Source organism: Pinus tabuliformis, chromosome 4_2 (assembly GCF_031772625.1).
Source record: "Pinus tabuliformis cultivar Carrire ecotype Pingquan chromosome 4_2, CPIR1, whole genome shotgun sequence".
In the NCBI taxonomy this organism is placed as follows: Eukaryota; Viridiplantae; Streptophyta; class Pinopsida; order Pinales; family Pinaceae; genus Pinus; species Pinus tabuliformis.
In genome coordinates, this window is record NC_142304.1 from 218,580,706 (window position 1) to 218,724,884 (window position 144,179).

At 38.7% G+C, this 144,179-nt stretch overlaps 1 protein-coding gene across 1 annotated transcript; it reads left to right on the forward strand.

The window, feature by feature from the left end:
• The first annotated feature begins 23,631 nt into the window (after positions 1-23,631).
• Positions 23,632-102,344, forward strand: LOC149168879 (uncharacterized). The gene is made up of 5 exons (XM_089428463.1): positions 23,632-23,987; positions 24,082-24,323; positions 100,866-101,183; positions 101,367-101,482; positions 101,586-102,344. The coding sequence occupies exons 1-5, from the start codon at positions 23,844-23,846 to the stop codon at positions 101,807-101,809; spliced, it is 1,044 nt and encodes a 347-aa protein (XP_089284589.1). The 5' UTR covers positions 23,632-23,843; the 3' UTR covers positions 101,810-102,344.
• Positions 102,345-144,179: the final 41,835 nt, after the last annotated feature.

Sequence of the window (144,179 nt, forward strand, 5' to 3'; positions counted from 1 at the left end):
ACGAAACGAGGTAAATGATTTTGGAGATGAAAAATCGAGCAGTCGATAAGGTTCAGGAATGGCGGTCATGAAAATGAAGGTTTATGGTATTGCAAAGGATGAAGTTGGAACTGAATGACTTCTCTTGAACATGTCGGTGACACTAAGATGAATTGGTAGCATTGACCCACAACAAAGTAATAGATGGTATGATAGACCAACGGTGTAACCATCAAGCTGAATGACCCAACCCACATAGTCACAGTGATGAGTTGAAAGTGTTATGTTCGAGAGCGACTTGCTACCATAAAGTGTTTTCCCCTTTTTCCAATTTTCCCTAGTCATTGCTGACCAATACCTCTTTATTTTTAATCAAGCTTGAGGAGGATAACATATGCTCGTTTGTATAATTTCACCCTTCGAGTGAATCCATCGCTATTTGATGTTTTAATAAGTCTAGCGAAGGTGAAACTCGGTCTTGTCTAGATGGACAAGTTTGTCGCTATTTGATGTTTTTAATGAGTTAAACGACAAAGATAACTCGGTCCTTTTCATGTTTAGAGAGTTTGAAAAGGGACGAAAAGGAAACTCCACAAGTTCTTTTTGTAAAATAATCTCTCAAGTCCGAAAAAGCATAAAATAATACAAGAGAGATATCATTTCCAATCCTTTAACGAGCTGGAAAAGACAAACACTCGGTAATATTTTCATGTTTAGAGAGTCTGAAAATAGCTTAAAGAGGACTCCAATGGGGGTTCCTTTTTCATTTTTAACAGAGCTTGAAAAAGAGATAAAAGTTTGCTTTGTGGTCAAAGATGTTCAATTTACATTTGAGCACGTCAAATTCTGCATTTCAGTTGTTAAGCTGCTCAAAACACCATCAAAATAGATCAAAAATACCTGTTTCATGGATAAAATGAATAAAAACTAATGTTTACTCGATTAATGTACAAGAAATAAACATAAAAAACAAGTTTTATCATTTCACATTTACCCTTTGATTTTGGTGCTCTGGAGCAGTTTTTACCTTGAAGTTCACTAGATGATTGTGGAGGATTCAGTGGACCATTCCTCGTGTCGTCTGGACTAGGTAGGAGCTATCTCTATTCTCTTTCATTTCATTCCATTTATTTTCAGTTTTAAGCAAAAAAATTGAGTTTTTGAGGCCCCTAGGGTTTCAATTTTGAACTCTGGAATCAGCGCATACTTTCAATATTTAAAGGTGCACTGCATTGCACACACATAGAAGGTTGCATGCATTGTAGCGCACTATCTCTAAAACAGGGGTGCGCTGGGCGCAAAACCCAAGTTTACACAATTATTTTCTCCCAAATTTTCTATTGTTTTTTGCAAAAAATGGATCCTAATTTGTCTAATGGTTGCATTGCAAACATTCATCAGATCAAAATGGTGATTATATGGAGAGAACGAGAGCACAAAGAACAAGATATGATTGCCCTAAATAATCAGGGTACAATTGAGGCCCTAATGAATTACGAGTTACTCAAGTATTTCCGACTATCTAGCATGTGGCAGCAGATTGAGCTTTTATAATTCCTTGTTCGTTCATGGGATCCTATTGATTAGGCTTTTCACATTAGGGACAAAGTGATCCCATTTACCATCGATGACATCTACTTTCTGACTGGACTGTCGAGGCGAGGTGCCCCCATCTCACTATTAGGATTTGCTAGAGGAGGTGAATCAACGAGAGACTATATACGACAGTTCTGCCGGGAAGGTGCTCAACCTAGCAGAGATGGAAAGATTAACATCAGAGATGTTAGTGATTTACCATTGAGGACGATCGTCTTCACCCTCACCAAACTGGCTGGCAGCGCGACACTACACTTGACAAACAGATCATACATGCAATATGATTTAGAGTGTTTAGAGCCAAAAGTGTTCAATTGGTGTGAGGTGGTTCTTTCCTCCACGAAAGAACAACTGACCAAGGTGAAAAGTGGAAAGACAAAGAACTTTGGCTATGGGTCGATCCTGATTTCTTTCGCCTTGGAGAGAATTCCATTTATGCAGCCACAACTTATTTCACTGGGTGTATCTGGACCTAGAGATCCACGGATGCAGAGATGGGTAGATCTTATGGCTAGACATGTTGGTCAATCATTGATCTCATTTACCCCTGCATTCTTTGAGTGGTTTGATCGACAGGATATGGCCATCACAGAGTATCCATATTCAGGAATGGATTTCCATGGAGATCCAGACTTGATGTTACCAGTTGGAGCACGGTGGAGCGCTATAGGTAAATTGTTTGACCAAAGTGTTTTTTGATTTTAAAGTTTTTACATTTTTGTGTTTTTTTATTATTTCCAAGACTAAACAAAATATTTTTTATGTATGCAGATGTTGGACTTGTTCGACCTATGGAGCACCAATGAGAGGCAAGTGGGCCAGCATAGAGACCTATTGGGAGAGAAGTTCTCAGAGACTTAGATTTAGCTGAGACATTGGCTGAGCTACAGGACCACATAAAGGGTTTAACCCTAGGCATTCCAGATGTCCGGATTGATGAGTTGCCTATGCGACTGCAGCGCCACACCATTGGTGTGCCGAGTCGTTAGATGAAACCTTTACGCATGATAGCACAGGCTGTGACCTGTTATCATGAGCACCACTAGTTTACTTAGATTTTTTCTACATACATTTTGAGTCTTTGGTTCAGATGACCAATTTTTGTCTTGGACACAAACTGTTTGTAAAAACTTTTAAAACAACTATCTATTTTACTTTCAGAGTTTTATTATGGTTAAGTGATGCAATCCTATTCAACTAATGATGTGAATTGAAAATACTTTATTTTACATATATTGCAAATGTCTATTTAACACATAATTCGCTAGAGAATCAGTTAATGTGTTTAGATTTCTGGAATTATGTTGATATTGAATAAACTCAAAATACCTTTCCAAAATACAAACTCTAAGGAACATGTGATGAATTTTTGGGTTTCGGACGGTATAAACGCCAGTAAGTTGTAGTACAACGAGTTGTGAGTCTAGCCTAATGATGATTCGGCATATGCCAAGTGAAATGGCATCAGAGAGAAGTTCAATCAACGCGCTATACTCAACGATGTTGTTCGTCAATCGACCAATACAAATCCCTCTAAAACTCACTAACTCACCGCTTGGAGCGAAAATGGCCCATGCTGCAGAGGATAGATTCTGCATACTACGACTAGCCCCATCGGCGTAACCAACAAATGGTTTCGAAAAGTTCGACATTTACAACAAATGCAAAGTGGATTACTTAACTAAATAATAACTCTAAAAGAAACACACACACACATGCAATCAAAGCATATATACAGTGAGTTTTACTATACATAACTAAGCATAGTAATGTTTAAGGTACAACCCGTTTCGGGGCTGCGATAGTGGAATCCCATCATAGTCTACTAACTCGTAGGCACCTTTCGTCAAAACATGCTTAACAATATAAGGGCCCATCCATAGCGGTTCAAATTTTCCCGCTCCAAGTTTATCAGACTCCTAATCGTAAAGAAAAACTAGGTCACCTTCTGAGAAGACACGAGGCTTGACATTTTTACCATATTGCGCCTTAATACATTTCTTATGCGCTTCGTTAGCCAATGTAGCATCACGATGGGTTTCATCTAGATGGATTAACTCTAAGAAACGTGCTTCTTCTTCAGAAGTGTTGGGTAGCAGGTCAATCGTGAGTTTGAGAGACGAGATTTCACATTGGATTGGTAAGAATGCTTCCAAACCATACACCAACTGAAAGGGTGTAAATCCGGTTGCATTTCTCACCTAGGTTCGATATGCCCACAGATTCGAGTACATAATTAAATGCCAATTTCTTTTATGAACTCCAATCATTCTTTGCAACATGCAGTTAAGTACTTTGTTGATAGCCTCACCTTGTCCATTAGCTTGCAGGTAGTATGGAGTAGAATTATCATGTGACAGTCCTAAATTAGCGGTCAACTCAACCATCATGTGATTACGAAAATGTGATCCATGATCTGTAACTATGGCCCATGGTACACCAAATCTGGCAACCACATGGTTGAAGAAAAATAAAGCAACCGTTTCGCCACTGTTGTTCAATGTTGGCATCGCCTCGGCCCATTTGGTAAAATAGTCAACGACGACTATAATATACCCATGCCCCCCGGCCGAGGTGGGGTTACATGTCATAATTCAATTCCCCATTTGGCGAATGGGCCAACAACAACGACTGGATGTAGTGGTGCAGGTGGTAATCTGGTTTTTCAATCAAATATCTGGCAAGCATGGCAACTTCTGACAGTAATAATGCAATCTTTGAATATGGTTGGCCAGAAGTAACCAACACGGAGAATTCTCTGCATGGTAGCGTAACCAGACAAATGTCCACCATAAGCACCTGAATGACATTCATTCAAAACTTTTTTCAGCTTCCTCATGAGTGAAGCACCTACCTAAAATCGTATCGACACCACGACGATAAAGCGTATCACCAATGATCAGATAATCTTTGGCTTGGTATCAAATACGTCGTTGTTCAAAACGAGAGGTATTAGGCCGAAAAGCTTGGGTCTCGAGATAGATCAGTATATCTCCATACCATGGATCACTTGACAAGATAAGAAACAAAGATTCATCCAAGATTGATGCTTCCGATGTTAAATCATTGGAGGATGAGGCAAGATTGCAAAGTAACTCGGCGAAGACAAGAGATTTCTTTGATTTAGATTTGATGAATTCCAAATCAAACTCCTGCAAAATAACTATCCATTTTGAATATTTCCCCCCCAGCAATTGACGTGACAAAATGTATGTCATAGGGTTGCAATCTGATATAATGGTAGTTTTACGGAGGAGGATGTAATGACGAAATCTCTGTACAGCTTGAACAGCTGCCAAAGCTAACTTTTCGACATAGGAATACTTACTTTCTGTATCGTTGAGATTACGACTCAAGTAATAAATAGGATGTTCAATTCCACTTTCTTCTTGGACTAAAACCATGCCAATGGTTGTATCTGCAGCGACGAGATACAGGTAATAGTCTTTTTGATAGTTTGGGGCATACATTAATGATGCTTTAATCAGGGAATATTTAAGAGTATTAAAGGAAGCTTGTGTAACTTGATCCCAATGGAAGGGTACCCCTTTCTTCAATAGACGAGTAAAACCTTTAGCCGACTCAACATAGTTTGGAATGAAACTCCTCAGAAAGTTTGCCTTCCCTTGAAGTCTTTGTAACTGTAGCAAGTTTGAAGGTGGAGGCAAGTCAAGGATTGCCTGAACCTTGATTGGATCAAGTCGAATTCCATTTTTTGAGACTACAAATCCAAGCAATCGACTAGAGCCGACACAAAACACACACTTGTGAGGATTGAATCTTATCATGTAGTGTTGGCACCGTAAAAATATTGCTCTCAAATGTTGCGGGTGATCAGAGCACTTTCGTGAATGAGCAGGTAAATCATCAAGATAGGGTTGAACAATGTGCTTGATGTCATGGAACGCATAATTCATTGCCCTTTGAAATGTAGCTCCTGCATTCTTCAAACCAAAAGGTAACTTACGATGGGCGAATGTGGCCCAAGGACAAATAAAAGTTGTTTTGGATTAGTCCTGTGGGCGAATATTGATTTGATTGTAGCCAGAAAATCCATCCATGAATGAGAAGATTTCACATCCGGCACATTCGTCAATAATTTGGTCGATAAAGGGAGTAGGATAATTTTCTTTTGGACATGCTTGATTTACATCCTTGTAATCGACACACACTTGAATTGTCCCTTGTTTTTTCATAACTGGAACAATGTTAGATACCCAGTCGGTAAGAGGTACAGGGAAAATGAAGCCAACACACAAAAGTTTTTCAACCTATGCTTTAATGGCAACAACTTTCTTAGGATGAACAGGTCGAAGCCGCTGTCGCACTGGTTTGACATAAAGGTACATTTTAATCTCATGTTCAATAATGCTCGAGTCAATTCCTGGCATCTCGTCATAAGACCATGCAAAAATATCTCTAAATTCATGAAACAAAGCACGATAATTATCAAGTTCCAATGGAGAACAAGATTTGCCGACATGAATATTCTCTACAATGTTAGGCTTGGTCGAAATGTTTATAGAAATTGTTTCTTCTATGTTTGAAACATTACGCTCAAAATCTACAATATCTCTCCTCGTAGAATTCGACAAGAAATCAACAATTGATGGGTGGTTTAGTTCGTTTGAATAATCTTCATTGTCATCTGGAAGATGGGAACAATGATGATAATCTCCCCACGGTTCCTCTCCTATCATCATTGATTGGATGATTCCTTCATCTGTAGAATGCATACGTGAAAAAGGATCCGAAGAGGTACCATATTCTAACAATCTATCTACCCATACAAAAGTTGAGTGCACATTTGGGTTTGCCACACAAGCCCGAAAGATTGATTGTTATGATAATTCAATGGGGCTTAACGACAACACCTCCGTATTACCATAAAATTCAAATTGGTTAGAATTCCTCCTTAAATCAGATGAGGTGGAGGAAATCATGTTGCAGGTTTCAACTTTTGCCACTTCCGCCAAATCAGATGGTGACGGGAGGGTAAAAGTGCCCATTAGGGAAGGATCTTTAAAGAGACCTACTCCAACACTTTAAAGTGATAGCGGGGGTCTGTGTACCAACGGAATTCTTCCCGTAGCTTGTGAACTATTGGCAAAGAAGGCTAGCTGATCAATGACTGTGATTCCACCCTTAAAAGGGAATGCAATAGTGGAGAAATACGTGGAAACCACAGTAGCCATAGCATATACCCAAGGCATTCCCAGTAAAATGTTGTAATCGAGGGGTCCGTCAACTACCTCAACTTCAATAGTAACCGTTTTGCTCCCAAGTTCGATTTGCAAGTTACTCAAAATCCCACATGGAGTATATGTTCTTCCATCAAAAGCTTTCAACGTGGTTGGTGAGTGACAAAAATGGTGAACCAAGTGTTTTCCAGCAGCTCATGGACATAATGCAAGTAGATGCCCCCTCGTTAATAATAGTTCGGTGAACATTCTTATTGAGAGCTTTTACTTGGATTAGGAAAGCTAATTGCGCCGGTAACTGTGGTGAATATCCCACATGGTTAAAAACCACAAGATTTGAATCCGTAGGACCTATTCCGCCTATTGCTGACAGTAAAGCCTATTTCTGGGAGGGACAATTTTGCAATAGCTTGAGTGTCGACATAGCGGAAGGTGATTGAGCAAGATCTTCTACTATGTTATAGTTTTGAGCTGCTTGAGCCCAAGGGTTGAATGTCAATTTGTGCACAACTCCCTTTAGTGGTTTTATTGTCAATTCAGGTATAATAGGTGGAACAAATTCAGATGAAGTCGAGGTCGAAGGATTAGGTTGATCAGTGGCCTGATTATTCGACGATAACAGATTTCCATAATCTTTGTTTCTTGTTGACACCAAAACTTTGTTTTGTGGCTTTGTGATGGATAACATGAGTTCTTGGGATGTGGAAGCACGGTTTGTTGCAACCAAATGTGTTTCCGAGGTTGGAAACAAATCTGTCAACACTGCCGATGTGTTTGAAGTCTTTAAAAGTTTAGAGACTTCAGAGCGATGTGGACAATCTCTTGTATAATGCTCGTCATTACATATCAGACATGGATAACAAGGTTTCCTTGCCGAATTAGAGGAATCAGATGATTTCTCTGGAGGGGAATTTTCTTGTTTCTTTTTGTTTTTCCCCTTTTTCTTGTCTGCTGGTTGCTTTGGATTTTTTCCTTTGTCAGATGACACGGCATTAATCTTGGAGGCAAGAGTATTTTCTGATGCATTGGTAGTTTGATTAGAAATAGCAAGAGTTTGACCAAATGGTCTTCCTGCTAACTATGTGCTTGAAGAACCGATCACATTGTCGCCGGCATGAGAGTCCTTACTCGATTGTGGAGGAGGTGGAACAGTGAAAGCTGGTCGAGGTGCATTGGGAATTTTATCATAAAGTGTGTCGAATTGTGTGTAAATCAAATCCAAGTATTGGGCACAAGCAATGACTTGCTCTTCTGTGACAACTCCACCTTTTGCCACATCCTCGGTGATTGATGGCAACAAGGATTTTATGAACTACTCAGCTAAAAGTTGATCGGGAACATATGCCTTAACCATTCGATGACGACGTTGCCACTCATGAATATGATCTGATATATGGGTAGCAGTAGTCTGTTTAAAGTTGGTTAGGAGTTCTGTTCCAGTCTCGTATCTGATAGGTAACTGGAAGTGGGTCAAAAAAGTAGTGGCTAAAGTGGTGAAGCTGTCGAAAGAAGCTCTTGGTAATTCAATGTAGCATTTAGCAGCTAGACCAGTAAGTGTTCTTTGGAAAAGACGAAGTCTGACCGAATCGTCATTTAAGGAGTTAGACGAACACCACAAATGAAAGGTCATAACATGATTTGATGGGTCTTCTCTAGGATTTCCATTAAATTTCAGAATGTTAGATGGTAACTTATGCAGAATTACCGGCCACCAAGGTGCATATAAGATTGGATCATTAGTGAGCCGATTTAAATCTGGTAATTCTAAAGTTGCTACAAATGGCAACTGTCGATTCAAGTCAAGTTGAGCATACCCAGGATATGATGGAATTGCCTGAGCAATAGGTCTTTGCATACCGACATAGGGCATCTGCATTTGGTAACCTTAGTATGGTTGTTGAACAAAACCAATATAAGGTGGTTGTTGATAACCAGGTTGAATATGTGGTTGTCCATAACCTGCAAAACCTTGTTGACCAAGACCTTGGTAAGCTTGAGATTGACCAAAACCAGGTTGAGCCTGTGAAACAGGTCCAAACTGGGGTTGGAACTGTTGGAATTGGGGTTGTTGAAATTGAGGCTACCACAGTTGCTGAATCAACTGTTGTTGTTGTTGGTACAACTATTGTGGATTCAACTGTTGTTGTTGTCCAACAATGAAAGGTTGGCCAGGTTGTGAATAAACTATACCAGTGTAAGCATGGGTCAGTCCAGATAAAGGTACACTAACCTAAGGTTGTTGTTGAACTCCATAAACAAGTGATTGTTTACAACAACTTGAGGAATTTGTACTTCTTGACTTGAAACTTGTGATTGCAAGGTAGAAGGATCAGTTTGAACATGTTGAGATACAACAATTTGAACTTGTGACTGTGGTACAGTAGTAACAACAGGTGTAGTAGGAATAGCTGACACAGTTTTCATTGGTTGTGTTGGATACACAAGCCTTGGTTGAACTGGCATTGTTGGTTGCCAATGACAAACCCTAATTCCAGGTTGACCTGAATACTATGGGATATTACCATATGGTAGTCCCTCGGAATAAGGAGGATACGGTGAATAAGCATATTGCTCTCCATATGGTGACAATCTAGTATTTAATGGATACATAGGTCTTTGTTGACCAGATTGCCCAGCTTGATACTGATATGCAGGATCAAACTGTTGAGTTCCCATTAGAGAAGAACCAGGTAAAATTCTGGTTGAGGACATGGGTGATGACCATGGTGTAGAAGAAACCCCTGAGTGGGTTCCAGACAATGATTGGTAACCAACCAAGACGGACGATTCACCATACAGGTGTGACTTAGGTGTGGTAGAAAACATCGAAGAGGTTACAACAGAAGAATCTGTTGTAGCTGCATCAGATGATACAGTCTGAGATGTTGATGGTTGTTCAGCCATAGTTAACTGACCCAAAAGTTGTCCTAAATATTTGACGGGTACTTGAAAAGAAGCAAGATCAAATGAAGCAAAGAAATCAGGAGTATTAGGGTAAATATAAAGCCCAGTTCCAAAGTGAAACGGGGTTCCATGTGTGGAATCTTCTTCCAATTCCTCCTCTATGCCAATGAAACTTGGTGGAAGAACTTCACCGTTAGGTACGTAAAAGATTTCTGGTGTTGATGAAGTTGAAGTTTCAATAGTTACTGATGTCTGAGGGGTAACCGGTTGATCGTCTTCCAGTAAAGTAACAACTTTTGAATGTTCAATTTCGAAGTCCAGATGTTCGGGTAAATGAACAACAGTTTCAGTAAAAGTTTCCTGAACAATTTCAGGTTCAGATGTAACTTTTGTTTGAACTAGGATAGATTCTGGATTAACTTCTGGTTGAACTAATTGAAGTTCAGAAGTACTTTCTAGTTGAGCAATTTCAAGTTGAGAATCAACTTGAGGTTGAACAACTTCTGTTACTATTTCACTAGGATCAGTGCTAATGTCCTTAGGTAATTGTGAAACTTCCTCTTCAGGAACAGGTGTACCAGAAATGGTTGGAGTAACTGGAGTCTTTGTACTTACTGAAATAGATGATTCAGGTAACTTAGATGAAGAACTAGGAGTTCTCGATGTACTAGACTCAGTTAAGCGAGACCGCTTTGCCCGAATTGGTGTCTCTTCGGGAGGCAAAGGCGGTTTGCTCGTTGTTCTCCGCGAATGACGGGGTATGGGTTGATGTTCCTCCATGATTGCTGATTAATTTTATTATCAAAAAAGAAATAAAAAAAAAGGGGTATACTAGGCAAAAGGTTAACCAAGCAACTATGAACTACAAAATACCTCCCGGCGAACCAAGAAGTATGAGCAGGCAATCTCCCCGAATGCTGTGTTCGGTGTATCACAATTTAGAAGGCGGCCAAATCGGTTACTTAAGGATGCGTAGCAACCTAGAGTTGTCCTCCCATATATACCCGAAGGTACGTGGAGGCCCAGTCTGTATAAGCGTTGTCTAATGCAAAACCGCACAATGAGAGCATTCCCATATACTTTACGTACGTATGTGGACGAGCTACGATATACTCACGTACGTGGAATGAGGTATCACACTCGGGATGTATTACAGACAAGTTAGCAACAGCTGCTTTGTTTTATGACACCAGAACACGTCTCTAGCCTAGAACCACTAAATGTTTGCGTTAATGACAATGCTCCATTATGTAAATTGATGTTTATTTTAAGTTGATCTTGCTTAGGAATTTGCCTTTCAAGTTCACCATGTGATGTATTCTGAAATTCCTAGGAATGCAACTATCATGATAAGCATTCTTTCCATTCAATTTAACGATGAAAATCCTAGCTACTTAGGGATAGAGCAATTAGATTTCTTTTGATCAAAGAGCAAAGTGCACAATGTAAATGCAAATTCCCTACACTATTCCTTATCATCACACACAAAAATTTTCAATGCAACATGCATGTATTTCTTTTCAATTTCCCTTAATGTGAATGAACAAAAAGGAAAACTAATGCACAATCGATCAATAAACTCTTTTCATAAAAATGACGATTTTGCAACAATTTCTTTTCAAGGAAAGGAAGACTTTACGACACTTTCGTTTTCAAAGAAATGAGGAATTACGACACTTTCAACGAAAAGACTAATCATTTGCACACATCAATCAATCGATCTTTCATGAATGAAGATTTGATGACAATTCAGTTTTCGAAGGAAAAGACGATTTAACGACACTTTCTTTTACTAAAGATCAATCAATCAAAAACTAACTTTCGACTATAGATTGAAAATGACAAAGTAAATACATAGGAAACATTTATCAATCCTAGTCTAAGTAGGGCCAGGTAAGGATATGAAACACTATTTTTAGAGACAAGACATCGTTGACATTCAACAAATATTTCAAACAGGAGAAAATTGGCTCAAACACTTCAGCTCATAGATGGGAAACTGACCCTGAAGGGATCAGCGCAGGCAAAAGTGAGAGATAGTGCGCTGAAGCGCACTGGATCTATGCGGGAAGTGCATTGCAGAGCACTGTGTCCTTCATTGGGCTGCATTGGTGACAGTAAGCAATTTTGAAGGCAATTTGGCACAGTTTTAACTCAATTTTCAATGAAATAAGACTGAAATTCAATCAACAACCACAAGTATAGTATGTAGAAATGTCTTAAGAGGATGATAAGCTACTACGATGGATGATCGCTCCCCAATAGAGTCGCCAATTTGTTTTGGGAAGTTTTAGTGTCTACGGATAAACACTTAAACCCCTAGACTAGTAGCCAAGTCTAGAACAACAGTGTAAAGAATTCTCTACTTTTTCTATGATCAACATATTAAATAAGAGGTAAAGAATCCTACCTGTAGATTTCTCTTACTTCTTATCTCCCTTGATCAATTTTGTCGCTCCTCTCCGTACTTAATCCACTTGAAGAGTACCTGCACACAGACAGAAGACAAAAACCGATCAAAGCATATGATAGTGATCTATTGATTAAACATAGCATGGAATCAAGTACATGATACACATATGAAAGCATAAATGAATAACACAAACATATGGAAAAAGTTTTGAACACTTTATTGGTAAAAGGAAGAGTTACAACCCAATTTGCTCGATTCAGCGTCACTCCTCTAGTTCAATCCCATTCTCTCCTCATAACAAGAAAGACATTTTGACATCATTACAATACTTGAAATCAACTCAAGTCTCATACTAATAGCATCTCCCTATAATTCAATAATTTCCAGCCAAGCCAGCCCCTGATCACTTAGATGAGTGGTCTTTTTATAGGTGAATGAAGGAAGTTATGCCATAAATGGTGATAATGAATGCCCTCCCAAACTTAGAATTTAGTTCCATAGAGGAAGGGATAACGGGATTGATGTTCCTTATCTCCCTTTCTCATCCAAATACGAACCCAAAGGAGTGGATAGCCTTGAGAAACTTCTAGAGGCACCCAATGGATAAGGAATCTTTCAAACCCTCATGGAAATTCGCTCAAATTTGCCCAACACAGGCCAAAGAGGGACCAAGTGCGCTGCAATGCACACTAACAGTGTATTGGTTGCACTGCAACGCACCCTAATGAAGGCCTACTTGCGCTAATCTTCTTAGAGGGAGTTTCTGGATTATTTCAGTTATGAAACTTCTTGGGAAGCTAGGCATTCTGATGGTTGACTTATTTAGGGCATGTAAAAACTGAATTAGGGTTTGATGGACCCTAATAATACTGATTTGTAAGTTGGGGTTGATGTGCCCAAATGGATTTGTAACAACCCTCTCCCTCAACTGCAAGTTGAGCACTAAGTAAATGCATCCCTTGTAATAGATGACCGCATCCATCACACAGTAACGCTCATTTGCGTGTGTACCCTCCAATACCTCGCTTGCCCTCTGTTGAACCTCATAATTACCCTCTCCTTGATAGCTTTGCTCACTTCTTTCCCTTGCTTTTCCATAAGATTACAGATCTCCATCAATGATAATTGGTAGGTTTTGTCTTAAGGAGGGCATTAAATGATTGACATGTTATATTTTTATGTTTTTGCTATTTGAATAAATTTTTGCAAATTAGCTACAGAACACAACCTATTCTACAGCTAACTGTGTATTCCGTAGCTACTTCCATGGTCTGGCAGGTTCCAGGTGTCAAATGAAGAAACCGGCCACATGGGCATCTCTAGAATCATCTCCACATGGATTTTATCCTAGTCACTCAGCCCAGATCGACAAGAAAGCAAGCTCAAGATCGTAGTCAAAGGTGGAGTCAAACATATGATACCTGGAAGCAATAGGACTCTTCGTCTACTCTTTCATGGTTAATCAATAAATCCAACAATTCTGTTGCAGCATTAACTTGGATCAGCCACCTGTGTTAACGGTTCTGTTGCAAACATCTCGCTCGAATTCAAGTCACCTGTAGCTGATCAGAAATTTATACAATCCTATTGTAATACGTATAGGCCACCTGTAGCTAGTTTTCCTCAAAGAAAGTTATGATTATTTCCTTTTAAACACTGGTTGTACAGAACCGAGGGGGGTTTGAAGAATTTGATGTATTAAGTTCAGACTTTTAGCTCTGTATTTTTGGACTTCGTTCCCGTCTATAATATAAAATCATGTGTTGACCAATGATCGTTTAAAAGAGCATTTTCAATTAGTTAGCAGCTCAACCCAGTCAATTGCAGAGGGTCCTTGCACTAAAGGAGGTTTTCTTTCCATTAGTTTTCTATTTAGTTTTAATTTCACCATTTTCTTTTAGCAGTATTTCTAACTTAGATTGATTTCTTTTGTTTGATTTATTTTAGTTTTGATCAATAGTATAATGTTAAAACTCAATTGTGCAGTCTTGTTTCTCCAACACATTTCGTGAAAGGAAACGATTTTGTTTCTAAACAGAGTAAAGTTGAAGTAATGAGAATGCACTGTTGACTAGCTTACTCACTATTTTGTTATTTATTTTCTAGTTCAGATTATCAATACACTGCATTAACGAATGTTTTTTATTACCATTTCAAGTTGATACTCATCCTAGACTAAATGGTTAAACATTCACTTCACACAATGGTTGAAATCAATCAGTTATCTTCTGCATGTTTCATTTAGTTCTCTAGATCATAAAGTACAGAAAGTTGCTTGTATTCCATCTCAAGAAGGTTATCTTTCAAAATTGAAGGTTAAAGTAACCAGAAGTACTTCAGTTGATATCATTCTCTGTATTTATCTCAACATGCATTACAACTTCACCTTTAATTTTAAGAATTAGACTCGTGACTTAGGATTAATGACAAGATAGGACAGATGCTCTGTTTTTCCTTCCTTTAAATTAGATTTTGACTAGTTTTAGCTCTTGGTTCACCATTAGGAGGTTTAGATTAAGTTTCTCCTAGTTTAGATTGTACACCATTAGGAATCAAAGAACAGAAACCCCCAAAACAATATAAAAATATAAAACAACGAAGTAAGAAGGGTTAACTAAGCACATAGAGTGCACTACACTTCATCAACTTACAAACCTCGGTTGATAATTTATGCAAGCAATTTAAGACACTAAATTGACTAAACACCCTCTTGTCTTTGGAGTACTCCACCAACAACTGAGCCCTCCAATCATGGCAGATGCTCATGAGAGATAACCTAGCTGGCCTTCAAGATAGAGCATTGGCCACCACATCGTGCTTTCCCCGCACATACTCTATATCGAAGTCGTAGGCCTGCACCTTGCTGACCCATCATTGCTACTTGTCATTGAGGCCCTGCTGCCCCATGAAATGTTGAAGACTGTTGTGATCAGTGTTCACTCGGAACCAGTTGCCCACCAAGTACTGGCGGAACTTGGCCAATGCATGCATAATGGCTAGCATCTCCTTGTCATATATGGAATATGACAGCTCATGTGGTAGGAGATTTCAACTCTCGAAAGCTATGGGATGCCACTCTTGTGACAATACTGCTCCAACTCCTACCCCTGATGCATCACACTCCACCGTGAATGGCTGGGAAAAGTCTTGAAGTGCCAAAATAGGTCAACTACTCATCACCTCCTTGAGGCGATCAAAGGCGACCTGTGCTCCATTAGTCCATGCGAAGGCCCCTTTCTTGGTCAAGTCGGTCAAAGGCACTGCCAATTGTGAGAACCCCTTGACAAACTTCCTGTAGTAGGTGAAAATACCCAAGAAGCTCCTCAACATAGTCATGTCTTGGGGTACTAGCCAATCCCGGATGGCCCGAATCTTCTCCTCGTGGACCTTCACCCCATCCGCTCCAATGATATGCCCTAGGTAGAGCATCTCTTTCAACCCAAACTCGCACTTGGAGAGCTTGGCATAAAATTGTTGCTCCTCCAGAATGCGCAATACCTCCTCTAAGTGTTGGAGGTGCTCCTCCCATGTCCGACTGTAGATCAGAATGTCATCGAAGAACACCAACACAAACCTCCTCAACTGTCCCCGGAAGACATGGTTCATGCATGACTGAGATGTGGTCGGAGCATTAGCCAGCCCAAATGGCATGACTAGAAACTCAAAGTGCCCATAGTGGCACTGAAAAGTTGTCTTAGGGATATCCTGATCCCTCACCCTAATCTGGTGGTACCCTAAATGCAAATCAATCGTAGAGAAGTAATTGGCTCCTCTAAGCTCATCCATCAGCTCGTCAATGTGAGGAATAGGGTACCGGTTCTTTAGAGTCTTCCGGTTGAGGGCCCAGAAGTTAATGCACATCTGAAGGGTTGCATCCTTTTTCTTCACCAACACCACTAAAGAAGCGAAAGGACTAGAACTTGGCCGGATATGGCCCAATGCAAGTAGCTCTTGGATGGTCGTCTTTATCTCGTCCTTATAGGCTTTGGGATGCCTGTAAGGAGTAGTGATCACTACCTGTAAACCTAACTCCAACTCAATGGTGTGCTCAAATCCTCTGTCTGGTGGCTGCCCTGGTGGAATGTCCCCTAACACTACTACATACCTGTCTAGCAAAGCCTGTATGTCTGCTGGTGGTGGTTACGCTTATCCCCCAACCTCTGAGATCCTTAGATCAACTGCCCATGTAATGTCCCCATGTCATAAGTCTGCCTCCATCCTGTGGGCCGAAACTGTCTAAGGTGGATAAGACTGCATGCCTCTCAAGACTACCAGTTTGCCATCTGGCCCAATGAACTTCATCTCTAGTTTCCTCTAGTATGTCGTGACTCGCCCAAGGGAATACAACCACTGGACACCCATCATCACGTTGGTGTCTGACACATCCACCACAAAGAAGTGGTCCATCATCGAGTAGTTCCCCACAACTACAGTCAAGGAGGGCACATATCTAGTGAACTGGATGGTACGGTCACCTGGTACTAGGACTAAGAATCCCTCGAACTCTACTGTGGTGAGGCCCCTCCTCTAGACCAACCGGGGATATATGAAATTGTGGGTAGTCCCACTGTCCATTAGCACTGACACCCTCTGTCCCTGTATAGTGCCTCTGATCCTTAGTGTCAAAAATTTGGGAACCCCGCATAAGGAAGCGAGAACTCCCCTAATGGGGCAAGGGATGCCCCACCCTGTGGAGTTGGTGGTGGTGGCCCTCTGTTTGTCGGACTCCTGCCATCTGCCCCACCGTCATCCTGCTCCACCTTGTCCTCCTGGTCACTATTGGAAAAACCTCAATGTAGTGTGCTCTCCTAGCAGTGCACCAATGACCTGGTTCCAGGGTTCTCTACATGTGAAGCACAGCGTCCTCCTCCGGAGGTCCTTCCGTGTCTCCTCATCTAGCTGCCCCCTCCCCTGTGTGGTCCTCTGAGGTGGAGGTCTAATCTCATGCCCCTTTTGTGGGAAAGGGGTCCATGCAAGAAATGGTGCTCTAGTCTTAGGGATGGCTCCCTACAAATCCATGGCACACAAGACTACTTCCTGCAGTGTGGAAGGTTTGTGTGACTTCACCAGTCCACGTAGGGGCTTCAGTAAGCCCTCAATGAAGGTGTACACCCTCCTTGCCTCACATAGATCTGGGACCATCACTAACACCCGTAGAAAATATGAAAAGTACTGCTCTAGTTTGCCTATTTGGCGCAGTTGAGTCATCTCTCTTGAAATGAGCCTCTGAATCCCTCTGATCAAACCGCTCCACCACCCTCCTGGTGAAGTCCTCATACGAAACTATGTGGGCATGCCCTAGGGTGGTCAAGCCATGAAACCACCAATCATGGGCTTCCCCTTCCATGTGCAATGTGGCCATCTTAATGGCTTCCTGCTCTATCATTAGGTTGAGTTGGAAGTATGTGTCCGTCTTCTCAACCCAAGCCCTAGCCGCGCACTTGGCAGTGCCATCAAAAGTAGGGAAATACATCCTCCCTATGGTTCTCTGCAACTCGTAGTTCTAGGTCCCTTGTCATCCGTATCCCTTGTTCTTCTCGCTTTGCTTGAGCTTGCAATGATCTCTGAAGGAGAGGGTTTCTTTGAAGTCTTCATCCATAGACTGCCACTCTTTGAAGTAATCTCCCATCTAAGGAGGGTCTTCCTCCCTTGTAGGCTCGATTTGTGCCACTGACACGAAGGAAGGTAGTGTAGCTCAAGTCGGTACACTGATTGAAGGGTGTTGCGTTGCTGGTGAGGGATGATCGAATCGCTGAGAGGCCCCATAAGTTTCCCCACATAGAAACCCTCTAGGCGTGGTCCTCTCTCTGTTCTGTGACTTGATCTCCTCCAGCATGTCTTTCTGCCCCTTGGCCAAGTCACTCAAGGCCCTTAAGAGGCTGTCGAAAGCCATCTCCTCCCTGCTCTTGGGCTCTGTCATTTCCTCCTCTTCTGCCACTGCTTTCCCCCTGTTCTCCGTGTCTGGAGTAATCTCTAACTCCCTTTCTTTTCTCATGTACCTCTTTCTACAGTAGGTGATGTTTTGCTGGTCCCCTTCTCTCATAGGAGACAATCCCCACAGTTGAGCCAAGAACTAGGCTCTAATACCACTGTAATTACCCTAAATAGGAAATACAAGTGATAACAACAAATATTATATGCAGCAAAATACAAAAACGAAATATTCATCAAGCACCCATAGAAAAACTGCAAATGAAGAACTTCTGAGCCATTTTATTATATTTCTTCAAGCCAAATACAATAGACAATGGAATGGTGCACCTGGGCTTGTCTCAATGGACAAGTAGAACCAAACCCAGGTAGGAAAATGGCTGAGTTGAAGGCTGCGCAACTGCTGCACCAATCTGCACTGCGTTGCCCATAAAACTGCTGCACTGCTGAATTTCGAATGGCTGGAAAGTGCACTAAAACCACCCAGAAATTTATATGCTATTAACCCCGGACTCCTTGGCCAAAACCCAGAAGGGAATTTCGCTGGTTTTGACTTCTATTTTTTCGACCCCCTTGGAGCCTCACCTCAACTATGGGTACCAAATTCGACCTGCTGGAAACTGCCTGCAAATCACTCTACAAACTCCTCCAAAATGCTGGGTTCACCCCTGCTATCTAACTCATAACTTCTTGGATGAACTCTTGGCCCAGATCAACTGCTCCCAAACACCAAGAAATTCTGTGATGTCCCTCTGCGCAGAAATGTGAATTGTTGGTATGTTGGCTCAGCTAGTTGAAAGCTCTAGTGAAAATGCCTGCCCAATGCTACTACCTCACCCCCCAGACCTTCCGACAAGCAATGAGGTCCCTACTGGTCTCAAATTCCCTCTGCGTGATTCTTGGCTACCCAGAAATATGCACTCCTCTCTCTGTGCTAGTTACTGATGTGTGTTGCTACCCTAGAAATCCTAAAAACTCATGTAGAACAACCTCCCTAGGGTGGGCACGGATGGTCCCCCGAAGTAGAGGTTGAATCTCCCGCGTGAGACACTCATGGCTAAACAACCGGTAGACTTGCTAAACAACAGATTGAACAATTGTGTGCTTGTTTGCAAATGTCAAAGATCATCCAAAATGAGAGCTGATCTCTCCTTATATCTCCTTGGGAGGTAGGATAGAAAGGGAGAGAGAGGAAGGACGAGAGAGAGGACTAGAGAGAGGGAGGGAGAGAGGAGGAGAGAAGGAGGGATAGAGAGGTGGAGTTGGAGGGGGAGAGAGGGAGGGAAGAAGAAAGACATAGAGAGTGAGAAGTGGAGAGAGAGAGGGAGTGACAAGGGAGAGATGGATAGAGAGTGTGTATGTTTGGGGTGATATAAAGAAACAAAGAAAGAGAGACGGAGAGAGTGGGTGAGAGAAGGAGAGAGGGAGGGATATAGTAACAAAGTTGGAGAGAGAGAGAGAGAGAGAGGTAAGAAGAAAGAAATAGAGAGAGAAAGGTGGAGAGAGAGAGAGGGAATGATAAGGAAGATGGAGAGAGAGGGAGATAGGACAATAGGAGGGAAGAGAGATAGAAGTGGGGGAGACGGAGATAAGGGGAAGAGAGAGAGAGGGAGAGGAGGGAGGGATAGATAGATAGATTGGAGAAAGAGAGTGTACGTTTTGGGGGTGATATATAGAGACAAAGGGAGATAGAGATATAGATGGAAGTTGAAGAGAGGGGAGAAGAGAGAGATAGAGAGAGGGAGGGGGGACATAGCGATTGATAGATATGGAGTGAGAGAGCATGTATGTTTGTGGGGTGATATAGACAGACAATGAATGAGAGATGGAGGGAGATATAGATATAGATGGAGGGGGGAGAGAGGGAAGAAGATTACTTGCACTAGATGCATTGATTTTAACGTAGATGGTGATTTCTAATCCTATTTGATTGCTTGCACTAGATGCATTTATTTTAGTGTAAATGTTGATTTCCAATGATATTTGTTTGCTTGCATTAGATGCATTGATTTCAATGTAGATGTTTTATAATCCTATTTGATTGCTCGCACTAAATGCATTGATTTTAGTGTAGATGGTGATTTCTAATCCTATTTGATTGCTTGCACTAGATGCATTGATTTCAATGTAGATGTTGATTTCTAATAATAGTTGATTACTCGCACTAGATGCATTGATTTCAATGTAGATGATTTCTAATTCTATTTGATTGCTTGCACTAAATGCATTGATTTCCGTGTAGATGGTGATTTCTAATCCTATTTGATTATTTGCACTAGATGCATTGATTTAAGTGTAGATGTTGGTTTCTAATCCTATTTGCTTACTTGCACTAGATGCATTGATTTGAGTGCAGATGTTGATTTCTAATCCTATTTGATTGCTTGCATTAGATGCATTGATTTAAGTGTAAATGTTGTTTTTTAATTTTATTTGATTGCTTACATTAGATGCATTGGTTTCAGTGTAGTTGTTGATTTTTGATTTGATGTAATTGGATGTATGATGGTACATTAATTTTAAAGTGATTGCATTAACAATGTGCATTGATTTTAGTGTAAGCACAAAAAATTATTGACAATGTGCATTGATTTTTGTGTTATAGTAATTCAACCTATTAATATTGGGGAGCAAGAGAGACAAGGTATGATGTTTACTACAACAACTCGAGCTAAAGATTTAAATGGTTTACAATTTCAATTGTCCTTTTTATATAATCGATATGAAAAGATGATAAAAGTAACAAGGGTGACAATAAGAATAGTAGAAGAAAATAGTTTGAGATTAATCACAATGAAGACTATTTGTAATTAACTACATTCTTATTATTCACATTTTCTATTATTCAACACTATTACATTGTCACTTTGCATTCAAAAAATTTATTTAATCATTTTTCATCATTAAAGTTATTAACAATATTTATCATCCCAACAAGCAAATTTAAAATTAAAATTACCAAATTAGACATATTTAGCATATGTAAAATGATTATATTAATATTAGATGTATGCATTTTTAAAATGATTATATTAATATTAGATGTATTTACATATTATTAATAAAATTAATCATATCTTCAATAGATTTTCCTTGGTCGCACACGACCGAAACCAACCTAGATCCATCTTAACTCCGGATCTTTCAAGTGCCGAGATGGATCAAATCTCTCGAGGTGCAAACCTTTCCTTAAGTTTTGCACTCAAAAAAGAGGTTTGCACCTCGAGAGATTTGATCCCTTTCGGTGCATAGATCGAGAGTTAAGATGGATCTAGGATGGTGTATTCATCCATTCAAGAATAGAAACAAAAAATACATAAAGACAAAAGGACCGCACATCCATATAAATGCCAAGTGTGGACATATGCATAAAAACGTTTTACCTTTACAGGCTACATGGATTCAATGCCATCATTTTCCATGGCTAATTATGTATCTAAATACAACATCAAATGGAGATGGATATATGTTAGTTTAATTTCCCCCTTAAATAGGTTATATTCCACATGAATACCATGGGTCATTTATTATTATTATTATTAATTTTTATAAGGTTATTTTTATTTTATTTTCACCAAGTTAAAATGTTTACATTATGTTACTATACATTAAGTTACCCATGTCTACCATATTTTGTTTTTATTTTTACCGAGTAAAAATGTTTACATCAATTTTACATATCTCTAGCATTCTTGGCTAGAGAACACCAACTTTAAGTTAAGTATTTTACTTTTATTATTTCACCCTTTCTTGCAAATAGAATTCCACCTTGCGAGCGTAAAACTAATGTTGAATTTATATTTTGTTTATACATAATAATTATATTGATTTCTAATAGGGTCGACATTGACATTAAATTAAATTTATTAAATGTTAAATGTTAAACATTTACAATAGTCATCTACCCCATAGTGCGGTGTAAAACGCCTCTTGACACAATAAAATCAAATTTAAGACGATCATCTTCAAAGAAAAAACTCTAAATTAATATTTCTTCAAAATTGAATTCCTAAACATATAATAATAATAACAATATCATGATCTCTTAGAACCCTCGATGGGGGTGTGCATGCTATGGTACATTTGGCATGTGACCGCCCATCTGGGCCCGCCTCCCTTCCACCCGCCCATTAACTCCGTGGTGATGACAAGACCTCCTCATTACTCCATAGGTGTGTCACTCCTCCTCAAGCGCTCTGAGGATATAAGCGAACCCAGGTGCATGTCTTGGCTCAATTTAACGTTTTGGGCAATGAGTTTGGGTGGTAAGGAGATGGATAGAGGTCAGGTATGTGTCTATGGCGCCTCACCGGGGCTCTGGCTTTGGGTGAGGAAGACAAATGACACTTGCAACAACTTGAAGTGGTTTGACATCTGTCTCCTGGTTTGCCCTTGGGACCCTGGTACAAGATAGTTGCAGTTCGGTCATGTTCCCTTGCTTCCAGTGGAAATAAGGACTTTTCATCTCTCCACTAGCTCTTGGATCTTATCCCGCTCAAGCGGACCATCACGGGGCTTTACGGGTGTGTGGGTTTTTATGTGGCTTTTGGTAATTTATGTTCGGAGGCCGGGTCTTGCCTTTGGCCCGAAGGACTTCACAATTTCTTGGCTAGCTTTTGGGGGTGGGGGCCCTGTTCATGCACAACAATCAGGTGGTGTCTCAGAGGTACTCTGCCTTGACACCTGGGTTGGGTAAACTGGAGCCTCTCTTGCCGTCTTGGTAGCAGTGTTGGGATAGCGGCTCATCCTTATTCGGCTCTGTGGGTCTGCAGGTCGGGTGTTTACTGTTTTCTTTGTAATTATTCGACAATTTGCTCTGCGGGCTCCCCTTATTGCGAGTTGCCACAATTCGGGCACAACAAAATTCCACGCTAACGGCGCTGCCCTCACCACGGACGGGGGCAGCAAGCCCAGGCAAGTTGCTCTGTACCAGGACATCACTTGTCCTCCGCTACCTTTTCCAGTCAGGAAACAAAGGAAGTCGAGGCACTTTCCCCTGTTAACTTGCCAGGCCACCTAGTAGCTCATGCCTCTATGGAATTGATCGTTGAGCAACTGCAACACATTCAAATTGACATTGACATTCTCCGAGACCACAGGTACAAAGACTGCAATGAAATTGTTGCCTATCTCACTGACATTCAATACAACTAAAATACCATCTTGGAGTAGTTGGACAACCTACGACGCAACCAACGTCGCACAAATGACCATCTCCGCAACTTAGAGGCACGTGTGGAGCATATTGACTTCCACATTCATGACCATGTGAGTTACTTTGCAGCGTCCCCTCTAATGTCCCCCATCCCTCTCCTTGATTTGCTACCATTAGTTCTAATTTCATTTTATATCTCGCATAGTATGCTAAGGCCCAAATCCATCCATTTATTTTCCATAAATAATAAATGTAAGTTATCTATTTTGGTATTCTCCGACCCTCATCTAAAAGAATTAGTCGAAATAAAAAACGGAAGCTATTGAAAACATTTTTGTTTGCTATCCTATTTTGAACATCTAATAATAAAAGCCATTTTGAATTACATGAAAAAAAAAAAAAAAAACTAGAACTCGCCTCCGCTTTCTTAGAAATCGTCATCCGCTTTCTTAGAAATCGTCATAAGAGCCGCGTCGACATAGATTGCTCGTACCTTTTAAAAATATCATCCTTCAAAGCATTGGATGCGTGCTGGTTGGCACACTAAATACTGTGTGTGAAAATTGTGTCAAATAGTTTTTGCAGATCGTTTTTTTCATCCTAACCTTCTCCGATATCGCTGTAATTCCTTCCCATCTTAAGAATTGATCTGATCAGAATCGAGATGGGGGAGGGAAGTGAAACATCCGAGAATAACAATGCATCGTCATCCTCTTCCTCCACAGGAAACGAGCAGACCGACAGTAATCAGACGTCCCCTTCGTTGAAAGAAGAGACAGTAGAAGAACCATCAAGGGCATTTCCTGAGGTAGGTTTCGTCCTTCTCATCTCTATCGCGGCTTAATTGGCAATGCTCATTAAATTTTTGAAGGGAAGATTGAATGAAAATTGTATCTATCCAGGCTTTTCTGAATTCTGGGTTTCCATTCTACCCTAATTTGGTGGGAGCGGAAGCAGCCAACTTTGGGGCTCCATTATTGCCAATGATGTATCCAGCGCCATTTCCTGGGTTTTTTCCTTTTCCAGCACAAGATCATGGTCAAGGTCAACAACACCAGCAAGGTGGGATCTATGCTGTTCCTGTTCTCCCATTCACGGCTTTTCCTTACGGGGGACTTATTCCAGTGGCCTACAATTTGCCAACGTGAGCTTATTCCTTCGTTTCTCTTTATTTCTATATACATTTTGTCTGTTGACGTTTGTCAGCTACATGGGATCCTGGCCAGTATATTTAATTTGAGTCAAATTTAGCTTAGTTAAGGCAAAATAGTTGGTTATTAATTTGTGTCTTGATCGGTCCAGATCGAAGCATAGGGTAGGGTCATTTTCTGTCATAGAGCAAGCCTAGCAACTGCAGAGGCACAATTCTAGCAATTCGTAGCCATGTATCTTAACGCAGTATCGACCTCAAGGCATATAATTTGCAGTGATTGCCACACATATACTGATAGGATCTATTTTGAGGACGAAATCTAGACGATTCATGCTCGATAGTCAATCCCTATAAACTTGTACCGTCTCCAATTACGTCTTCAATTATTTACAGGGCAGCTGTCTTTTAATTTATAAGAGAGGTCATTATATAAGTGTACATACCGTAGATTTTAATCTTCTCTCGTCTAAGTTAAATTTTTCTGCTCAGATTCTGTTTTTATTTGGTAAGGGAAAGATATAGGAATGACCCAAAGAAGTTATCCTGGGATGGGAGTTCTGCCTGCAAAGATTAATTTTACAGCCCATTGATGGTTATATTTCTCATGCTGTTGTGTGTGCACAGTAGGGATTGATGATTCCTGTGGCATTGTTGACTTGGCATTGTTGACTTTCCCTGACCCCTGAAAGAAATGTGGACTGTTACTGGGCCTCAAGATTTTCTACCCTAAGATACAAGGTGTGACCAACTTTTGTTTTTAATGCACCTTTTAGCAGAGTTATCCTTAGGTGGGATCCAATTGACAATCGAAAAACCATTCCCCTAATGGCCTGTCAGGTTGCACAGGCAGTTGAGCTTCATGGCCACTTATTTAGCTTGGTTATGGACTCAAAACGGACAGTCGGACACAATTGAGGAACAATCAGGAAAACAAAAAAGATTTCCATACAAAATATTAATTTTGCACAACATGGTTACACCCTCTCCACAAGAAAAGAAGAGTTTCATTTCTGATTATTTGCCATGCACAATTAAAAATATGGACTTAACTGAAATTGCCCCCTAACAGTGAGATCTTTCAATGGGTAGGTGCTAATTATTTTGTACAAAGAATTGTAAACTCAGCTCCAGAGGTCTCTAGCTTTTGTATAAGACTAGAACATACACATAGAGGATTTTTCTTTATCAAAGAATGGGTGGGGACAATGATGCTTATTTTGTGAGTTGGGGGCCTAGAGCCAAATGTTGATGAGATAGAGACCAGGAATTTCTTATTCCAAATTTTCTTTTTCAGTCTGAACAGTGAGATTGAGAACTTGGAGTTCAAGTTCCATCTCTTGTTAATGGGAACCATTCAACTAGCCAACTATACACATTGGACATTGGATCGGGGATTACCTGATTTCAGAATGGGCTTGATGTAGCTGTTCCGGATGATTTTTTTTCAATTATATTTTCCAATTGCTTCTTCATAGGCCTCGTGAGGTGTAGGCCTTGTAAGATCCCAGGTGACTATATAGAATTGACATGGAAATCCATACACTCTAGTGATAGGCCTTGTAAGATCCCAGGTGACTATATAGAATTGACATGGAAATCCATACACTCTAGTGCATTATCATTTGCCATTACTTTTTAAGGTTTTTTAAGTTCAGGAGGAGGTTATAGCAATGTAAGGGTCATATCTATTATCTCTATATATTTGGATGACTCTTCCACTTTTAGATATTTTCCCTTAGGAAAGGAAACTTTTGTCAAAGTAGGATGCAGAAATCTTGGCAATCTTGGCAATATGTGACGTTGTCTATTTTTCATCTCTATTTTGCTTGCATAGGGCCTTGAATTTTGTTCCCTTGTTTGATCTATTGTAGGTTAATTCTAGTTTGAGCCGCTTTTGCTTTTCTGGTCTCATAGCCTATAATGACATAAATTAACTCAATCAGCTTGGGCTTGCATTAAGATTTTCCGTCACTTAGTAAAATCTAGCTTTGTTGTTGTCTGTGATCTCCCAAAGACTTGCAGCTTTTTGTTGTAGCCTCATAAGGATTTTCATTGCCCTGAAATCTGCATTATGTTACATTATTCATCGTGGGTTTTAACTTTTCTTGAGTTTTAGGCACCAGGTATCCATGCAAACATTTGTTTAAGTATTTAATGCCCATTTTAGTAGGGTAACCTATTTTGCTAAATCAGCAGTAGGGTTAAATTTACGAGTTTAGTGAAAAGTTACCATCTTGTCTTGTTGCACATGTGTGCTCTGAGAAACGATCATGGTATTGAGATGTTTTGTTGGTTCTCTGAAATTCTGGAATTCCATTCAGATCACCATTCCCAACCAAAATAGAGCATCATGCTGAACCAAATTGCTGGTTTCAGATGAAAGAGAGACATTGGTTTAAGGGGAAACAATTCATTATCTTCATAAGCTGTTATGTTTCGAAGGGACGGATGCCCTTATTTTAGTCTGCAATAGTGCTTCTGTAGTCCTTGTTTAGCAGAGAAAATATGACTGTTTAATTGAAGAGAGATGCCAAAAAGTGTGGAGCAGGTTGAAGCTATTCAAACTAGTTGGACATGTGTTTTTTTAACAAATCATATGACTTTGTTTGATTGGGAAGGTGGACTGACCCATGTTTGAAAAAACTACTGGCACCCTTTATTTTGTTTGAAGAAAGTCATGTGTATTGAATTCTTTTTCTCCCTTACTACTATGCAAAGACTCAATTTGGAGTACTGAAGCATATTTTGTTTTGAATTGAAGCCGCTTTCCCTAACCTTGATTTAAGGTTGCTTTAAAATAAGCATTTGGAAGGTGTTTTGTTCAAAGTGTCATTTTATTTATTTATTTTTATTGGTAAACCCACGGGGGTATTTGAATCGGTGGCCTTTTTGCAAGGAGAGCCTTAACAGTACACCCATTCACCATCAATTTCAAAGTCCCGTGGGCTAAAGGGTCACTTTAGTAAGTAAGCCATAAGGTACCTACTTTTTTAGATTCTACATTTCTAGGATGACTGGAAATGGTTAAGTGTTGATTATTTTTCTAGATATACATAAACTTGATGGCAAAAATTATATCATCTGGAAATTTAAAATCAAGAACAATCTAGTGGTTGGGGAACTACCTGAAAATAGTGAAGGAAACAGAGTAGTTGTAGTTTTGATGACTACTGATATGAATTCACATATGGACTTGTTTCGTTTGAGGATGTTTATGGAAAGGAGGAATGTTGGAAAGCGATGTAGGAAGATATTATTTCATATACAAAAATGGAACATGGGATCATATGAATTTGGAAAATGGAAATAGTACAGTGTGTCTATAAATGGTTCTAAAGGACAAAGTGTGAAGTGGATGGCTCAGTTTACAAGCATGGAGCAAGGTTTTACCCAGGAGGAGGAAGAAGGTTTTATTCTTTGCATGCGTGGTGAAAAAGAACAAAAATAGTACGGTGTTAGCTATTGTAGCTGAGTTCAATTGGATCATTCATCAAATGGATGTCAAAAGTGGCTTTCTAAATTAAGATTTAGAAGAGGAATTATACATACAACACTGCAAGGCTTCATGCGAAAGGGTAAAGAACACCTAGCATGTAATCTGAAGAAAGCACTGTACAAACTCAAATCGTCTTCCACAGCTTGAGAGCAAAAAATGATGAGCACTTCAAGGCAAATGGATCTGAGAGAAATCCAGAGATCCAAATCTTTACATAAGAATCAAAGGGGTGATAACACTTATAAAGTTAAGGTTCCTTTTGTTATCAGTTACCCACATTAGCGATAGGTTAATTGAGGAAGTAGTTAAATAACTTATTTGGGGGTTCCCAATGTTAGCCATAATTAATGTTAACCCACATTTACTGTAGTTTAGTTGAGGAAATAGTTAAATAACTTATGTCAGAGTTCCTAGTGTTAGTCATAATTGAATGTTAATGACGTATATTAATATAGGTTAGTTGAGGAAACAATTAGATAAGTTATTACATGATGTATAAAAGAAGTCTATGGTTATGTATTGAGTGACTCCTCTATTAATAAACAGTACTTCATACAACTATTTTCATCTCACGTTCACACATCTCTAATAACTAACAATGGGATTAGAGCAATGTTTTATATCGGCCCTTTAAAGCTTGTGTGGGTCTGAGATTGGGAAAAAAGGGTCCAGGAAGAAAGTCTCAAGGAAAACTTAAAAAGGCAAATTAGTGTTTTTAAGTTTTTAGGTCCAAACATTGGAAAACACTTGGTATTTATATTTTATAAAGTTGAAAGTTGTATAATTGAAGAAAAAAATAAAAAGGGATGTGATCAGAAGACAAATCAACCAACAACATACACAGGCAGGACTCGTAGGTGAAACTCGTTGATGTATGTGAATGGCAAACCATTGAGAGGCTCAGAAACAGGGGAGCAAAAACAACTTGGCAAAGGACCATATGTTGGAAACCATGGTTTTAATAGGAAACTCAATCGAACAGTAAAAAAAGCAGTAGCACAAAGGTTGCCAAAATTGATCAAGCAGGGATGGAATGGTAGACTATAGACTTAACCTGACAAAAATTAGAAAGGGTATTTTCTCCCTACAAGAAATCCATTTTTCACCAAAATGATAGGAGATGCATCTGATTCACTGGTACAAGAAACATTGGCGATAGATGTTGATCACTAAAGCCTCCAAATGGTGAATGAAGATGTCAGTCAGTGTATAACGTAAATGTGAATGGTAAACATCTGAAATTTGAGCAGATTAAGAAATGAATAAGACCTGGAGCAGATCGTTGAGAGGAATATGTAATACAACAATAATGTAGGTTGCAATTACTGTGAATAACAAATGTGTCAAACTAGGGCACACAATCAACATTCAAAATATGTTATTTTTTCAAGTTGCTTATTATTTTTTAAAGATTTGGCAGATTGCTTCAAAATGTTTTGTTAAAATGGAAGTCTTAATGGAGGAATTCAATGGACATAACTTTCATATGAATAAATAGTCAATGGAACTGAGCCCAAATGCACGTGATGGGGAAAAATAGTAGAATGGTATAATAAGTATGGCAAAGGCAAATATATCATCAGGTTTATCATGGCTGACTCTAAGTTGGGCCATCCTTTAAAAAAAAGAAATAAAAAAGATTGAAGCGGATAGTAATACTAATTGCCTTAAAAGAAAGCTGCAGCTGCACTGTACAATGAGATAATACAATCTAAAACAACAGGGTTTGGCCTCATAGGTTTGAGACTGTAAAAAATTGATAAGGTTCTTACATTTTTCACTGTAAAACAAAGAAACCTACAGCTGTATATTCTAACGTACTGGCCTAGCAAGCTGCAAAAGTACTGATTGATGAAACATAAAAACCTGGACTGTTTAGTGGAAACTTGCTCACTGTGGGTTTCCTGCTTGACAACTATTTGAGATTCTAAATCTGCTTCATATTCCATCGCTCCCCGAGTCTCTTGAATTGTGTCTTCTTCCTTGATCTCAGCCCTATAAGATCCAATTGAACCCTTTGGAGGTGAAATTATGGAATGGGTGCTCTTGACCAGTCCTGAGGTCAAATGAGTTTGCATGTTATGGGTTGCTGCAAGCCTCCCAATTTGTTTGTACCATATGGATACCTTAGCTTCCAATTCTGCATTTTTTACCAGTTGAGATTGTAATTGGGAGAACACCCTATCGCTGAGATGTGAACAGCTGATTGGTGACCCTTGGACTGTTGCACTTGTTGAAATTTTGATGTTCTATGTTGTAACAATCACTTATTACAAAACTTTTTTATGCTGTAATATTAGATAAGCAATCGTAGATAGAACATAAACCAATTGCGCAATAAAAGACAGCCAAGAACAAAATGAGACACAAAGAATTTAGGTCCAATGACCAGGGCAAAACCCACAAGGGGAAAACCCAACGCAAAACCCACAGGGGAAAACCCAACCAGATTATTCTTCTATCAGAAATCAATTGTTCAGCAGAGATGTAGAGTACAATGAGAGATCAAGAGAATGAGTAAGTTCACCCAAATCTGAACAAGTTGTAGCATGAAGATCACTGGTAGCAGCAGCAGATGCACACACTGAATCAACCTTCCCTTCAACTGAATCAACACTGAAACACTGAAGCACTGAATCAACCTTGGCTCACCAAGTTCTGCTCTTACTCTCCAAGTCTCTCTCTCACAATCTTCAACTCTCTCCAACTCTCTCTCAAGTTTGAATTCTTCTTTCACAATGCACAAGTAGTGAGGGGAGAAAGAATGAGGCACATATATATAGGAGGAGCAACAAATCCATGCCATAAAGGAGGAGTAACTCGCATGCCAAGAGGGAGAGTAACATATGCCCATTTAGGAAATGTAACTCATGCCATTAAGAAGGTACGCATGCCTTTGTAACTTATGCCATTAAGAAGGAGAGTGTAACATATGCATTAAAGAGTGCGTAAGAGGAATCTTTCATGACATGCTTTAATGAGAGCGTAAGAGAGTGTAAGAGGAATATTTTATGACGAGCTTTTATTGAGTGTAAGAGTGTAAGAGCATTAATGAGAGTGTAAGAGGAATATGCCATGCCAATAATGAGAGTGTAAGAGAACATTATTGAGAGCCATGATTGAGTGACTTGAATTTCGTGTTAATAATAATACAATAGTATCATAATAATAATAATAATAATAATATTAATGGTAATATTGATGATTAAGTCGAAATTGAACTATTAGGATTGATTGATGATCATAAAGGATTTTCCATTAACAATACTTGATTACCAATTGATGCAAGGTGATTTACTATTTTTGAAAAGTGTAATGTTCCAAACTAGGAAAAATAGTGCTATGCAAAGCAAACAATTAAAACAACATCATAAAATTGAAACATTCAGTGTACACCCATAAATGGTCCAGGAATAACCAACAACTGAGCCATTTTGTTATAATCTAGGAGGAAAGTACAATAATGTGGAAGTGGTGCACCTGGGCTTGCTCTAGGCAAGCTAGCAAAATCTCAAAATGAACAATGGAACACCCTCCTCAAGTCTGCTGCTGGTAATCTGGCCCAAGAGCTGCGCTGCGATTGCCTAGAAAGGTGCTGCTGCATGGAATGATTTGCTGTTAGAGCCTTCCTTGCTGCTCAGAAAATTCTGGGAAATTAATCCCAGCCTCTACGTAAGAAACCCAGCATAACCCACGAAGGAATTGGCCAAATGTTGACCTCGGAATTTTGGCCCAAATTCCTCTTAGCTCCTCTAACTGTTAGCTGAGTTGGGACCCCTGTTTGACCCCTTAGATCTGCCCAGAAAATTATATAAAATTAGGAGCGTAGTCCTTGCCAAAAACATAGAAAACCCAAGAAAGGGTTTCGCTTGGTTCCAACCTTCAAAAATTGACTCTTCACAACTTGGCCCTCCTCCAAATACGAATTCTGTTGCTATCACTGATTCTGTCAATCTCTGCACTCCCAACTCTAGCAATCCTCCTCAAATGGCCCTCCAAATGATCTCCCATCTCCCTAGCTCCAAAATCCCTGGGATAATGTTGCCCCAACCAATCTCACTCCAATGGCTGCGTATTCCCTGTGCTGCTGTTACTCTCCCTGTTTTACATTGCTGTTTCTCTCCCTACTTTGCGTTGCTGCTAGAACTCAGGCTCCTTGCTATTACTTCCCTTGCTGCTGGAACTCGACTACAGCTGTTATAACTCGTCTCCCTACTGCTGGACCTCAACTATAGCTGTTATAACTCGTCTCCCTGTCGCTGCTGCTACAAACTGAGATGAAGAAGAACTCCCTCCTAGGGCTGGCACTCGAAGTCCACCAAAGCAAAGGTTGAGATCTCCGCTCGGAGACACTCGTGTGCTAAACAACATAGTGACCTAGCTAAGCAGCTCGAGCAACTAAGATTGAGTTCAATATGTCAAAAGATACCAAATGAGGTTGAGCCTCCTCTATTTATAATTTGCGGGCCTCTTTTCCCATGTGGGCCCCGTCCAACTAGCAATTCGACTTTCCCTCCTTAGTCATTCGAAATTCCCTCTAAGGTGGTGCGTATTTCCTCATGTGGGTGGCCCCCATGCTATGTCAACAAAACATTTCGGCCTGTTTTTCCTTTCCAAGTCTTTTCCAAAAATCATATGGGTCCAATGTCCTAAAAAATTGTCAAAATTGTAGAATAGCTAAACCTGTTGTGGAGCGATAAAAAGGTGTCTTTTAAACTCCTAATTACCTTCACATTAATTATCAACCCAGGGACGACTTTTTATTTCAAGAGTGTACTCAGTCTGAGGCGGCTATTTACTCAAGAGTAATGTTTTGTAGTATAGTGCTTAAAAGCTACAAAAGTAAATGAATGCTTGAAAAAGAAATCTAACAATAACATAAACTCAAATGCTCTGAAATCCAACTATTCACTCAGCAAACATCAATTGAGGATACAGTAGCAATAACTCATTCCTTTAGAGATTGATGCAATTGAAATCAAACCGGAACAAGACAATCAATCTGGGAACGAGGAAGCAATAACCAATGTTCTCTACAGTTGACAGTCCTGCTTTAAAGCAATCAAAAGGAAATCGAACTTGAACTAAAGCTGCCATTGAAAGTAAACTAGGAAAACTCTTTAAAAGCAAACTAGTGCAATTAATCAATAGAAATGAACAACAAAGTAAATGGGTGCATGTCTACAACTTAACTACTTCAAAAGGCTAAATCACACCAAGCATTGCATCAGTCGAAGGTTCGGTAGCAATAACCCATCCTTTTCATAACTGATGAGAACAAATCTGAGGTCTGGGAGCTAGGTAGCAGATGCTGGGGCTCACTACAGCCTGAGATCGTCCTTGATGAATGTAAATGAAATGGCAAGTAAAGGAAATAACAATGAAATAGAACAGCACATCAGCCAAGGGTTTGGTGGCAATAACCTATCCCTTTCATAACTGATGGGAGCAGATCAGAGGTCTGGGAGCCAAATAGCAGAAGCTGACACTCACTACAGCCTGAGTCTGTCCTTAAGAAATGGCAAGTAAATGAAACAACAAATCAGCAATCTTGAAATAGACCAACAATTGAAATGGAACAACAACTAAATATGAATGTACAACAATCCAAATCAAGCACGCAACACACTTATCATTAAAAGGGACAGTAATCCGAGCTTCGATACAATATGCATGAATCACAGTTATAAAGTAACAACAATTGTAACGGAACAACAATCCCGAATAAACAACAGTCACAATTTAAGAATACATCATACAGTTGTACCGATTTAGGAACATACAGCGCGGTTAATCTGTAATCGAATGACAATCTGTAAGGAACAACAATGTTATATCAATTATCAAAAGGAACAACAATGCGATACAAAGTTAAAATGATAACATAGCATTCCTGTTGCAGATAACGATAGTATCCAATCAAGTATATCTAATAGCGCTGATATGTAAAACAGTAAAGTGCATCAGATTACTGAACAGAGTAAAAGAAAGAAATCAAACCACACATGAAGCATAAAGATATAATACAGCAGCAGCGTACTCCACCGGAGGCTGGGCCCTTAGCCGCCAGCGGATGCTGCTGGGTTACTTCAGGATCAAAGATGAAATGGCAACTAGATTTATATTAAAATATCAAAGCAGAGTTACAGTGGATTACAACAAGAAGTCTCTCAATCTCTCATCCATTATCCATTCTCTCTGCCATCCTCAATTCTGAATCTCTAATTCATCCTCAATTCCATCATTCGAATCCCTCTGAAATCACACCCCTCTCTGATCTCTGTTGTGATTTAAATAAAGAGAGATCAGATAGCAGTTACAATCAAGATAAGTACAACATGATTTCGATTACAAAATTAGATTGTTTCCAACCAATTGATAAACAAGAAGATATATTTCCATCCAGCTTTCAACAAGAGCAAGACGAATTTGGCTTTGCAACTGAGATTTGGAGGACGGCCGCAACAACAAATCTGAAAAAATCGTGCTTTAAAGAACCCTGCGTTTCTCTCAGTACAAGCTGAATTTGGGCAAACCGTTCTTTGTTAAAGTTAATTGGGTCCGTTCTGGACAAAACCCATGTTCCGGATTTTCCAGATTCATCTTCATTTGCTCAGAATCTCAACCGCAAAACTGTCACTTCTTATTCCAGCGAATTTCTGAGTTGGCACTTTTAATGATCAAATCTTCAATGTGGAAATTATCTTGGAGGCTAAAAATGGTGAATAATGTTACAATTGATTTATTAAAACTATCATTGATAAAATCATGCATAATCATCAATTTATTAGAAATAAAGGAGAATAAATAATATTCATCCATAGAAGCATAAATCATCATAAAATGGATTTATATAATAAATTATAATAAATGACATGATGAAGAATAGTAGAAATGGGTGGAATAAGTGTTCAAAAGTGATAATAATAATGGCATATTAACGGCCCAACACCTGTAACAATTTAATTTTGAAAGGGACATTACAGTCCTCCCCTCCCAAAAGTTGCTTGTCCCCAAGCAACTTTAGCACTGGATGCTCATGTATGTATTCACCTTCCCAAGTAGCATCCTCATCCGACAAGTTTCTCCAATGCACCAAAAATCGCTTGTCATCAAGGAATGCCTGAGCAAGCATCCTCTCTAGTTGTTGGTCCCCACGGTGACTGCAAAATGTGCCAGGGTCCCAGATGTGCCATTGAATCATCCCTAACCTCTGTACTGTCCTGATATGAAAGAATACTTCAATACTAGGATCTCAGGCCATCCTGTCCAACATGAAGCCCCCCTCGCTCCACTCACTATCCTGCCTAGTGCAAGTACCAGAAGTCCCCTGCTCCATCAGTGATTCGCTAAAGCCTAATGGAAGATCTATATGATGAGCTGTGAAGAGTTGTGATGCCCTAGTTCCTTGCTAGTCCCAGAGTGGTGCCACATGTTGATGCTGCGCTATTCTGACTATGTCATACTCCCCATCGTGTGCAGACAGTATCCTCCTCTTCTGGAACTCGATGGGGGAATACTGATAGAGACGAGACACATCTTGCTCCGACATCTCCATGACGCCACAGTCTACCCATCTAAATCTAACTCCGAACCGGTGTAGCCATTGTGTACCCCCATGTACTAACCCCAGAGTGAACTAGATCACTCTTTGCCATGACTCCGACCATCACGAGATAGAGTGATCTATCAATCAACTGAATCCCTACACCCCCAAGTTGGACCTGCTGCGACATAGCTTTGACAACTACAGGAATCCATCCATGCCTCATCTCTAGTCCTTGCATGTGATCAATATATAGGCTCGATATATCGTGGGCTAATCTGGTGCATGCGAATTTTCCCTGTACCTGCCACTGTGCGACGTGTGCCAAATATATACCCCCTGAATGCAACCAAAAGATGGGTATCTGATACTCGTAATCGACTTAGGGTACGTGGATCTCTCTTGTCCCTGCCAACTATCTCCCCTAGGTTTGCCATCCACCCTCTCGATAATGTGCCAATATAATGTTTGGAGCCCAGACACATACTGGGAAACTCCCTCAGCCGTACTTGGTATCCTCTGCTCATGCATGGTCTCAACATGCCTTAGGAAAAGAGTGACACATGTCTCCCTCGTGACTAGCTCCCCAAATGTTGGCTCGGTGATGAACGATATGCCACCCTTGCAGATGATCACCTCATCCCCCCATCTGTGGTTGTCAACTGACGCACCAACCCAATGCCACTACTCAGAAGTCTCTCCCTTAGTGCATTGAGTGTCACCCAAATATCTTGGGTGAGCTCCTCGTCCCCCGTTGCTCATGCTTAGAGTGCAGAAAGTTGACAACAAAATCCACTGCGCCCGTGAGGGATGTATAAGAGGGTTAGGCATGTGAGTCCTCGCGGATACCATCAAGTATCGCTCATCTGTGTCCCCATTGATCCTAGGTGAACTACACACAAAGGTATGCCTGATGTCTCCCTCCACGGGTGTCCTTGGAAGCAGCATTCCAAGACCTCGCTGTGCAGCACCATATGCCCTTGCGTACCACCGATCATCCCAGTACTCCTGGACATGCCACTGTACATTGCGGCCTACCCCTGTACATCACTGGATACCCTTGGCTACAGCTATGTCATCCTGTACGTCCTACTTCCCGCTTGTGTCACAACACCTGTCACTCCCCGCATGTACTTAATCCGATGTGAGGCACTCCCACTCCACAACGCAGTCCAACACACTACAACACATCACCATGCATCTCCATGCCCACCTATAGACCACTGCTCAACGCTAGATGCTCCCACACATCCCTGGATGTGATGGCCTAGAGCTATGTCTCTACGTGTCAGGCCACACCTAATCAATATCATCACCTCCAACATTGTATCACTATACCCGCTGATGAATGGATCTTCTCGCCAAATCCCTCCCGAGTGGTTCAAGAAGTGACTCTCCCTATGTGTCAACAGTGATGCCAACACTGCCTTGCTCCTCTACGTCCTTTGTGCCCCACACAAAAGTGAAGAGTCCCCAACTCCATACAAGGCACCGTCTGGTGGCTTGCTAATGCCATCTCCTCTGACAAACTCTTGCCAGAGTATGCTGATCACCTAATGATCACGTGTAGAAATGCCATACCAAGAAAATTAAAAGAGTTTGTCCATAAATTGGTCGGCCACTGGTGCTGACCAAGACTCCCTTAGTGAATGTGCACGCTCAACTGCTAGGTCAACTGTACCATCCCGGTTGTAGTCAACCGACATACCTGCGTAATGATAGATAGTCCCACTCGGAACCCAATGCCAGTCTGTGCTGCTGGTATCCCTAGTGTCTGCAAGTTCCTGTTGTGCTACACCTAGGTCCACCACCATCTCCATAACCCACTCCACAGGGTACCAACTCAGAATCTCTTGCCATCTAATCCTAAGAGAGTGATTGAATGCACGAACTCCCGCACATAGAACGACCCCAGAATGCGGGTGCTGCACCCTGCGCAACTCAAGTTGTCTCATCTCGCTATCCTGGTCAACACATGAAATCTGACTAGGTAGCTCTGTCTCTCTCTATCCACTGGGCAAGGGTAACCTAATAGTGTTGCCAACCCCGTCTATGTATGCTCGAAGAGGGCTGCTCTCACGCCCCAACGTGCACTCTAGCTGCACCAGTAGGGAGTCCAACCGCTCCCCAACGTGAGTCAAGTTCGCTGTTGACTCGGCACAAACCACTCTCATGCCCTCCAACTCCTCGTTTTGTTGTAGAATGGCCTCTCGTACTGTGGTGACCTTCTCTCTCAATGCTAGAAGGTCGGCCTGGAACTGATGAAACTGCCATGGGTATCTATCACTTGCAGACCTTGTCATAGCTCTGGATACCTCAACAACTATCGACATCTCATCCATTGGTGGCTCCTCCTCAACAGATGGCTCTATGTGTGTAAGCTCTATCCTCTCCACCAAGGTGTCAATTGGGGCTATCGAAGAGGTCTTGAATAATGGTGACTCCTGCGCCACACCAGGCAAATCGATGTGCTCCTCACCATCACGTGGGCTCTCAACATCATGCTCAACGTCCTCCTTAGGCTCTTGATATCTAAAACCAGGTCTCCACCAGCAAAAGTGCTCCTTGGTCTCACCCTCTAAATGTCTCTGTCTTGCCTGCTCCTTTTCAGGAGATCTGGTGCCCTGATATGGTCGACTATCCCCACATGATGTAGATGGCTGCACCCCCACGACCTGCTCACCTCTAATGTCTCCGTTGTAAGGGTGAGGATGGGTTTGGTCTATAACCCTCCTCAACTGGGCCAACCTCTCATCATCCCAATGAATTCTACCCTAGAATTTCTGCATACTGGACTTCCCTTGAGCCACGGGTTTGTCTCCAGTTTCACCCGTCAATGTGTACTCATTCCCCAAAGCTTCCATTATCTTCTGGCTAGTTTCCCACAACTGGGCCAAGATCATGCTTTGATACCACTGTAATGTTCCAAACTAGGAAAAATAGTGCTATGCAAAGCAAATAATTAAAACAACACCATAAAATTGAAACATTCAGTGTACACCCATAAAAAGTCCAGGAATAACTAACAGTTGAGCCATTCTATTATAATCTGGGAGGAAAGTACAATAATGTGGAAGTGGTGCACCTAGGCTTCCTCTAGGCAAGCTAGCAAAAGCCCAAAATGAACAATGGAATACCCTCCCCAAGTCTGCTGGTAATCCGACCCAAGAGTTGCGTTGCGACTGCCTAGAAAGGTGCTGTTGTTTGGAATGATCTGCTATTAGAGCCTTCCCTGCTGCTCAGAAAATTTTGGGAAATTAATCCCAACTTCTACGCAAGAAACCCAGCATAACCCACGAAGGAATTGGCCTAATGTTGACCTCGGAATTTCGGCCCAAATTCCTCTTAGCTCCTTTAACTGCTGGTTGAGTTGGGACCCCTGTTCGACCCCTTAAATCTACCCAGAAAATTCTATAAAATTAGGAGCGTAGTCCTTGCCAAAAACCCAAAAAAACCTAGAAAGGGTTTCGCTTGGTTCCAACCTTCAAAAATTGACCCTTCACAGCTTGGCCCTCCTCCAAATATGAATTCTGTTGCTGTGACTGATCCTGTCAATCTCTGCACTCCCAATTCCAACAATCCTCCATAAGTGGCCCTCCAAATGATCTCCCAGCTCCCTAGCTCCAAAATCCCTGGGATAATATCGCCCAACCAATCTCACTCCAATGGCTGCGCAGTCCCTGCGCTGCTGTTACTTTCCCTGTTCTGCGTTGATGTTACTCTCCCTGCTCTGCGCTGCTGCTGGAACTCGACTACAACTGCTATAACTCGTCTCCTTACTGTTGGAACTCGACTATAGCTGTTGTAACTCGTCTCCCTGCTGCTGCTACGAACTGAGATGAAGAAGAACTCCCTCCTAGGGCTAGCACTCGAAGTCCACCGAAGCAAGGGTTGAGATCTCCGCTCAAAGACACTCGTGTGCTAAACAACACAGTAACCCGGCTAAGCAGCTCAAGCAACTAAGATTGAGTTCAATATGTCAAAAGATACCAAATGAGGTTGAGCCTCCTCTATTTATAATTCGTGGGCCTCTTTTCCCATGTGGGCTCCCTCCAACTAGCAATTCGACTTTCCCTCCTTAGTCATTCGAAATTCCCTCTAAGGTGGTGCGTATTTCCTCATGTGGGTGGCCCCCACACTATGTCAACAATACATTTCAGCTCCTTTTTCCTTCCTAAGTCTTTTCCAAAAGTGCGTATTTCCTCATGTGGGTGGCCCCCACGCTATGTCAACAAAACATTTCGGCCTCTTTTTCCTTCCTAAGTCTTTTCCAAAAATCACATGGGTCCCATGGCCTCCAAAATTGTCAAAATTGTAGAATAGATAAATCTGTAACAATTTAATTCCGAAAAGGACATTACAGAAAGTCATACTTGAGACTTTCTATTTTTATACTTTTTATTTTTAGAAATTCTATTTTTAGAAATTCATCCTTGAGCTGGTAAATTTTCAACAACACTACCCTCCTCATTACCCTATGAAAATTGGCAATTTCACACGGGGTGCATCTGCAAGGTTGTAGGTGACCATCCATTCTGTATAAAGAAGAATTTCGTGCTACAAAGGTGCTGCAAGTTAGAAGACCTTGTATGCCTGGAATTGATAGAGCCAAAAGCCTTAGTGCCACAACAAATCCTAGAAACCCAATTCTCCACAGAACTAGAGCGAAATTTGTTGGAGAAGAGCTAAATCGACAAGCAAAATGGATAAGGCACCACCCAGATTCAGAAGAAACACCTTCAAAGGGAATAGGATCATCACCAAGGCTCATCCATTCCATTGTCTTGTTGAGCCTTAGAAACATTGCAGACAAGTCACAAAACCTTGCTCTTTGGCCAGGCATGATTTATCCCACCTTTGTTCCAAGAGACCATCCGACCTCTAATAGTAAGTCCCTCCTCACCAAACATGATGAAGTGTACGAGGAGGATGAGGGAAATAATAGTCCATATCATAAGAATTAAGGAGATTTGCCACTTCTTTATTATTGAATTGCATGTCATTCATAAGGTTTACATGCTTATCCATAGGAGATATTCTATGATTGTTTCCTTCTCATTTTCACTTAACCACCCTTGATTCAATTGAGCTTCATTGTTTTCTAGTGAATTAACTTGCTTGTTGAGATGTTGAAGAATGAGATAAAACTCAATGGAGTTGAAATTTTTAACAATTCCTTGAAGTCTTGTTGTCATCCTTGTAAGGTTTGACAACAAATACAATTAGAGTCCCGCTCTACATTGATCTAAGCACCTTTAATCCTTGAAAGAGAGCTAATGCTTTTGCTTGGTTGTTAGTGGATATCCCCAAGTCCCAAGTGTAGGTTAGTTTGATTTGTCTTTCGAGGTTGTAGATAGACCCCTCTCTCACTTGCTACCCCAGGTATACCTTGGGAGCCTCGTTAAAATAAAGGATAAATTGGTTCTGTTGAGATTGGCATTTTATGAATTCTTCCTTATACATTCTTAGTTTCCAAAATTGAGCCATTAGACACCTTAATGATGCCTTCTAAAATCAAGATTGCACTGAGAGGTTCCCATAACTATTATGCCTTTCAACCATATTCCCTCTTCTACTTCCAACAATGTAGTGATATGTCCTTTAGGCTTTAACTCCTTTAGTAAAAATAACTTTGAAAGGAGGCCTCAGGCTTGAGTTGTGACCTTTTGGGGAGGAATTTGCTCATGATTTAAGAGACTTATTTTTCTAGCCAACCATACTTTCGAACATAAAAACTTAGGCATGGCTATCCATGTATGCTTGAGAACATACTTATTTTGGAGGGTTCTGAGATAGTTGTGATGCCATGTCAATAACATTTCTTTCCAACTTGGGTGAGAAATAACATGTCCCAAATTGTTGAAGGTTAATTACGAAGCCTTCATAGCGAAGTTGCATTGTAAGAATAAATGTGTGGAAGTCTCCTCAATTGCAAGACGTAAAGAACATCGAGATGGTCCTTCAACACCTATTTTCTGGAGATTTTTTGATGTTAACAATTTCCCATGAGCCATAGTCCAGTGGAAGATTTTAACCTTTAGCAACCTGTTACCTTTCTAGATAATTTTCCATCGGCTTGTCTTGGGAGGTAGAGAAAGGTTACTAAGCTAAGATTCATACCCCTATTCGACGAAATAAGCTCCCACACCTCCCTGGGACGCCAACCTCTATAGTCTTGTAGAGAGAGGCATTGTGGGGTTGCGCTTTGCACTAGAGAATACAGAGTATGAAACTATTCCATCAAATGATCCAATGGATTGAGGGATTTATACCCTTTCAACATCCCTGTTCATTGACCCATTTGGATAATGCATGGAGAGAGTGAATGCCATGCTCATTCGACCATTCTTTGATGTTCGATAACTCAGAATGGGAAGGTAATGGAGGTTTTCCAATGATTTTGTCATCCTAGATTTTAATTAACTTTCTATTGCCTAGAACCCAAGAGAGATGTTTCATAATGATATGGATTGCTGTTTTACACAATCTCCTAATGAAGGATCTTCTATTTACCAAGTCTTGCTATTCCAGGTGTTTCACTGGGTTTGGATGGAAATATTTTTTTACTTGGATCAAATTTCCATTACTTTGAATCAAGGTTGCTTGGGAGCGGGAGCAGGGAGCGACATTTTCAAAAGTTCTCGGGTCGAGAGTGAATTAGGAGCGAATTTTATACAATATGTATTTTTATATGTTTTGATGCATATATGTCAACAGAAGCATGTAGAATGATTTGATTTGTGTTCTAGTATTGATTTGTGTCTAAGAGGCTAAGGAACACGAGATCTCCAAAACCCAGAAAAGGTTTCGTGAGATAAGCATGCGAAACACCTTAATTAAATTAATTGATCAATAATTAAAAAATACCTAATACTAATTTGGGAAAATTGATTAATTAATGAGAATTAATTAAGGATGATCGAGAATGCTCTAGAGACTCGCACGGATTGAGTCTAAGATGATCTTAGCCATTGATGAGGATCTAATCATGGTTGTTGAAGCTCCAACAAGAGATTATAAGAGCAAATCGATGGTATGGGGATAAACACAGTTACACGAGTGGAGCGAGTTGCCGTGGCAGATTGTGCTATCTAGTTGGCGTGATTTGGCAAGGAGAAGAGTACAAGCGAGAAGGAGAGCATCAGTGATTGAGGGAGCAACAGAGGGTATTTTCTGAGAATTTTCCAGTGCCGAAGAGGCAGGAACAACAAGGCCGAATTTTTTTGTAGAGAAAGCTGTCCAGGTAGTGCAAGTTACAGTCCAACTGAGCAAGTTGCCAGGAAGGGTTTGTTTCAGACTTTAGTTGCCAGAGGCCAGAAAGATCATCCAAAAAGTAGAATGAATTTCCCAAAGGCAGGAGGAGGCTAGACAACCCAGTTTGAAGCTGATTTAGGGGTCGTACGACTTGCATCATGCCAACAGTGCAAGCAGCCAGAGAGGCAGTGTGAGCAGGCTAGAGGGAGGCCGAGTTATTTTGTAGAGGGAGAATTTTTCTGCTAATTGTTTTGGCCAAATATTTACTAGAGGATTGCCAGTCAGGGTTGCGGGGTAGCGTCCCCCCCCACGCCCTCGCTCCTTATTTGAGCTCCGAGCAGGAGCGACTCAGGAGTGGTTCGGGAGCGCACTCCCGAAAACGCTCCCTGGTTTTTTGAGAGCGTTTAGTCTTTTTGCAATTTTTTTTTTGCGGTAATATTCCAAATGCAATTTTTCTTCAAAGAAACAAATAAGTTTTGAGTGGGGCAACCTAATGATCAAGCCTATGGCCCTAGTATTGATATGCGATTCATGGTAATGTTAAATTCTTAAAGTAATAGTAACATTCTCCTTAATCTTCATTTTCATCCTTTTACTTAAATTTTTAACATTACCACGAAATGACTTAGGATGTTTGAGAGTGGTTCCAACCTCATTGGATTTCATATGGAGAAAGCAGAAGTTTAGATTTCATTCAAACTCCAGTAGACTTATAATTTTTTCAAGATTTCAAGATTGGGGGGATTGCAATGTTTCCATTGGATTTTGTCATTTATTAGGGTATGGAACTCATTTAATCAAGAGCACCAATCCCTCTATCTACCTTGATGTTACTGACATTGGTTGTTGAACTCCTCTATCATGACCATCCTAAAAATGTACTCATCACTCAAACAAAATCTTGACTTGACATTCTATGCTTTTTCTATCTTATGTTAATGCTTAGAGGGTGATATTAATGACAAAGATCCTGATTTTCCAACAAGACTAAAAAATTAGACATTTCTCGTGGCGGCAAGAGGCCCAAGCATTTAGCAATAGATAATATATTACTTGTCTTTTCTAGTTTCTAGTAGTTTTTATAAATATTGACTCTTTCATATTTATTATGATATGTTTTGTAAACAATATATGACAATTTAAGTTTGAAGTTTGTAGTTGGCAATTATAACTCATTAGTAATGAATTATGAATATGATGCTTCGTGAAAGTTGAAAGTTGTTTCATTCCATTTCATATTAGATATTATTTGTTGTAATGGTTACACTTGGCTTACAAGTACAACTTTGGTGATCAATGATGATAAATGTTATATATTGAATTTTGAAAGCTTAAAACTTTAAGATTGACGAATCATGAGACACAATATGTTGTATGTTACTAACTTGTGGACGTGGTTGATGAAGATTATAACTTCTAGATGATTGTTGTTATATGGTTCAATCTATGTTTTTTTATATCTAATTCATCATTCTACATGCTTTTGTTGACATATATGCATCAAAATATAAAAAATATATATTATATAAAAAACGCTCCCGGAATCGCTCCCAAACCGGGAGCTTCTGAAAATGTCGCTCCTGCTCCCGCTCCCCATTTTCGCTCCCGTTCCCAAATAACCTTGTTTCCAGTAGAGCATCCAGATATTGTACTTTCCATTTTTGCTGCATAATAAAATAAACCCTCATTTGCTACACCGATTTTCCCTTCGAGGTTTTCCTGTGGACTTTTCTATGCAAAAATTATTGGTTCGATTTTATGTGTGTGCGTCTATTTCTTAGTTCTTGATTTTATTTTTTGCAATGTATTTTATGGTGAAGAATGCAATAGTGAATTATTCGTTAATTTCCGTAAACAATTAAATTGCTAACAATTAGGAGAATAAGATCCAGTGATTGCAATCAAGGAATTTTCACATTGTATCAGAGCATTGAAGATCAAATCATAGGCTTAAAAATGAGAGCAGCAGGATTATGTAGTTTCAGATGGAGATCTGAGCAGAATTTCTGTTAAATTGGAAACTAGGGACAAACTCCATGTGGGTCATCTTATTTATGGCAGCTGATATTTTTCTTGGATCCCTCTCATCGAGAGGTGTATGATTGATCTAAAGACCATCCGATTCCAATAAGTATTCATGGAAATATGAATTTATTTGTGTTATAAGACAATTCGTCAAGGTCGGCCAACGACCAATTAATCCCCACAAGTGCTCAACATTTTAGTATAAAAGGAGATGACTTGAGAGTCATTTTCACACACACACTTCTATCTTGATTTCTCTCCACTTGTCTTGGGTTTTAGTGGAAGGGAAATCTAGGAGTGGAAGCCCTAGACGTTGGAGGAAAAAAGACTAAGGGAGCTGCCCTAGAGGAGATGCCTTAGCCCTAGACGCTGTCAAAGAAGAAGTCAAAAACTTTGTCAAAGAAGCATGCCCTAGCCGCAGTCTTGGAGGAATCTTATCACAGCTAAGAGAGGCCATAACGTTGTCCAAAAGGCAGCCCTAGACATAGTCTAAGAGAGGCCTTAACGTTGTGCAAAAGGCAGCCCTAGACGCAGTCCAAGAGCAGCCCTAAACGCTGTCCAAAATGTAGCCCTAGAAGCAGTCTAATAGAAGCCCTAAACACAGTCTAAAGGGCAGTCCTAAACGCTGTCTATAGGCAGCCCTAATGTAGTCTAAAGGGAGCTCTAACGCTAACCTACGGTGCCCTAGATGCAGGCCTAATACGGCTGAAAAGGTGGGTTGTAGGTGATCCTCAAAATAGCGACAACATGAGACGTTGAGGACTCAAACATGCCTAGGACAACAATGCTAATAACTGGGACAACAGCAAGACATGGCGCTGCAATAGCAATTGGGACAGCAACAAGACATGGTGCTGCAATAGGGACAACAATGACAGTGATGGGACAACAACATACTATGATGGGACAACAATGACATTGATGGGACATCAACATACTATGCCGAGACAACAACATACTATGATGGGACAACAACAAAAATAATGGGACAACAAGCTAACATGGAATGGCTATGTCACTAATAGTGGGACAACAATATGCTACATAGGACAGGACAACAATGGCTAGCATGGTGCAACAATGACACATGGGACAACAATGCAACATAAGGTGCAGCAGTATGATGTGTACAACATGGTCATGAGGTCTAACATTGTGATGATGGGTGCAGCATGGTGTAGCATGGTGAGGTGCAACATGATGACGAGATGCAACACAATTATAGGTGAAGGAGTCACCTTGGAGAATCAGTTGAAGCAGCATGTCTTCAACTGATCTCATGTATCATCTTCTTAGAGGTGATCTATGCTCTTATCTAGATAAGTCAAAATGTTGACTTCTGTTGTAAATGTACTATCTCTCTCTCTCTCTCTGTGCTGAACTATTGAAGAACATATAAGAAGAATTGATCAAGGGTTTCCCCACATTGGGGTTTGTCCTTGGCTAGCACCACATATGGTGTCCTCTTGTCTTGGCTTGTCTTCTGCGATTTATATTTATGTTCTACCTGCAATTTACTTTAATGCTGATGTGATTGCTAATCTAGAAAAGATATTGAGCTAACTGTGAAAATTGAAATAAATTGCTCTAAGCATAGAACATACCTAAAATTAACATGGTATCGAAGTTGAGGTGAAGACAATGCCCAAGCTAGAGTGAAAGAGCAATCACCAAAGACAACTAGGAAAGGACAAAAGGATCAATCAGTTCCTCATCCCTCTTCAAATTCACCGAGGGTGAAATCGAAGCAGAGAATATTATCAGAATGGTGCAGCGGAATATGGCCTACCTAAAGATCACTTCATTGGGAAGACCGGATCTCAGGGTGGAAGGAAAGGTATATAACTAGTTCGGCCATTATGCGAAGGAGTGTTTGAATGGTAGGGACACGTCACTTGATGATGATAACAATCATTCCAGGGACATCTTCAATGGTCAGAGGAATGATAGGTAATGCAGGTCATCAAGGAAACCACTGACTCTTCAGAGAAAGCAAGGAACCCCAGGTATGAAGAATCAAATGTTGTTTTTGATAAGATAAAGAAGCGCTATCTTGTATTGGCCCTCTCCTTCAGATTCTTTGGGAATTTGGCTTATCGATTATAGTGCTTCAAGGCACTTCATCAGATAGAAGGGTGCTCTCTCTAATTTGGTAGAGATGGAAATAATTGTGGGATTATACTTGGAGCCGATGCCACCTATCTCTGAAAGGGTGTAGGAAATGTTACCCCTCAATTGAATGAGGGTAACCCGATTCTTTTACAGAGTCTCTTTTATGTACCGGATCGCAAGAAGAACCTAGTGTCCATTTCGGCAATGGAAGTCAAAGGCTATAGGGTGGCATTCATCGATGGAAGGGTACGTGTTTGAAAATGAAATTTTCAAAGATACTTTTTCTCATGGGTTCAGGGTTGGCAAGTTGTATCAAGTTGCAGGATGGTCCATTGGGAATCATGTCAATTGACATATCTCATCTATAGCACCGGAGGTCTACTTATTATGGGACCCTACCCGATGTGAGTCAAATGGTGACAGGGATGCTTGAACTCAAGAAGAGCATGAAGGTACATGTTTGAGATGTATCGAATGAAAATCTTACAAGGGGATCATTCCCCTCATGTAGCAGGTCCACAGATTTGGAACGACTCGAGGGGTTTGAGATTCATGATCAAGAATCTCATGTATGCAGGTGGAAGAAAGCCCTCTATGGTTTGAAGAAAAACACCCTGGGCCTAATATGAGAGGATTGATAGTTGTCTGATGAAGCTGAGATTCACTAAAAGTGAAGCCGATCCAAACCATTGTTTGAAGGTTGTGGATGATAGACCTCTCATACCGGCACCTTCTGAGAAACGACCTATTTCTGACAGGTGCAGACCCTCTCACTTGAAGAAGTAAGAGGGAGTTGGATTCCAGATATGAAATGGTAAACTGCAAGCCCGTGACTACCTCGAGGATCTGAACTTTCAGAAGTTATATGGTGGTGATGCCGGACCAGATTTGGGAAATGCCTTTGAGTTTCATAAACTCATCTGCATTGATGTTCTTGGTGAACTTTCGTCCGTATATATGCTTTGCAGTTAGCATGGTGAGCTCATATTTGGTTGAGCCTCACTAGATTGGTGCCAAGAATCTTCTGAGATATCTTCAGGGCACAATCTCTCATGGATTGAGATACACTGCTGGAAATATGAAGCTGCATGATTATTCGAACGCTGACTGGGCAGGCAGTGTGGAGGATCGCTAGAGCACTTCTCAGTGTTGGTTCTCTCTGGATTCTGCTTCGATATCATGGATGAGCAGGAAGCAGAAGTCGGTTGCTATAAGCACCGCCGAGACCGAATACATAGCTACGAGTATGATCTCGTGTGAAGCTGCCTGGTTGTGGAAGCTCATCAGTGAGCTGTTTGTACACATGATGAATACCACTGTGATTCTTTGTGACAACCATGGGGGATTCGATTATTGAGGAATCTCGTATTCAATGATTGCTCCAGCAGATAGACATTAGATACTACCTTATCTGGGATATGGTAAGTCGATGAGCGAGGAGGCTCCATCGCATTGAGACTAATGTACAGGTCGCAGACACTTTGTCAAAGCCCCGGGGAAAGGTCAAATATGTGATTTTCCCGAACGACTTGGAGTCATTGAGAGACCTTCGTATAAAGGTCCTACATGTTGCATGCACTGAGCTCTGGGAGCTTTGGGGGGCTTGGGGTACTTATTGGAGCGACATACGACCACAGGGTGACTCACCCTCCCCTGGTAGTGCGCTATGTACAGGGTGACAGGTTCAACCTTTCCCTATGATACCTCGTGGCGACTATGGAACAGGATGATTAGTTCTCCTGTGGGCCGGGATGATTAGTTCTCCTGTGGCCACTGTGAGCCAGGATGATTAGTTCTCCTGTGGGCCAGGATTATTAGTTCTCCTGTAGCGACCAATGGACAAGATGATTTGTTCTCCTGTGGACAGGATGATTAGTTCTCCTATCGAGGCATCCTACCCAGGCAGTCTGGGACTCATGGGAAGTACCTCTCATCTGATCAATGAGCAGGGAAATGGGGTTAGGGACCATAGTAGTACTGTCGATGGACGCATCGTTGTATCCACTGTACTCCCTATGCTAGGATGACCTCCATTAATCTGGGATTAGTCTGAGTGGTTTGAGACACTCTCTTGTGATATTGATTTGGGATCAATGAAACTGACTTCGGGTCAGTAAGAGTGGTATGACACATTCTCCTCATATGAAACTGACTTCGGGTCAGTAGAGAATGGTATGAGACATTCTCGATCAATTCTTCTTCTTCATGGTTCATCATAGCAGAGCAAAGCATAGTAGAGTAGAGCAGAGCTGAGCAGTACAAGGCACTGATGGCAGAGATAGTACAGTCGGACAGATGGATCAGCGGATGGAGTTCTCCCTAGTTGAGAGGGAGTGTTAAATTGGAAACAAGGGACAAACTCCATGTGGGTCATCTTATTTATGGTCGCGGATATTTTTCTTGGATCTCTCTCATCGAGAGGTGTAGGATTGATCTAAAGATCATCCGATTCTGATAACTATTCATGGAGATATGAATTTATTTGTGTTATAAGACAATTTGTCAAGGTCGGCCAGCAACCAAATAAACCCCACAAGTGCTCAACGTTTTAGTGTAAAAGGAGATGACTTGAGAGTCATTTTCACACACACACTTCTATCTTGATTTCTCCTCACTTGTCTTGGGTTTTAGTGGAAGGGAAATCTAGGAGTGGAAGCCCTAGACGTTGGAGGAAAGAAGACTAAGGGAGCTGCCCTAGAGGAGATGCCTTAGCCCTAGACGCTGTCAAAGAAGAAGTCAAAAACACTGTACGCAGTCTTGGAGGAATCGTATCACAGCTAAGATAGGCCCTAACGCTGTCCAAAAGGCAGCCCTAGACGCAATGTAAGAGGGGCCCTAACGTTGTCCAAAAGGCAGCCCTAGACACAGTCTAAGAGAAGCCCTAAACGCTGTGCAAAATGCAGTGCTAGAAGTAGTTTAAGAGAAGCCCTAAACGCAGCCTAAAGGGCAGTCCTAAATGTTGTCTAAAGGGAGCCCTAACGCAGTCTAAAGGGAGCCCTAACGCTAACCTACGGTGCCCTAGATGCAAGCCTAATACAGTTGAAAAGGTGGGCTATAGGTGACCCTCAAAACAGGGACAACATGAGAGTTTGAGGACTCAAACATGCCCAGGACAACAATGCTAATAATTGGGACAACAACAAGACATGGTGTTGCAATAGCAATTGGGACATCAACAAGACATGGTGCTGTAATAGCAATTGGGACAACAATGACAATGATGGGACAACAACATACTATGGTGGGACATCAATGACATTGATGGGACAACAACATACTATGATGGGACAGAAATGACATTGATGGGACATTAGCATACTATGATGGGACAACAATGACATTGATGGGACAACAACATACTATGATGGGACAACAACAAAAACAATGGGACAACATCATACTATGATGGGACAACAACAAAAACAATGGGACAACAAGCTAACATGGAATGGCTATGTCACTAATAGTGGGACAACAATATGCAACATAGGACAACAGTGGCTAGCATGGTGCAACAATGGCACATGGGACAACAATGCAACATAAGGTGCAACAGTATGATGTGTACAACATGGTCATGAGGTTCAACATTGTGATAATGGGTGCAGCATGGTGCAGCACGGTGAGGTGCATGGTGCAGCATGATGACGAGATGCAACAAAATGATAGGTGAAGGAGTCACCTTGGAGAATCATTTGAAGCAACATGTCTTCAATTGATCTCATGTATCATCTTCTTAGAGATGATCTATGCTCTTATCTAGATAAGTCAAAATGTCGACTTTTGTTGTAAATGTACTATCTCTCTCTCTCTCTCTGTGCTGAACTATTGAAGAACATATAAGAAGAATTGATCAAGGGTTTCCCCACATTGGGGTTTGTCCCTGGCTAGTGCCACATCTTGTGTCCTCTTGTCTTGGCTTGTCTTCTGCGATTTATGTTTATGTTCTATCTGCAGTTTACTTGAACGCTGATGTGATTGCTAATTTGGAAAAGATATTGAGCTAACTGTGAAAATTGAAATAAATTGCTCTAAGCATAGAACATACCTAAAATTAACAATTTCTCCAGACCTGCGTACGCCAGCTAGGCAATGTGAATTGCTGGGTAGAAATCAATTTCTAGAGGCAGAGTGCGGGAAAAGTTCGAGTTGCCCAGAGCAGAATTCTAGTAGGCAGTGGATTTGTCAGATAGAGGATTTCGGTGGGCAGATTAGTTAATTTGTTGAGCTGATCTGGGTGCAAAAGTTTTGTAGCGAGGTTTCAACTGCAAATTTGTGCAGGAAAAGGAAGAGAAAAGAACATGACGGAGATTTCCAGTTTTCTTAGAGGGTTTCCGGGTTCTAGTTTTTAGGAGGAAATCCGTAATTTCTAGTTGCAGTACGTCGTAGCAGTTTTGCTAGTCAGTTAGTGCGAGCTTTAGGAGCAACAATGCGTGTGCCAATTTTCAGACAAGGACTTCCGGAAGGTAGAGCGAGTTGCCTAGTTGAGGTAGCAAGCAGTGCTAGTGCCTGAGGACATTCAAAGGTAAGTAGTGGCGGATCTGCACATTTCATGAGGATGTGCGAGTAGCAGAAGTAGGGCCACAGGAAAGAGAGGAGATTTTAGTTTATTTCCTAGTTTTTGAGTTTTCACAGAGATGGCCACAACAGGTCTCAGAGATCAGGATAGACTTGACGAAGCCTCAAATTTTGGCGTCTGGAAAGCCAGAATGCAGTTTCTATTAGATGAGCATGGCTTGAAGGATTTCATGACGAATGTCATTACAAAACCAACAGATCCACAACAGTTGGCTACCTTCAAGAAAGAGATGGCCAAGACGAAGAGGATGGTCTTGGATGGAGTTTGAGATCATATTGTCCCACATATTGCAGAGAAGGCAACAACAAAGGACATGTGGGATGTCGTTGTGAAGCTATACCAGGATCCATCAGAGAATCGTAAAATGATTCTCAAGGAGAAGCTAAGGACCACAAAGATGCAAAAGGGTGAAGGCATGACTTCCTATCTCACCAGAATTCAGAATGTTTGTGATGAGCTTGTAGTTGTAGGTGAGAAGCCTGATGACAAGGAACTTGTGTGGGTCGCTATCAATGGATTTTCCAAAGAATGGAGGACCTTTGTTCAGGGGATCACTGGACGAGATCAACTACTAGATTGGGAATGCCTATGGAGTGACGTCACGCAAGAACTAAGGCTTAGCCTAGTCGAAGGTAATATTAGTAGTAGCAACAAAGGATCGAAAGTTGAGAAAGAGGAAGAGGAGAACGTAGCCCTTGCAGGTAATGGGAAGGCGAAGAGGGTCCCAGTTAAGGATAGAGCTCAAAGGGAGACAAGAAGAAGAAAAAGGACCCGTTGGAGGTCAAATCCTTTGGATGTGGTGAATTTGGTCACTACATCACCCAGTGTCCCAAAAGGAAGAAGGATAAGAAGGGGTAGTAGCAGACAACAACTTCGACACAGATAGATGAGTTGACCTCCAGGTTGGAGGAGTTTGCATTGATAGCGGCTATACCTCCAAATGGAGGAGGAGCGTGAGGCTTCAGAGTTGTAGGATCAGGCAGGGTCCGAGAAGGCATAACATTGAACAGGTGTTTCCTCACAAATATTTACCTTAGCTACGGGGGCCCACAATATTCAGTAGCAGGAGGATCGAAATGTCTGCAAGGCGCAGTCAGATCCAGAGAGACAATGTAGAGCTAGTTGCAGTTAGATACTAGAGGGGAGTAGAGCTAGTTGTAGTCAGAGACTCAAGGGACAGTTGCAGAAGCCAGTGGTAGGGACAATAGATCAATTCTCAATTGTAGTAGTTGCAGCATGAGATCAAATGCAACGCAGGTAGTGTAGGGAAGCACAATGCAGTGTCAGCAACAAAGCAGATGCAGAGTGGTTCAAGTATAGGGTTTGCAGTTGAATTAGAGTATGCGCAGTAGCGCGATGGACAATGACAGTGTGTTGCAGCTATCATACACTAGTAGCGTGGTTCAATTACAAAGGAGAGATGTTTATGAGAGAACACCTTCCTCGCTAAGAGGGGGTGTTAGATTTTGGTAGCATCAGACATGTGTTCTAGTCTCAATTTGTGTCTAAGAGGCTAAAGAACATGAGATCTCTAAAATTTAGAAAAGGTTTCGCGAAATTAGCTTGCGAAACGCCTTAATTAAATTAATTGATCAATAATTAAAAAATTCCTAAGTCTAACTTAAGAAAATTGATTAATTAATGGGAATTAATTAAGGATGATGGAGAATGCACTAGAGACTCACATAGATCAAGTCTAAAATGATCTTAGCCGTTGATGAGGATCTAATCATGGTCGTTGAAGCTCCAACAAGAGATTATAAGAGCAAGTCGATGGGATGGAGATAGACACAGTTACACAAGAGGGGAGCCAATTACCTTGGCAGATTGAGCTATCCAGTTGCCATGATTCAACAAGGAAGAAGAGTTCGAGCCAAAAGGAGAGCATCTGTGATTGAGGGAGCAGTAGAGGGGATTTTTAGAGAATTTTCTAGTCTCAGGGAGGCAGGAAATGGAAGGCCAAAATCTTCTACAAAGAAAGCCGTCCAGGTAGTGTGAGTTAGCCAGTCCAGCTGAGCAAGTTGTCGGGAAGGGTTTGCTTCAGTTGCCGGAGGTCGGAAAGATCATCAAGAAGGTAGAACAAATTTTCCTAGAGGCAGGAGGAGGCTAGATGACCCGATTTGAGGCTGATTCAACGGTTGCACAACTTGCATCAGGCTAGTAGTGTGAGCAACCAGAGAGGCAGTGCGAATAGGCTAGAGGGAGGCTGAGTTATTTTGCAGAGGGAGAATTTTTGTGCTAATTGTTTTGGCCAGATATTTATCGGAGGATTGCTGGTAGAGCATCTAGATATTGTCTCTCCATTTTTGTTGCATAATAAAATAACTCCTCATTTGTTGCACCAATTTTCCCTTGCAGGGGTTTTTCAGGGACTTATCAATCCAAAAATTGTTGTGTCGATTTTATGTGTGTGCATTTATTTCTCAGTTCTTGATTTTATTTTCCGCAACATATTTTATGGTGAAAATTACAATCGTGAATTATTCGTTGATTGTTGTACACAATTAAACTGTGAACATCTAGGAGAATAATATCCAATAATTGAAATCAAGGAATTTCACAGTATTATCATACTTGTGCTCAAGAAACATGGATATTTATTATTGTGGTGTACATATTGGATAATGCTAGAGAGATCCTCCATTCAATCTTGTTCATGTCACATATGAGGAAACATCGTCAAAGATAATTGAATGCATAACCTATGAATCAAATTATTGGCTACTCAAATGACTGTCGTGGAGAATGGAACAATGCATTACCACTTTGGTATACTACCCTCCCCATTACATTTTGGGAGACGTAGATAGAAAGGAGATTGTTGTGTGCATTTGTGGGCTTAATTTGGAAAATTATATGAATTGATTGGCATTAGAAAATACATGTAAAGGTAGCCAATCCTTCTATGGGGGTTATGTGCACAGGGGCCTCCTAAAAGTACAAACTGGCTTATGGAGTTTGGACATCAGGACCAATGTGTTGAAGGACGAGCTTGAGAACCAACCATGTTACAATTTAACCGTAGTTGGGTACCTTTCATTAATGTCCAAATCCACACAAGAATCAAGATCCTAGACATAAAATTACACTCTTGTCTAACCACATCAAAAATCCATCTATAATATATCAGAAACACAATTTACATGCAACATTCTAATGCCAAACATTCTATTGGCATACCTTTGCACTGTTGATTTTTGTAGTTCAGGCATGTACTTCTTCTCAGGCCTTATGTCTAGACATGCATAAGTGACCCACATTCTCCTTAGAACACTTGCTCAAGTGTGAGCAAGTTGTTGATGCAACTTAGCCTAAGTCTAACTTAGGAAAAAGTACATATTAGTATGTTGGCTTATTGAGCTAAAAGAAACCTAGGAAAAGTAAAATAATTTACTTTAGTGAGTAAGTTTTAATCTTAGCTGTTGATCTCAAGTGAGGCGAGATCTAATCTCGATCGTTAATCACTTTGATATTAGGGTTAGGGTTAGGGATTTAGCTCAATGTAAAGTTATAAAAGCAAGGTTAAGGAGAGGAGAAGACACACTACAACAACACAAGATTGAGAGAGGCATCTCAGTGAACGATGTGTTGGGTCTGAGGGAGTGCAGAGAGGTTGGATATCCAGGTCTGCAGGAAAGATCATGCACCAATCTAGGACAAATTTGTTGGATCAGATCTAGGTTATTGTATTCTATATTTTTTCAGTGGGGCCATTATCCCACAACGGTAGCCCATGTAAGTTTGGATTTTGTTTTAATGAAAAACTTGTTGGGAAGAAATTTGTTTGTGTCATTGTGATTGAAATTGGTTATTAAATTTTGTTTCCGTTTTGTGTTGGGAACCTAGCTGTGTATTTATTTAGTAGATCAATTTTTTGTCATGAGTTAAATACTTTGTGCTAAGTTTGTAGGAAATCTAAGATGGTATTAAAGTAGAAACTTTGAAGAAAATCGATCTCAAAATTACAGGTGCCATGTTTGTACAAGATAGCTAAGGTGAGGTTTGGCTGTGATCGTACAAGGCATAATTTTTTTAAGAGAGACCGAAATCGGCCAAACAACTGAAGACAAATTTTTTAAGGGGCCAAAAGTTTCTTAGAAGAAAACCGTGTGAGGAAGAGATCATTTTTCTTCTTCATCAAAGAAAAGTTGTTTTTTGACAAGGTTGGATCAATTAGACAAAGATTACTACTGATCTTAGGTTTGAAGATTGTTTGGATGGGCCATCTAACTACAATATCTGGAAGGAGAGGATTGTGTTGGTGTTGTAGGAGACCGACATTTGGGAGTTTGTAAAACAAAATCAAATTAATCCTACCAATGCAGCACTTCTGGTCACCCATAAGAAGAACGCTGCGAAAGCCAAGAGGATTATCTTGGAACAAGTGAAGGATCATATTGTTCCTCAAGAGTATCCGAGAAGAAAACTGTTAGAGAGATGTGGGATGCATTGACCAAGCTGTACCAAAGTGACAATCGAAACCGAAAAATGGTGCTTAGGGAGAAACTCTGGAGCACCAAGATGTCCACGTCTGAGGCAATTTCTTCTTATCTCACCTGAATATTTGAAGTACGAGATGAACTTGTTGCAGTAGGGGAGAAAGTGTCAGACTCATAATTGGTAAGGACAACTTTGAACAAGTTCATAGAGTGGTGGGGTATTTTTGTTAAGGGAGTCGTGGTATAGGAGAATCTCCAACCTGGGACAGGTTGGGGGATGACTTCACTAGGAGGAGACTCGTGAGAAGGCTCTACATGGAAACTAAGGAAAAGGTGAAGGGGATGAGGAGAACGTTGCTCTTTCAGGGCATGCAAGAAAGGGCAAGGGGGCTGCTAAACTAAAAAAAGGAGAGGAAGGATCCTCTCACGATAGGAAGAAGAAGGATATGAAAAAAGTTAAGTGCTTTGCATGTCACATGCCAAGACATTATGCGAGCCAGTGTCCAAACAAAAAGAAAAACAAAGGGAAAACACAAGTTGCAACATCAACGAATATTGAAGTGTTTGCAACAAAATTCACGGAAGAGTTCTCATTGGTGGTTGTTTGTCTTTCTGGCACTTGTGCTAGAAGTGCCTGGTTTATGGACAATGACACATGTCTTGAGGATAGTGGAGTATCTTGCCATATGAAGGGAATGAGGGAAGTGTTTTGGAGATAGATTTAGACATGCACGTGAAAGTTGGTGCGAGTACCATACATGCAGTGAAAGGGGTTAGAATAATGTTATTATAGCTAGAATGAGGAGGATCTCTGGAGGTGGTAGAGGTGTCTCAGAGCTGAAGATGAACTTGCTTTCAGTCGTAGCTCTGGAGGACAAAGGGTATGATGTTGTGTTTTATAAAGGACAAGTATTCATACATTCAGAGGGAGCTATCCAAGACACAACAATAAGGCTTAGTGTTAGAAAGGGTAAGTTGTTTAGCCTGCAGGGCCAACCCGGAGGTAGATCCAAGGGGATATTGGATCGAGGATCAATGTTAGTGACAAAGAATGAGCAAGATGCTTTGAAGATTGAGTTGATACAGGGGGCTCAGTTTTCAAATCTAAAAGATGGGCAAGGGGCCTCTTTGTAGATCTGTCAGAACCAGTTGGTATAAGCTAACATTGATGGATGCTTAGGAGCAGGTTAAGATTCCTAGGAGCGTGGTTGGGAGAAACAGGTCTTCAGTGCATATTCCAAAGCAGGTAGCATGGAAGACTTTCTAGTTTAGAGGGAGTAGCTACAACAACGGATGATGTGGTGGGATTGGAAACAAATCCAGGTGGAGGGGTTTCTTTCAGAAGTACCTCCCTCGCTAAGAGGGAGTGTTGATTTTCGTAGCTTGGGTAGGTACTTCTGCACAAGTCTTGTGTCTAGTTGTGCAAAAGTTGCCCACATTCTCCTTAGAATACTTGCTCAAGTGTGAACAAGTTGATGTAACTTAGCCTAAGTCTAACTTAGGAAAAAACACATATTAGTATGTTGGCTTATTGAGCTAAAAGAAACTTAGAAAAAGTAAAGTAATTTACTTTAGTAAGTTTTAATCTTAGCCATTGATCTCAAGTGAGGTGAGGTCTAATTTCGGCCATTAATAACTTTGATATTAGGGTTAGGGTTATGAATTTATCTCAATGTAAAGTTATAAAAGCAAGGTTAAGGAGAGGAGAAAGACACAATACAACAACACAAGATTGAGAGAGGCATCTCAGTGAGTGGTGTGTTGGGTTTGAGGGAGTGCGGAGAGGCTGGAGATCTAGATCATGCACCAATCTATGGCAAATCTGCTGGATCAGATCTAGGTTATTGTATTATGTATTTTCTTAGTTGGACTATTATCCCAGGATGGGAGCCCACGTAAGTTTGGATTTTGTTATAATGAAAAACTTGATGGGCAGAAATCTGTTTATGTCATTGTGATTGAGATCGGTATTCTAAATTTTTTTCTGCTGAATTTTTGTTGGGAACCTAGTGCATTTATTTAGTAGATCAATTTTCTGCTAGGAATTAAATATTGGGAGCTAGGTTCGTAGGAAATCTAACATGCACCAGCAGGGGAAATAGTTAGTTATTGTGGCCTTTGACATTGCATTCTATCCTTGATTTCGTATATACTTTGGTGGATCCATTGTAAGTGTATTTGAAGGTATATTAGGATCTGTTGAATCATTTGGGAAATAGCATTTGATGAGTTGGCTTCCAATGTTAGGGATAAGAGGCTTTGTTGAAAAAAGATGCTAAAGATTACTATGTCAAGGCTTATTCTGACCTTGCTTACATTGTATGTGCATTTGTATGCTTCTATATAGTATATGAAGTATTCAACAAAAAGGAAAACCTGCTAACAATTATTGGTAAAAATAAGGCAAGTATGACAATAGAATTAGAAGTGCTCTTTCAAGTTTTCATTGTGTCCAAAGAATCATAGCGGTTGGCACTCACTATAGGGATCTTTGTAGTAACATAACCAGAACTACTTCCGTTCAAAGAGGAAGACTTCATCTACAAATTGCAAGAATCTACCAATAACACTAACATTGCGTAATCACCATGCAACTTTTGGTAGTAAGTTATACTAGCCTTTTTGTAGCGGCCAGGTAGATTTTGAAAATGAACTTCAGCAGCATTTGCAAAATAATCAATTAGATTTTGGGGACAGATCAAAACAGAATTTGCACAGTAGATAGGCAGATTTCAATAAGGAAATATAGCAACAATATGTAGATAGCACATTTGGCAACCTTGTTTGTGTATGTGAGCAGTGGCCAGCAAAGTTCCAACAATCATTCGACAGGTTGTAGTAGTAGTGTGTTAAATAAGAAAAACTACGTTTGCAAGTTAGAAAATTATAGTGACTTGCTGTTGGGGACATTTGGATGTCCCTTGATGAGATGGAGGGACATCTCAACATCCCTCTTCAGTGTGATGACTTTCCCAAGATGTCCTTTGGACATCCTGTCAGCTGGGGGCATCTCAAGGATGTCAAAAGAGTAGGCCCTGTATCACAGGGATGCCAAACAATGAGAGCTTGTGTCACAGGGACATGAAATAGACTAATATAATATAATGGCCAGTATCAGGATAGGATTTTTGTAAATAACTAAATGTATTGTAGTAGTGGCTTGACACAGGTATATCAGGTATCAAGTTTGAAGTTGTGTTAAATTACGAAGTTGAAATGACAGTCATTTTGATCTTTAAAAGCATATGTGTACCTATAAGGATGAAAGGGTCTTCCAAATAATAAAGTATCTATTATTATCATCTCTCTCTGATATATGTTCATGTGTCCTCTAAAATTTGATATGTTATCAGAACTTGGAAACCAAAATGTGCAGTTCATCGCATCGAGCGAATTAGTGTGTGGTCTGGAGCACAAACAGCTTATATGTTTACTTCAAATTTATAATGGAGCAGATATTTTACTTCTTAGACCTTAGAAAAGAAGGGAACATAATATAGAAGGGTTAAAGCTCAAAGCTTGTGAAAGCATTTAAATAAAAGAAAAAATTACACACTTCACAGAGAATGTGAGAGAACATCATTGTTGTAGCATAATTCAAAACAGCTGAACAGACATCAAGTAATGTTTGCAAATGCTGAGAATAGGAAAGTTTAAGCCCTGCCATACAACCTGCTTGATCAAGTGAGAAACATCCGTTTGCAAGTCAGAAACAATGCAGAATATGGACAACATGAAGGGTGAACATAGGTCATAGTGCAGACAGATCACACATGTCTGGCACTTGCAGATTTATTTTGCAGACCTTGAAAAAACTTGTTATGATGTTGCTATTTGCAGGGATATGTGCTATTGTTGAGGCGGGATACACATCTTTAGGAAAATTGCAAACAGAACTTGCAAATGTTTAATTGTTCACATATCATTTAAACAACTTGTGTGACTGTGAAATTGCCTGTGGTTTGGAACAAACACATGTGACTGAGGAATTTATGATTTATCCAGAAGAAATGCCATGCAAGTAGAGTTTATGTAGTCAGAGCAATGTTGCATGAAATGGGGATGAAGTGGGTGCCTTTTTTGGAAGTGAAGCGTCATTGTCCAAAGATCCTCGGAACCGAAGTGTTCCAGAAAAGATCCTGAATGCCAAATTAGTTGCAGAAATAGAAATAGTACATTAATGATTAATTATTCGAGCATGAACCATTTAGAATCTAGATTTTCTCCTCGTCTAGCCTTTGCCTCTACCTTGATTCTCTAGGGATATTAGTCAACAATGCCCAATTTTGATCAAACTGCCTAATCCAAGCGTTAAAGTATGATAGAAAAAGCTGAACATGCCTGATCAATGATTTTGACTTGAGCAAAGGGTACATTTTTATTAAGGCCATGACAAAGGAAATCAACAAACACCACCAACATTGGGGTACATATAGGGCATGGTGCTTTTGATTGAATGCTGATCACATACCCTCATACATGATATAATCTAATGAATTGCCACAATCCCATTGATCTTGAAAACTATTAAGTCCATTGAATTTTGAATGGGATAGGAAATTCTATTTTCACTTTGATGATTGTTGTCATGGATTAGTGCATGAATAGGTCTTCCATTGATTTTGTATAGACCTTCACATCTAGATCCCAGAGTGAGGACATCTCTCATGTTGGATCTCGATGGCCAAGTGAGAACTTTAAAGCTGATATGGACACGAGATTCTTCTTTAAACCAGGTACATATAATACTTCTTGAAGGGTCAAAGTTTTACCTTAATCCAGATGGAAAGAAATGGAACCATATCCCTTTATGGGATATGTAGAGTGATCTCCAAGAATGATCTTTAAATCCGTCTCCCTCTCAACCATATTAGAGAATACTTCTTTGTAACCAGTAAAGTACCTTGAAACACCATTATCAACCAACCAGTTATCACGAGAATCTGCAGGAGATGAACTAGAAAGAGAAGAAACAAAAAGTACTATGATTGAGTCTCAGTTGCATTAGTATCATACCTTTGGTTCCTTGAGGAATGATAGTTTCCTTTGAGAGTAGAAGGGGCCTCTCTTCTTCTTTTGTAATCAGATTTGTTGGAACGATTGTTGAAGTTGGATTTTGATGCTCTTTTATTTTCTGAACAGTCACAAGCATAGTGGGCATGCTTGCGACAGTTGTAGCATTGGACTTTTGATAAGTCTCTGGTCCATTAAGAGGAGCTATTGGGAGCATGCTTTCTCGAGTAGTGAATTCCTCTTTTTCCTTTCTTCTTCTTGCCTTGTACAACAAAGGCAGTGGTTTCTACATCCTCATGCTTGGGAATTCTTCTCTTGAAATCATTCTGGCTTTTTCTTGACAACATTTTCCCAGAATCTCATCAAATGTGGGAAACTTATCATTATTGTTGATGGTAGTAATAAAGGTCTCCCAGGAAGAAGGAAGACCTCCAAGCGTAATCATCACCAATTCCTTATTAGGAATAACTTTGCCAGAAGTTGACAACTGATCTTTGATTTTTGATATCCCCATGAAGTATGCTTGAATGGTCTCTCCTTTGTTGATTTTAATATCCTTGAACTGATTCTTCAAGGCAAGAATTTGACTCAAGTTGTTCACTTGATACATTCCAATCAACTTGTCATACATTTCTTTGGCTTTCTTCAGGTTGGCAACAAAAGTTATGAGGTGGTCTCCAAAAGTGTCAAGGATAATCTTTTTAGCCTTGACTACTCCTTTCTTGAATCTGGCTTTGATAGCAACATTGGAGTTTTCAGATGGTTTTGCTATCTTTCATTTAACATACTCAAGAACATCATTTTCCTCGAGAGTAATATCCAATCTGTCCTTCCAAGGGAAGAAGTTTGAAGCATCAAACAACTTCTCTTCATTATTAAAGTAAGAGGAAGACATCTTGATCTGCTCAAAATTTCGGTAATGCAAATAGAGAGAGACAACAAGAGATATATTAGCAGAAAATGGATTGGAAAAAGAGTTGCAAGTAGAGTGGACAACAAGAAGAAAATGAGTTGTAAATGGAGTGGATAACAAGCATAAAATGAGTTGTAAATGGAGTGGACAACAAGCAAAAAATGAACTATAAATGGAGTGGACAACAAACCAAAAATGAGCTGTAAATGAAATGGACAACAAGAGATTTTTTTGCAGAGAATGAGCTGGAGCAACACTAGTCTTGTTGGGTTTGTCTTCACCAAAGCTCTGATACCGTGTTGAAATTTTGAAGTTCTATGTTATTACAATCACTTAAATTCAGAACTTTTTATGCTGCAATACAAGTTAAGTAATTGTAGATAGAACATAAACCATAGAAACCATATGCACAATAGAAGATGACCAAGAACTCAATGAGACACAGAGAAGTTAGGTCAATGACTAGGGAAAAACCCACAAGGGGAAAACACAACTAGATTCTTTTTCAATTAGAAATCAATTGAAAGATACAAAATACAATGAGAGAATGAAGAAGTTCATCCAAATCTGAAGATCTCTGATAGCAATAGCTGATGCAGACACTGAATCACTTTGTCTCTCCAAGACCTGCTCTTGTTCTTCAAGGCTCTCTCTCTCTCTCTTCCTCTAGCCTCTCCAACTCTCTCTCTCTCTCTCTAGTTTGAATTCTCCTTTCACAAGCACAAGTAAGTGTGTCAAGTGAGGATGAGAGGCACAAATATATAGGAAGAACAAGGAGGTCGAATTCATGAGGGAGTAACTCCTATGCCTTGAGGAGGAGTTACTCATGCCAAAATTGGAGAGTAACTTATGTCATAAAGGAGGTACGCTCTCCTTTGTAACTTATGCCATCAAGAGGGAGTACGCATGCCTTGAGTAACTTGTACCATAGACAGAGAGAGGTACGTATGCCTTGGAGAGTGTAACTTATGCATTGAAGAGGTGTAAGAGGAATCTTATGACAAGTCATAAATGCTTGTAAGATATGTGTAAGAGGTGTGTAAGAGCATTCGAGAGAGAAGACTGAATTCATTTAGGGAGAGAGAGTGAGAGAGGTATGAGTGCCATCAGAGAGAGAGAGAGAGAGAGATTAGGTGGATTGATTGCCAAGTCGGAGAGGTGACTTGTATTTCTCTTCTAATAATATTATTATAGCATCATAAGGATGATGATAATAATAATAATAATAATAATATTGATGATTAAATAAAAAATTAATTAATTGAGATTGATTAAGGACAAGTTAAGTGATTTTCCATCGTCTATATATGATTACAAATTGATGGAAGGTGATTTTCTATTTTTTGGAAAGTCATTGGTGCAAAGATAGACATGACTTTGTATTTTTAGAAAGTCACTCCAGAAAGGTCAAAAATGAAATATTATTCATGGAAATTCATCCTATAGCTGCCAATTTTCAACAAGAATTTCCTGCAATAACCCATTCAATCCAATGTTTTCCACGACTACCTTTGTCCGAGCCCAATCAATGGCCAACCTGGAGTTATCCATAATCTTAAGTTTTTGAATGTCCATTTTTCGCAAGTGCAACAATGACCAAAGACCAACAAATTCAACTTTTGAATTCGATTCTCTGTGAGCAAATATCTGTTGTGAAAGAAATGGCCATGGTTAATGAAGAAGACCACCCCGACCCCATAGATTGGCGGATCACCCTGGTTGGTTCCTTCAAAATACTCCCAAGGAATTTCATAATCGTTATTTGGCATTATTGGCATCCTTTTTATAGGAATTTTGGGTTCCATTATATATTCATGAGTCAACTTTTCGATCAAACCAATAATAATCTTAAGTTTTTGAATGTCCATTTTTCGCAAAGTGCAATAATGACCAAAGACCAACAAATTCAACTTTTGAATTCGATTCTCTGTGAGCAAATATCTGTTGTGAAAGAAATGGCCATGGTTAATGAAGAAGACCACCTCGACCCCACATATTGGCGGATCACCCTGGTTGGTTCCTTCAAAATACTCCCAAGGAATTTCATAATCAATATTTGGCATTATTGGCATCCTTTTTATAGGAATTTTGGGTTCCATTATATATTCACGAGTCAACTTTTTGATCAAACCAATAATAATCTCAACAAGAATGCCCCCATCTTGAAAAATGCTCATATTATGAGCCCATCAAAGACTATGAATCATAGTCCTAGGGAAGGAGCCATAATATTTTATTGGTCTCTCCTGCGTCCAATCCTTAACACATCCCTCCAAACATGGCTTGTTCCACGTTGATTTTAGAGAGAATGCCACGACCACACCAGACCACTCCTGAATTGCATAAGAACAAGAGAGAAAAAGGTGAGAAATCATTTTTTCCTCATATACAAAGAGGACATCGACTAGGATCACACCATCCCCACTTGAGACCATTGTCCCAAGTAAGAAGTTTATTCATTGGAGCCATCCATAAAATAATTTTACACTTCATTTGGCCATGGACTTTCTAGATCTTGTCCCAACACCAGAAAATTTCTCCTTTCTGGGACTCCACCTGTGAATTATATCCCAATTTTGCTCTGAAGTCCCCTGCCCATGGGTTTTTAGATCAACAGAGCAAGTCCTCATTGTCCTCTCTTAACCATATAAAGCCACAACATAACAAACTTATGAAATTTTGTCACTCTTCCACCAACTCTCCTTCCAAACCTAGACCCTCCTCACTCTTACATCAACTCTCCTTCCAAACCTAGACCCTCCTCACTCTCCACCCTTCCCGACCCAAAACTTATTGAGACTGGGCTTGTGTCTACTAAAGAAAATATGCCATGATTATAGAGTGATCACACCAGCTTCTCTGAAAGCAGATAATAATTTCTAGCCCTGATCGATGGATCCAATCCGATTCAAATTTTGAGCCATCCCCTACTCTCTAGGCTATCCATGGTCCTATCAGAGGAAAATACGGGTTTTATTCTATTTTAACATTTATTTGTATAACATGGAACTCCCAGGCCCTCTTGAAAATTCAGTTGTGATAATCTTTACGATTGGAAGGTTTAAAAACAATTCCGCTTAGTAGAAGAACAATTAGGGATATTTGAAGGAAACACACAAAAACTCACACAAGAAGAAAATTTTGTTGAATGATAAATTAAAGATGATAAGGTATTTTAAACCCACACAACATGTCCATAATTGGATTAGGTATTTTAGAAAGTCCAAATGATTTAAATTGCTCATGTTACAATTTATGATTCATTGCAAATAAACAATTTTTTTGCATAGGCAGAGCTTGGCACCCATCCCCTGCACTTGGAGTGCATTTTTGGTCTTGCTTTCTTTATTCATAGATATGTACCATCATAGATTCAATTACTAGGTGTGAGAGATAACCCTACTTGGCTTTTTGGTTGTTCATGAAGATGGCCTTTGATCCTTGAGGATGGAGAGGGGGTTGGTTATCTAATATCTCATTTTCCTTTTTCAATCCATTGGCATCCCTATTGAGCAACTTACTTCATTCAACTACTCTTTGGACACCCCAAGCCACCACCTTCCCATTAAAAAGGTTATCAATAGGATTGTAAGGGTGGACATCTATAGACAATACATCCATGTCTCTTGGATCTCCCATCAAGGCTCTTGGCCTCAAGATGGTCTTCTACCTGAAGTACCTTTTGTCGCTGAGGGATAGGGTCATTATCCTCTTTGATTGTACTCGACTTCTATTTTCTAACATTCAAAAGTAGCCTTTTGTATCCCTACAACTAGTTACAACTGTGTGTGCTTCCTGAACCTATTGACCTACTCTTTTGGTCATTTGTGGACATTAATAAAATTATCTTCATCTTAAAGAAACACTTTTTCCAATTCAAGATGGCTGGTGGTGAAAACATGTCAGTGATTAATACCTTCAGAGCATTTATGTAATCGCTACAAAAGTAGGAGGAAAGGTAGATGAAGAGTATGCAAAAGCAATGTTGCTAAACAATATCATCCTTAGATGTAGCAATGTGGTTTTTACATAAAGCTAGAGTCCTTCACAATGATTAGAAACTATATTGCATAGGAAAAGAAGGAAGATGTTCCTAAAGAGGAGGATGAATTAAAGGCCTTCTTTATCTAAAACAAGGCAAGAAAGCAGATTAGCAAGAATGAGATCAATACAAACAAAGAAAGGATATGTTATTAGTGTGGAAAGCCAACTCATATTACCTAGAATTGCAGGATTCACGCAATGGATTTGCTTAAGGGGATAGAGAAGAGAAATGAAATTAATGTTGTTCATCATGATGAAGGTAATGACGTTATTGATGATGAGTTGATTTATTGCTTAAAATAACTTATAAGTTGAAGTCTCTAGACATGGAAAACATTAGATGGATGGTTGCTTAGTGATTCTGATGTTGGAATTTCTACCTTCAATGTGAGGGTGATGCCACCTTGATTGAGTGATGTGAATAGCTGCCTAGGTGGATTCTATCAACATGAGGATATATGGAGGTGATGGTAACTTGATGGCTAGTTCCAAATCCATCAAAGTAGATAAAAACAACAGAGTAGAAACATGAAATATGATAGTAGTCTAGTAGATAATTTGATTCTTATAAGTATTTTCTTTTGTTTCCTTTTGTAAATTATGTTGAAGATTTGTATTGGTGGTGCGGGTTGATGTATTAACATGAATAGGTCATTGTGAACATTAAGTGAAGGTGATAGAATATAATGGTCAATGTTAGGATATGATTTTTGCAAGTAAATGAATGTAATGTAGTATTGGCATGACACATGGGCATATGAGTTGCTAAGTTAGAAACTTGAATTGAAAGATCATTTCAAACTTTAAAAGCATAAGTTCCCTTTGCTTCTTTTCCAAGGAAAACCTTGCGGGAAAACCCAAGGGTTGCTTCCCCACATTCATTGAGGGCTTCCCTAGTAAACCTATCAGTGGTGGACAAGTGTGCCCAACTAGGTGGATTTGAACCAACATCTATTGGCATGGAACTAGAGAAATGCCTAATAACATTAGCGACAACTGGTTGAGCTAATCCCTATGGGCATCATCTCTCTCTCTTATGTGTTCTTGCATCATGTAAAAATTAATATTGATGACCTTCAGTATCTCTCACCTTTAGGGATGCATCCTCTTGGAAGGATTTGAAGCCATTGGATGCAACTTTGTATAAGCAACTAGTAGGAAGCTTGCTTTACCTAACTAGAACAATATATATATGATATCAAAAAACGTGCCAAGGCAAACGACAACACATACAACGTTGCATACAAATTCAAAACAATTGTGAAGCTTGGAAACATTTACATACTTCTAATAAACCTACTACTTGCTTTATATTCCTATTACACTGGAGTTTCATGTTTTCTTGTAGGTAGTTTGCTTCACAAAATGACCCCAAATACATAATATTCGAAATTACACGTAGCAAGTTAGGGATATGCACTACTTTGAACTTATTTCCCTTCAAAGTGAGGGGGATTTTATTCGTCGATCTCAATTAGCTATTTACTTTGCTACACAATATCCTCTTCCGCTTGATCTGCTTTCAAGGAGTGACTAGATTCAACATAATTGGATGCTAGTGAAACAACATCCATCTGCTGGGCAAGAAACAAGGTTCAAAGGTGGCTACATTCTTCATGTGTAAAAGACCCCACATTTTCCGTATGGCAAGTGTTGGTTTGTTTCAACTTTGGTAACTTGGTTGAAATGACCATTAAAGCGTTACTATTGGCTTGTATATTATCTCTTTTGCCTGTATAGAACCTTATGAACCTCGTTTGCATCCACCTTATCTATTTCCAACTTGTTGGAGAGCATTGGCCCAAGACAAATACCACTGGGGAGGTCATTGTAAAAAAGCTTCAACTAAACATAATTTAATTTGAAAGGAGAAATTCTTTCACTCAAAATATGGAGAACCTTAACAAGGAAATGTTGGCTAATAAGAACAATAAAACCATCAAAAGCATCTAAAGCCACAAAGGAAATTGAGAAGCCAAAGAAAACTTGGACAACACAAGATCAAGAACCATCATAGAGGGCCTTTCAACATTCAAGAGCCACTATTTGTGCCAAGATGAGGAACCAAAACTCGAATTCGCACAAACCAAAACCACCTTGCTACTTTTGATGAATGGTTCCCCTACAACTAGCTTCCTCCAAGCTCAAACATCCACAATCTTCGAGCAAATCCATACAAAATAATAGGAATTCATTGCCCCAAGTAGCTTGTAGGCGCTCATTGCACTACATTGAATAACCACGCATGGAGCGAGTGAAGGAAATGGGATACCCACACCTCTCTCCTTGCTCTATATTGGAACGAACTGTAATATTGGAAATTGTGTCATTGGGAGTGCGTAGGGGTAGTAGCTTTTTGGTACAAGGGATTAATATTGTGTTAATTAATCCATTTTTGATTGGGACCTCGAGCTCTAGATTAAAAGCAAACTTGGCGCCATAATCATCCTTTATGTTTAGATCACGCTTGATATGGAAAAAAATATATTCTTTCAAATTTAACGGAGAAATGATTGATTCCTTTTATTAAAGAACTAAGTTGATTTCCTATTAAGGAGTCTCTTGCTTCAATGCTTTAATTTGAAGCATTGAATCTCTTAGATCTATTATTGATTGTATGTCATTGTCTTTGGCGATGCAGAAGCCCTACCAAAGTGAATATGCTTTCGCAATGTTGTTGGAGACCCTTTAATCCCTAACCTTATTGAACGATCTTGTTTCCTTTGGGATCTTGTTGTTGATGAAAGTAGGTTGGGAAAGTACTTTCACGTAGGCTCAAGTGTCGAGGTGTGTGGAAGTCACCTAATTGATCCTTAACCTTAGAAATTACTTTAATTATTAAAGTAATTGACTTTTATAAGATAAAGTGAGTTAATCTAATGAAATGCAAAGGTTATTTACATTAGTGAATTAGATGAATCTCAATTGTTGATCTCAAGTGATGTTGAGATCTAATCTCAATCATCAATCACTTTGGAGATTAGGGTTGTGGATTTGGTCAATAACTCAAACTTATAAAAGGAAGGCTAGGCTAAGGGAGAAGACACATCTTGAGCACAAGACATAGTGAAAGTGAGATCTTAGTGATTGGGTGGAGGACTTCAATTCAAGCATGCAGGGTTAGAGGAAGAGTGCAAGGGGCAACAAGGGAAGGGTCCAAATCGTCCAATAGATCGAAGGGAAGATTAGTGGGATCAAATTCCATGTTTATTCTTGTATGTATTTTTCCTCAATGGGCCATTTTACTAGGAAGGGAGTTCGTGTAAGTTTTGAAGTTATTTGAATGAAGAGTTATTTTGAAGGGAAAATAATCTTGTGTGCATGTGATTGAGATTGGTATATTGTTTTGCTTCACTTATATTTTGTTAAGATCTCAATTGTGTCTTTTATTTATTAGATTTTGCATAATAATTACATATTAGTGCAAGTGATCTGCTAGGTAGTAATTGGCCAAGTTCTTGGGGTCAAGAAAAACTAACAGGCTCCCTCCTCCACTTGTCGCCCTGCATCTTGCTCAACCTTTCTACTGCCAGGCTAGATTTGAGTTTTGTAGTTATGATTCATCATAGTTTGTGAAAAAGATCGAAGATGTTTGATGGAATGCAATAAAGAGGATTTTGAGGTATGTCAAGGGCCTATGACTTCATGCACTGGAATATGTGTAGGGTGTGATGAATTACAAATTGATTGGGTACATAGATTTTGATTGTCCATGTTGTAGAGATAAAAGGAAGTCTATTGCAAGTTACTTGTCTACCACAAGATTGGAGTAATTTGTGGATAGTAAGGAGTGATCTGTTGACAAATTGTTATTAATGAACACAGAGCAACACGTGAAAGTGATATGACTAAGGAGGTTTCTTGGTGATATGAACTTTCAACATACTTAAGCCACACCCCTCTACTATTTCATAGTATGGTTGAATTCATAATTTGGTGTTTCATGTGAGGACTATGAACAATGAGATTCACCACCACTTTATTGAGGAGAGGATGTAAAATAAAAAGACATATAAGTGGTGTATTGTATTACAAAATTAAATTGAACCCCAACTAACAATAAAATCCTAAATAGCGTAGCAAAACACGATAATATATTATATACTTATATTATGAAAATACTTCACGCATGATTCACCTCTCTTATATAAAGTTTGAGAGGTTATACTTGTCCAATACCCTGAATGCTAATAAGCAAAAATCTATTTTTTTAGCCCAAGTCACTAAGGTGACTTTATTACATATGTAGGCCTTATATTTTAACACTCCCTTTTAAAGTTTAAAACACAAACAAAGTTCACTAAAAGCAAATGCACTTTGATTGTAAACACATTTACCATTCAATAGAATCAAACATTCTTCACATGCTGCTTCTTTAAAAACAATGCTTGAACTAATAAGACTCCTTCAAGTTACTCTCTGTTCCTCTTAAAGGTATAGTCTCTTAGTTGTAATCAATGTTTTTAAAACCGGAACCGGTGACTGGACCGGTCCACCTAATGAACCGGTTTACTGACTGGAACCGGTCTAACGGGGACTGGTTTGGTCTAAACAAACCGGTTTTAAAAAAATACATTAAATAATTAATTTTTAATGAAACAAAACTATTTTTAAGATTTAAAACCATGCTTCCAAGACAATAGAGACAAAATATGCAAAGTTTGCTCATTTATATACCATGTAAAGGTGAATATATCAAAATGGCACCAAGTGCAATACATATCATCGACAAAATAGCAAAATACATAAGTAATGAGGCTCTAAATGGCCTGTAAAGTCCAAAAACAATGCTGCAAGCTATGAGGCCATTGGCCTACTACAAGTCTACAGTGTACGCATGATCAATCATCAAGTTCATCACCACTACTAGCCACAGGATCATCATCAGGAGCTACATAGACATCATTTGGTTTAGAGTCTGAGGATGCCTCAGCTTGATCTGCAACCTCAATATCAATGCCACCAATAACAATATAAGTGGACCTAATGGAAGCACGAGTTTGTCAACTTGCATGGCTAGTGCCTTCCACTGGTTCTTTGCCTTTCCTTGATGTCGCTACTGATCCTGGTTCTGATGCCGCCACATAATCTGCTTCATCCCCCGCTAAAGCCATGTCGATATCAAAATCAGCCTCAAACACAGGATCTTCAGTCTCCTCCACCCATTCTGATGTTGGATCAATATTGTCCAACACAATGGGATCTAGATTAGGTGTTTTGCTCATCATTTGGTTCCTCCTCAGTCGAAGGTTGTATTGCACGAAAAGAAGATCATTTAACCATTTTTGTTCCAAACGGTTTCTCTTCTTTGTGTGTATGCGCTCAAAAACAGACCAATTGCGCTCACAACTTGAAGCACTGCAAGTTTGACTGAGGACTCTAATTGCAAACCTTTGCAATTGAGGACACTGGCCACCAAATGACTCCCACCAATGTGCTGCAAAGAAAGAAAAAGTCATTACTTAGTAACTTAGTCTATAATTTGAATTGTAAAGAACGTAAACAATTTTAACTTGAAAAGAAAAACAAATTGGAAATTGGAATTGCTTACCTGGTTGGTCCACATCTCTTGCCGTCTTTGCCAAGTTTTTGCCAAAAGTACCACCTGCCATAGTGAAAAAAGTAAGTTGTCTATGTATTTCCAACTGGTCTGCATGGTTAGGGACCATGCACTCTAAGCAATCAATCAATCCAGCTCTGACATTCCCATCATGCAGATCTCCTAGCCGATTTTTATAATGATACTTTGGGTTCAAAAAATACCCAGCTGTATGTATAGGACGATGGAGTTGATTGGTCCATCTGTTATCAATGATCTCCCATATATGGCCATATTTAGCTAACCTGTCCTTGTAAGCTGCCTGTATCTGCTCCTTTGCCTGATCCATAGCCTCATAAATGTAGCCAATGGCCAATTTTTCCCCGTCCACCATCCTTAGCACCTTCACAAGGGGCTCAGTAATTTTCAAAAGCTTTAGAGACCTTTTCCAAAAATAAGTGTCTAACACTTTCTTTTTGGTGTCTTTTCCATCTGGTCTACGAGCCCATCGAGATTCAGACCATTCTTCAGAGGAAAACATTTTCTGCAAGTTTTTATGTTGACCATTGAGACATTGCAACGTGAGGAAGTGAGTTGCAAATCTTGTAATTGCAGGCCTAACAAGCTCTTTGCCCCCAACGTTTTTCCTCGTTAGGCTCAATACCCATGAGTGGTTGTAAATGTATTTTGTAATGCACTTGGCATGCTCTACAATGTTTTTTACCCACTCCACTTTGTCTATATCCTCAAGCATGAGGTCTATGCAATGTGTAGCACATGGAGTCCAAAATATGGTCTTATATTTGGTCTCAAGCATCTTTCCAGCAAGAACATAGTTTGAGGCATTATCGATGATGACCTGCACAACATGCTGCTCCCCAACTTCCTGAATAATGTTACCCAAAAGCCTAAATAGAAGGGTTGCATCCTTCACCTTATCAGATGCATCAACTGATTTCAAAAACATGGTTCCTTGAGGGCAAGAAACAAGGAAATAAATGATAGTGCGGTTCTTTCCATCGGTCCATCCATTTGACATGATGGAACAACCTGTTTTGAGCCATGAATCTTTAAACTCAACCAAATACTCATTAATGGAAGATATCTCTTTTTGCAAAAGAGCTCCCCTCAAGTCATGCAGACTATAGGGCCTTTGAAGTCTTTTCCTGCAGCTATAACAGAGTCCCACATAGCTTGGTAATAAGGTGAGCGAGCAACATTAAATGGGATATTTGAATCAACCACCATCTAGCAATGTATTGATGAGAAGTTTCTTTGCATTGTCTTTTCCAATGTTGATCCAAAGTGGGTTGAGAACTTGGCTGGGAGGAAGTGGGATTAGAAGAGGCAATGTTGGCAGAAGATGAGAAATAACTTTGGATGTTTGTTCTCTTTGTTCCTTTTGATGGTTGGCCAAAAGAAGGATGAACATAGTGAAAGGGGTCATTGGTGGAAGGGATAGAAGAGGAGTCTTGAATCTCATAATCATCATACCCACTTCTAATAATTCCCTCTTCCTTGCAATGTCATCTCGGATGGCCTTCTCTCTAGCCTTATCCTCATAAAACTTTTCAAGCTTGGAAATGTATTCTGCCCTAATAGGACCTAACAGTGCATTTGGTGCATCACATGGCCTCTTATCCCAGCCTAGTGTTGTTTCAACCTAAGAATACCCCCACCTCCAATAGATTTATGGCATAATTTGCATATCATTTTTCCATCAATTACATCAAAATGAGCCCATGCACTGTCCTTTCCTTTTGGAGCCATGTTTGCTTGAAATAATAACAATTTGCAAAGAAATCTGCCATTTAAAAAAAATTGCAGCTAAGCAACATGGAAAGTCAAAGCTAAATGTAGGAAAACAAATGCACATGCAAGCTACAAAATTTGATAGCATAGAGCTAGAGAGTTGATAACATAGATGATAGAAGTGAGAATTTTATAAATTTATAACACACAAAAATTTAATTCATGGACATCAGTCAAATGAGGAATTTTCAAGTGAAAATCTTTACCTGGAAATGCAAACTAGCTTCCTTAGCTTCCTCTTGAAGATGGCAACTCCACTGATAGCTACACACTATCTCCAAAATAGCTCAACTCCAACTCCAAGATGACTACTTCAGCAAAAGCTCAACACTCTCCAAGCTCACAAACACTCATAAACACTCATAAACACTCCAAATCAGATGTGAGACAAATGAGAGTGAGAGGGGCCTCTTAAAGGCTTGGAGAGGGTGTTTTTGGAGGGAAAGCACCCTTAGTTTCCCTCCAAAACCCCTAAAACACACTGAAAAAGTCGTTTTTTGGGCTCATGGTGGGCGTGCCTCCTAACCAGCCGGTTTGATACAAACCCGCCGGTTTCGTCCTAAACCGGCTAGTTAGGACCGATTAGCTGCAAATTTCGGCGAAGTAGGGTGTCTGATTGGGTTTTGAATACTATGGTTGTAATTTGAGTTTCCAACATCATTGGATAGGTCGACAATCACTAACCTACAACTCATGCAAACAAAAGCGATGACTACCGGATTCCCTCATCAAATGGTAGCTTCAATCCTTTGATTCACTTGCTGAGTATAAGTATGGTGGCTTCTTCTTCCTTGATAGCTTGACTTCTTCAAATTAATATTGGCTTGGATTCGTGAAATGAAATGATGGCTTGTATTCCATTGAACTGACTCTTTGCCTCTCAAAACATTAGATCAAGCTAGGTCAAATAACAAACCCACTCTGATACCATATTATAGAATAAATTGACCCCAAATTAATAATAAACCCTAGATAGGGCCGAGGTATAGTGAGACATGATATTATATTATGAAAATACTTCACATAATTACAATGGGATTCATCTCTCTTATATAGAATTTTAAAGTTGTATTTGTCCAAAACCATAAATGCTAATGATAATTGGAAATCCTATATTTTAGCCTAAGTCACTAAGGTGACTTTATTACACATGTAAGCCTAATAATATAATATATTGTAGAGTTGACATTTTCATGAATGTGGTTAGCAAGGAGAAGTATCAAAAGTTTAAGGAGATTTTTGTTGTAAAAATAAAATAAAATGGTTAGTATGGGGGGGTTTAAATCATTTAACATGTATTTTAGTCTGGTATCCTATTTTTCCAAATCTAGTAAGTGTTAATAAGTGAGTTTGATGAGGTCATGTGTGCTTTGAAAAATGAACAATATTGTTAGTGATAGTTTTAGAATGGAGGAGGATCTATCAACTTTTCATTTCTTTGCTCAAATAGGTTGTGGTGTGTCATGGTGCCTTCCTAATAACTTGCATTCAACTCGCCAAAAGTCAAAAGAAACCTCTATATACTTTGGGAGACTTTCTCTGTCCACTCAAGAATCTTGTTATGCTAATGCCTAACGTTGGACCATGTGAACAATAGTTCTAGAGAAGTATCCCTTCTATGCCTATTAGGTTTGTAGCAACCCATGTTGGCTTTTATGCATGTAGAAAGGATGCTTCACCTTCCTCAACATTCCATTTTGCTTGTAGTTCACTTTTTTGTCAAGGATTACTGTGTTGAAGTCCTCACTTGGTATGTAGGTAGCTTTTAAGGGTTTATCTCCAAGTTACTGCCAGAAAGCAGCTTTGGGTGGTGGTGGGGGGGCAGGGGGATTGAGGGTACTCAAGTTTCAATGCCTAACACTTGAAACCAATTAAGTGAAACCTTATTTTCCTTTGTTATGCTTTCAAGTATGAGAGTCAAGTATGAGAGACGTATCCATGTTGTAAAGCCTATAAAGTTGTTTAAGCAGAAAACCTTGAAGCTTTACTTCCTATAGCATAAATAGACCAAATGACACAAAACCAACAATAACATTGTGACTTTTACAAACAAAAATAATTAAAAGAAGCTACAAATTGTTTTACTGTGACCATGCTTTTCTATAGGGTTTACAATGTAGGTGGCTTGTGTATGTTCCATTGAAGGCATTTAATACTTGATCGAGGGGCATATGGTAATTCTCGATTGTCCCTTGTTAGAAAATGTAACTAGGTTCGGTCTTCATAATGTCCAATCACGAATGTAATCTTGATTTTATTTAATGTAAAGAGAAAGACAAATTATTTTTATTATTTTTGTAGCATGGGTTTCATGCTCAAGGATATTTTATTTATAGGTCAAGCACCCATTGAGTGCTTCTAGAGCTTTTCATAGAGTTAAGAAGTCAATTTAGTCATTGTCATATATAAAAGACCTCATTGAGCATCTTGTAACAAGCCCAAAGAATTTATTTGAGTCAAAATTGTGTCAAAAGTCCCTCCAAGATCAAGTCAGCCTCATGAAGCTCTGTTCGACCTCCATATGAAGCCTATATATAGAAAAGAACTCAGCGTCATCAAGATGAATCAAAACAAGCAAGCTCGATATAGCACAAGAAAGACAAGTATAGCTAGCAAAGAAGAGGAAAACAAGAGGAAAGCTAAAGCAAAGTTTTTGAAGGACTATTTTAGAGCTAAATTTCTCACATGTGCAAAAAGGAATTAGGGCATCTTTGAATTGCAATAAGACTGAATTGCAGTCACATCAAAGAGCCGAATATAGTGTTAAGAAGCATCAAGATTAAAGGCTGAATCATCAAGGAAAGAGAAGCCCATCAAGCGAAGGAAGAAGGAGATCAAATTCACCATTTTTCTCACACATGCCAAATTAGGGTTTCTGTAGTAGAAGCCGAAAATTACAGTGCTGAAGCAGTGGCCGAATTTCTGAAGAAGAGGCTGAAATCTAAAGTTTTGAAGTAGGTTGACTTGGGGTTGACTTTGTGAGAAGCAAGTTCATCAAGAAGAGGTTTGACTTGGTCTTGGAGGGGCTTTTGACGATAGTCTTAGGTCTTGGAATTCGTCACTTGAAGATTCTATAAGAAAAGAATTCTGTGGGTTTTCCTCTCAAGAAGAGAGGTTTTGGCCCTAGCTAGCATCCTACATTTCGTGTCTTGTCTCATTGATCTTCATAGTTTGGTAGTTGTTTGATGATAAGAACACAATAATAATCAAGTGAAAGAATAAGTTAATTACAAGTACATCAAGTTAAGTAAGAGAACATCACAAGCAATTATCAAAGCATGAGAGATCACTTTAATCTAGCTGCCCTTGGTTTCTCAACGTCCCTCAATCTCAATCCTTGACAAAATATTATACCTATTATTGCTGGGATTTTACCTTTTTAGAACAAGCATTCAAGGTTATGGCAGAGTGTTGTACTGTCGCTTGGTCACACTAGGGAAGTAGGGGTGACCATGCAACAAGAATGAATTGGGTATATAGACCCTTTTGTATGATTTTTACATGTGTCAGGTGTTGAGGTGTGTAAGCCTTTGCATTGTATGGTGCTCATGGTGGAGTTGCCTTGACATGTGTTATTATCATTGTAGATAGTGTGGTTGTTCCTGTGTTTTCTTGTTCATGACATTGGTCTAGATGCCTCCTGCGTCACTGATTGGTTTTGTTCACCATCTTCTAGCTTGGGTTTCCTGATAAAGGGCACTTTTTGAAGTTTGACCTTGTGGTCGGTACCTTAACTCCTAAAGCACATTATTCACAAGTTATTATAGTAAATACTTTTTCTGAATAACCTTGATACTAACTGTGATGTTGATGGCCTCAACTGGGTCTTGAGATGGGTCAACATCATGTAAGCATGGCTCATTATCTAAGCATGGTTGTGCTTCCAATGACAAATTTCTGTCGGGGTCAAGAAGTTTACCCAAATGATTGACAAGTTTTTCTATATATATTACATTCTCATTAGGGCATTGTAAAGTTTGGAAACTCAATGTACATAGGAAATTGAGTGAGCTAGAAGTGTTAAGAGAGAAACCATAAAACTGGTGATAAAATACAATGTGATTGTGCCTATGGATCAACAGGCATCTGGTCCAACCTTGGTATTATATTGCCTGATGGAAAAATGAGATAAGAAGTTCCCTTTCGTGAGGTGCCTGGAGGAAACCAGCGTACGACTATAACCTTTCAAGTTTTCTGCAACTACGAGTGTATTATATAGTCACACATTGAGTTGTTAATGAGTATGAATTTTCTCTATTATTGTCAACATCAAAATATAATTCAGGAGAATTGAAGCTTACACCTAAGAGGAATTATTTTATTCCACTACGGAAATGGAATCTATGGCTTGTTGGGTACCATTTCATTCCCTTGCATCACATACAACATGCAAATGAGCTCGTGGCATCTCTTTGTTTGTAATCCATCGTCACAAATTTGGGTGTTTTTCTCAAAAGGGCAGCAATAGGAAACGATTCCTACCAAAGGAAAATTAGAGGAAAATATTCGTAATGATATCACTAACTGACGTTAAGGCTTGTAATGATCTCAGATTTCGATAGATTTGTCCCTGCAAATTAGGTCAACACAAACCTACCTTTTTGTCCTCTACATTAAGTGGTACGAACCCTAGAAGATCTCCCTCTCAATTTGAATGCACATTGAATAAAAGGATCTCTCAGTTTGCTTGAAAAATGAGGTGGATTGTGTGTTGCCAAGATGTTCTTGATGCTTTAGTTCTACTATCAGTGCCATTGAACTGTAGAGCTAGGTCACCTGACACAAGGATTTGGGATTCGAAGAATACGGGGATTCGAGTGTCGGATACATACACGTTGACCCCCTGGAGCAAGACATGTATATATATATATATTAAAAATTAGATATTTCTTGCACATTCTCATTCATGAGACAAGACCATTGATTTCAAACATAGATCTTCATCTAGATGTAAGTTTTACAAAGTAGCATTATGCATACAAATACAATTGTGACATAAATGATAAATGATAATACATATTCAATGCATCAATGATCCAATAGGAGAAAGACAAGATAGTAAGATAAAGATACTGTAGTTTTTTCATTAAGTCATCAAAATCAAAATGTGTTACATAGGTAGTGCAATGCTAATGGAAAATAGAAATAGCAAATACAAAACAACTACAAGTATACAAGCCTCAAGGCAGTAGGTAGCTCATGACTTATGAGTCATCAATCCTCATAGTCATCATCAAAATTAGCATCATTGTACTCATCATCATGGTCACCATTGCTCTCCTCTGCTGCATCCTCCTCCAGTGTATCCAAAGTCATCTCTACATCTTCTGGTGTAGAGGATGACCCCTCTACAGTATCACCATCATCAAATGTGACAGGCTCTAGCACTAGATCATTGAGATCCAAGTTGGCCAATGCCAACTCAACACTGTTGTCTAGACCCGTATCATCAGGAAAGACATCCCACATCTAGATTTGTCCCTTCAATCACTGATCCCTCTGCCTGTAAATAAGACGAAGGTTGGTGTGCACATACACCATTGTCTCTACCCTGGATTGCTCAAGCCTGCTCTTCTTGACACTATACAAATTCCAATATGTGCTCCAATTCCTCTCGCAACAAGAGGATGAAGTCACCTGAGAGAGGAGCCGCATGGCTAATTGTTGTAGAGGAGGGCTTGTCCCCATGATTTTCACACCAAGAATATGGCTTCTTAGCCCCCTTGTCTCTAATAAGATCATATCCTGCAAATTGACCAGTGCCAGTGGAAAACTCTGCAAAGGCATCCTCCACCTCATCAAGGGAAGCTATATCCTGAAAAACCCGCTTGAATGCATCTTTCCTCCCCTGTGAGATTTCACCATCCATGTGAGGAGGGAATCTGCGGGAAGGTACACCATTCAACCACTCATGGCTGTAGTATTTTGGGTTCAATGAGTGAGCCAAACAATGTAAAGGTGTGCAATTCTTGTCCCATATGCTGACAATAATATCCTGTATGGTGGTGAAGAAGGCCTCTGATGATGTCTCATACTTGGGGCACTCACTCTGTAAAATAATGCTCCTCACAGACTCAATCATGGAATCCCATCCCTCATAAACCTCTCCTAGGATGGGTTGCTCTGTATCTGCAAATTGAAGCAAAGAAATGATTGTTGATTTTGGGTAGCATCGGATGTGATCTAGCTCCAGAATTTTGTGGAGGGGCTAGAACACATGAGATCTCCAAGACCCATAAATCGTTTGGTGAAATTCCACCCGGATTGTATTTTATTAAAATAATTTATATTTTTTGAGGTTCCTAAGTCTAAACTTAGGAAAATTAAAATATTAATGGGTATTCATGAAAATATGGGTGAGAAGCTTCTAAGAGACGAGGATCAAGTTTAATTTAATCTTAGCCGTTGATTAGAGATTAGATCATGACTGTCTCAACAGGGAAAGTATAAAGGAAGACTTGAGAGTCATTTGGAGATACACGGGGCAAATACTCAGTAACCGAGGGAAATCGATTCTCAAGGAGTAAGAATTCGATTTCAAAGGGAGAGTTGCAAGGTGAAGGAAGAGGAGGGCATCAACATTAGTCAGAGACCAAGGAGGATGTGACGCAGTGCATCAGAGAGACAACGAATAGGGAGAGCTTTGAGAGACAACGCAACTAGGGACACAATTCTCACGCAGAGATGACGTAGAGGTGACGCAATGAAGGCTGGAGGGTCCCTGGGGTGTCAAAATTTCTCCAAAGGGAGGAGGAAAATTACCTTAGGTGTTTTCTCAGAAGTTTCTCTATGTTCTGCAAAATCATTCCTTGTAAAGAGATTGTTGCTGAAGAATAATAAATAAACCCTCATCTGTTGCACTGATTTTCCCGCATTGGGTTTTTTCGAGCATAGTTTTTAAAACCAGAACCGGTAACTGGACCGGTCCACCTAATGAACCGATTTACCGACCGGAACCGGTCTAACCGGGACTGGTTTGGTCTAAACGAACCGGTTTTAAAAAAATACATTAAATAATTAATTTTTAATGAAACAAAACTATTTTTAAGATGTAAAACCATGATTCCAAGCCAATAGAGACAAAATATGCAAATTTTGCTCATTTATATACCATGTAAAGGTGAATATATCAAAATGGCACTGAGTGCAATACATATCATCGACAAAATAGCAAAATACATAAGAAATGAGGCTCTAAATGGCCTATAAAGTCCAAAAACAATGTTGCAAGCTATGAGGCCATTGGCCTACTACAAGTCTACAGTGTACACATGATCAATCATCAAGTTCATCACCACTACTAGACACAGGATCATCATTAGGAGCTACATAGACATCATCTGGTTCAGAGTCTGAGGATGCCTCAGCCTGATCTGCAACCTCAGTATCAATGCCACCAATGACAATAGAAGTGGACCTAATGGAAGCACGAGTTTGTCGACTTGCATGACTAGTGCCTTCCATTGGTTCTTTGCCTTTCCTTGATGCCGCTACTGATCCTAGTTCTGATGCCACCACATAATCTACATCATCCCCCGCTAAAGCCATGTCGATATCAAAATCAGCTTCAAACACAGGTTCTTCAGTCTCCTCCACCCATTCTGATGTTGGATCAATATCGTCCAACACAATGGGATCTAGATCAAGAGTTTTGCTCATCATTTGGAGCTCCGATTGCATTTATTGTTTACCCCCAAACCATGAAATCCTGAAAACCATTAAGTCTGCTGAATTTTGAGTGAAATCTAAAATTCTAGTTTCTCCATATGAAATCCAATGAGGTCGAAACCACTCTCAAACATCCTGAGTCATTTCATGGTAATGTTAAAAATTTAAGTAAAAGGATGAAAATGAAAATTAAAGGAAATGCCACTTTTACTTTAAGAATTTAACATTACCATTAATTGCCAACATTGTTAGGGTTGAAAGTTGAAACACCTTAGTTTCCCCCCAAAACCCCTGAAACACAGTAAAAAATATGCTTTTTTAACTTTACAGTGGGCGTGCCTAAAACCGGCTGGTTTTTCACCGATTAGGGCAAAAAATGGGCGAAAGGGCCTTTCCAACTGGGTTTTTTGGCCGGTTTAGACCAGTGGCCTTGCTAATCGACCGGTTAGACCGGTAACCGGTTTTTTAAAACGGTTTTGAAAACTATGTTTTCGAGGACGATTGTCCAAAAATAACTGTGTTGATGTGATTGATTCTTGTGCTTGTGTTTCTCTGTTCTTTTCTCTATGCTATTATGTGACAACTGCAGTAGAATTTACTTTGATGTTTACTGAAGGGTTTTGTAAATAACTTATTGTGGAAAATAAGTAGGAGAAATAAATCAGTTACTGCAGTAGAATTTCGTGTTTGGAATTTTCACATGGTATTAGAGCTGAGATCGGGCAACAGGATTAGAGAATCTGCAATGAGTCGGGAGCATGATGCTGGAGCAACAACTCAAAAGGACTCACGTAGTTCTCCCGGGAAAGAGGAAAGCATGAAGAATATGGATCACGACTATTCTATGTTAGCTTCCAGACTGGAAGAAGAAGTCGCTTGCTTGGCAAGTTCTGCTTCCTCTGAGGTTTGGTATATTGATAGTGGAGATTTTGTGCACATGACAGGAATAAGAGAATGTTTTTCGAGCCATCAAGAAGAACATATGAACTTCCAAATCACCATGGGAAATAAGTCAAAATGTACCCCTGTAGGAAGAGGTACTATAGTTTTTCAAACAAAAGCAGGGGATCGGCTTCAAGCTACCAATGTGTTGCATGTGCTTGGAATGGGGATGAACTTACTCTCTGTATCTCAGTTACAAAACAAGGGCTATGATGTTTTCTTCATTGTGAAGAAAGTGTATGTCAAACATCTGAGTTGGAAGAAGAAGGCCCAAATTGGAGTAAAAAATAACAGACTGTATAAGTTACAACTATAATCTCCAATGGCACTGATAGGCAACAATGGAGAAAAATATTTGAATGAACTATGGCACAGGAAGATGAGGCACTTACACCATGGCGCTCTAAGAATTCTCAAAAGAACCGTCACAGGAGTTCCAGAATTAAGTACCAAACGAGACGATGTATGCAGAGGGTGCGCCCTAGGTAAGTACGTCACAACGGCTTATTACAGAAGTAACAGTAGGGCTAAGAGTGTTCTGGGATTGGTACAAAAGCTCTTAGTGGTGCTGAATACTTTGTCACCTTCATTGATGACCATTTGAGAAAGACTTGGATCTACTTTCTAAAAACCAAGGATGATGTTTTTGATCGATTCAAAGAGATTAAGACTCTAGTTGAGAATCTGAGAGAGAAGAGGATAAAAGTGTTGCGCTCAGACAATGGTGGAGAGTACATTGACAAGGACTTTATTAATTTCTGCGTAAGGGAAGGCATCAGAAGAGAATGGACAACTCCATATAATTCGGAGCAGAATGGAGGAGCAGAGAGGAAGAACAGGGCTATTGTTGAAGCAGTAAAGGCAATGTTGTATGATCAGGATATGCCAAAATTTCTATGGGCAGAAGCATGCACAACAACAGTATATGTCTAAAATAGGACCCCTCACAGGGCATTAGGTAAGATTACTCTGGAGAGTGTCTTCACTGGCAAGAAGCCTGAGGTGAGTCATTTTAGAATATTTGGGAGTTTGGCGTAATGCCATATATCCGAAGAAAAGAGAAAGAAGTTGGATCAAATTGTAGAAAAAGGATATCTTGTGGGATATAGAGAGAATGCTAAGGCATATAGAATCTATCTTTCGGGAAATAGGAAGATCGTAGTACTAAGGGATGTAAAGTTCATGGAGGACAAAGTTTTTAGGAAATCTCGAGAAATGCCTTTTGAAGAGCAGTCAAAAGATGATCCATTAATCCATCCACTTCGACCAGAAGAAATCAGCACCAGTATTTCTCCGAAAGACAAGAATCTAGAGGTATCACAGTAGGTGGAGTCTCAGGAGGAGGAACAAATAGATCTACCCACTACTAGTGGAAGAATGAGCCGGGAACTTTGATAGATACTACAGGATGCAGAGGATTTCATTGGAGCTCCTAGGAAGAAAAGGGAGCACAGACAACCAGATAGATACCAAGCTTTGGAGGCTCAGGTTGGAGAACCCTCTAGTTTTCAGGAGGCCATTCAACATCAAGTATGGGTAGATGCTATGGTGGAGGAATACAGTTCCATAATGGTCAATGATGTCTGGGAAGTGGTGCTTAGACCTCAGTACAGGTCCGTTGTAGGTTCAAGATGGATCTACAAGGTCAAATGTGCTACAGATGGCAGTGTGGAAAAATACAAAGCCAGGTTCGTGGCTAAGGGGTATGATCAGAAGGAAGGAATAGACTATGAAGAAACCTTCATCCCAGTAGCCAGGAATATTTCTGTTAGATCCGTGATATCCCTTGCAGCTCAGATGGGGTGGGAGATTCACCAGATGGGCGTCAAGACTGCGTTCTTGAATGGGGTGATAGAAGAAGTATACATTGAACAACCAGAGGGATTTGAGACACATGAGAAGAAATCTCATGTGTGTAGGTTGAAGAAAGCCTTGTATGGGCTTAAACAAGCGCCTAGAGCATGGTACGGTCGAATTGATGGTTACTTGCAGAAGATGGGATTCGTTAAGAGTGACGCAGATCCCAACCTCTACTATCTGATTGTAGAGAATGAGCCTCTAATTTTGGTGTTATATGTGGATGACCTTTTTCTAACTGGTTCATCCAGGCTCATCAAAGATTGCAAGGAAAACCTAGCTACAAAATTTGACATGAAGGATTTGGGACAGATGCATTATTTTCTGGGGTTGGAAGTTTGGCAGCAGAAGGGTGGAATTTTCCTTGGATAGGGAAGATATGCTACAGAGATTTTGAAAAGGTTTAGAATGCAAGATTGTAGACCTATGGCTACTCCAATGATTACCAACTGGAAGAAGATTAATGCTTCTGAAGATAAAGAAGTCGATCCCACCTTGTACAGGCAGCTCATAGGGTCCCTAATGTATCTAGTCAATACCAGGTCAAACATTTGTTACGCTGTCAACACCCTCAGTCAATTCATGGTGGAACCAAAGAGGGTGCACTAGGCAACAACCAAGCATGTTCTTAGATATGTACGAGGAACAATCGAGCATGGATTAATGTACACCCGAGGCAATGACATCAGGCTGAGTGGGTTCACTGATGCAGATTGGGCTGGAAGTTCAGTAGATTGGAAAAGTACCACTGGGTATTGTTTCAACATTGGATCAGGAATGACCTCCTGGTGTAGTAGGAAACAAAAATCCGTAGCTCTAAGCTCAGCTGAAGCTGAATATATGGCAGCTAGCACAACATCATGTGAAGCCATATGGCTTAGGAAGTTGCTTGTGAATCTACTCAGGAGAAGGATGGAAGCGACCAATATTTTGTGTGATAATCAGAGTTGCATCAAGCTCTCTGAGAATCCAGTTTTTCATGATCGGTCGAAGCACATTGACATCAGGTGTCACTTTATCAGAGACTGTGTCCAGCGAGGGGTAGTACAGTTAGAGTACGCTTCGACAGGAGAACAGATGGCAGACATTCTCACCAAGGCTCTAGGAAGAACAAAGTTTGTTTATTTAAGGGAGAAGATGGGGATGATTGAGAATCAATTTCAGTAGCAAAAGCGGATAGTGCAGGGAGTTGCAGTGCAACAATTAGCAGTGGTAGTGCTATGGGCAGTATGATGCAACATATTGAGAGGGCGCTGTAGTATAGATGTAGCAGTGACAGTGGCAGTGTCATGGGCAACAGGCCGAGCATCAGCAGCGCAGAGGACCAATGCCGTGGATCACATCTGCACTACTACTTCTACTGGGAAGTATTGCTAGAGCACATTCCTTGCTAAGAGGGAGTGTTGATTTTGGGTAGCATCGGATGTGCTCTAGCTTTGAAATTTTGTGGGGGTCTAGAACACATGAGATCTCCAAGACCCAAAAATTGTTTGGTGAAATTCCACCCAGATTGTATTTTATTAAAATAATTAATATTTTTTATGGTTCCTAAGTCTAAACTTGGGAAAATTAAAATATTAGTGGGTATTAATGAAAATATGGGTGAGAAGCTTCTAAGAGACGAGGATCAAGTCTAATTTAATCTTAGCCATTGATTAGAGATTAGATCACGGTCGTTGATATTTCAACAGGAAAAGTATAAAGGAAGACTTGAGAGTCATTTGGAGATACACTGGGAAAATACTCAGTAACCTGAGGGAAATCGATTCTCAAGGAGTAAGAATTCGATTTCAGAGGGAGAGTTGCAGGGTGAAGGAAGAGGAGGGTATCAACATTAGTCAGAGACTGAGGAGGTGACACAGTGCATCAGAAAGACAATGCAGAGGGAGAGCTCTGAGAGACAACACAGCTAGGGATGCAGTTTTCACACAATCCGCACGCAAAGATGACGCAGAGGTGACTCAGTGAAGGTTGGAGGGTCTCTGGGGTGTCAAAATTTCTCCAAAGGGAGGAGGAAAATTATCTTAGGTGTTTTCTTAGAAGTTTGTCTATGTTCTGCAAAATCATTCCTTGTAAAGAGATTGTCGTTGAAGAATAATAAATAAACCCTCATCTGCTGCATCAGTTTCCCTGCATTGGGTTTTTCCGGGGACGATTGTCCAAAAATAGCTGTGTTGATGTGCTTGTATTTCTCTGTTCTTTTCTCTATGCTATTATGTGACAACTGCAGTAGAATTTACTTTGATGTTTACTGAAGGGTTTTGTAAATAACTTCTTGTGGAAAATAAGTAGGAGAAATAAATCAGTTAATGCAGTAGAATTTCGTGTTTGGAATTTTCACAATGATAGGGTCCATGATCTGAATAAGCAGATCTACCCTCTCCCACCAAGCATCAACTAACACTGTGTCCTTCACTCGTTTAGAGGCTATTTGTTTGCCTTTCTCCAAAAAGACCAAAACTCTGAAATAACCATGGCCCCAAGAGTGGTCTTGACCTCCCTCAACCTCTTCAACATGTTGAATGAAGAGGCAAACTGTGAATCCACAATCTTCAACAATGATAGATTGTCGTACTCCTTCTAGATAGTGAAGGTATTTGTATGATTTTGTACAAAGTTACGGATATGCCGTGCAACCTCAATAATGTTACCAATCCAAAGCACATCAAAAGCAATAGATTTCAGTGCTAAGTTCAATGAATGGACAATGCAAAGTGTCCAAAACACTTGTGGATATTTAGCTTCCACAATCAGGCCAATAGCCTTGCAAACATGTGCGTTATCTGTAATGATTTGCACACAAGAATCAACACTTGCATCTTCAATAACTTTAATAAACAACTCACCCATATATTGTGCATCCTTGTATTGTCTAAGTGCATCCTTTGCTTTCAAGAAAATTGGACCATTCAAGGAAGACACCATGAAGTTGATGAGTGGGTGCCATGCTAGATATGTCCATCCATCAGAAACAATGCTAACCCGGGATGTTGGCCATGATGCTTTAATAGGCTCAAGCATTTTTTCCACCTCTTTTTTTGCATTGATCAACAATGTGGTTCTAAGCTTCTTTGACCCAGGAGGCACATACCCTAATGGAGCCCCTTCAGTTAGAGCTCGGCACATCTCAATAAATAGAGGTGAGCGCGCAACATTAAAGGATATGAAGTTTTGATAGAAAGAAAAGGCAATGGTGAGATCAAGCTCTTCCTGTTTCTCCTTTTGAAAAATCTTGTCCATTGGACAAAGTGAAATTGCCTTTCTTTTTGCTGCTTGTCCCCCAGCAGAACTCTCAAATGGGAATTTGTTGTTGCTTTTCCTCTTGAAAGGAAGGGGTTCATCATTTTTGTTTTTTTTTAAGATTTTGCAGCCACATTTGCCATACCAATATTGGACTCTCTTTCCATTTATTTCCTCTTTGGTAAAGTCACCTTTGTACAAGCTACAATTCCACAACCTGGTAAAGCCAACAAATGACCTTTCAAACGGAAATATGTGCTCGTGAAAGTAGTGTGGCAATAGTTGCATTTCCAACTCACATTGCCTCTTCCCTTCACTTGGTTGCTTGGCCCTTGCTCTCTTGTGACATATTTCCATAAGGGATATTTGTTATCTTGAGGAGGAAGTCTTCCTCAACATTCGAAGCTATTGTTGTAGCGCCGCTTGCAATAGAGGGAACACTTGCAATAGACCTTTGATGAAATTGGGAGAGGAGGGGCATCTCCAATGGGGACATTCTTCCCCTTTCTTTGCCCCTTCCTTGCTGCCCTTGATTGAGCCATGAATGTTGTTAAAAAATAAGCAAAAAATGTAAAATAAATGCACATGCAAACTGCTGTAATAAAAACGCAAAAGAATAGAGAGAAAATGCACTTACATGTTGCTTGAATCTCCTTGAAAATGCTCCCACACCCTTTGCTCCTTGCTCCCAAACACCCACAACAAATCCACAACAAACTAAACAAGTCAATGTGAAAATAGAATGGCAAAAGATGCCTTTATAACGCCGCGCGGGTTGCTAAATTCTAGATTTGACTTCGAAAATCGGGACACGATCCAGATTCGATGATGTCCTGATCGGACACGATCTGGATTCGATGATGTCCCGATCAGACACGTTCGGAATGACACAAATTCGACCAAATCGTGTTCGATTTGCTCGGTTCGGGACACGATGGGCCTGGGGGATGAATCCGGTTTCATAGTGGTAGAGTTATTTGACCTAGTTAAAGATTAGGTGGATCAACGTGTGTTTCCAAGATGTTGTTGATGATTTAGCTCTACTATTAATACCCATTGAACTGCAGATTTACTCTTGACTTAATCAAAGATCAAGATTGTAATATGGTGTGAGTTGTAGAATTTCAAATTAAGTGGTTGTTGTTAACTATTGCATCTAATTATCCCTTTTCTAAATGTTTTGTACCATATTAACAAGGTTTTGTTAATGGAGGTGCATCATTCTATATCTTATTATCACTTACTCTGTTACACCTTTTTTTAAATGAAAATTCTTTAAATTCAAAGCATTATAACTGGCCCAGAGAGGTTGGGTATTGGAAGCAGTTCTTGAGGGGGGAATCATTGAACTCAAGCACTTCATTTGGCTAAGGAGCCATGGCAGTGGGGTACTCTTCCATCATAATCACCAAAGACTTGCTCCTGCCCACCCTGCTTATTTGTATCTTTGAGAGGGAATTGAACCTTAGAGGATGGCTTGACATGCCACCTTCTTCACTGCTTAACTACGACCCCATTGACCATTCCATTATACTTTACATGGGGAATGGTAAATAAACAATGGATTGACTACTTGATCCCTCTTAACTGCCATGGTTACTTGAACATATATATCATTCTATATTGTTCCATTATTTTAGTTGTCTGTTCTCATAGTCTTGATGTTACTTTGATTTTGAGCATCACTTTTGAGGCTTGGTATTTTTCTTGTTTCATCTTTTTCGTTGAGTTGTCATTGCCATCTATACTTGCAAGTGAACTTTTAGTGATACTACAGGGTTAAGGGTATTCAAGACTATCAACTTGTAATGAAATGATTGTTTTATTCAAATGTTTGTAACGTGGTTTTGTTCATATATGTTTGGGCTTCAATTTGGAAATTTGAAACATGGTCATATTTGGCCATTTTTCCTTATTCTTCTTCATGTATTTCCTTTCCCAAAATTTGGGTAAACCTTTGTAAACTTTGTTGCCTTAGACAAGTTTAGGACCTCTAACCTATGATTTTGAAGATAATACCAGTGGTATGAAAGCTGCCTTACTATAGAAATTTCTAGGAGATGCTAGAGCAAGGTTAGTTGGGAGCGAGAGCAAGAGCAACATTTTCAAAAGCTCTCGGTTCGGGGGCGAATCGGGGAGCGAATTTTTATATAATATATATATATATATTTTTATATTTTGATGCATATATGTCAACAAAAGCATGTAGAATGATGAATTAGGTATAAAAAGCATAAAAACATAGATTGAACCATATAACATCAATCATCTAGAAGTTATAATCTTCATCAACCATGTCTACAAGCTAGTAGCATACAACATATTGAGTCTCATGATTCATCAATCTTAAAGTTTCAAGCTTTCAAAATTCAATATATAACATTTATCATCATTGAACACCAAAGTTGTACTTGTAATCCAAGTGTAATCATTACAACAAAGAATATTTAACATGAAATGTGTTGTCCTTTGAGATAACCTGAGGTCAATTGGCTATGCCAAAGCATCTAAAATGTTTTGTTGATTTTAATGGTTTGGATGACCAGTGAACTGTTAAAAAAAATAGGCGCTTTAAACTTAGAAAGATCCTTAATAAAACAAAACGCTGTTCTTTAAATACATATGGCTATTTTGATTTAAGTGGGATGGATAAGTAGAATATAGAGAAGTATAAGTGATTTAATATTCAGACTGAGTATTTAACCATTTATAAGTAGAAATCAAGAAAACAGTGTTTCCTAGATCAATAGAATATAATTAAGCTATTACAGAAATCTAATGCAATTTAAGTTCAAAGAGGAATTTACAATAACAAATAGTTCTGCAAATTAATCTCTCATTTAAATGCAACTTCACAACGGATTGAAAATGAAATTGAGATTCAATTAAATTTTCAATCGGATGACTTTAAAAGAATTAAATCATATGAAGAATACATAATGAAAAACATAATGAAAACAACTCACTGAGAGACAAGCCATATGAAGTAAATCTAGAATCTTTTATTATATAAAAAATGCTCCAGCTTAGTACAAATCTGTGTGATAACTAGTTCAAGGGTGCAACCCTTAATACTTCGATAGGCTGAACTATTTAAACAAAATTACAAAATATTACAATAAATGCTTGAGTGACATGACATTCTATTATTACTTAAAACTAACAGAAACAAAAGTAATTTGATCAAAAAGAATGAATCTGAACATCTGGCCCTGTTTTGAAGGAAAGCTGTTGCTGAGTGGCCACTATTCAGGTGCTGCGTTGGTGAAGCTGATCTGTCCTCTAATCCTGAAATTCACATAGCTTTTCCCACCGTTCTTCATCTGGGATTGCTATCTTGGTTACCTTACGATAGATTTCATCTACCTCAGTATACTGGGCAAAAGTGGGTTTTACAGTGAAAATATGTTTTATCTCATGTTGAATAAAACATATGTTGTTGATGGCTTCGTAAAACACCCTGCCTGTCATGGAACCTTTGATGTTGGAGGACTTGGCTGTATCCCTGGCAATATCCTGAAGCTTCTTCATGTAGTCTTCCCTGGTCATTAATTTATCATTGATTACAAACAGTGAAGGCAGACCCTTCTTGTTCAATGCATCAATCCTTGTGAAAAATTTGTTTATTGCTACTCAAGAGACCTATTGCTGGGTGAACAAACATCTCTGTAAATTGTTTATAGGTGTACTCTTTCTGCTCTTTCATGGCCAGAGTAGTCCAAAAGATCATTGATTGTTGGTTGCCTTTTTCATCCAGTTTTTGCAAAGAAAGGTTAATGTTGTCCCCCTGAAAGTATAGAAACTTGTAAACCAATACAGAGGCACCTCCTCAGTTGGAAATTTAACAAGTTGATGATGAATGAATTCTGCAAGAAAATGGCTGAAATTAAACACAATGGAGAGCTTAGAATCAACAGAGAAGATGGATAAAAATCCTATAATGGCCTCATCTACCCATTTATCAGAGTAGTAGCCAAGGAGGTATGAAACAACAGTGATAATCTGCTTGGCTCTCTCAGGGAAAATGGAGGAAGCATAAGGAGGATTTTCTTTAGTAATGAAGCATCTTGTGTCAAAAACAACTCAAGAGTTTGGGCTCTCTTGGCAAAGTCTAGTTTCTGGTATAGTTCAACTAATGCTTCATAGGAAAATGGGGTAGCATTCTCTATTGAGGGGGCTTGCATCATTTGATCAATGGCCTGAGGGGTTATGGTAAACAAAATTTCTCTAGTGGGAGTGACTATGGCCCTTTGGCTTGGCAAATAGGATGCATGACATTTTCTAATAAAATTTGGGGTGCTGTGGGTACGAGGAAAGATGTAGTGAGGTAAATTTGATTCCCATAGCTGGATATCATCTGATTTATCTATATACTTGTCTTCGAGCTAGCAATACATCTCGAAGAGGTCGAGTTCACAGAGTGTCTCATGGATTTTCTAATCTTGGTCAGCCATAGCAAAGTGATGAAGGTCTATAGGAGGATTGACAATTTCCTTTGGTCCTTTGTCCTTTGGAGGCATTTTGGCTGTGGCTAAGAGCAATAGTGAATGGGATTGGGAGTTTGAGAGTGGCAAAACACAGAGAAAAGTCAGGCTCTGGAGGCAAAAGCAGAAGTAATAGGCTGATAATGATTGAGTAGAGATGTCGCAGGCGATTGAAACTGTCGGAATTGAGTCCAACAATACTTGTAAGAAATCAATTAACAGTGACAAAGCTTGAATTCAGTAACCGATTCTCAAATAGAAAAGAGGTTTATATAACTAATTTGGTTTTCCATTGAAGGTGGCACGGGTCTGTTGAATTAATGACTAAGCTAATTGAATGCTTAACGGGTTAATTTTGGAGGGAATAAATGTGATTTGATGGAGTTTAACGGACAGATGAGGTGGCAGAAGGTGAATGGCGGGAACACAACAGATAGGAAAGCGGTATCGAGAGCGATGGAATCAGCTGTTCGGAGGGGAGGGGAGAGTGGTTAGTGGTTTCACTCGAGGGGGGTGCGAAACGCTGAGGAACTGACACGTAGGGGCGAGCGTGGTTTGGTATACCACCCATTTCGTACCCCCCGGTAAAGCTTGGAAAATGAGGGGGGGGCCGAAATCGTATATGGACTGTCGGATGTGGAAAGATAGGCGAAGATGGAGCGCGATGTAAGGGAAGGTTAATCGTGATGTGACGAGGCTATTTGGTGGGGTTGGGAAATGAATGATAGGGAATATATGTGATATATGAAGAATATATCGACTTAGGAGTATGGGTGAAGGGAAATATGAGTGGAAGGATAATGTTTTGGGATTTTAAAACTTAGGGATAGGGATGAATACCAAAATAATTGATATATAAACCTTTACTCTTTTGCCTTATTCTTTGCACATGAAAATATCATTTGATAATTGACTTGTGGCGCATTTAGACTAGTAGTCTGTGCATTTATGAAAGCATAAAATGAAGCCTTTGTTTTCTTTTTGCTTCCCTAGCATTTTATTTTCCTTTTGCCTTTTTTATTTAGGGCAGCTACCACCTAACATTTTATTGATATGGATGCCTATAAAACATAAAATTTTCCTAACATTTTAACTTTTCTTTCTTTTGCATCCATATCCTAGCTTAACATTTTGAATTATTTTGACTAATATGCTAACTTATCAAAACAAAATAATGTTACAACAAAATGAAATGTTATAAAATGAAATGAAATGACCAACTTTCAACTTTCACGAAGCATCATATTCATAATTCATTACCAATGAGTTATAATTGCCAACTTCAAACTTCAAACCTAAATTGTAATATATTGTTTACGAAAAATATCATAATAAATATGAAGGATTCAACAGTTATAAAAACTTCTAGAAACTAGAAAAGACAAGTAAATCTATTATCTATTGCTAATGCTTGGGCCTCGTGCTACCACGAGGAATGTCTAATTTCTGAGTCTTGTTGGAAATTCAGGATCTTTGTCATAAATATCACCCTCCAAGCATTAATATCCAGTGGTATCTTTGTCATTACCTCTGGATTTGGATAGGGATCTTTGTCATTAATATCACCCTCTAAGCATTAACATAAGATAGAAAAAACATAGCATGTCAGGTCAAGATTTTGCTTGAGTGATGGGTACATTTTTAGTAAGGTCATGATAGAGGAGTTCGACAACCAATGTCACTAACATCAAGGTACATAGAGGGATTGGTGCTCTTGATTAAATACGAGTTCCATACCTTAATACATGACAAAATCCGAAAAGACGAAATTAGAGCTCCCGCTGCTGCGCTCTCTCTCAGCTTTCCTCGGCTCTCATGGCCTCTCCGGACTACTCACCGGAGGGGGCCGATCCCCAGCATGCTTTCTCTACACTCGTCAAATCTCTGCCACCACAACGGCCTCGCCCAGCAATATCAAAGTTTGTCAAAAAGCTGGACATTCTCCAAGAAGTTAATCTACCTCCAGCCATTCCTCGCATGGCAGCCCTCTCTCTTGCAGAAAAAGGTCTCATCGGGCAGTTCACGGGCCTCTGGCCATCTCCAAAAATTGTGCAACGATGGGTTGAAAGGAATTGGTCCGACAAAATACAAGGTAAAATCTCCATCAGATTATGTGGAAAGGGGTTCTTTACCTTCCACTTTGAATCTAAAGAAGATAAGGATTTAATCTTCAGGAATGGGCCTTATTTCATGGACTCCAGAGGCCTGTACTTAAACAAATGGACCCTGGATTTTGATCCGGAACTGGATGTCCCCAACGCTGTCCCTGTCTGGGTCAGACTCCCTCATCTCCCTCTTCACTGCTGGGGAGATGATTTGGTTCGTGCAATTGGAAACGCTGTTGGTAAGTACATAGATTGCAGCGAGCCAAAGGATAATATGCAAGCATGCGCGTGTATTTGTGTGGAAGTGGATCTTGGCAAAGGCCTATTGGAAGCCATCAAGCTCAAAGTGGATGACTGGAGCCATATTCAGCAGCTTGATTACGAGCAAATACCATTCAAATGTAAGGTATGTCACGAATATGGCGACTTTCCCAATTGTTGCCCCTCTCTTGTTAATGTTGAAAATGACCCACAAGAAGAATAGTGGGAAACAGTCAAAAAAAGAAGTTGGCTCCCTCATCTAAAGCCCCTCCAGAATTTGACCCCCATGCCTCAAAGATTGCCCGCCCCTCCTCATCCTCCCCTCCCTTATCTTCCCTTCCTTCTCTCTCCCCTCCCTTGCCCCCTTCTACCTCCAATCCCTTCTCGGTTTTATCCCCCTCTGATGCTCCTCCCTTGGAGCCCTCGCTCCTTCCCCTGATTCCTTCAGCTGCCTCTGATCCTTCCCCTCCTCTGGTTATCCCCTCCCAGACTTCCCTCGAACCTCCCCTCTCCAGACTCACCAGGAGCTCATCCAAAGATCATGGAGCCTCTAGCGACTCTCTTAAGAAACCCGGCCCAGGTAGAAAATCTGCAAAGCAACATAGAGATGAGAATGCCCAAAAGGACATAGCAATGGGCACTCAAAGCCCAATTGAATCTTACATCCTAGGACAGCATGATAAAGAGAAAACACACAAGGATCAAGGGGGGCGAGCACCTCTCTGCACCCCACTTTCCCAATGATGAAAATCTTATCTTGGAATTGCAGGGGTATAGGGCACCCCTCCAAAGTTGCAGCCCTGAAAGATCTTATTTATTGTGAAAAACCAGGGATCTTTTTGTTACAGGAAACAAAGCAAAGCCTGCAGGAAATGATTAAAATCATTGAACAGAACAAGCAGTACAATGGAAGCATCAGTGAATCCAGAGGAGCTTCCGGAGGAATCGCTACAATCTGGAATCAAAACATATGGAACTTTAAATCAAAAATTATCAGCCAGCACTGGATCCAAACAGAGTTAGAAAACAGAGAAGATCAGCAGATTATAGTAATATACAACATTTATGCTCCTAATCACTTCAGGGATAAGGAGCGCTGTTGGGAGGAAATCAAAGTCAGCGTGAACACAGAGGAGAACACCAATATCATATTAGGAGGAGATCTAAATCTTGTTCTCCATGCTAATGAGAAAAGAGGAGGTATTTTCTCCCCGGATCCCTTCAGAACTCAGCTGGAAGACATTATGCATGACCACGATCTTGTCGATATCATTCCAAAAAACAGGAGATATACTTGGAGCAACCGCAGGCTAGGTACAGGCAACATTATGGAGAGATTAGACAGAATTCTAATCAACGTCATGCTTCTTTCTTCCTTCACTGTTGGGTACGCTAATATTATTCCTTGCTCAGCATCTGACCATTATCCAATTTCTCTTAATCTGGAAAAGCATTGCCCTCTCGGACCCATCCCGTTTAAGTACAGTCCCCTTTGGAATAGTATTACAACAGTTAAAGACATTGTGGAAAAATCGTGGAGGCGGCATGTTGAAGGATCTCCCAGATTCATTTGTGAATCCAAGCTGAGAAACACCAAACAGGCGATAAAAGAATGGGCGAAAATCAGTTATAAGGAGCCTGAAAGGATAAAAAAGGAGATCAAAACTACACTAAACAACGTCCAAAAGGAAATAGAAGAGCAGGGCCTCACCCAAGAGAACAAAGAGCAAGAAAGCGATCTATATTCTCAACTTTGCCGTGTAAACATAGAGGAGGAATCTAAATGGAGGATTAAATCGAGGCAACTCTGGTTGCAAGGAGGGGACCAGAATACAACATTTTTTCACAAACAGACTACAGTGCGGAGAATAAGAAATACTGTAAGCTCAATCTTGGACGCTAAAGGTAACCTTCAAATCACCCAAGAAGCCATCAGACATACCGGGACCTTCTAACTGAAACAACAGATGAAGAGGATTATGCTGACCTGCTTCAATTCCTTCCCAACAACATCAGCAAGGAAATGAATGATACCTTGAATAAGGAAATTGATGAGGAGGAGGTTAGAAGAACCATTTGGGCTCTCCAGCCGGACAAAGCACCAGGACCTGATGGCTTCCCCATTTGCTTTTATCGCGCCTTTTGGGGAATTATAAAAAGAGATCTGATCAAAATGCTCAAATGGGTCCAGAGGAAAGCCAAAATCGGTGGTTACACCAATGCCACACATTTAGCCCTCATTCCCAAAGAAAATCGACCATCATCTTTTAGTCGATTCCGACCCATCTCCCTTTGCAACTCGTCCTACAAGATTCTAACCAAAATTCTTGCTTCTCGCCTCAAATCCTTTCTCCCTTCTCTCATTTCTGAAAACCAAGGGGGTTTTTTGGCTAATAGACAAATTACAGATTTTATCCTCCTTGTCCAAGAAGCTGTTCATTCAAGCCAAACTAGGAATGAGAAAGGATTTGTCCTTAAACTTGATTTAGCCAATGCCTTTGATAGAGTAAGGCACACCTACCTCTTCGCTGTTTTAAAAAAGATGGGGTTTGATGCAGCCTTCTAAATCTCATCAAAGCATGCATCTCCGGGCCTTGGATCTCTCCTCTTGTTAATGGACGACCTGGAACTGCTTTTCAATCATCGCGGGGTCTTAGGCAAGGTTGCCCTCTTTCACCTTACCTCTTCATTCTGATGGTTGAATCCTTTAGCAAAGCGTTGGACTTAAAGCGGAGAGTTGGTCTCATTACTGGAATAAAATTTGGGAATGGTGTAAAGAACATTAATCACTCTCAATTTGCCGATGACACCCTTTTACTTGGAGGAGCTTCCACGATAATAGCCCGGCGCTTTAAGTTTCTGTTGGACAAATACATGAGGTATTCGGGTGGTCAAGTCAATCAGCGGAAAAGTTGTATATATGGATGGAACACTTCAGCACAGGTTCTGCACAACATAGCCACTATCCTTGGGGTCTCTTGCAAGTATGAATGGTCTCACTTCACTTACCTGGGCCTGCCAATAAGTGTAGGTCCCTTGAAGGCAGAAGTTTGGGACACAATTATTGACAAGATGAAGAGAAAGGTGCAGTGTTGGGGTTCCATCTGGCTCAACCCAGCTGGCCGCCTCATCCTCCTCAAATCAGGTATTTCCTCCCTGCCTCTATATCAATTTTCTCTCCTTCAAGCTCCAGCCTCTTTCCATTACAAAATGGAAGTCATCCTCCGCCAATTCCTCTGGCAAGGAGGGAAAAATGACAAAAAGAAATTCAATCTAGTAAACTAGAAGCAGGTCATCCAATCTCAAGACAGAGGTGGTCTTGGGATTAGATCCCCCAAATTTCTTAATCTCGCCTTTGGAGGCAAGATTGTCTGGAGACTTATCACTGGTCTCTCCACTTGGTGGAAACGAGTGTTGTAGGTCAAATATCTAAATTTCCCAAGGCAGCGGCTCCTTGATCAAGATATCCCTATCAAAGACCCTTCCAAAATTTGGCGTTTATGTAAAAGAGCAATTCCCCTCATGATCCAGAATATCTCCAAAGTGCCTAAAGGAGGTGCTGATATCAACATTGGATCAGATAAAATAATGGGCAGGCAGCCATTAAACAGTCAAGTTGGAGTCATTCCCATTCTCACCTATTTTAATAGTATAGGAATTCACCATCTGGACCAGATCTCTCTGTGGGATATCCATTCCAATTTATGGTTAGGATGGACATTCCCAGCCATTCCCATTAATCTCATGGCCAGTTTACAAGCTCTTCAATCCCACCTTCACGGTATAGCTCCAATTAAAAAGAATGAACCTGATGGATTTCGCTGGGACCCGTCAGGCTCAAATTATACTGTCCAATTTGCTCACCAGTACATTTGCAACAACCATCACCCCATGTCCATTTGGAACCGTTGGAAAATGGTCTGGAAATCTGAAGCTTTGCCCAAAATTAAATTCTTCCTGTGGACCCTTCTGAAAGGGAAAATACTTACTGCTAAAAACCTTTAGAAGCGGGGTATTATTGGTCCTTCATGTTGTCCTAATTGTCAAGCTACCAAAGAATCTGTGCATCATCTTTTTATTGCTTGTCCTTTTTCTAAGGCCTGCTGGAGAAGTATATCCTATAACAATCTCATTCCTTGGAGCGATCAGGACTCCATAGGAGAGGCTATTCATCAATGGAGGAAAAATTATCCTTGGCAACAAAGAAAACACAACACAGTAAAAAGGGTCTGGGACACCCTTCCTCTCACTATGTTATGGTCCATTTGGCTTGCCAGAAACCGTAAAGTGTTTAAGGACAAGGATTCAATCACTAGAAATCTATGCAACAAAGCAAGGAGTCTTGCTTTGGAAACTATTTCAGTAAAAAACTATAGAAGCATAGACATCACTGATCTCAATGTGGAAGAGCGAATTTTCATTGGCTATATACTGGACAGAAATAATAGTAATCAGATTGATATCACCACCAGCAGCAGGAAAAGTAAAATGTATTACAATTGGAAAATCCGACTCAAGGAGGAAGAATTTGCAACATGGCTTAAAAACTGCAACACTTATTATCTTTTTTTCGACGGTGCCTCGAAATCGAATCCCAGGATTGCTGGAGCAGGTGGAGTGATTTGCAATGCCCTCCAACAAGGATGCCGACCTTCTCACCAACAGGGCATGTAACAGAGCAATGGGCAGCCTACGTTGCAATAATGAGGAATCTCATCAATACCTGCCATGACACCGAACCACCTCTGTCCTTTCCAAGTCCTCAAATCAGAAAACCCTGACACATGGAACTGGTTCAAGATTCTCATGATCCATGTCCAAGACTCTATCTGCTTCGAGATCCGCCTTCTTACAGAAAATCCATCTCCCTTTTTTGCAATCACGAGACCCGCCGGATTATTTCACTTCATGACTCCAGTACCGCATTTGCTGTCTCCCTCCCGTGACTCCTCCTCTCTGCTGAATCCTCTGCGCCTCCCTTCCTTCTTATTTGCTCTCCTCCCTTCCCTTTCTCATTCTGTTCTCAGGTTTGAGGTCCCGTTCTTTTTCTCTGGTTCCAGAGCCTCCCTCCCGCTATTTTATTCTTCTGCCGATCTCAGTAGACTCGGCCTCCCTCTACTCTGTCCACTCACAGGCGCAGCACATCTGCCTTGGTTCCTGGATCCCTTCTCAATAGCTTCATCTCATCTCATGGCATGAAATGAGGATTGTCTTCACTGTTCAGATCTCCAAGCGGAGCTGGAGCAGGTCCGAGCCCATCTAAAGGCTTTGGAAGATAAAACCGACAGTCAACATCGTATTGTTAATGAGAAATATGTAGCCGACATTAACTTGCTCTACCATAGAATCTCTTCTCTGCATGAACAGTTCAACCAGCTCTCCAACAGGTGTAGTCATGCGGAAGAATCCATCGACATTTTGAAATACATGATGGAAAAGAAAAACGCAGTTCCAACAAGTTCGTCAAGCATGAAGCAAGTCGGCGCCGATGACAATCCTGAAGAGTCCACTGCTCGGCACATCAGCCACATTAATATAGATTGATTATGCTTTGTAAATGCTGTTATCTATTACTGCAGTTTGTTAGGATTTACCTTTGGTCTTTGGTTTTTAAAAGCCCAAAAGGCAGGATCAAGGAGGAATTTTGTTTAAACTGTAACTCCTCCTTTCCTAGCTCTTCTTGGCATCTCAGCATGTATTTTAGGAGCAGAGTCTCCCTTTCTTTTTTGGAAAATATAATACAGCAACCGATTTTGTTAAAAAAAAAAAAAATACATGACAAAATCCATTGGAAACATTGCATTCCCACAAATCTTGAAAAACTGATAAGCTTATTGGATTTTGAATGAGATCTAAAATTCTACTTTCTCCATATGAAATCTAATGAGGTCAGAACCACTCTCAAACATCCCGAATCATTTCATGGTAATGTTAAAAATTTAAGTAAAACGATGTCTTCATTTTCATCCTTTTACTTTAAGAATTTAACGTTACCATGAATCGCATATCAATACTAGGGCCATAGGCTTGATCATTAGGCTGCCCCCACTCAAAAACTATTTGTTTCTTTGAAAAAAATTGCATTTGGAATGTTACTGCAAAAGAAATTGCAAAAAAGGCTAGGGAGCGAAAAATTTGATCTCGAAGGAAGCGCACTTTGGGAGTGGGTTCGGGGGGGGTGGGAGCCGCTCACCCGCAACCCTGTGCTAGAGTGCTGTTGTGGTGCATCTGTTGTTAAGGCAGCCATCTGAGAAGGATTATCATAGTCTTCATCTTGCTTTTACTGAATTTGTGGCTATCCTTGCAATCTATGTTGCAGGAAACGCCCCCCAAGGTGGCGTATCCATACCCGAAAGTCCATGAAACGCTGAAACGCGGCTGAAACACCTTGGCGGCGTTTCAGGAAACGCCACCGAAATGGCGCTGAAATGTTTCGGGGGCGTTTCGGTCCAAATCTGCCCCATTTCCACCTAATTTTGCCTTGTTTCCGTGACTTTTTTTTTTTTTTGTGAGCTCACTCAAGCACCCAAGAAGGTTCTGGGGCCCTTCTATGGCCAAAATAAATTTAATATAACACTCTATTTTATCTCTAACCAATCCACACTCTAGTTCTGCTAAAAAAATGACTTGTTCTATTTTTGTTAATGAAGATGAAGATTAGGATTATAAGATATGTAATTGCATTTGTCATTAGCTCATGTTATATTTCATTTCCAGCATATATAGCCATGTATAAAGGTTGATTTTGGATGTAAAGCCTCGTGTATAAAGGCTGATTTTCGAATCTTGGATGTACAACCTCATTTATAAAGGATAATTTTGGATTTTGAATCATGTAATCATCTAAATGTCATTTGTGTCTCATTCATTTTTTTCTTGCAAGATGCATTATTAACTTATTTGTAAAAAAAATACGTATCTATATATATATATATATATAGGACGTTTCGCCTGACGTTTCCATTTTTGGGGGCTCATGTTTCCAGCCGTACCCGTTTCGGAAACTTATAGACGTTTCGGCATTTCGTGCAACTTAGCTTGCAATTAATTTTGAAGGGGAATGGAAGAAGATTCTGATGTTTGTTACTGCAGTTTTTAGTCAACATGGAAATTTCTCAATGGGATGACTTTTACATGCTTTCAAAGATCTCCAATATACCTGAATTACTTTTTCCTGAATTTATCGCTTTGTTTCTTTCTTCAGTGGTACAACTGCCCCAGGTTCAGACAATGCTAGATCAGATGGATCCAATACTCAATCAGACACTGGAAGAGGATCACCTGCAGAAGCTCGTGAGGATCTTGGTCCTGCAGGGTTACGTCAGCGTCATGGAGCTCCTGCAGGTGATGCACAGGGACAGAGACCTGACCACCAAAGGCAGGTAGTTAGAAGGTTCCAAGTGGGATTCCAGCTGGACTTGCTGCTGATATTGAAACTTGCAGTAGTGGTATTTGTGTTCAACCAAGATGGACCCAAAGAAAGACTGTTTCTTCTGCTGTTCCTTGCAACTTTGGTTTATCTGTAAGTAGCATCTACAATGACAAAATTAAACCTTCACATATTATCATCTGTCAGCACAATACTATTTGTTGGGATGCTGTCCATTTTAAAGAATGGTATTTCATTAACTAAGACTTGAGCTTTTACTATTTAGCCATTCTTCATCAAAATTCATAGTTAAAGATGTTTGTTTGAGGATTATAGGTATCAAACTGGAGCACTAGCCCCTCTTTTACAGTGGCTTTCACGTAGTGCTCAACGAGCTGGGCTACCCCATCAGGCTCCTGCTCGAGCTGTTCAACCACATGTTGCAAGACCTGGTATGCCTCGAGGAGCAATTTTGTGACAGTGGCATTTTAGTTTAGTATTTGTGTTACCTTTGTTTATATGCAATGTTCTTTAATGCTTGTATGCTTTTTGCAGAGGGGCCTCAAGAGGTTGGAAATGGCCCAAATGTGCCAAATGTTGAAAGGCAGGATCCTCAGCCTGCAGCTATGGAACAGGTTCCAAATGGTCCTGATGGAGCAAGAGTCAATGAGAGAGTTGATCCACAGGGACTGAACTGGTGGGGTTTTGTGAAGGAGGTTCAGATGCTCGTTGTTGGCTTTGTGACATCTCTTTTGCCAGGCTTCCATCATGCTGACTAGATCAGCTTCATTTCAAGGCCATTCATGGTAAAGGAATTGAACAACAACTATGGTGCTAGTTTTCTAGTCTTCACTCATTTTGAAAATATTGGATTCCCAAGACTAACGATATCAATATTAGTCACTTTTCAAGGATAGTTTCAAGGTGGAACAGAGAGCATGCTTGATTTAGGTGTCCCTGTACTAACCATTCATTAGCTTCCAGATCAGTTAAAACCTTGTCCTACGGTGTTAAAATAGCAAGGTACACCAGTGTCTCATAACTGGCATTTCAAATCATTGTGATGCAAGAGGCTTTGATCACGATTTTGAAGACTTCTTTAGAAGTCAGCTCTTCCAGTCTTTTTTTTTTTTAAATACAGTTTACTGTTACCTGATCTAAATTGCTGTAATATCCGATGAAATCTCTTTTGTTTCCATTGCATGAGAAACATAGGATACAAAAAATGTCACAGGACTTGTTCAAGTGACAGCAAAGATGCTTTACAGATATATAGACACCTGTCAACAATAAAGGAAATCAAATTGAATGCTAGTTAGTTGAAGGTGCAAAAAGGCTTCTTTCTTACTTGGAATAAAACTTCTAGAATACTAATTTAAGAAGAGGAACCATAAAAAAAAACTGTAGTAATCCTCCCAGTGTGTTGCCTGGTTGTGTGGGCGACTTCAAACATGTGTCAGTCTGTCTGAATTTTTCGTTCATATTTGTCTGGTCAGTAAAATACCTAACTCCAGGAAAAACTTGCATAGCATGTGCACTGCCTTTTCAAAGCTATGTAGGTTTCCATGAACTTGAAGGTGTAGCATGGTGGACTACCATATCATCTACGTATTAATCCAGTCTGTAAGTTTTAGTTGAATCAATAGTGGAATTAGCATGAAAAGCATCATCAACCTTGGATACTTACGTTTGGATTTAAGAGATAGTGATAAGTTTTGTTACTCTGCTGTTATATTTTTGCCAAAGCCAATATAAGATTTTATAGATATGGAAAGAACTTTTCAAATGGTAATTTTTGGTTGGCGTTTGTCATGGTAGCAGCATATAAGGCAATGGCTAACAACTTGCTGAACTTTATGTTTTAACTTTTTTTCGATCAAATCAAATTTTAACATACCCTCCATTTTATTTCTAATTTTAAATTTTAATCACAAGTTTAATTATCTTTTGCATAAGAGTTATTCAAGTTGACATGTTGGATTTACAGAATGGATGGAAAAAGTGATTTAAGAGTAAAAGTGATTTGTGCAGATTCCCTTTTCTGCGGTGGGAAACAATTTAACTTCTTTTAAAAAATACAGTTTCCTGTAGAATAATAAGACATGACATTCATTTGATAAGTGTGACTAGTTAAATGAAAAATATAGTTTTTTCTTGAGGTCTTATGGGAAATGAGATATCCATACTTTCTTGATATTTCTTGCACCTTTAAGCAAACAAATTTCTAGAAATTTTGTGCCCCACATACAGTGGATTACAGTGGATGAAAAAATGAATAGAAGGGTAAGAAAAATGATCTGCCCAGATTCCGTAGTAGGATAAGATGGCAAACAATCTCTTTCTTCCTAAAGAATATAGTTTTCCCTAAAAGAATAGACCATGACATTCATTTGACAAGTGCAACTTGGGAAATATAGCTTTTTCTTGAGGCCTTATGGGAAATGGGATTTACATATTTTGTGTTTTCTTGGTAATTCTTGCACCCTATTTTAGCAAACAAATTTTCTAGATTTTTTTTGGTCATGTTGATTTCTTTTCACTTATCCACTCCATGCTATTCATGTACTAGTTTTTGCTTTGGTAATTAGTTTGTGTCCATTATGTTCATTAAAATCCAACCCTTCAACAAATTTACTACCCAAATATTGGGCCAAAAGATGACTTAGTTTGTGTCCATTATGTTTATTAAAATCCAACCCTTAAACAAATTTACTACCCAAATACTGGGCCAAAAGATGACTAGTCCAACCAATATTGTAATTCCCTTTTATAATTTGATGGTTTTGTGCCTTACTGCATGCTGCTCTTCATGGGCACCATGTGAAATGAATTTAGGATGGTTTGGGGAATTTGGAAAAAAATTAAGACAAATGAGATTTTGTTAAGAGTGTAGCAGATAATCACATGGCTTAGAAGCTAAAAGTGAACAGTGACTGATGCTTACAACTCTATTCCTAATTGCTGGATGAAGATGCAGGATACGTCTTTACATTGGTAGGATTATTTTGCATAAATTATTTTGGATGGTTCAAGTGAAGGACTGAGAACTATCAGAATTACGTTTTGCATCTTTAAGGAGTAGAGAAATAAGTGTACTGACTTCATAGCCTAAGTTGTAAAATGCGCTACTTGCCCACTAAGGTTAACCGATAACTATTTGAGATGCAAGGGTTTAATGAAGGCATTGAGTTTGTTATTAAGGTTTTGTGAAACCTATAGTGCTTTGTTTTAAATGATGGCACATTCCATTTACATTGAGATCAATAGTAGTGTAGTGAAATCTCATAACCATATCCAGCAGTGAATCACTTTTAAAAGTGACTCAATATGGTGTGCATCTAAGTCCAGACTCCACATGTGTGCACAGACACACATATGAGCAGGTTATTGTCACTCCCAACACCCTGGAAGGTCGAAACTCTTACCCCAAAGGCTCATAACCAACACTAGTAAATCGCTTTGAAAGTGTTTATTTCTACATGTTAAAACAGGTTGAATATTAAAAATTTAATTATATTGATTTAATGATGAATTTGAAGGGGCATTAAGTTTGTTGTAAAGGGTTTGCTGGACTTACAAGCCTTTCCATTAGCAAATATCGATTAAATTGTGATCAATAAGGAGTAACTGTTTTGCAAGGGTATATGAAATCATGCATTTTCATAAATATTATTGGTTAAGTTCGGAAAGATTGGGATAGGGTGTTAATATTTGGTCAATTAGACTTATATAAAGTTTTGTTTCCAATAAAGAATCTAAAGGTTTTCAAGTGTTACTAGGGACAAGTCTTAACCTTGATTTTGGTCAAAGAGTTGTCCTGAAAATGTGGAATATATGCAATTGTCCTTTGTGCCCCTTTACAGTGCCCTAGCTAATTTTCAACCATCCATTTGTTAGTGAGCTTGATTGTTCATTTATTTTAATAATGGGTGTTTTAGTTATGATCACCGCAAAGGAGATTAAATGTCGCAATTCCTGTAGTTGTTTAATTTTTTTTTATTGATTGTTCATTTATTTTAATAATGGGTGTTTTAGTTATGATCACCGCAAAGGAGATTAAATGTCGCAATTCCTTTAGTTGTTTGAAATCTTTTTATTGGTTATGACGAGGTAGTTTGGGTTTGAACTCTTAGTTGCAATGCTTAGGGATGGAGCCCTTAGTTTTGGGTTGAGGTGTTTTTTCCACTAATGTCGCAGAAAGTGGAGGAGAATACTAATTTAGGTTTTGGTATATGCTAGGAAGTGTGTCAATCTTATTTGAATGCCAAGTAATTGGTAAAAAGTTGATGTTTCCATTTTCTTTGTTTTGCATTTTATGAAAAAATGATGATAGAATTTGTGATTGGGATTCTGAAAATGAGTTGTTGGATATCATGGTTTTGTTTGTTGTGTGTGTTGTTTCAAGAAGGATCATGCAATGTACATTGCGAATTGAATAAGAAATTTTGCCGTTGGTGATGAAGCATGAATAATTGTAGAATTTATTCACATTGGTATATGGGTGCATGATGAAGCTTTTATAATCAAAATGTGTTTATTTCTAATTCTTAGTCTCCAAGCTAACAAAAATGGAGGGAGAGGGAGACTTGCAGATATTGTTGTTAAATTGGTCATGGCATTGTATAATATTTATGTTTTGCATGAAGAGTTTAGTAAGATGTGTTGATTAGGCTACGAGTGTTGCATGCTCATTTAATATTTCTTTCTTACAATTCCTATGGTTGATTAGGCACCATAAGAATTAATAGAATTTGTGAAGGAGAAAGAAGTTTGGGTTGTAAAGATGATCAATGTATGTGGGTGCAAACAAAAAATTGATGTTTTGAAATTACGTTATTTGTATTAGTGTTTCGATGTTTTAGAACTTGGTTTTATTTATTCTCTTTGTAATAAATGTAAAATATATACTTAAAAAAGGTTGTGACCATAAGCAAAACAGCAAAAGTCTTTTGTTCCAAAAATGATGGCCACAAACCATAACCAAAAAACAACATAAGTCTTTGTTCCGAAAAATCCTATGGTTACTTGCATATTGACTAGCCTCGCAAGTCTATTGTGGAATTTCTTAAAGTTAAATACTCCAAAATATTTGGAATATGCAAATCTCCATTGAGATACAAGAATATATATTAAAAATGTATGAATAAGAATGATGATACAATTGAGAGTGAGGGTCTTGTATCTATAGCCAGATAAGTACCTTTTCACAAATGGTCATGTTTGTAGAGACATGCTTCTTCCCTACTAATTATTAGTTAATTAATCATTGTTTATCTCTATTATTATTTTTATATATATTTTATTCATAACATTGTCTTCCTCCTCAAAAAACATTGTCCTCAAAGCTTACTGATGAAAAACTTATCTCTTTTTTCCGTTTCGAATGTCTTGTCTCAGAACTATCATTTTCGTTGAAACAAAATGATATGATGCTCTATGTGATAAACAAAACTGTCACACTGAGAATGGATCTGACCATCCTAAATTGAACTTCTGTGGAATCTTGTGGTTACTGGATACTTCGTGTGAATTGTTATCACAAAACTGAGTTGTACTGACATTAGTAGTCTGCGAAACATAAGTTTGTTGTTTATGTTTAGAGTGATACAAATTCGTAGATTGATTGAGATGTCTGTTCCTGTGATTGAGATGTAAATAAAGAGTTCTTTTGGTCAGTCTTTCCCCTATCATGTGTGTGGCGGTATTTTGATTTACTTCAGGTGACGATGTTGTTGAATTGGTTATAGAGCCTTCACTTTGGGTGTTTATCATCTGAACTGCAACATCTAAGTGCGTCTTTTCTTTAACCAGTTTGCCTTGTTCTCGAGTTATGATATTCACTGGATCAATATTTATTCCATTCTCTTCAACTTAGACTTCTACATTCGGTGCTTTTTTCTCAATAAACTGTTGCACTTTATTTTCCAATGACTTCTTGTCCCTCTTAAGCTTCTTAATTTGTATCAATAATTTTTTACTATGGTCTTTAAGTCGCGAAACTTCATGTTTTTTAGCAGTGATCTTGTCAACTTCTCTTTGCATATTTTGTAGTACTTTTTTACCTTCTTGAAAAATTACTTTTGAGATATCTAGTATGTCTTCTCGTATTACTGAATTCGGCTTCATTGTAAGATCTTGTAGCGTTATTTTTTGCTTTTTGTAAGAAAATGTCAAAAACTACTTCTTTGTATTAAGAGACCCTTGTACATTTTCTTACATTATTGTAGCTTGTAATTTTAGATTGTGATTGCATTGAGCCCTTGTACTTTCTTCCTTCAATCTCATTGAGTTAAAAGAGGTGGGGGATTGGAGAATCTTCAAAGGGAGATTAGGTAAATCAATAATATGGGCTACCTATAGATTCTAGACAATGGTTCAATTCTAAATACTTGCTTCTTTGTATTTGCCCAAATACACTAAACTCATGTCTAGGTCTTGCATTTTCCATAATAGAGTAATATTATGAACAACATGATTGTCTTGCTCTTGAAATTCAATCGACATATTTTCCTTCCATTCCTCTTGTCCAATTCCCTCATTCCCCCATTCTATCAATTTGTTGTGCACATGTTGATGAGATTTTTGTTTTGAGATTGTTATTTCGGATTAATCACATCATCAATTTTTTTGTTCTCTTGACAAATACTTAACTCCAATGCTTCTTGAAACAAAAAATGACAATAAGATTTATGAATTGTGAGGATCAATGATCGCCTCTCTAATTTGACCTTGTTTTGGCTAATTAAAGAATAATAGGGATACTATGCGAGGAAGTACCTCTAAGAATTATAAGATAGTAACTCGTAGGAAAAATATAATTTTGTGCTTAATGATCTTGTGAGGTGTATGTAAATATTTGAAAGAACTGCAAGTTAATGATCATAAAACAAGGGGTAATTGTTGGAAAAAAAATTCATGGAAAATCACATAACAAAACAAATCTTCTATGTACCATGTGAGGAAGGGTGTAGGTTTAAATCTTGTACAATTATTTGTTGCAAATAAATTCTTAATAAAAACATAAAAGATGCAATGGCACGCGCACACATTAACAATGAATTTACCCTAGAAATTCAAATTGGGAGAACCAAAAGGATTTATTATATACATGTTCTTTATAGAATTAAAATACGGTATGTTTATCTTATGACATTCATAAATCACTAACCCATTTACCTTGGATTAACATACAACCATAATTAATTGGAATTACAAAAAAAGGGGTTAAACTACCATGTGCCACAAAATCGATAAAAGTAAACTCTGTGTCAACAATCGCAAAAACAAACACATACCCGACACTCTTCCACATGTTTTCTTTGCATATAGGGGGTTGTAGGAGTACATAATCAATCCAGGGCAATAATGCCCATTATGTCTCTACACCAAGAGAATTTCTCAGTGCTCGCATATTTTGTTAATAAATTTGCAACATTCTTCAAAGTGTCCACTTTCACTAATATCACCTTATTGTTTTCAATCATATATCTTGCAAAGTGATACCAAACATCAATATGCTTTATCTTAGAATGATACATTGGGTTCTTTGCTAGGAAGATTGCACTTTGAATGTCACAATCTATTCCCACAGCTTGCCGTACCAACCCAATCCCTGAATATAATCTTTGTAACTGTATTGCTTCCTTGCTTGCGTGAGTGGCTACCATGTATCTAGCTTTTGTAGTTGAGAGTGTCACTACGGATTGTCTCTTTTTCAACTAATTGATTTCTCTTCCAAATAGGCTAAATACATACCCACTCATAGGCCTTTGGCGATCCAAATCTCTAGCCCAGTCTACATCAACAAAACCATGTATGTCCAATGCAGTGTCCAATCTCAGTCTTCCTTGGTAGCATAATCCATAGCTACTAGTGCCACTGAATATCTAAAATCCCTTTTTACTGCTATCTAATGCTCCTTCTATGGTTTTGACACATGCCTGCTCAATACTCCCACTACATGTGCAATGTTCGATCTAGTACAAACCATTGCATACATCAAACTTCCCATCATATTGTTATATGGATTAATTGATATGTCCTCTTCTTTTTGTGTCTTGGGACATTGATCTACATATAACTTTACACCTATAGGGTTAGGAAACTTTACTGGTTTACATTATTGCATATTGATTCTCTTCAATTTTGGCTCTACATACTTCCTTTGATTTGATCAGAGTTTCCTATTTTCTTGATATTTTTTAATTTCCCCGACAAAAATAAAATTTGTAGCAACAATATCCTTCATATCAAATTACAACTAAGTTTTCACTTCATGAATGATTTCGTTATAATTTCCAATTAGCAACATAATATCCACATATAAGACTAAATAAATAAGATGATCACTAATTAATTTGAAATACACATAATGATCCACTTTGCTCCTTGTCACCACATCCTTAGCGATTACTTTAACCCATACATGGATTTTTTCAACCTGCATATTGATCTTTCTTTTCTTTAACAACAAATTCTTTTCGCTGCTTCATATAGTTTTTTGGTTCTAAATCCCCATGTAGGAATGATGTCTGCATATCCATCTGTTCTACTTCAAAATCAAAAGAAACAATAATGAATAATTTTTCACTCGAAAAAAGTTAACTTGGCAAAAAGAGAAAATAATCTCGCTAAAGTCAATTCCCTCTACCTAGGAATAACCTTTTGCTACTAATAAAGTTTTATATTTCTTCACTTCACCTTTTGCGTTCAACTACTTAAATACCCATTTTCTACCAATGAGATTTTTTCTAACTAAACTCCATTAGATTCCAAGCCTCATTTTTGTCCAAGGCTACCATTTCTTCAACCATGGCCTTTTTCCAAGTTTGTCTTCCTATGAGTCCACTACTTTCTTAACAATTCTAAGATGTTTATCAATAATAAACAAAACAAAATTGAACAAAAATCAAGTGGAGTATATTTTTTTTCTTGCCTTATTTCTCAAAACAATCTCCTCAACACTAGAGTATGTGGTTCTTCTTCTTTTGATTCATATTCTTTTATACACTGTTAAATTCAAACTCTATCTTCTTTGATTCTTTCTCCCTTGGTAGGACTTCCTCTTTGACATTATCTTTGATTTCTCTAAATATCACATCTTGACTATACATAACCTTCTTAGTTTTTGGGTTCAAAAACTCATAACCTTTCAGACCATTTTTACATCCAATAAAGATACACTTTCAAGTTTCTTATTGTGTTGAGAGGCACTCCACAACCCAGTGTAGGGGAGATATTGTAATGTCATGTAACATTATATGATGTTATGCAGACTCAAAAATTATAAAAATTATAATTAAAATAATAATAATAACTATTAATTAAGAAAATTAAAATGTTAAATGTAAGCTCACACCATTTAGAAAAATGACAATGACAAATATTGCATATTAATATTTCAACTTACTTCTCACTTTTCAAAATGCAACGATGGTAATAACAAAGTCAAATTATGTTTTGTATTTCTTTGAATCTACACATATAAATGCAAAAAAATAAAAAACCTGTATGTTTAATTTATCAATAATATCGTAGACAATTTGGGAAAATTGAAACTCTTGAAAGTTTCACCTACGTGGATGACTATTTTTTCTACTAATCAATAAGCAATTTCAATAAATTATTTGAGTGTTAGTCCATTGAAAAATGCTATGATTAATACTAATCATAACAAAAATAATCCTATGATTAATATTAATTATAACAAAAATAATGAGAATATGACGTCCATTCAAACTATCCATCGTTCTATCGGATAAAAATAAAACTCGCTCTGTCCAAAGAAGGCAAGTATTTTCGAAGTAGCTTATTTGTCGAATAATGAAGCCATACACATGGTTAGTTCTTTTAATAACAAAACCAATTGTGTTTAATAATTGTGCTCTTTAGGCTACTATCAAACTCGCTTTGCTTTTGTCCACCTTTTGTTCCTTGACCTCTATCTATGCCTACTTATTATCTTTTGTTGTGTGAGATATTGTTCCATATCAAAAAATAAAAATTTTACGTTATAAAAGTGAAATCTTAATATATACTATATTTTTTAAACATTAAATATTGTAATTTTTTTTAAAGAAGTGTAAATAATTTTATATACCTATGCTAAATTTTTTATTAAACATTAAATATTGTAATTTTTTTTAAAGAAGTGTAAATAATTTTATATACCTATGCTAAATTTTTTAATGATAGATATAGAAATATGTGGCCTAAATAAAATTAAGTAAGTTGAACTAACTTAACCTGTGTTGCACAGGTACTCGCACCCGGGGGTGGGGTTCTCGAACTCGGGACCCGCACCTAAGTACCGGATTCGGGTACGGGTTCTTTCCAGACGAACCCAGAAGAACAGGGTTCTTCCATGAAGAACCGGGTTCTTCAAAAAAAAAATTTGGGTTCTTTTCCTTTAACGGGTTCTTGGGTTCTTCGGGTGCTTGGGTTCTTCGGGTTGGGTTCTTTGGGTTCTTCATAAAAAAAACTATATTAAAAATTTAATTTTCAAATAATTTTTTTTTATTGAAATTTAAAAAATAACTTATAACAAAGGTAAAACTTATAACAAAACCTAAAAAACCCTAAATCAATTCTTGTAAATCAGTTTGGAATGAAACATTCTTCCACGGTCCTTACCATCAAAACCTGTGTTGCACGGGTACCCGCACCCGGTTTTTAAGTTTTTTACAAGTCTTGTTTTTTAAGAATTCTTGTAAATAAATTTGGAATGAAACATTCATTCCCGAGCCAAATAACCATCAAATTATAAATTGTAAATGCACACATACAGGTTCAGACATTTTTGGTCAAATAGAAAGTAGGATTGAGACCAGCCATAAGCTGTAATCAGCTGATGTTGTTAAATGGCGAAGGGCTATTTTGGACAATGGCTAAATTAAGTATCAAAATCTGCCAATTTCTCACAGCATTCTGATAACATCATGTTAAGATTAAAACTAGGAAAATATGCCTAAATCATATATGGTCTCTACAGACTTGTACACCAAGTAATCTCTAAAAACTGCGAAGATGTTTTATGTTTAGATAATTAATATTCAGGCAGAGCTTCACACTCAAATACAAACTATCCCTCAAGCCATCAGATGGCTGCTCTGCATTTTATTGGGAAATAAAGACTGATAAGCGTGTTTTGTGGAAGGGTAAGGCTGCCACTGTTTTTGGGATTGCTTTACCACAGAGCACACCATGCATGGGGCAGGTGGATGATTAGACATCAAGAAAATTCTAGACCACTATCAGGTTGAAAAGAATCTCCTATGAAAAAATTGTGTTTTTATATGGGGGAGACTAAACATTCAAAGCAAAGTTACAAGCTCAAGCTCCAGCCAGAATGAGCAATTTCAATAAGGAGAGACGTTGTCTTGAAATTAGAGCAGGAGGCAGAAATGCTAACACTCCTTGGTTGTGTAGGAGGAAGGGTTTGTACAACCACAACCTGATTCATTGATAGGCATCCTTGCAAATGAACCTAAGCTGCATAGTTATTTTAAAGCTTGTGTGTGACAAAATCTGTCCCAAGTTTCACCAAAATAGCTGAGTCTAGCATTTATCCTAGTATGTATTTTGAATTTTCAGTGTTAGTAGTAGCCTTGAGCTCTCTCACATAGCTGTCACAGTGTCATGGTTACACGGAAAAGATTCAAAAGAACAGTTTTTTGGTGATAAATTTTGAAATTTCAATGTCAATGTTGAATGTTCAATGATGTGCATGTTTAAATGATTATCATTAAAGTTTTCTTATTTAAAGTTGAAAAAATATACAAATTCAAATTTCATATATATTATTAATTATGAATTTATAATTTATAAAATATAATTATTAAAATTTAATATTATTATATTACCCGACGAACCCACGCACCCTGTTTCCAAAAATGTCGTCCCCGTTCCCGTCCCCGCACCCACGTTTCCTGGAAACATAGAACCTAACTTTAATATATATATTTTTAATGTTAAATATAATATAATATATTGCATAATATATTTTAGAATAAGATATTTTGAATATAAGTAGATGGGTTTGTAATTTGGATAATTACATATTATTTTAATAAATTTGTTTAATTTATTTTTAACTATTACATATTTTAATTTATATGTTTAACATTTAATTATTTAAACTAGCCTAGATTCATTTTAATTTTGGAAGTATCAAGTATCGAGAGGGATTAAATTTCTCGAGGTGCAAACCTTTCATCAAATTTTGCACTCGAAAAGAGTTTTATCATCCAACCTTGATGAGGGTGATCTATTTACCAAGTAATACACAATGTCTATTTCCTCTTCCCATAATTGTTGTCCTAACTCGACATCACTGAACATGCTCCTTGCTTTCTCTATCAGTATCATGTACATACTTTTTGCAACTCCATTCTACTGAGATGTGTATGGAGTAGTCTTTTGCCTTGCTATATTGAATTTCTTTTAGAATTTTTCAAATTCATTCATGAAAATTCTCCACCATTATCTGTTCTCAACACTTAAATTTTTTTATGTCTGATTTTCCGCAAGAGCCTTGAACTATTTGAATTTGTTAAAGACTTGATATTTCTTTCCGAGAAAACAAATCCATGTATTCCTTGAAAAGTCATATATAAATGAGACAATACATAGATTTATCCAATGATGGAACCAAGACAAGTCTAAACACATCATTATGCACCTAGTGTAATATTTTGTTTGCCTTGATAGCAATAGAGGAGAATCTTACCCCATTATGCTTTTCATATAAACAATGTTTATAAAAGTCAAAATCTAGAGAGCAATTAGACATACCTTCTACAATATTTCCATCCCTTCTTTCCAATATGCTCCAATATTTGATGCCAGAACATTGTCTTTTCTCGAGAGGCTATATGAGATTTTCCTTCTTTAGCTCCACTCCCAGGAACAACGGAGTTGTTGCACCCATCATTAACATTACTTCCCAACAACTTATACAGAGTTCTGATATGAAATCCCTCCAAAAAATACCATTGTTTCTCAAATCATCTCACAATTATCCTTTTCATACATAGTTTTTACACCCACAACGCTCATATTGTTTACATAAATCAAATTCTTGGCTAATCCTAAGATGTGCAAAACACTAGGGAGTGTTCTAATCCTTCCACTCATGAAATTCAACTTGAATTTTCCTCTCCCTATTGTTTTAGATGTCAAGTCATCTCCTAGTAAAACATCAACACCATCATATTTTTCATACTCGCAAAACCACTCCCAGTGAGTATTCATATGAAAGGTTGCACTTGAGTCAACCAACCATGCCTCATGATCTACATGTGTACTTGAAGAGGCTAAGTACATATCTCCTCCTTCATATGAGGAGCATTTTGATTTTGTAGGAGAATCAAAAGATCCCTTCCCTTTTGGAACAATTTTGGATTTGCAATATTTCTTATAATGCCCTTATTTTCCACATATTCAACATAACTTTACAAAATTTCCTGGAGATTTAGATATTCCTCTAGATCTAGTTCTCCTAGTCGAGGAATTATTTTTATTTTTATTTTGGGAGCGTCTTCTCTCATACAAGGCATTTGTGTTTTGAATTTCCATGTTTTTGCATCTCATCTCTTCCTATAACAAGGATGGGACTATTTCATTGAAAATTAAAGTAGTTGTATTAATACCTACGGAAACAACCAAAATATCTCATGAGTCTAGTAAAGAACACAACAAACTTATACACTTATCTTCATATGGAATGTTAATATTAACCACTAATAACCGACTTACCATATTATTGAAGGTGTTCTGATGCTCTATCACTAAGTCTGCATCCTCATGCTATACAACTATTTTTGTAGGAACAATTTGTTCACCAGGGAACTAGACTGATACAAAGTCCCTAACTTTGTTCCATAATGAATTTGTTGTAGCTTCTCTTGAAACATTCAATAACACTAAATTTGAGAGACACAACTATATTATGCTCTTTGCCTTTCGATCCAACGTAGTCCAGTCTTCTGACGACATCATTGTTGGTGCAAAAGCCATATCCAAAACAATCTATTCATCCTTTTTTTTGGCTAACTCACGAAGGATCTGAATTAGTGACCGTTTTGTAAGGAGTGCCTTAACAATACACCCATTCACTATCAATTCAATGCCCTATGGGATACTAAGCTTTGTCTATAAACAAATCTTTCATTTTGAGCTTCCATAGCTCAAAACTCTACACATTGAATTTATCTATATCGGTCTTTGAACTTCTCATCATTTCCTTTCGCCACAAGAATAAATTCCATAGAGACCCCACTGTAACAAAGTCTACCACATGCCTAAATCAAACCCCTAAGCCACAAACGCACCCCCTCGAGGCCAAAATTGTGTGAAATTTTATCTATTGAAACTATTGGAAATTATTCTTCTAACTCAAAAATTGATAATGCAGTTTATTTGCTAGAACAAATAACAAATAAATTCACAACTGCATTTTTCACCATAAAAATTCTACGGAAAACAAAACACTGGAAACTGAGAAATTCTAGCACACACACAAAAATTTCGACACAATTATTTTTGGACAATTGTCCCCGGAAAAACCCAACTTGGGAAAACCGGTGCTGCAGATGAGGGTTTATTAATATTCAGCAACAATTCTAAGTACAATAATTTAGATGCCCAATTGGCAATCTAGTTTGAGGAAAATACTGACAAAAATATTGTGAGAATTTTCTCACCCCACAACTATTTTCTACCTCTGAAATAGCTTCCCCAGCCTTTGCATTAAGCTCCCTGCGTCACCCTCTACGCAAACCCTACACTGGCCCTCTGAATATTTCAGCCTTCCTTCCTTTGAATCTTCCGGGAACTGGAAATATTCCTCCCGTAATGCTACTACTCTCCTCTTCCTATTAGAATATTAGATCTACTAAACTAGCTATCTATCCAAGAAACCAAAAACATATCAACGTATAAATAAGAACAAAAAGAGGACAAGGAAAAATAATACAACATATATACATGGTTCACCCAATTGGGCTACGCCCATGGGAAGGTTGTCTTCTATTATCTCCAAAAATCTCCTACAATCTTACAAAGAGAGCAACTATAAATAGCCTAATACAAATAATAATATGTTGTAAGCACAGGATAAGATGTGATGGTATCACAAAATGGTATATGCCTTAAGAGGCTCCCTTGACCCTATTATATACCCAGTGATCCAAGTGGATCTTTAAAAAGTACTAGTGGCATGGTAAAAAGGCTCAAAACTCAAAGTGGAAGAATTTGGATAAACTTAGCATAGGATCAAAGTGCTCGTCATCCTGATTCTAAGGATGTGAACGACACTTGAATTCGAGCTCATATGAAGAAGTTAGAGCAAGTCAAATTTCAGGTTTAACTTGCACAGGTGGTAGGATAAGATGACGTGGCATAACTCTCAGCGAATGGGGAAGCGCAAAGTGGCAGGTTGCCATTGGCCCCGCATTTTGCAGATCGCAAAAGTAAGAGGACTGGGGTTAAGGAAATTGGCCCCAGCACTACAGGGTTGCAATTTGTGATATCACAATCACAGATCAGAGGCGGGTCGATAGTAAAGAATCAACCCCAGAGAAAAGCCGGAGTGCGATGCGATGATCGCAATCACACATCGCAAAGGGAAGGCATTACAGAATCAGCCCCCGACAGTTAGGGTAGCGATTACGATATCACAATCGCATATTTCACACACTGTGTTCATAAACCGTAAGACACCCCTGGCTCTGCCGATTGTGATTTGCGATGATTCTATTGGATCCGATATATATTATGTATTGTAGTTGATAATTTTCATCGGGTCCGCCTGTTATCGCAGATCGCTCATCGTTTTATCGCCTTTCGCTCATCGCTTAATGTAAAGGCATGGGTCTGTTCGCCAATTTAAACGTCAATTCTCTGTGTTAAAGCCGCTAGGTTAAGGTAATGTGTGGTTAAGAGGTTATGAAGGTTTTTCTATGTTTAAACAGGTTATTACCCGCATACTATTCTAGGTCTGAGATTCTTGGTATGGAAACCGCCTGCCTGCTATACTTGTCATTTGTTGAAACTGTCGGGATTGAGGAGTTAGCCACCAACATATATAATGGATTGTTCGCACAAGAAAAATGGGGGAGACTGGCATAGAAGTTCAGAAAATATTGTGTACAACAGTAACCCAACCTGGCAGCAGGCTAGAACCTCGCCTTGAGCAACAGGGAGGTTCCAAGCGGGTGCAAAAGCTTCATTTCTCTGAATTGGGTGTTCGGATAAGCAATTTTGCACGATTTTTCGCCAGGATTTTAGTGGTACTGTTAGTTTCTGAAGATGGGCTCTCCATTATGCGTCCAAATTCCATCTTGGAGGTATAAGGATTGTAAATGAATGTCGATTTTACTTTTATCTCTTTTTATGCCACTTAATGAATGAAGGCCTCCCCACTATTGAGCAGGGCCCGGAGACGTAGTCCAAATTGGAAGAAATTCGTAATCAAATATTTTTGTCATGGTTTCATGCTTATCTTATTATTTCCGCATTGTTTTATGTGCTTTTAAGTTCCATGGTTAATAAGCTCTGTTACATGTAATTCTGATGCATCTATAAGTAAAAGATCTTGGATCAAGTTTGGTATCAGAGCAGGTCTTTGTCGATGTGAATTGCATGAGTATATGCTAACCCAGAACAAGCTGCAAAAAGGCGAAGGAAATCTTAAGTCCTTTGATCCCGAAGCAGGACGTGCACAATGAAGAAGAAACATGGCTAATGAAGAAGCTCATTGGGAAGAGGAACGAAATTACCGCAAGGTATTCTACAATATGGCAGAGAAAGTGGACAAGTTGTTTTCAGAGTATGAGAAGGCAATTAGGCATGAGAAGAAAGATGTCGATGACAATAGATCGGTAAATCATGAAGGTGGTGGAGAAGATCCTCCTCCCTCTCCTTCTTCAAGTGATAGTTCTCATCACTCTAATCGAGATTCCAAACATACATCTAAGAAACCATTCTTCAAGCTAGATGTAAAGTTTGACCTGCCCATGTATACTGGAGAGTGTAGTGCAGAAAAACTTAACAATTGGATAAGACATATAGAGGTTTACTGCCAGATTTAGTAGATCGAAGAAGATGAGGCAAAGGTCCAATTAGCATCTCTTTGGTTGAGTGACACTGATCTCATTTGGTGGGAGAGAAAGTTACAGAAGGGACAAAAATTTGGGTAACCTTCTTTCCTCTCGGTCCAATTTTATTTCTGCATTGAAAGACTAATTTTACTGTTTGGGTTATAAAAAAAAGGCACTAATGAAATGGAAATATCTAACGGAAGGTAAAGGCAAAAATGTGCAAAGCTTCACTGAAGAATTTCGGAAACAAGCATTGAATATGGGCATCTCATTAGATTTGCACAAGACTGTAACTAAGTATATTGGTGTGTTACATAGTTACATAAGACACTCACTGTTATTGTTCAAGCCTACTACAATTGATGAGGTCATCATAAAGGCCATTCATCTTGAAAGCCGAGGTAATAATGTCAGAGATGATCAAGCCAAGAAAACACCGTTCAAACCCCAGCATGGAAAATTCCATAAGAAAGGCAGGGGGAAGGATAAGAAGATCGCCGCAGCCAAGAAAGAGGACGGAGCAACGCCATCTTGCACGCATTGCAAGAGAGAAGGTCATGACGAGGACCACTGTTGGACGCTAAATCCGAAGCTGAGACCAAAGAGATTCAATGGAAAGGGGAAGCAAAACACAGTGGCAACATCACAACAAGACCTTGGATCAAACTCTGGTGATAAGACATTGATCACAACCATGGTGCAAGAGGTAATCTTTCTGTTAATAATAATTCTTATTCGATTGCAAGTACTAGTTCTTTGAATGGACCTGTAAGTAATGAACGAAAGAGAATTGAATTATTCCACATTAGGGTTATTATAAAACACACAAAGGTGGAAACTTTGTTCGATCCGGTTCTCAAACAAATTTAATCTCAAATTCCTTAGTTAAAAAGTTAGGCCTCGAAACTAAGCCTCATCCGAGTCCATACCCGCTTGGTTGGGTAAGCGATAAAGAAAAATTACAAGTAACCAAGCAGTGTAGGGCCAGATTTGTTATTGCTTCCAAATTAGTTGATGAGGTAGAGTTAGATGTAGTACCTTTGGATATCTATGGAATCATCTTGGGAAGTTTGTATCTATATGACAAAAAATAAGTTTTCTTTCGGCATGAAAATAAATACCACCTCACGAAGGATGGGGTAGAATATATAGTCAAAGCTCATCATACGAAAGTCAGTGCTAGCCTTGTAAGTGCAGGACAGATTAAACCACTGGTTAATTCCAAAAAATGATGCATGCTCATGATGGTGAGAGCGAAAGAGGCCGAGACGGTTGACGCTTTCAAAGGTTGTGATCCTGATCATAAGAAAGAATTGTTAGAAATTATTTCTGACTATGATGGATTGTTTCAGGAACCAAGAGGATTGCCCCCAAAATGGGAAATCCAACATGAGATCCATTTACAATAGGATGCTCCTTTACCGAATATTGGCATGTACAGGATGGCTTCTATCGAGATGGAGGAGATCAAGAAACAAGTGTAGGAATTGCTAAATCAAGGGGTCATCAGACTGAGTTCTTCTCTGTGCAGCTCACCGATCATGTTGGTGCCAAAGAAAGACGACACATGGAGAATGTGTGTAGACTACAGGGTGCTAAACAAAATTACGATGAAGAATCAATACCCTCTCCCTCACATTGATGAATTATTAGATCAGTTGAAAAATGTTGTCTATTTTACAAAACTAGATTTGCATAGTGGATATCACCAGGTTAGAGTTGCAGAACAAGACATTTGGAAGACTGCATTCAAAACCAAGCAGGGGTTGTTCGAATGGATGGTGATGTCATTCAGACTGTGCAATGCTCCGACCACATTTATGAGGGTAATGAATGATCTATTTAGGCATTTTCTTGATAATTTTGTGCTTGTATATCTGGACGATATTCTTGTTTATAGTAGGACATGGGATGAACATGTATGTCATGTGAAGAAAGTGCTTGATGTTCTGAAAAATGAATTTTTTTTTATGTAAAACTGTCAAAGTGAGTTTGGGAAGACCTCTTTGGTTTATTTAGGTCACATAGTCGGTAATGGGAAATTGAAAATAGACCCCTCTAGAGTAGATGCGATTATGAAGTGGCCTGAGCCCACAAACGTTATGGAGGTTCGAAGCTTTTTGGGTGCGTTATAGTATTGGAGAAAGCTCATTGCAAACTTCTCTATTATCACAACCACCTTACATGCATTGACAAGTGTGAAGCAGACCTTTCAGTGGGGAGGAAAGAAACATGAATCCTTCGACACGTTGAAAGAGAATATCGGCACATCACTAGTGCTAGCCTTACCAAACCTTCAAAAACCTTTTGAGATTGAGACAAATTCCAGCAGATATGCCATGGGCACTGTATTGATGCAGCAAGGGAAGCATGTATGTTACCATTCAGAGACTTTCTCCCAGGATGTTGTGAATTATCCCATGAACGACAGGGAGTTGTACGCCTTGGTTTAGAGTGTAAAGAAGTGGAAACACTACTTGATCAAAAAGGAGACCATCATCCAAACAGATCATTAGCCCTTGCAGTACCTTCAAGCACAAACCAAGCTTCAACAAGCTCATCATTTTAGATGGATGGGATTCCTCCAGCAGTTTCATCTGGTAATAAAATACAAGAAGGGAGCCAACAAAAAAGTAGCAGATATGCTTTCTCGCCCTCCTATTTCTGCATCTGTAGTTTTGCAAAATGATTCTTTATCGTTAGAAAGTTATGCTGAACAATATGCTAACAATAATGATTTTAAAGAGATTTATGCAAAATTGACTTGTGGATCGCAGGTGGACAATTATTATTTGCAGGGAAAACTATTGTATCACCTTGGCAAACTGTGTATACCCATTGATGAAAGGGTACATGTAATCCGAGAGGCTCATACCTCTCTTGTGTTTGGTCATTTTGGGGTTGAAAAAACTTTATGTCATTTACAAAGGTTTTGTTTTTGGCCTCATATGAAAAACATTGTGACTCGTTTTGTAAAGGGTTGTGTGTTGTGTTCTGTTTCAAAGCCCTCTAATAGAAAACTTGGGCTCTACAAACCATTCCCTATTCCGAGTTGACCATGGGAAAGTGTGTCCATGGATTTTGTGGGTGGTTTGCCCATGTCTAGGAAATGTCACAACGATTTGTATGTTGTCGTGGATCGTTTTAGTAAAATGTGTATTTTAATGCCTTACAAAAAGCAGGTCACTACTGATTAGACTGCTTATCTTTTCTTTCAGCATGTCTGGGTCCATTTTGGGTTGCCCACATCTATTGTGTCAGACCAAGACTCTCGCTTTCTTGGAGAGTTCTGGACCAGCTTATGGAGAATGATGGACACTAAGCTGAAAAGAAGTACGACATTTCATCCACAAACCGATGGGCAGACAAAGGTCGTCAACCGCACCATGGTACACTTGTTACGAGGCTATTGTGGAAAACATCCCAAGTTGTGGGATGAACAACTTCCTTATGTGCAACATGCATACAATCGAGCAACACATTCATCCACACAGAGCTCACCATTCGAGACATGTTTTGGTTATCTACCAAGGGATCCCTTAGACATGGTCTTTGGGAAAGATGAGGATGGAAATGGATGAGATGATAGGGACAAAGCACGGAAGTTTATTCAATGGATACAGGTGATTCATCAGGAAATACAGGAGCATTTGGAGAAGAGTTAGGCTCGGTATAAAGCTCGACATGATAAGCACTAAGTTGACCATCAGTTTCAAGTTGGGGACAAGGTATGGCTCCACATAAGAAAGGATAGAATGAAGGGAGAAGGGAAGAAATTGAGACCCATTCGATATGGTCCCTTCACCATATTGGCAAATATTGGAGACTCAATTGCATGCCTGTCTTCTATGCTTGCATTTCATGTGCTTGTTGCATTTGCTTGATGATTGATTAGGGTTGTAGTATGGTTATCATAGAGAATTTGATATTGATTTCTTGAAATGCATTGTCATAAGTATGTGACTGATTGTGTATGGATTTTATGTTGATTACATGTTGATTTCATGTTGCCTTCTTACATCCTCGTATGTTAGGTTAAATTTTTGAATATTTTGGATTACATGTATCAGTCTTGTAGGTTGATTACAAGAATTGATCACTTATGCTCGACTACGTGCGTCTATGCGTATGTGTAGTTGATTATGCATTGCTTATGCATGTTGAGGGTTGCATGTGGCAATGTGTACAATGGATTAATGGTTGTTGTAATTAATGAGTTCATGGTTTGTGAAGTTGATATGGTCATGCATTGATGACTGGACTCTAGTTAGAATGATGTGAATATGGTTTGGTACTCATTTGTTATATGTCTATATACAATCGTTATGCATGTATGGTCTTGGTTATAGTTTGAATAGTAGGTCAAACACGCCTTGTGAAGTAATTGTATGCAATTTATGTAATCTTGGTGCTATTGGATTGTTATGATGCTAATGTGTTGAATGAGATAGAACAAGAGATGCAAATCATTAAAATGAAATTGTAGCATTGGACCTCAAGGCAAGAGCAGATCATCATACAGGTAATGTATGTTTGGCATGCAGGTATGTAATTCAAGGATTGTCATATGTATTAGGTTTATGTACATGTTTTGATGTTATGATTACATACATGATAGATTCTAGTTAATTAGTGTAGTCATATGCACATGTGTCAGATAGTCATGAACAATAGTAATCTATCGTTGTATGCATTGCTATTGTTGTTTTAGGTTATATAACTTAATGATTATGTTATATGTTGTTGATGAAGTATATTATAGGTTAACTTGTTGTGTTAAATGATAGTTAGCTTGGTGATTAGGTTATATGTTGTTGATAAGCATGATATATAGCTTATGGTTGTTGTATGCTATTAACTTGATGATTAGGGTTATTTCATTGATATCTTGATGTTGTAATTTGGATTGGTCATATGCGTGATGGTTATGTTAATTGCATTGAAGATCTTGATGTTATATGTATTGTGTTAACCTGGTTTGACCTATGCACATGGTTATAGTTGCGATTTTCAGGTATGAGCCAACATATTTGTGATATGGTGTCATACTCATCTAGATTGATTGTACATATGTGATTGTTATGCATGAACGCCAAATGCTTATGAGCTTATGACGTGAACACATTAGTCAGTTATTTTTATGGATACCATGATTTTTGTTTGAGTTGATAGGTTGTGAAGTTGTATCGTGCTAACCTAGATTGATTGTGCATACAAGATAGCCTCCCCTAAAATACACTAAGGTATGAGTTCGCTTATGTCATATGTTTGGTGCATGGCTGTTTGATTATGAAGTCTATTTGGTGTTTGAGTGTTTGGTGCCTAGTTGATTTATTTAACACAGTATGTTTGAAATTTGGTTGAATGTTTGATGAATTTCATAATATGAGCGTGAGTTCAAATGATCTTGCTTTAAGATGGTTTTACTAACACATATGTGTTAAGACAGTTGATATGTATTTGAGTGTAGTTGGTGATAGTTGTAGCATTATGTCTAATGACTATGATTTGCCTATGGATTATGACATGATTGTTTGTAAAAGTTGATTTCAAATTGATAGATATTATTATCCCAATATTTGGAATATGTGATTGACATGTGTGAGCAGTAGCAGGAAACATGCTTGGTATTAGCCTGACAAGGTAATAATTGATGTGTTTTTATCACTAATAGTTGGGTGATGTGACAGTGCGTAGTAACACTCAATTGTCGCAAGGTAAAGGTAAAAAGAAATGAGTCGGGTAAGAATTCCTTTGGCTATGTTTGGAAACCCTAATTCCAAACGAACGAGTGCTTTGCATATAGGGAGTTTCTTAACCTTGATTTTATTTGAAATTATGTGGATATGTGCTAGATTCATGAAAATGTACTTGACATGTCTATTAGATAGTATTTAGTTATAGGTGGATTTGTCAAAGGATTGGAGTCCCTTGAGAGATGGCGTGGATGTGCTCAGTTGCAAGCAATGTTCTTGGAACAAAAAGATAAGGTAACTAATGTGTGGATGTGCTCAGTTGCAAGCAATGTTCTTGGAACAACAAGATAAGGTAACTAATGTATTGGCATCTTTATTTATACACTAGCAGTTATGTGTTTATGGAAATACGGTGTAGGGGACTGCATGGAAAAGAGAGGTTGCCATGAAATCTTAAAGAAGGCTATGGTTTAGTTTCCTTGGGAACCATGGGGATTGATTCATGGTGTTTGTTGTTAGTCTTGTGCTTTTGGTATTTTGTGATTGTTACGCTTGATTTGCGATTTTGATTGTGTCTGGTGCATAGCTATGCCACTTTGTTGCAGTGTCGTATTGCTTTTGGTTTTCATGGTCTTCTTGTTGTTGTTTTCGTTCTTGCCTTTTATTTTTTTGAGTCTTGGGAATTGGTGGGGAAAATAATAAAGTTGATGAAGCTCGGGGAGAGTTGTGTGGTACCCGAAAGGTAATGTAAGATTCAGATGAAGCTAGGTGCATGAGTAAGTGCAGCGAAAGGTAAGACTATGATAATTGATTGGACTGGTTGGGTCCATTGTGGCAAATGGATGGTAGCAGTACATACATGAGAAAGGTAAAAATAAAGATAAAGTAAATGGATCTGAGGTGTTGGATGTCTTGGCTATGTTGGGAACAATTATTCTTAATGTTGCACATCTGTTGCATGAATAAAGGAAGTTCTCTTAACCTTTACCTTATAATATCTGGAAATTTTGTTATGATCATGATTATGCTGATGTTTATATATGTATATATGTATGTATGTATGTACGTTGTTATCTGACAGGGTCACCATGGATCATGATTTTTTAATGCTAATATTTATGTATATGTATGTATGTGTCAATGTATTTATGTCACTGTCCGACAAGGTCATCAATAATTGTTCTTGTGGCAAAATGATTGCTTATGCAAGCGAATGACATGAAGAAGTTCCTGGATATGAGGAATCAAGTGGGAAAAGTAGTCATGACAAATATATGAGGTCAATATCATGTGAATATGGTTTATATAGTATACTTGTATTATTCCTCTGTCTATTTTATGTACAGGTTATACCGAGGGATACATCAACAAAGTGAAAGCAGTGTGGTCTGCGACATGCTAGGATAAGCATGGGTAAGATGATAGAAGTAAGGTTTCTTGGTATGGATAGCGTGGTTTTGAATGTGTGATATTATTGTGGTGCATATGTCGTACATGTTGCATCTATTATGATTGTGTGCATGCAATATTGTGCATAAGTAGTGTGTGTACATGTTGTTTATTCAATATTATATACAGGGTGTTAGTACATATAGTGTTGTTTGAATGTTGCATATTCAGTGTTGTGTATAGATGGTGCTATGTACATGTTGGATATACAGTGCTGTGTACATATTGTACTGTGTGCATTATGGATATGCAATGTTGTGTGCATATGGTGCTCTGTGCATGTTGGATATGTAGTGCTATGTACATGTGGTGTTGCATGCATGTTGTACATGCGGTGCTATGTACATATGGTGTTGTGTGCATAATTGTGCAAGTGGTGTTGTGGGCATGTGGTGTCATGTACATGTTGTACAAGTGGCACTATGTGTAGGTGGTTTCGTGTACAAGTCATGCAGGTGGCACTATGTACGTATGGTGTCGCATACATGTCGTGCGTATGGTACTATGTGCATGTGGTATTGTGTACACGTTGTACAAGTGGTGTAGTGTACATGTGGCATTGTGTACATGTTGTGTAGGTGGCTGCATGTACATGTCATGCTGTGCACACATTGTGCATGTGGTGCGGTGTATAGGTGGTATTGTGTACATGTTGTACATATGGTACTGGTGCACGTGTGGTATTGTGTGCATGTCATACATGTTGTGTTGAGGACATGTGGTACTAGGTATGTGCATTGTGTAGGTGCATGTATTGTGTGGTGTTGTACATTGGGTATATATGTATTGTGTTGTGTTGTACGTCAGGTGTAGGTGTATGTATTATGTTATGCACTAGATGTAGGCATATGTATTGTATTGTATACATTGGGTGTAGGTGTATGTGATGTATTTTAGGTGTAGGTGCGTGTGTTGCATGGAGTTGTATGTCGTGTGTGGTCGTATGTGTGTGATGCACACTATGTATACACGCACCTGGTTGAGGAGAAGGCACTAGGTGTTTTCTGGGCATGGTAACCGATCTGGTGTGTGTACAAAAGAACAAAGGAAAAAGTAAGGATCAATGAAGGATAAGTATCGGTATTGTATTTCATTTTTACTATGTATATGATTTATGATTATGGTCAATGATGATTACATGTGAATTATGATTCTGGTTTATGATGGTTACATGTGATTTATGATTTTGATGGTTATGTTTTGAGCTAACCTGATGTGATATTTTATACATGTTTTGGTCAAATATGCTAGTTTGACATGTTGTAATAGGAAGCAAACAAGATTGCAAATGTACCTTATTGACGAGCTACCAATGAGGTATGATGTGAATTTATTTTAAATATAATGGAAGTTATGTGTTTGGTACAGGAAGTACGGAAATGCTTGATTGGGTGGTTGAAATTGATTGCAAGAATTGGAAACAACAAAAGGAATTGGAAAATGCAGCAGTATGCTAGTAAAGCATTCAGGAACAGGACCATTATGGACACTAGTACCCAATAGTGTCCATTGATTTTCATAAGCATGCTATGACCGGTATGATGATTTTGAGGCAGAGATATGCCTTGGTTTTTGTATCTTCCGATGCAAGGAAGCCTTTCTAAGGGATGGACTGCCCGGGATGGGGGTGCCAATAGAACTTGAAAGGTGAGTGACTACACGAAAGGGTTGACCAAATTTCCTGAGGGACTGTGTAGTAGAGAAGGGAAGGACGGGGATGGATTTGTTTTGGTCATGAGAATTTCCAGATGGAATCGGATGCACATTGGGAGTGCACCCTAAAATAATGAGCCGGTAACTGTTCACTAAGAGGATAAGTGACGCGAGATTGCGACGCTAGACATTGGATGCAACTTTGACTGTGGCAGTAGATTCTGGAATTCTTGGGAAGGAGGTGAATCTTGGTACTACTTTGAGGGTGGAGGTGTGAACCTCTAGATTCCCTTGTTGATTGATACTGGCACCGTATTCCCTTATTTTCTGGTTTAGTAGATGTATATATGTGATTATTATAAATACCATAATGAGTTGTGTTATAAAACTCCACTACGAGGTATGTTTTCATGATGTTTGGTTTTAGTAGATGGTCATTGTAAATATTACATCGAGCTATGTTATAAAGTTCCATGGACAATATGTTTTTTTTTTTTTCAGCAGTCTTGTTGGTTATATGTGTCATTGAACATTGAGGACAGTGTTCCCCCAAGGGGGAGGGTTCTGTAACAGACCTGGTGAAAATTCCACGTAAAAATATATAAATACCATGCATGATGGGACACGTATTCCAAGATGAATGGTGGGAAATACATCCTAGTATGTGTTAATTTGGTTGTTTATGGATAAGGAAATTAGCAAAGGCAATGGCTAAGGCATTAAAGAGGCAAAAAGGTATTTTGGCACACTTATTTGTGAAAATAATGGAAATTAGGAGAAAAAGGAGGTGAAAGGTCACAGGTTGCACGTGAGGAGGAAAATGAAGGAAAATAATAGAAAATGAAGAAAATAGAGGCCTCATTCATAAAAAGGATTCTGAGGATTAGTTGGTAACCTTTTGCCAGTTTAGATTTGGAGCTCTCTCATTATTCTCTCTCTCTCTCTCATACTCTTGGACACTTATATTTTTCTTGGAGCACTTTGGCATTCATGCAAGAAAGGTAAAGAAGGCAAGAGGAAGCAAAGATCAAGCAGGGAAAGGCGGGATCAAGCGACTACAGTGGGCTTCATTGCATGTATCAATTTTCATGTGTATTTTCCTTGCTATATTTGGAATGCATGGGATTTCATGTGTTTATTTTCTACCATGGCATGGGTTTTTCCAGGCGTGATAGTATTTCCAGCCTAGCCTTGCCATTTCCTGATAACTTTTATGATATGGGTTCTCTCATGCAGTTTATGTGGGATGGACGGATTGGATTCAAAGCTGAGTGGGGTGGATCTCTGAATTGAAAAACACATGGTGGTAGTGGTCCCTGAACCAGAGTTAGGATGCATGAAGCCAATGGCATAGTAACCCCTGAACCAGATTGTGGGTTGCGGTAAACCCAAATTGTGTGCCTCGGTGGGCCTAGGAATCCTTGTCGATGAATGACGGGATATACGATAAAGCCAAGAGGTGGGTTTTCTCTTCGTTGGGCCTATTGATTTCGGGATGGAATGCACAATAAATCATAGAGAGTATGTCTCGGTGTAGGGCCTAGTATTCCCTGGATAAGACTATGGATGCATGGTAAAGCCTGAGAGACTGGGAGGAACTCAAATTCCTCATGGTGTAGGCGAAGAAATCTGGTGGCATCCACATTGATTGGTGTTTTTTTTATGTGTTCTATAAGTCCCTCATTCATGCTTGGAATATGGCACGGGGTTGATTGGGTGAAGAGAGACTTGGCTCAACTAATCTATGGTGGGGTGGAATGTGGTAGTCCCATCACCGGTTGGTTCATTGCATTGATTAATGATAAATTCATTCCATTGATTTTCATGTGTAAATGCATTAGTGTATATATGGATTTTTATGGCTAATATGTTTATTGTAATTCTATTCCTATTATGTTGATTATATGTTCATTTTATGGCAACAACTGTGTTTGGACCTCAACATGATTTTACTTGTATTTGAATGGATATTATATCTATGACCTAATAAGTGATAAGGCAACAAATGACATGAGGAAACAATGGTCAAGGCAATTCTAAGATAATTAAGAGATCCATACACTTAAATCTATTATTTACACCTGTAGGTTACATGTCGACGATATGTTTGATGAAATGCCTGTCATGGCTAGTAGGGGTATGGCTAAGGCCTTGATCAACTATTATCTTTGGCATCATTTTTTCCCTGTACTTCACTTAATTATGAGCTTTCATTCCATTCTGGGCAGTGGCCTGGGCTCTGGGCCTGCAAAAGTAGCTCAAATCTTGAAGTCACTAGCACAAAACTGGCAAGTTTGGACCATAGTCGTAGGCCAACAGGCCTATGAGAGCGACTTTAGGTCTCTGGTCGCTCCCTTGCCCACAACATGAGAGTGACTGAGCTTTAAATTATCCATAACAACAGTAGGATCCAGGGACAGACTATATAAGTGGTTGACTTGTCTCCTGAGGCTTCTGTTGATGGCATTGGATGCATGCATGTGATGTTCCATCGATTCCAGTTCCTTAAGGTTACCTAGGAGGTCGAATATGATCATAGTATCCTCTCATCTCATGTTTAACCCAGTTGGCATGGCTACTTGGGTGGATGTGGGAGGAGGTTGTTACACTTTGAAACTCTTCCAAAATGTTGATCCCACTGAAGCTCCAATGCCAAAATTCTCTTGGCAAATTCTACCTAGAAGATTCCCAAAACAACCCCCGTGTGCTCCCTCCCTGTGTCCTCCAGAAACATGCACTAGCTGAACCAATGGCTGAAAGATGTGCTTTGAAATCCATCCATCTCTCCTCCAAGGTGGTACGATTTTCCTTCCTAAGGTGGCACTCGAAGTTCCCTGAAGAAAGGTTGAGTTCTCCGCTTGGAAAACTCGGTGCTAAACAATAAGTAACCCAGATAAGAAACTCGAGCAACTAAGATTGAGTTCAATATGTCAAAAGATTCCAAATGAGGTTGAGCCTCACCTATTTATAATTCGTGGGCCTCTTTTCCTATTTGGGACCCCTCCAACTAGCAATTCAACTTTCCCTCCTGATGGGCCTCTAAATTAGACATAAATTAAGGCCCATGCCTCTAATTTAAAACATAAATTAAGGCCCATGCCTCTAATTTAAAACATAAATTAAGGCCTATGACCATCCTTCAACACATTAAACCTCTCTTTTTGCATTAGATAATTTATTTTTAACTTTAATATATTCATTAGGAAAGTTTATGAATAATTGAGTATTTGTGCCTAATATTATTTATTTTTTGTGGAATATTATGAGAATATTGGGCAGATTATGAAGAGTTGGAGGAAGAGATAATTTAGGGAATTGTTCCCTACTAGTGGAGGATAAATAATAAATAAGTCAACAAGATATTATGGAATTATGGCACAAATTGTGGAACTCCAATGATTGAGAAAATCTAGGAATGTGTTCCACTAATCAAGGGAGCAGATCCACTAATCAAGGGATTTCGGTGGGGAAAGCTTCCTCCATCTATGGGAATGATTCTTAATCATTTTGTATAAGTACCAAGTCGAATTTGCCTCTAGGGAATGATTGAAAAAATCTATGAATGTGTTCCCTTCCATTTAATGCAAATTCCTCGTATTGGGGACTAGATCCACTAATCAAGGGATTTTGGTGGGGAAAGCTTCCTCCATTCATGGGGAATGATTCCTAATCATTTTGTATAAGTACCAAGTCAAATTTGCCTCTAGGGGGGATTTTGATTAGTGTTATTGTGGAGAGAGCTTGTATTTTTGTAGCTCCATTGTATTTTCTTGCAAGGATGTAATTCAATTGATGAAAATAATGAAGATTGGTGTCTTGTTCAGATTCTAAATCTTATTCTCCTCCATATGTCTCTGATTTTTCTTGGTCTTGGCCATCCCAGGAAACTCAGAGCCCTTTTGTATCATTTTCTTTCCTTCTTTTCATTGCTTATTCACATGCATCTCTAGTTTTTATTTCTTTTTATTTCTGCATTTAGTATTAATGATTTCTTGTTGTAGGATTGAGTTAAATGGTTGATGTAAGTCCTTTTGCAGGATAAAAAGCATTATTTCATCCTTGGAAAATCTTTGGAATTTCATAGAAATCATTGAGCTGCTTGGATTAGTCTTCTTATTCCCAAATCTAGATTGTTGGACCTCCTTTTTGGCAAAGAACAATAAATTTCTGCTAATTTTTAGAGCATTCTAACGAGCTTCAATCAACTTGATTCCACTTGCATTAGATCACAAAAATGTTCTATTTCATAAAAAAAATTCTCCATTGCATTTTCACTTGATTTGGTTAGGAATTTCTTAGATTTACTAGCTTATTAGTTCTCGAATTTCTAGATTTTCGACTAGTAATGTTTTTTTATTTTTTTTGCATGGGTTAACATAGGTCTTTTTGAGTGATTCCACTTGGAATAGGGACCTAAGACATCCTAGTTAATAAAAAAGTTGTCCCATTCAATTTGGATTTGATTTTCTTGGTCATTAAACCCTCACCAATTTCATCATTTCACAAGGAAAATTCTCCAAGCTTTTTGAGAGAATCCATCCATCTCCCGACTTTAGTTTTGAGTTCTGAGTGATCCTAGGAATTTTCCCACTCCATTCCACCCATCACACACCTTTCCTAGGCCTCCCATCACCTCCAACACCTCACATTTTTCTCTCGGCTGTATCTTGTAGGTTCACTATAATTCCTACAAGATCATCCTGTAGTTTTCTAGTACATCCTGTAAGTTTTCCTGAAATGGCCTATTTTGAGGCCGAATTGAGATAAAACCTTTAGGAAGTCACCAAAAGCCTCCCAAGGGTCTCCCACATAATCCAACCATCTCCTAACCCTTCCATCCAACCTCCAACATCCTTAATTCACCTACCACATCACCAAAAGCAATTAGTTTGCATGATTTTGCATGCAAAGACAAAAAGACAAAAACAAAGTTATTTCAGTCCCTTTACTTGCACATTAGTGATGTTTGATGCTTCTTACTTCCATGCTTAGATAGTAGCATTTGGTTCATGATAATTTAACATTATTTCAAAGCATAGTTTCTTGGAAGTTAATTAGGAAATGGTGTGATTTAGCATTGAATTTCCGTCTCTTTCCTTGTACTTTCTTTCTTGCAATATGTTAAGGTTCCATTTTGAACATTTCATTTTCTGCAATTAGTTTAGGATTTGACTTCAATACATGCACTCCATTACATCATGACAACAAAGGAAGGACACATTGTATGCCGCACATATAGTGCCAACACCTCTTAAGTTTGTATGAACCCCGGGTTGATAATTAAAGTCAGTAGCCTTGGGAGTTGCAACATTCTTGTTGCAATACCGAGGCTCATCACTTTTTGGCGCCATTGTCGGGGAGGTGTCAAAGTATGCATTCTTTTCTACCCTAGTTGATTTATTTCTTTTTAATTTTTGCAAAAACAAAAAATATGTTCATTAGGCATATTTTTCAAAAGTAGAAAATTGCATTGCATTATAGTTTTCATTCAATCATAAAAACAAAAACAAAATTCTCCAACACCAACCCACCCCCCCATTTGATCACATGGTTTAGTAAGAGCCATATCACCATTCACTTTTGCAGGTAGAAGAATAAGATGACGAAGAATGTAGAAGAAATTGATGGCGATGATGACAATGAGGAAGATCCTATCGGATTTCCCATTCAAGATATTGATGGAAGTGTGCACATGAAGAACATCCCTCCATCTTTTGTTCCAGAATTTCATGGTCTAAGGTGAGAGGATAGAGAAACCTTTATCTTTGAATTTGAGATTATTTGTAGATCTTATGGTTACTTATTAAAAAACTCAAAAGATGAGATTGTTTCCAGCAACATTGAAGGCTAGAGCTCTTAAATGGTTCATGACTTTAGGGACTAATTCAATAATATCATGGAATGATATGAAAAATATATTTTTAGAAAAATATAAAAATCATGATATTAAAGAATAAATCTTTAGAATGAATCAAAGAGAAGATGAGAGTCTAGAGGATCTAACAGAGAGGTTCATGTATAATTTTAAGAGGGCAAAACTACATCATTTAGGATCTGACACACTAAAAACCCTCTTACTTAGAAAAATTAGAGATGAATGGATTGATCTCCTTAATCTCAGGAGTATAGGTGATGTATATCAATTATCATTTGAGGAAATTTGTGAAACATGCAAACACATATCAAGAGGAAAAGCAAGAGTAGGTAAATCAACATCAAGATTGGTAAGTCAAGCTAAACTTGGAAATTTGTTTGATGACTTTAAAACATAAATTCTTAGCAACCTAACCAAACAAGTAGAAATGTTAAGAATACAAAATGAGAAAAACGAAGATGTTTGTGTTGTCCATGCAAAATCACATGATGTTAAATGTTGCTCCTCATTACCAAGGTTGAAGGAAGTTCACCAAGAGGACAACGGACCAAGTCAGTTGCCAATGCAACAATGTTATGTAGCTCCAAGAGGACCATGGTAGCCTATTCACCCTGATATGATGCAAGAGCCTAATTCAAAATTTCAAAGTTATGCATATCCACCTCAAATTAATTGGAACACACCTTTTCCTTGGCAACATTGGCCACCTCAACTCCAAAACCAATCTTGGAAATAAGGTTGGCAAGGAACTTATGGGAGCCATTCACAACATTCTCAATATTTTCCTCAATATCCTCCATACCCAACTCCATGTTATCCCTATCATTCATCTCCACCACAACCACATCCATCTCAAATATCCACTCCCACTTAACTACCTGTACCACAATTTCCAAACCCACACATTGAAGTAGCTCAGCCCACTTACAATGCTGAGGTACAACACTTCCAAACAACTCCTCTTGAGCTCAATGGTATTCACCATAGCTCAGGAAGAGTATTGCAAAAAAGAGATTATATTGATATCATTGAAGGACCACATCCAAAAGAAGAAGATTCAAAAGAGAAGATCAAAGAACCATGGGCTGCATTTGATGAAGAGCAGACAACAAAATCAGAGAGTGAGAAAGCTCCCTCATGGTTACCATCAAATCCTCCATGTATTCAAGAGATCAATCAACAAAAAGAGGAAGACTTGAAGGTCATGATAGAAGAAGACATACAAGATGATCTAAATCAGCAAGTGGACCAGAGGCATCACAACTATATTGAAATATGGTTCCAGACAATCACTAAGTTGCAACATCACTTTCTTCGTCAACTATGCTCGATCCTTTCAAAGTCAAATCATTTGGTCTCTGAAATCCAGGTACATGTAAAAGCATACATTTCAAGCCTCCACATCATTTTGCCTGTCATCTTGATGTGCACATGGCTCCAATGGAAGTATTATTATATTTGAAAGTGATTTTGTTTTTCAAGTAGGGTAGGGTAGGAAAAAAAATGAAAAATAAGAGAAAAAATAAAAAAATCTCAGGTGAAAAGCCTCCTTTGAGGCACCTCAGATTGGCTCATTGATTTAAAACCTCCATGAGGCGGTCAATGGGTTGAGAAAAAAAAAGAAAAAAAGAAAAAAGAAAAGGTCCTAGGTGAAAACCTCATTGAGGCTGCTAGTAGGCATAGAAGGAAAAAAAAAAGAAAAAAAGAAAGAAAAGAAATCCTTGCTCCATGCATCTCTTTGATGAATTCATGTACTCTCCAACATCTACAAGCAACAAGAACAAGTTGGTATCAAAAGGAAAATTGGTCAAGCCTAGTCAAAAGAAGTCAAATTTTGACTTTCTCCTCCTTCACTCAAATGCTCCAACAAGTCCAAGGCCATGCCAATCCATCACCCTCATCTATTTTCACCATCCACCCATCATTATCAAGCTTCTATCATTTAATTTTCTTGCTGTCCTAAAAAACTACTGGATGCTCTGTTTTACTACAGGATACAAAAATACATAGAGCATAAATTTGTTTTTTCCATAACTTAAAAACCATGTATCCATTTTCCAAGCTATTTCAGGAGGAGATGCATATGGATGATGGGGTAACACGCTCAAGCAATTTCAGCAAATTCTAGTGCACAGTTTCCAATAAATTGACCTCCATCACCTTCAACCATTTTTGTATTTTCTCAATATCCGTGCATCCATTTAAAGAATTGTTTCATGGGGAGATGCATATGAATGATGGTGACATGCCCAAGCAATTTCAGAAAATTCTAGTGCACGGTTTCCAAGAAATCGACCTCCATCACCTTCAGCCATTTTTAGTTTTTCTCGATATCCGTGCATCCATTGACCAAATTTTTTCTATGGGGAGGTGCATAATGATGATATAAACATGCTAAAAAATTTTCAGCTCAATCCAGTCCACCGTTTGGGAGATATGGACAAAACAAGGCTGTCCTATAAACCTACAGGATATAGAACCTCACATATAGGATTGGCAGTGAGCAGTTTTAAAAAAGATCCAGAGGTCAAAGAAGCTTGTCCAAAGCTTAGGAGCAACATCAGGATCATCAACATCACCATCCAACACCTGTATATCGACATCAACTCAACAACAACATGCATGTCTCTCCAAAAACCATCAGGTAGGTATAGGTATGCAATATTCTTGACCTCTTCTCTTGAGCATATTATAGTTAGAAATTTGTTGTCAATACATAAGATATGAGGTTTTATAGGTTAAGGATTGGTCAACAGTCTCAACCGCTTTCACCTAGTTAATTCCAACTCACTCCTTCACTCATGCAATGTTAAAAAGTCAAATTATGAAGGGTGATGATTTCAAGGAATGAGGACAACAATTAAAAGAAGAAATTTTTGCAAAGGCCAAGGTCACCATAACACTCCAAGCCCTCCATCCATTTCATATTCACTATCTACTCATCATTCGTCCATCCCATTTCATTATTGAAAAAAAAAACAACGAGAGCATCCTCTCCATTTTCATGAAATTTCCATTTGCAGGTTAGCAAGAAGGACGGTCAAAGAGCAAAGGAGGATCACAAAGAGACCCCTGTCACTCACATTTTTATTTTACCACTCATTACCATTCATTCCTCCACCTTTTCTGTCATTTTTTCCACTCCTTTACTTCAGTTTGCAAAGGGACTGTGTTTTCTATAGGATGATCCTGTAGGAATTATAGTGACCCAAAAATCCTACAGGAGGTGTCCAAATGGCGGAACAATATAGCAGAAGGTTGATAAGGGTGTGGAAGACCTTGCCAAACTAAAAAATATTCAAGAACCCATCTTGAATAAAGGGCAAGAAGTCAAGCAGATGGTCTCAAAAAACAATGATTTTTCTTTGAACAAATATGTTTTTGGGCTTGTCCTTGCAGAGCTTACAGCCAAGATTCTTAATGCACAAGAGAGAGGCCACTAAGGCCATGGATGAGGCACAATGAGGTCACTAAGTTGCTCAGAGGATGAGCAACACTTTCAGCAGGGGGTATGATGGGCCTCTAAATTAGACATAAATTAAGGCTCATGCCTCTAATTTAAAACATAAATTAAGGCCTATAACCATTCTTCAACACATCTCTTTTTGCATTAGATAATTTATTTTTAACTTTAATATATTCATTAGGAAGGTTTATGAATAATTGAATATTTGTGCCTAATATTATTTATTTTTTGTGGAATATTATGAGAATATTGGGCAGATTATGAAGAGTTGGAGGAGGAGATAATTTAGGGACTTGTTCCCTACTATTGGAGGATCAATAATAAATAATAAGTCAACAAGATATTATGGAATTATGGCACAAATTGTGGAACTCCAATGATTGAGAAAATCTAGGAATGTGTTCCACTAATCTAGGGAGCAGATCCACTGATCAAGGGATTTTGGTGGGGAAAGCTTCCTCCATCCATGGGGAATTATTTTTAATTATTTTGTATAAGTACCAAGTCAACTTTGCCTCTAGGGAATGATTGGGAAAATCTAGGAATGCGTTCCCTGACATTTAATGCAAATTCTTAGTATTAGGGACTAGATCAACTAATCAAGGGATTTTGGTGGGGAAAGCTTCCTCCATTCATGGGGAATGATTCCTAATCATTTTGTATAAGTACCAAGTCAAATTTTCCTCTAGGGGGAGATTTTGATTAGTTTTATTGTGGAGAGGGCTTGTATTTTTGCAGCTCCATTGTATTTTCTTGCAGGGATGTAATTCTATTGATGAAAATAATGAAGATTGGTGTCATGTTCAGCTCATAAATCTTGTTCTCCTCCATAGGTCTCTGAGTTTCCTTGGGCTTGGCCATCCCAGGAACCTCTGAGTTTCCTTGGGCTTGGCCATCCATAGGTCTTTTTGAGTGATTCCACTTGGAATTGGGACTTAAAACATCTTAGTTAATAAAAAAATTTGTCCCATCCAATTTGGATTTGATTTTCTTGGTCATTAAACCCTCACCAATTTTATCATTTCACAAGGAAACTTCTTCAAGCTTTTTGAGCGAATCCATCCATCTCTCGAATTTGGTTTTGAGTTCTGAGTGATCCTAGGAATGTTCCCACTCCATTCCACCCATCACACACCTTTCCTAGGCCTCCCATCACCTCCAAAACCTCACATTTTTCTCTCAGCTATATCTTGTAGGTTCACTGTAATTCCTACAGGATCATCCTGTAGGTTTTTAGTACATCCTGTAGGTTTTCCTGAAATGCCCTGTTTTGAGGCCAAATTGAGAGAAAACCTCTAGGAAGTCACCAAAATCCTCCCAAGGGTCTCCCACCCCATCCAACCATCTCCTAACTCTTCCATCCAACCTCCAACATCCTTAATTCACCTGCCACATCACTAAAAGAAATTAGTTTGCATACCTGATTTTACATGCAAAGACAAAAAGACAAAAACATATTTATTTCAGTCCCTTTACTTGCACATTAGTGTTGTTTGATGCTTCTTACTTCCATTCTTAGATAGTATCATTTGGTTCGTGATAATTTAGCATTATTGGAAAGCATAGTTTCTTGGTAGCTAATTAGGAAATGGTGTGATTTAGCATTGAATTTTCGTCTCTTTCCTTGTACTTTATTTCTTGCAATAGGTTAAGGTTCCATTTTGAACATTTCATCTTCTGTAATTAGTTTAGGATCTGACTCCAGTACATGCACTCCATTACATCATGACAACAAAGGAAGGACACATTATATGTCGCACATATAGTACCGACGCCTCTTAAGTTTGTACGAACCCCAGGTTGATAATTAAAGTCGGTAGCCTTGGGAGTTGCAACATTCTTGTTGCAATACAGAGGCTCATCACCTCCTTAGCCGTTTGAACTTCCCTCTAAGGTGGTGCATATTTCCTCATGTGGGTGGCCCCCATGCTATGCCAATAGAATATTTCAGATCCTTTTTCCTTCCTAAGTCTTTTCCAAAAATCACATGGGTCCCATGGCCTCCAAAATTGTCAAAATTGTAGAATAGATAAACCTGTAACAATTTAATTTTGGAAGGGACATTACAATCAAGATTTTTTGTATATGGATCATTTTTCTTGGAGGTTTCCTCCTTGAAGAGGAAAGTGAACATAGATCTCCATTTTCATTATCAAAGAGATACTTCTTAATATTTATCTCTCTTTTTCTCTTTTGTTCTTGTGTCTTTCACTATATTTTACATGAATTACACTAGATTTTCACATTGGGTAAATCTCCCAATTGGACCCTATTACATCAAATTCTTGTACCTTAGCGCTAATCCTCACAAGATGACCAAAAAAATGAGTAACATGGGAGAGTCACTATTGTCACCTATGAAAATACTCAGCTCTTCTTAGTGATGGAGATAGTATAACACAAGGGATGCTTCCCTAGTAGATAATAAACATCTAATGGCCTAGTCAAACCAAGTCACGAGCCTGCTAAGGCTTCTACTTTTATCATCACCAATTAAGAGGATGAAAGAAATTAGGGTTTATAGTGGATTTATAGGGAGTCTTTATATTGGAGTCCAAAGGGTATTGTGGATGTTCTAAATTCTTAGGTCAACCAAGACGAGTTCAAAGAATGTCCCCAAACACAAATTCATTAAACTACATAATGTTATAGAAAACTAGCTTGTAAAATATAAAATTCCAACATTATACCAATTTACAATAACATCAAGTAATAGTGCAGAATCTATGATAATAAAGTGAAAAATGAAGGACTATCACATGCTAAAAATGGACATTGAATTACAACAAATTTATGCAGTAAAATGATAATATAACAACACTAAAAACCCTAAACATCATTCGTGTAAAGTGTTTGAGTTTTGCATTATAAATGACACTTTGTATTTTATAATATGTTACAAAAAATTTATAACCGGACTAAGACATCCAAGTTAAATGACGTTAAAAATAATATATTTTGTGGTAATTTAATTCTAAATTACCCTAAAACATAAAGAAAATGATTTTAAATGAAGTAATGATTGACATAAGGGAGAAGACTAGTGCCTTTCTCTATCTATCTCATATGGAGCCAAGGATCGACAACTTGGTAAGGAAAAGGAAATGGATGTAGCCTTCAAATAAAAAGCGATATTGAGTTGTGTCACTTATAGGTTTGACATAGTAATCCTCCGATCTTCAATGATAAATATAGGAGAGAGATTCACTTAGGTCACCTCAAAGAGCTTAATGAAAAATCTTGTCCAAGGATGATAATGAGATAAAAATACCAACAAAACTTTGGTGAATACTTAATAACCATAATCCATCAACATAAGTAAGTTAAAAAAGAATAACTTACTTAATTTAGCATGCATCCATCAAAGTTCACCAATATTCATCCAACAAAATAGAATCATCCACATCACAAGTCCTCCTTAAGAGGACACTCTACTTAGAAATCCATAGTTTATGAGAGAGAAAATATAGAACTCAAGAGAAGAGAAGTCTCCATAATATGAAATGATCTAAATGAGAGTAGCACTACCTCTATTTATATGAGGAGGAAAAGAGATCCATTTATACAAAGGATGAAATGAATCAAAAACTCTAAAAATGAAATAAGTACATGATACAAGGTGTATAGTTAAAGTTTACTCCCAAAACGTGCATCATCAATGAGTAAAATATTTCATAAATGTTAGATTCCCGTCGTAAGTTCCCTCCAAGAGTCACATGTGTGAGTAAGTGAATAAAATGAGTGTGGCATCATCTCCAAAGAGGGTTAATAATGTTCCAAAGTCTTGTCTATCCATGAAAAGGTACAATATATCATCAAATATCATGTCTTATCATCAAAAGGTATCAAACGTCTCCTCAAAATGAGAGGTTGGCTCTAAAATAGCCATATATCATCATCAAGTAAGACATCCCATCATAAGTGAAAAACATCCTCAAGATATGGCATGGCATTATCAAGAAAGAGGTTGCCATGACCCATCCAAAGGGGTGTGATATCATCATCATGTCCATCATTTTAAAGAGAAATCTCAATGCTCATCTAGAAGTTACAATTCCAGCATGGGGTGTCATTCGCTCTTCAAAGTGTACAAGGTCAACGAGAATCCCCAACATCCTCAAGGGTGGTCCAAACTGTCATCAAAATAGGGGAATGTCTACAAGATTCATCGAGGGAGAGTGTAGTCATCATCATCATGGTAACAAGGTTCTCTCCATAATGGCGTGTCATAATATTTTTTTCCATGATAAATTTCTTTATGCCCCATATGAGGAGTGTACATGTTCCGCTCCTCAAGGGATTGCTCAGATAACAAGGCTCAAATCCATTACAATAAATCCTTATTATGAGACGAACATGTCACACATGGGAATTGAACTCAGGAAGGGAGGATAACAACATTTCTTCCAACCACCTGATCTAAACCCAATTGATTGTGTCATAATATATGTTGGATTTTGTCGTAATACATCCAAGGTACATACTTCCAAAGAAAAGTAACTAGTGGATCATGACATATAAAAGTGTCATTAGGTTAGATCACATAAGAATCCTCATCAAACTTCACAATGAATTAATATTCATATAATTTACCAAGTCTAAATATTATACAACCATTACATACCCCTATCACATGCAACAAAAGCCAAAGAAATAAATAAGTCGCAAAAATCCCCATAAAGGGATATGCAAGGTGGAGGATGAGTATGATTAAGGGGTAGGAAAAGGAGATTATCATTAGTTGTCTTGCACATTCAAGTAATACCAATGAATATTCATCCCATGAGTACCTTAGTAGAGGATTTCCCTCATGCTTTGAGTTACCCTTTCCTTGGAACTATGCCTTTTCACCCCTTTATATTTCCTTTTAACTGTCTTCACCCTTCCTCAATATCTTATTTGGGGCATCTTTAGAATTTTATTGCATGATGATTTTATATAATACACATTTATATTCTTGTTTATTGGATTCATTATTCATATTCATTTCATTGCATGGGACATCAAGTTATTTCATTACTCCTTTTTTTGGTATATGGATTCAATGTGTAGGACCAAGATTGATGGCCTCATGTGAGGGGGAATTACTCAATTTTCCTTAGATTTTGTGGAATTATGAACCCTTTTATTATTCTTCTACATTTTTACCTTTCATAGTTTCTCTTAACTTTTGTTTTCATTACAATCAATCTTGTCCTTAGTAGCCCCTTCTTTTCATGGGACTATCGAAAGGTGGACCTTTAATAGTGACACACAATTCAACCATGAATAATAGTATGTGTGAAATATGTAAAGTATTATGTATGGTGGGGAATGGACATGATACCCATTTTCAATCACTCCCCCATATTAAAAAAAACCCCAATAATTACCACACTTTACGAGAAGAGGGTGATGACCTCTAATTGAACTAAAAATAAGGTAAACAATACAAGTAAGGAGTGTCTTCATCCATTCAAAAAATATCCCAATATGGCATTGGGATGATCCTAGTCATTATGGAAAGAATATATCTTGTAGCTATGTGACACCATATAATTCTAACTTGAATGAGAGTTGAGACAAACATCAAAGGCATCATCAATCATATGCACTATGGAGAAGTGAAGAGAATACATTGTTGTTGGTTGGCAATTTTCATCACAAGAGAAAAAATTCCCCTTGTGGTTACTCATGTATGTGGATGGGTAACATATAGCTCCAACTCAAGGACACGTGTTGACCATAAAGCACATGATGCATGCGGTCACCATAGAGTACATGAGTAACTTGGGATCTGCAAGACTTGTAATCTGCATCACTCTAACATATTTTTTGGATTCTACAACAAAGTGATCAATACAAAAGTAATAGGGTCATACAATCACCATGGAATATGAAAGTTCATAAAATTAAATGTAATAAATAAATCCTAACCTACCCTTCTCTTTATTTTCTTATTTTCTTAAGCATATAGTAAATAAGGGTGCATAGAAGTCAGTATAACATTAAAATAACTAAGATGCATAATACACAACCTACCTAACCCTAACCTAAAATATCACTTGAAATATTAATCAAATGCCAATTTCCACATAGAACTTATGATGTTGGCCACTAATTAGAAAGGACAACTTCAATCCATTAAGATATATGTGTCTGTGTCTATGTTTCATTTTTCTTTTGATTTTTTTTATCACAAGTTACTCCCTTAGAGTTCTTAACAACACCAAGCATATTAATGGGATTATTACGAGAAAAGTGTGATAAAACATAATAGGTTATATGGCATATGTCACTCCAAAACTCCATATTGTCCTTTTCCTTCAACCTCTCATCATACAGGACCTTTCTAGGACCAATGAGTTGGCAATCAGTGCCAATAATCAAAGGCTCTTTCATCAACTTCCCTCTTTTGGACAATATCACCAATGTTTTCCTCAGAGGTAAAAGGGAGAATAGATAAGTCTTGAGAATGGTCTTTTATTGGTGTCATCAAATTAATGAATGTATGATGATTCTTAAGTTCTTTACCAATATTTGATGTCTAATTTATAAGTTATTTGGGGTCTTGTACTTGGTATTTCACAACCAACACCCTATATAGGATACATGGTTTTCCAACATGGGTAGGCATAATCCAATCCATTTTTAAATTTCCTCCCAATGTGGAAAATCCTCTCTAAGATAAGAGCATACCCAACACATCAGGAACCTCTATGAAAACAACATCCATTAGCATAGATATATTGGGACAAGCAATGGGTTTTACTTTTAGATCCTTGATGGGACCACAAACCATGATGACTCTTGAGTAAAAAACAAACATATTCCTATAAGGCCTTGTGATCCATAATTATAACCAGTTCATGACCTTTAAAGGCATCACATTATTGAAATCACTAGAATTAGACATACGATAACGAGTGATGTAGGTGCATAGGCCAAGCACAAAAAATTGACGAAGATTGGACACAAGCTTACCAATGTGATGGGATGGTCACATGGTAATGTTGGGAAAAATTTTAAATGTTTAGAAAGTTTGAACATTTAGGATTAGATTTTTATTTTAGTCATCTTTGGAAGTTATTTTCTATTGTAAAAGAAAAAAATGTATAGTTTCAATTTCCCTTATTTTGTGAAGAAGGGGAAACGATTCATACTTTATGACTCTTGGTTGTCATTGTTAGTTTCCTTTGGGAAACAATAAGAAAATAGCGTTTGGAAGTTCCTGAGAGAAGGAAAAGAGAGGAGAAAGAGAAGAAAGGAGAAGAGAGGGAAGAGAGGGGAAGAAAGGGACTCGTTGTTTCTTTGTGTAACTATAATTTTGAAGTTACAGACCTCCATGCACCTTCAATCGATGTGAACTAGAAGGTATTTTTGTGTGAGAGGAATACATAAAAATAAATTTTAGGATTGTAAGTTGTGTCCTTTCTAAATGGTTTAGATTGAATCAAATTCACGTGACTAACCAATTCAATTTCTACTTTTGAACTCATGGTTTCTATCCCTATGAATTTGTTCATTTGAATACTAGTCATTTTGAAAGTTTGTAGTTTGTTGAATCGATATATATATATAATTCAAACCTTGGTGGCTTCGTTCGTTATGTCTTGTCCATTTTCATTTTGATTCTTGTTGTATCAGCTTTAAAGCTTGCGAAGGAAGGTGTCTTTGCATTCTAGGGTAGTGAGTGTGTGGGTTTTTACGATGTGAGTGCCATAAAAAAAAGAACTCTATTTCATTTTAATATGGTCCAAACCCCTTTGTGACTGGATTTATAGCTGTCAAATTCAAACCAACATTGCCAACTCAGCAAAGGCAAGTGAAATTGTTCCCTATGTCCAAGAGCAAGTTAGGGACATTGGGAGTCGATTTGGGAAAAGTGTTGAGATATTTCACCTTCCCCAAAACCGAATAACATGCACTACC

What these genes read in the sequence shown, in the direction of transcription:
- LOC149168879 (XM_089428463.1), top strand. Translation starts at nt 23,844, where the DNA reads ATGGGGGAGGGAAGTGAAACATCCGAGAATAACAATGCATCGTCATCC. An exon ending in CTTGCAACTTTGGTTTATCT is followed by an intron (nt 101,184 to 101,366) that starts GTAAGTAGCATC and finishes TGAGGATTATAG; the next exon opens with GTATCAAACTGGAGCACTAG. An exon ending in ACCACATGTTGCAAGACCTG is followed by an intron (nt 101,483 to 101,585) that starts GTATGCCTCGAG and finishes TGCTTTTTGCAG; the next exon opens with AGGGGCCTCAAGAGGTTGGA.